General features: G+C 43.3%; 1 long non-coding RNA gene across 1 annotated transcript; it reads left to right on the top strand.

The window, feature by feature from the left end:
* The first annotated feature begins 4,380 nt into the window (after window positions 1-4,380).
* Window positions 4,381-114,095, top strand: LOC138521815 (uncharacterized). Its single transcript, XR_011283132.1, has 3 exons — window positions 4,381-4,713; window positions 15,764-16,020; window positions 113,844-114,095. It is a non-coding gene; the product is annotated as an uncharacterized lncRNA (long non-coding RNA).
* The last annotated feature ends 30,084 nt before the right edge of the window (window positions 114,096-144,179 follow it).

Here is a 144,179-nt window from a genome sequence, read left to right on the forward strand (position 1 = left end):
ACAATAGGCATTACCGATCTCTAGTGACCACCTTGGGGTCTAGGGATGCCAGGGCTAGGGAGCAAAAAGCCCCTTGGAGGTAAGACAGAGGGGGGGTCACCCCTAATCAGACCCTATTCCAACATTCAAATAAAACCCCAGAACTGTCTTCGAGAGTTGGCATGCTGTTGAGGCCCTCTGTGACACGCTTTATGCTTGCAGATTATTCCCAATGCTTTCACTTTATAATGTTTGATATAGGGCTGAGCAAACTGTTTGCTGTGCTGCCTTATTTACCTTTTAATTTCTGTGAGCAGAATCTATTTGTTCCAGGAATCAGTCAAAACACCTTTGCATACCAATGAATCCCTCTTGGCTTTTAAGACCCCTCAGTTTTCTTCCTGTAAAACTATCTTATATGTTCACTCAGGATGGAATACAGTGATTAAACAAAGTGAGTAGAATGGATGGACACTGTGAGAATAAATTTGGTCACCCTAACAGAAATTGTCTTCTATGCACACAAACATGCCAAATTGTACTAGCTTGTAAGAACTAGTTAAGTATATTAATAGATGGGATATATCACAGGAACAAGTGATGCCAACCTCCCACCACGCACCGCAAAAATGCAGACAATTAAACCAGGTGTGCACACGATTTTCACCACCTAAAAGAGTGACCACCTGATCTTACATATCTTATGCTTGGAACGCTAAGCAATGATCACAAAGATCTGATTGGGGTATTTTTCACAAAATGTGTTTTGTAGAGGGTTAGGGGCTTGATTGTAGAAAGATTTATGTACTTGAGCAGGGGTCTGTAACCTTTGGCTCGCAAGATGCTTTCAACTGCAACTCCCTTGACTATTGATCATTGACTATGATGACTAGGGCTGATGCAAGTTGCAGCCCAGAACATCTGGAGATCAAAGGTTGCAGACACCTGCACTAGGCAAAATGGCTTTTGCAGACACCTGGACTAGGCAAAATGCCTTGAATTGAATATAACTAATAAACTGATAACCAGTGAAATATCTGAGGTGCTGGCACAGTATGATCCAGAGGTAACAGATTTCCATGGGCACTGCCCGATAACAGCATGGTGGCTGACAGGCCTGTCCCAAACAATGAAGACTCATTTTAACATGCTGCAAGTAATATTCTGTGGAAAAACCTTGCAGCAGAAACGTGATTTTCGACCTAGCCATCCAATACTCAGAGATGTGCCTTCTTCCAATCATTGGAAATGTCTTCCCCATTTTGCAAGAACGCATATATAAAATGCATGGGTGGTAAATGGGAGACAGTGGGAATACCATTCAGCACAATTTTGCTATGATGTGTTATGAGGTTGAGGATTTTAAAAGTGATGAAGGACTGCGAAGAGGATGGAGGCTAAAGGGATAATGAGGGATTGTGACAAAGATGACAGTTGTGCAGTTAATGAGGGAATGTGACATGGATGAGGGATGCTGGGTTGAAGGTAATGAAGGACTTTGATGATTTATTATGGGCTGACAGTAGTAATGAGGGACTGTGATAAAGACTGGGGATATGGTAATATTGAGGGTTTGTGATGAGGATGGGGATGTGGTAATAATGAGGGACTTTTGTTGAGGGATGCAGTAATAATGAGGGACAGTGTTGAGGATGAGTAATGCAGTGATAATAAAGGACAGTGACTAGGATTAAGGGTGAAGTGGTAATGAGGGACTGTGTCAAGGAGTTATGCAGTGACAATGAGGGTCTGTGCCAAGGAAGATGGATGCAGGGGTAATGAGGGCTGTGATGAGGGTTGTTGTGGTATTGAGGGACTGTGATGAGGACGAGTGATGTAAGATAAGAATGAGGGTTGCAGGGTAATGATGGTATGTGACAAGGATGAGGGATAATGATGGAGTGTGACAAGTATGAGCGTTGTGTGGTTAATGCGGGGCTGTGATGAGGAATTGGAATGTAGCCATGATGATGACCTGCAAAAAATGAGGGATGGGGTGCTAATGAGGGAATGTGCAGAGGATGAGGCAGACAGTGTTAATGAGAGACTGTGCTGAGGTTTTTCGGGTATTGTACTGTGATGTGGATGAGGAAGTGGCAATGAGGGACAGGCACGGATGAGGGTTGCCAAGGTCTGGGTAATAAGGGACTGTGATGAGAAGGAGCAATGAAGTGTTTAGGGTAGGGAGGGACTGTGACATGTAGAAAGGGTGCAATGGCAATAAGCTACTGTGACAAGGAGGTGGAATATGACAGGTTGTGATGAGGATGGGGGATGTTGTGGTAGTACGGGACTTTGACAAGGTTGAGGGATGCACTTGTAATGAAGGACTCTGATAAGGATGATGGTTGCAGTGGTAATGATGGGCTGTGAGGAGGATGAAGATGCAATGATAATGGGGACTGTGAAGATGATGAGTGATGGACTGGTAGTGAGGGTCTAGGATAAGAATCAGGAAGGTGGGGGAAATGGGGGGACTGTGATGAGGATGTGGGGGTAATGAGGAGTTCAGAAAAACACAAGGGATGTGGGGGTAATGATGGACTGTGATAAGGATGATGGATGTGGTAATTAGGGATTGTGATGAGGGTGAGGGAGTGCAATGATAATGGTAATTGTGACTGAGATGAGGCAGTGAGAATGAGGGATTTTGATGATAACGAGGGGTGCTGGGGTTTTCAGGTGTATTTACGGACTCTGATGAGGATATAGGTTGCAGGGGTGGTGAGTGACTATGACAATGATAAGCATTGTGGGGGTAGTGGGGTAGTGTGAGGGGGATGGGAGTCGCTGGTAGAATGAGGGACTGAGATCAGTTGTGTGGGTAATGAAGGAATGTGATATGCATGAAGGTTGCAGGGTTAATGGGTGACAGTGTTGTGGATGAGGGATGGAGGTAATGAGGGACAATGCCTAGGACTAGATTTGCTGGGGGGTTAATGAGTGGCTTTGACGAGGATGCGGGTTTCCAGAGGCGATAAGTGACTGTGAAAAGGATGAGGGTTATGGGAGTAATGAGAGATTCTGGCAAGGATGATGATTGCGGGGGTAATGACATACTGTGATGAGGATGAGAGTTGCAGGGCTAATGAATGTACTATGATGAGGATGAGAGATTCCGGGAAAATGATGGACTCTGATTATGATGAGGGAATCAACGGTAATGAGGGACTCGAAAGCGGATACTAGATGCTGGTTAATGAGCAACTGTGTTGAAAATGGGTTGAAGCCACGGTAAATGTAATGAGGTGCTGTGAAGGGGAGAAGAGATGCTGGGGTAAGGGTATGGCTCTTTTGTTCCAACTGTTGAATGTTCTACACGACAAGACACATTAAGAGTGTTTTGCTGTTTTGTATACTCCTTGTATACTAAATTTACAAAATGTGTGTGTTTTTGCTTTTGCTTGTAACAGTGTTTATTTCATTGTGAAGAGTTCTCGTCTGCATTAGGAGTGTTCTGCCTATTATATATATTATTTTAAACACATTTTTTTTTACAAAGGTGTTAAGGTTAAACCAACAAAAACATAGCATCTACAAACATCAGAAATAATAACGTTTTTGTTTATTAATAAATAAAAAATAATATTAGATTACAATCAAAAATTATGGTAACCTTAGCTCATTCTGTTTTTGTTTTGCAATATTTTTTTTTGTTCTAAAATTCTTTTTAGTGAAAGCAATGTACTGTGTTGGATTGATAAAAATGTTAAACTGTTTTTATTAATGTATGTTTTTAATGTGTCCCCCACCAAAATGAACAATATTCCTTTCACCTTATTTTGTCTTCCTAGCAGTGATCAATAGTGGTAATGTAATATTCACAGGGCTCAAGTCGAGGGTATGTACACGCGGGTGGACGGTGTCCACCCAGGTGGATGTAATAATCAGAAACATCCATTATATATTTTTTTTTAATTCATAGTCCCCAGGTAAATAGGCCGGGGGACTTCATCACAGCACCATCCCTGAACTTGAAAAACGTGCAAGCAAACAAACACAGTCTTAAAGCAGACAGGCCAGGCCAGGCCTGGATCTGCACAGTAACAAAGTGTACTTTAATTTCATTGGCTGTTTATCAGCCAATGAAATCTATTAACATTACTGAGTGTGGGTCGGTGCAGTCAGTGGCAGGCACGAGAGTCATATTTACCATGGAAAACACAGGTAGGAAGCCCTGCTGACTCTGTGCCCCTTTTAAACAACGTTTTACTGGGACAGCCTACGCCTCTTTAAGCCTGCCAGGGGCACGTAGGACAGTGCCAGCAGCAGTGTGCCTTTACTTTGTTTTTTGGGGGGGTGGTTTTGTCCACAGGAGCAGGAAGCCCTGCTGACCCTGTGCCCCTTTGCAACAACGGCTCACTTGGACAAGCTTCCTGAAGTCTGCCAGGCACGTAGCATCGTGCTGCCAGAATCGTGCCTTTTACTTTTTTTTATACCACAGGAGCAGGAAGCCCTGCTGACCCTGTGCCCCTTTTCAACCACGATTCACTGCACAGGCCTCTTGAAGTCTGGCAGGCACGTAGTATCGTGCTGCCAGCATCGTGCCTTTTTACTTTTTCTTTTTTTTTTTAGTCCTCAGGAAGCCTTGCTGACCCTGTGCCCCCTTTCAACAAAGATTCACTTGGACGGATAGGCCTCTTGAAGTCTGCCAGCCAGCACCGTACCTTGTACCGCCGATAGACCAGAGCCTGGAGTACCACACTTTGCCTTTCAAGGAAAGGAAACGTCTGGGTGAGTCGTGAAGTGTATTGAAAGTACAACAATATTGCCAGATGACTTTGTGTAATTTGGTGATGCACAACTGGGTCCTGGGCTTTAAGTTGCATTCTGGGAGTTGTAGTTTTGTTGCCTGCACATTGAATAAAATGAAACCGGAAAGGCCAGGTCCAGCAGGTCCAGCAGTTTGTGCGTGTGATTGTAACTTTTGTTTCTCCAGACAAAACTAAGAAATGTTTTTTGATATGGAGAAGTTTTTCTTTTGCTTATGTTAAGAGTGGCCTAGAACATTTGTTCACAAAACCGTAAGCACACTGCTCTTTATAAATAAGAGTAACAAGCATTCTGCCATTAGCAGATGGCACCACGATGAGCCGAGGGAGGACTGCCAAATTAGGTGAAACCTTCAGGGACACTTATAAGGATTTTTTTTATTGTAAACCCACACCCTTTGATTTTATTTACAGAATGGACAGGCCTGCTGTCGATGCAGTGAGATTAGTATTTACAAATTCATAGGACTTATGCCTTTTGTTTATTTTTATAGCTGCTTTGAGCTTTTCCATAGGAGCCCATGAGATGGATTCCTACATAAACCCCACTTTATCAGTAGAATGGAGCTGGCGCTTTATGTAGAGGGACGTTTTACGGCCAGAAGCTCTGGTGGTTTGACAGCATATCCAGAGCACCACAGTGGCACTGAGGATGTGCACTGATTAACGGGTCACCACACACAGAATTGTGTGATTTGATTATTCAGACCTTTAGGGTTTGAACAGGTTTTCTTTCTTGATTTGTGGTTTGTGCATTGTTTTTAGCATGCTTTAAAGTGCCCCTGCAAAATGGTTTCATATTGTTTCTTAAAATGTGCTTAGCTTCCCTTATCAATTATGATTTATGGTTTTGCCTTATGATTTTGCCTTAACCATTGAAGCATATATAGGGTTAAAAACTGATGTATTTCTCATAAGTGTTTATAGTGTGACTTGGCATACAGGGGACTTTGTCCCATGACATTGCATTGTGATAGAGAGTGCACCTTTTTGGATGCATTGCATTGTGATTGAGTCTGTGCCATTGCACGTGTTTAGAGGATTGTGGTATTGATGACCCATGCAATGAATAGAAGGGGTCTTGCCATATGAGGTTTAAGAGAGCCCACCCACCCTAACAAGTGGGTGAATGTGTATGTGTTTATTGGAAACATGTTTTATTGGTTATATTTGTTTGTCTAGTGAGATTATTACATTGATATTGATATTTTATTTCTATTGCGCTCATACACAAGTGTTTCAGAGCGCGACAAGGCAAGGGAAGGGGAACGGGGGAGAACAAAAACAACCATCTTACTCGGCGCAGTGACATTGAGAACGCGCAAGTGCAGGGTAGAGGGGGAGGGGTAGGAGTGCATGGAAGGGGGAACAAAAAGGAGAGTGCAGAATGAGGAGAAAAAAAACAAATAATAATACATTAATAAATAAAAAGGCAACAAACAATGGGAGTGCAGCCAGCAAGTGGCAGGTGCTGGGTTTAAGGCCTGATAAGTGCAGGAAGAAAAGGGGAGGGCTGTATGGGTACAGATACAGATCACAATGCAAGGGGTGGCCCGGAGGCAGTGCGTGAGGGTGGCAAGATGAGCAGGTGTTCCTGGGCGGCCATGTGCATGGTGCCGAGGGAGAGTAGAATCAGCTGGGGAGAGGAGGGGAGAAGGCAGAAGCAAAGAGGAAGGTCTCGAGGTGCTTCCAGAACCGGAGATGGTTCTTCTCAAGTTTTAGTGTGGCAGGGAGGCTGTTCCAGAGGGAGGCCCCAGCCGAAGACAGAGATCTGCCCCCAGCTCGTTTCTTCGAAAAACAACTGACCCTGAGGGAGTTAGAGGTAGAGGAGCGGAGTGCTCGAGATGGGAGGTATTTGCAGAGGGATAGCTGAAGGTATGTTGGACCCAGGCCCCAGAAAGCCTTGTGGACAATGCAGAGGATATGATGTTGTAATACATCTGCTTTTATACACACTGACTCTTATCCTATTGCTATCCTGATGGGCAGTTTCAACCACGGTTCACTGGGACAGGCCTCTTGAAGTCTGGCAGGAACGTAGCATCATGCTGCCACCATCGTGCCTTTTACTTTTTTTTTATTTTTTGTTTTTTTTAGTTTGCAGGAAGCCCTGCTGACCCTGTGCCCCTTTTCAACAATGATTCACTGGGACGGACAGGCCTGTTGAAATCTGCCAGACAGCACTGTACCTTTTACAGGAACAACTGTGCCTCCACTGGAGCAGGGGTCTCTAACTAAGGACAGTCCTGTCACTGTCCTGAGTAGGGCTGCTTGTTACTTGACCCAAGGTATATCGACACAGGACTGGCTTGGTGCACCGCCCACCTGGGACCCAACGCCCCCCCCCCATTCTACCGGGAGCTGAGGATGCCGCCGATAGACCAGAGCCTAGAATGAAGTGAAATGAATTAAAGTAAGTTATAAAAAAGGAGAAGTGGGCAAAAACTAAGTACAGGTGATGTAGAGATAGTTCCCGATGACATGGGGCATCCGTCATCTCATCTGTTAGCCTTCATTCCAGCAGCTGTGGTGCTTCTGTTTTCCACTTCTCCCTGCCCAACTCGGCGCACGTCCCTCCCTTCACAGCCCCGCCACCTTCCCGTTTATATACTATATTCGAGTTCTCAAATTGCCCCAAGACTCTAGTTTTGACATCAATACCAGTTATGTCATGTGAAGGGGAAAACGGGAAGTGGACGAGCACATTGTGCTTGACCTGGGACACCCCTTGCTTCTGCTCATCCACCCCCCCCCATACCATCTCCCAGTCCCCAAGGGAGTATAGAAACTCATCAATTAGAGATCTGTCCAGGTGCTCTGGGGCAAATTACATGCAAACATTGCACCAACAGAAATTACTTCACAGAAAAGGACATCATAAGTAGCACCATCAGTCTTTGGTACTTGGAGGCGCCACGGAAGTGACTTTAGAATTAGTTGTCATAAGCAAGCCAAGTGGCAAATAACTTTGTGGTGCAAAATACCTACATCGTTATATATGGAGCCACTCTATAATCATTAGGATTTAAAAACAATAATATAATATAGTATCATAAACTACTAAGTGAATCAGAATCACTTATGGAGCTTCAGGTGACACACAGTACACTTAAATGATTTGCCCAGGATCACACACTTTGGTTGGTGAAACTGGGATGTGGACAATTTAAGCAACTGAACACATTTTCCAGGTTCAGTTGATATAGACATTTATTAAGGTTTTGCTTTACATTCCTTGTGCTTAAAATAACACCTATTTACAAGCCTCTGCTTTATGATTCACCATGTGTAAATGAATATATACAGATATACCACATGCTTGTGTGTGGGATTGCAAAAAGGCAAATAAAGTGTATAAAAATACATTCCAAGAAATGTGTGTACTTAGAGTTTCAAGAGGAGATGGTTAGTGATGAAAACTTTGCATCAGCGCCAGCATAAAGCAGCATAACCACTTTCTGCTCCAAGGCTGGTTGTATTTTCATACACATTAAGGGGTCGAGGGGACCATCATGTTGAAATGGGCCCCCACACATCTTCAGCTGGGCCTGACGGTATGACAACCCTTTGTGATCCAAACCCAGGAACTTCGAATTGCATGTGGATCCCTGCAGCAGGCACTATAACTCTCTCAACTATCCTACAAGATTTGCTGACCATGTCCAGGTCTCCCACGTTGGGTGCGTGTGATATTATCATTGTTCAGCTAATACTTTATAGAGTAAGCCTCACCTGTTCAAACTGCTCGAAGCCCCAAAAATAATTGTATATCTTTTGAGTTGTTGAAAATGGGAACCATTTAAAATACCCTTACCCTCATGTGGTGCTTTGGCACACTTGTGCTAACTGCCCATTCGCCCACCGCCGTTCCCTTCACAGGCGAAGAATCACCCTTTCTTTAACAGTATCTGGAAACACCTCAGGAGGTATATGTGTGCATTATAAAGCTTGAGTACACCTAAGTGCTGCATTCACTTCATCTTATATGGATGATCGCAGCCACTGCCAATACTATCATAGTATAGATTTGTTTGGCCAAGTCCAACTCACAAACCGGTGTCAAGGAAGGCAATTATCACCAGAATTGGCATTGCGAGTTTCAATGTCCTGCAAACAGTGTCCAGTTTCTGTGTCGTGGGACTCATGTGCATAACTGACAACACAGGAAGTGGCATTTCATGACCTTTCACCCATAATGTCACAGAATGCAACATAATTAAATGGAGACAATATACCAACTCTGATGAGTTGCCCTCTGGCAGGGGTGTGGAATCCCTGTTTTTTTCTATTGTTTACTAATAAAATGATGCAGGTATTCCTTTACTGAAACGGGATATTGATCTGCAAATTACCCTATCATTAGTGTCATGCCAGAAACATAGTGTGTACATATGTCTCAACTCACATGCTTTTGGTGGGTGTAACCTGCCCTGTAAACAGTTCACTCACCCGCCAAGGCCCCTACTCGCCCATTCACTTTAATGGATTCTTAACAACCATGTACAAAATTGGGTGTTTTTTACCCACCCTCGGGATAGAAAAGGTTGATAGCTATGGTGTCTACCTGTGTCCTATTGCATCAGTATCCTGATCTACAGTGCCTGCTCTCCAGTTGCACAGAGCAGGTTCAGAGGTCACACGTGGCCATTTGACAAATTCAGTGACGGCCAAGTCTCTGAAACACATGGGGCTACATTTAAGATATGTTACCCCTGTACCAAAACTATGATTATCAGTAGTCAAGGGGCAGTGAGCTTGGATTTCTGGGTGCAGAGTGGTAGTGGAAAAAATGACAAACATTGACAACATTATTTGGAATGGAGATATTAAGGTGATGCTTCATGAAGTTATCAATTACAATTTACATAAAATGGAACCTTCAATGTTCACTCTCAATGTGTTGGAAATGTCAGTTATTCTTGGGGAAAGTAGCAACTATGCTGGTAGTGAAGCAACAAACATGCATACAAAGAAATTACTGGATAAACTAATTTGCAAATAAGAAATATAATGATAAGGAAAGGAGGATCTTTTCAGAGATTCCTGTAGCTTTCATACTCTAAAATATTGGTGTTATTGTGATGCAGCTTAACAGGTTTTTTGGTCAGTAACTCAATCAAATAGAGGCCCACACGCATATCCCCGAAGACCTAGATGCCCCTGCCATGGACCATCTTCCTCTGCAGCATGAGAGGGCCTGGTTGAGAGCCCAGCCAGGAGATGACAACAGTCAACAGAGAGTCCCATCAAGCATTGGCCCCACCAACACTTTGCCTCCCTTCCCCAGTGCGGAGGCGGCATCAGCACTAGTCAGTCACAGAGGTAAAACCATGGCACGCATTGGCCAATAACTATTGATATAGGTAGCTACATACAGATACATATTGCACTGACCTGGATAATTTTACAAAATCTTGGCAGGTCAAACGATTCCTTTTTTGCCTTTAACATACTAAAGTACTATTGTCTGCAATTTGTTGATGGGTAAATCGATAAAGGCATTGTTTAATAACCACACAACAAACTCAATGTCCTAGATATTTGCATAGACATTTTTTTTCTGTTCATTTTCTTTCTGTTTGTGACTGCTAGTCCATAATGGAGCGCAAAATGCTAGTACGTGAAACTAAAACCAAGCCTATTTTATGTCTTTTCGAATTTGTGTAGCACAGTGCAAACGCAAATCCAGTATTATGGATTTTTTTGCAAAATCATCCAAGACACCAAGCTCCAATTCAGACAGTCTTCCTGAGCCTAGTACGTCCAATCAAGATGCTGCAGTGTCAAATTCAGGGAGGAGCATGTCCAGCGAAATCCATGTCCCAGCCTATCCACAAACAGAAGCTGTATTGGTCACACATGATGAGGTTGCTGTTCTGCAAAAGGACACTCTCTTGCCCGAGTGTTGGGACTTGAATCAGTGGGCACAATTCAAGGAAAGGTATCCATGGCTAAGAGTAGAAAATGGTCTTCTTGGGTGCACAATATGCAGTGAAGTTAAACTACTTGGAGTGTCAGTGTCCCAAGGTGTTAGCATTTCCAAGGAATGGGTCTCTGGAAATATAGCTCCATCTGGCACATCAAAGGCTAGCAGGCTGACTTCTCTACGCAAGAAAATGCATAAGCACAGAGTATCTGAAGCGCACATGAAGGCATGTACAATCCAAGCTGAGTCTAAGAAAGAGGTGCTACGGTCTGCATTGTTGAGCAACAAAAACATTGTTTTGCATCAACCGTGAAGGTGTTTCGCACTTTTTATTTCTGCGCCAAAAATAATTGTCGCTTTTTAGACTTTCCAGATCTAATTGGGTTGCAGGTTGCCAATGAAGCCGACATGGGGTCTATTCTACATAGCCAATACACTGCAGCACAAATAGCTGATTGCATTGCTTCTGAAATGCGTAGGAAGATTTTTTCTATTATTGTGGAATGGGCTCCAAAAATGTCAATTTTTATTGACGAATCCACAACTGTTTCATCTCATTCCGTTTTAATTGTTTATATTCGTTCTTCCATTGGTGGTAAAGAGCCTATTACCTTGTTCCTTGATTTGCTAGAATTGGCTGGTGGGGATACACAGTCTATTGAAGCCTCACTTTTAAATTGTTTGTCCAAACATGGGTTTTGCCATGTGTTCCTTGCAGAAAATTTGATAGGGGTATGCAGTGATGGGGCAAGTGGTGGTCGGTCAAAAAACCGAAAACAAAATATCAAATCACAAAAATCCCGAATCCAAAATCTCGAAAAAAAAAAATCTCGAATTATTTATTTATTTATTTATATGTATTTGTGGGTTCAGGTAAGTATAAAAAAAGGATAAAATAAAAAAAAAATTAAAAAAAGGGGGGTTGGGGGGAAACCCCCCCATTTCGAAATAAAAACGTATTAAAAAAAAAATTCGAGATTTTTTTTTTCGACATTTTGGATTCGATATTTTTGTTTTCGATATTTTGGAATTCGGTTTTTTCACTATAAACCGGGGCAAGTGTTATGCTAGGATGAAACTGTGGTGTGCTTGAGAGGTTAGCTGAAAAATATCCCCGCATTGTGAAATGGCACTGTTTGTGCCACTGCATTGAGTTGAGCGTGTCTGACACTGTTCAGATTGTCCCTGGTCTGAAACATCTGACATCATTTTTTGAAAAACTGTATGCAGTCTACCACCAATTGCCCAAAAATCAACGTGAACTTTCAGAATGCGCAAAGGATTTGGAAGCTCAAATTCTTAGGATTGGCAAAATCTTTTCTATTAGGTGGATTGCTTCGAGCCAGAGGGCTATCCAAGCAGTATGGGAATCATACCTGGCACTTCATAATCATTTCCCGAGGGCAAGCGCATGTATTTCACGTGACAGCAAGCATCGTGCTACATTCATTGGGCTCAATAAAATCATGACATCTGAGGATTTCCTTCTTAATCTAGCTGGTATTGCAGATGCAGTAGGTGAAATTGGGGTTCTTTCTGAAACTTTGCAGAGGAATGGTATGACTCTTCCGAGAGCTTATCAGCTCATTAACTGAACTGTGCGGGCCATTGAAAGATACAAGAATGTGCCTGGCAAACATCTGAAAGAAGTAACAGATTCCATTCAAAATGGGTCCTTTAAACGGGTGACTATCAACCAGGAGGAGTCAAGAGGACAGGTTAGAATAAATCTTCCTCAATTTTACCAGAATATGGCAGATAATTTACGTTCACGATTATATGCCATGACTGCAAGTAATAGGTCAACCAATAGTTCTTGGGCTGATGAATTTGAGACACTTGTTGCCCAGATAGATGTTCTTAATTCTCAGAAGTGGACCAGCAACATTGACACTCCGTGGCTTGAGGGCGAAAATAAGCTGGAAATACTGTGCAGGAGATTTGCGCTGAATTACAATTCTATAGGTGAAGGTTTCCGGACTACATTGACAATGGTGGGGATGAAGTTCCCAAACAGATGCAACCCATCATGAGGGCAGTAAACACCCTGACAGTAATATCTAGTGACTGTGAAAGGGGGTTCAGTACAAGGAACTTGATTCTGTCACCTGTAAGGAATACTCTTAGCATTAGCCGCCTCTCCTCCTTAATGTTTATAAACCTCATGGGCCCTCCTCTGCCACTTTGGGATCCTCTGCCATATGTGAACAGGTGGCTGTCTTCACATTGGAATGCAGATGATAACCAGTCACGCAAAGTAGATCCTGCAACCCACTATAACAAAAGGTATGCAGATGTGTCGGAGTTTCTGTGATGCCAGCATTTGTTAACATGCACATATCCCTGATGAGGAGAAATGAGTGCATTTGAAGACTGTTAAACATTTATTTTGTGTACATTCAATAAAACAGGATGTAATGTCAAATGTGACAACTGCAGGAAAATATGTAACTCTGTTAATAGTTAATAATTCAGCTCGTAATCTTGATGTTTGATTCTTCCCTATCTTTCTCTACTCATATCCTCTATTTCTCGTTCCTGTCGCTACCAACTCTTTATTATTATAAAAGCTCCTTGCTTTCTTACCTTTCCTTGTGCTAAGCTTCTCATGTCCTCTTCAGCGTTTTCAGGTCTTGTTCTTCTCTTCTTTTTGGTCTTGCTGTATCTCACCTTGCTCCTCTTTGCTCCATTTATCATTCTTCTATTCAAGTTCTTTGTACTCCTGCTCCTCGACATTCAATCACTTCTGCTCTCTACTCCTTACATTGGCCTTCCTTTGAAAATCACTTCTTTTTAATTTTTTTTGTATTGTTTTTAAGTGCCTTTAGGGCCTCACCCATTAACTTTCATCTGTAGTTTCTTGTTATTCAACAGCTTATTCACTTCGTTCTGAATCTTCTTCTGTTGGCTGTTTCATTCATTTGCTCTTCTTGCCCCATACCTGGACTTCTCTTCCTCTTCCTTCTATTTCTTCTGTTCAAGTCCTGTTTAAAAACATATCTCCTTGTTGATCTTTGGTTTTCTGTTTATCTGTTCATGTGAATTGTACCATTGGTTACTCTGTACAGCGCTTGGGCATTAAGCGCAATAGAAGTTCAATAAAGATACAAAAGAAAAAAATAATGCAATAGGTATTTTATTCTCTTGGGTAGAGTGTTTTTGTCTGCTGAACTGTAATACATGTCATAGTCCTAATTCCTGAATAAAGCCTTTTTTTGGTTTGGGTGAAACAAAACAGTCTGTGTCAACTGATGTTTTCTCTGGCTTGGATGCACCACAGGATATACAGTCTACTCTGGCCAGATGTGTGCAGTAACCCGTAACAAGCACACAGTGAAACTGATGTCACCTCCGGCGAGGTCACCCACGGCGAGGTCACTTCCGGCGAGGTCACTTCCCTTTGGCTATGCTAATGAGTCCCCCCACTTCTTTTTTTTGTACTTGACCCCTGAATATTCAACACTAAATGAAGACTAAAGACTACAAATAAGTATTTGGTTAGCATTCTGTTAGTAATCAACTAGTACTCAGCACGCTGAATATTCTTCATGTGTGGTTATTTACATTACCATAATATTTGATTTTAATATCATTGTTTGTAAATGTATTAATACAGTTTATTATGTTGTTTCCATAACCTTATTATTTCTGATGTTTGCAGGCTTTATGGTTTTGTTGGTTTAACCTAAACTTTATTTTACGGTTGCATGATTATTGATTTGGAGTGTTTGTGTAATACTAGCCTGTGTTTTAAGACCATGTTGTATAATTGTCTGTGTGGGGCATAAAAGCATGTTGTATAACAGCGCATGAAGTAGGTGTATGTGTCGTAAGTATTTGTGTTGTAGATTTCTGTGTTGTAAGAGCATGTGCAGTAGGATTCTGTGTGGCGTGTGTTGTTGGAGCATGTGCTGTAGGACCCTGTGTTATGGGAATGTGTGTTTTAGGAGCATGTGCTGTAGGAGTGTGTGTTATAGGAGGGTATGTCATAACAGTGAGTGTTATAACAGTGTGTGTCATCAGATGGTGTATTATGGGAGCATGTGCCGTAGTAGCGTGTGTCGTAAGTCCACATGTCACACGTCAAATGTTGTATATGTGTTTTATGCATGTTTTGTTGATGCTGGTGTTGTAGGTGCAACTGTTATAAGAGCATGTTTCACAAATGTGTGTGCATCATAGTAGTATTGTGAAAACATATTTGCCACAATGCCGCTTGATAGCAATAATTGGCCTACGCACATTCGCATCACACTGTAATATCACAATGAATGAACCTGAAATAAGCTGACTACGTTGCCATTTTGAATTGTTAGCCATTTTGATTGCTTTCTGATCTCTGTTCCATGCTCAGATTATGTGCCTTCGGCTTTAACAGGCAAGAGGCCACTGTGTGAACTTTGGTCTACTTAAACTACTTTATGGGGCTGACATGGACAGAATGTTGAAGCTGTTAAAGTGAATTGTTTATTCTACACTGAAGGGCCTTGAACCTAAGCAAGAACTCTGCTAATCAGTAATTTAGGGCCATCTTGTCTCAACAGTGCCTTCCCTGTGCAAACAATAAAGTAGGATAATGAGCAGCTGAAACGTGCTCCTCCGCAGAATTCCTTATTTTCTCTGCGTTACAAATTGATTAGCCTTAAGCCTTAGAACAACAGTAGATAACATATGCGTATGAGGTAAGTAATGTTAACTTGTACCTTGTACTAAGAAAACATGATATGCTGGCTCCACATAGGAGTTCACCCTGGTCCCAGACCATAAATTGGCTGAAGGGAAACAGCAAAATATGCACTAACGATGTTCAAATATAAATCTGTCACGTAGGTAGGTCATGAACCCTAGGCTGTAAATTACATGAAGGGGGTTGGACAGTGACATCCAGGGCTTTGAACAAACTGTATAAAATGTATGTACTTGTGAAATGTTCACTCTCTCTCGCCTCACGGTGTCTGTTTGCACACATTTTGGGGTGTTGAGAACCAAGCAACTGCTTGTCTTTAATAAATATATATGTAACTTTGTCCTCTTGACTGGCGTAATTTTATTATGTTGTAGTAAAGCCTTGATTTTAATCTTTCAGATGGCGCCCGAATAGTGACCCTCAGGATTGATGCCACATCGCTTGGATGAAAACGAGGCCACCGGACCTGCATCGGAGATTGAGGGGGCGAACTGCAAAGTGAGATGTGATTCCTCCGCAGTACTGCACGTCCGATCCCTGGACATTGGGCAGCGTTAAGTAGGCATCATGACGAGGGTCCCGGTATCGAGGCTTGTTTGCCAAATGCGCCAGCCACGACGATTGATATCCATTGGTCCTTTGTTGGTTGAAATCAGGTGAGTCATGCCTCAATTCTTAAAAGTCCTGATATCTGTTTGGAAATGTGTTTGCAAATACAAATGAAGCCAGGTAGAATAGTAATTTAACAATGCCTGGGAAATTGTCATCCTGCTTTGCAAGATTTTTTTGCCGCGGAAGACAGTCTTTGGAACATAGCCAGCCGGCGCCACCCGAAGGGTGGCCTGCATATGAGATGAATTGTAAGTACGGCCTGGGAGCTATCGTATCCAATTCGATTTGGCACAGACAAACCAGACATGTCCCCGAACTTCAGTGGCTGGATTTTGGCAGTTTTGAGATTGCTCGCTTGGAACATTTGGAATCTGTATTATTGCAGAAAAAGGCTAGGCCTGCAGCATTTGATGCCGTTAGAGACTGGAGGAAGGAAGCCATCCAGCAGCCTAAAAGTAGAGAGAAGCATACACGCAGACATATGACAAATGCTGAGAAAGCATTATTACATGATCAACAAAAACAGTCAGAATCCATTAGAGGTATGGACAGGGCATTTCAACTAGATGGGCAAAAGATATATCCATCCCAAGATTTGCATGCATCAGATGAGTTAATTAACAAATTGTTGAATGAGCGCAGAACTAATTCAGGTACTGACCCAACTGCACCACCTGCTTACGTGCCTCTCCCGCTCTAGTTACTCCTCCCGCACTTGTTCCTCCTCCTGCCCTTGAACCCCTGCCAGCAGCTGCCATTCCCATAGTTCTGTTTGCGCCGGCACTGTCATTGCCTCTGCCACCTACTGAACACAATTTGTATGTGCTCACTTTGCCAAGTGGTTCTGCTCCACCTGTAGTGGTTGACGGGGCGGGAGCTGGTTCAGGAATAGTGACTCGTAGCACGATAACTGAAGACAGAAAGAAAGATTTGTACATGTGAGCTGAAACATACATAGAAGTGGGAGATGAATCAGCTACTTTAGCTGCGATGTCTGATCATAGGGGTATTCCTGAGCAGAAGGTATTGATAGAGTGGATGGGAGCGTATCTAGCTGAGATATGGAGTGATTTGACAGACACAAATGTCCCACAGTGGTTGCGGGATTTGAATTTCCTTGCCCGCTCAAGGGACACTGCAGCAGTGAAAATACGTGAGCATTTAGCACAAGTATTTGTGTTTAAAAGAGAGCTTTATCATTTGCATAAAGATGAAATGGATAAGAATGGACAGCAGGCTTCCTATGTGCAGAAGCAATTCCTTTCTCCATTGAAACCAATGAGTGAAGAAATGTGCATTTGCACAAGAGACGCTCTTAGATGGATTTTGGATGTTTCAATTTCTCCTATTGAAGTGCATGACACATTTAGTCCGTATACTCCGGAAATGCAAAGGAAAGTGTTACAGGTGACGGTTGAGTATTTGCAGGATGAATGCATGAAGAGAAAGGTATGTTGTCCAACCGATTTAATGGTTATTTATAAAGGAGCATTTTTGCCTGATACTGCATTGACTTCTTTGTAACCTGATTTGGCTTTACTGCTTAATAAGCATTCAGATCTGCCTGCTTTGCAATTACCAATGAGGGAGGTTCCTCCAACATTTGTTCCAAAAGAAGAGATTCCTGCTGATACTGCAGCAGGAACAGCTGCCTCCAATATTGCAGCACATTATATCTCACAGTTTGTCCATGTCCCATTTTCTAGACAGGAAGTAAATACCATTAAGCAATCAGTTCCAAACATTAGGAAAAATCTATCTGGCTTTTACAAAGAAATTGAATCTGTATTGCGTTTGTCAGTTTTTACACTGGGTGATATTGATTTGTTGTTTCTCATGATCCTCACTGCTGATTTATGGAAGCAAATTAGGACAGTGGATGATCAGGATGGGATGAGTGATACATGGGATGCCTTGGTATGAGGGGATGTGGTGAGGAAAGCTGGCGAGAGGCCACCACACGTGTTACTGATGTTGCCAAATAAAATAGTGGCTAACTTAAAAACTCTGGTACCTGAAAAGAGAATTATATGGGATGAGCTTACAGCTTGCATGCAAGGGAAGTCAGAGGGTGCAACAGAATATTTTAACAGATTTGAGCAAGTATTTTCTGATTTTAGTGGTCAAGATCGCCAGGAAAGAGGTTTTTTGTTGACAAGTTTGTGTGTGGATTGCTGCCCGAAATACAATCACTGAACATGATTTCTGAGAGTGCGTAGCGAACGAAATTGCAATCTGAAGTGTTGTACATGGCCCAGTATTATGAAAACAGGGTTACTGCAGAGAAAGAGAATGTGGAAAAGAAGACGGAAGATTTGAAGACTAGAGTGTTATTACAGCAAATAGCAAGAGGAGCAAAAGGTGGGAATACACAGTTTAGAGGCCAATTTACACCACAGGGTGGCACACAACTGGGTCCCATACACATAAATCAATGTGCATAGAGTCGACAAGAAGGTAATTGCTGAACACAGTGGCCGCTCCTTTAGCAGAGATCGAATGGCCCGTTTGACACCATGAGTAGATGATCTAGAGGCCGCCCTGGTGTAGGGGGTCCTGGTAGAAATCAGTTTGCACAGAACCAACAGGTACCACTCCAAGATAATCAAGGGGGGCAGCAACAGCATGCAAATAGCAGGAATGTCTTTTATAACCCTTCGAATGCTTATTATTCTGAAGATTTTACATCTGACGACACACTGTTCCACTAGGACAGCCTGAAGCAGGGTCTGGAACCAATACCTATTCCCGCTGATCAGAAAGGGCCCTACGTTGAAATGAAGGTCGGGAATAGGGAGCATGTCTTTTTAATAGATACAGGGGCACAGAAATGTTCTATTGATCATCCACGGGTTTCAGATATTTCACTGTCAGGGCAGAGAAACATTTCTGTAGGGTTCTCTGGTACGCCAGTGGTTAGTCCGGTCTATCGATCGGTACCAATTTCACTGGGACCATTCACTGATTCTTGTCCATTCCTGTTGATGACAAATTGTGGTGAAAACTTGCTGGGATTGAATTTATTGAAGAAATTGAATGCTGTGATTTATTGTTCTCAGATGGAGTGTATTTGACAATTTCGCCCCAGCATACTCCCAATTCACAATTTTTTTCAATGCCTTTGTCTACTGAATTAAACAAGGTTCTCTCATGTTTATAGGCATTGAATGACAATGATGTTGGGATTTTGCAGGTTGAGCCAGTTAACATTTTTTGAAACCAGGTGTTAAATGTCTGCATATCCCGCAGTATAAGATTTTGGTTGGAGGAGAACAGGCCTTGAAAGTATTGTTTCAGATTTGATACACCGAGGTGTGATGGAAGAAATTGCAGGAAGCGTCTGTAATAGCCTGATTCTACCAGTTTACAAGAAAGGGAATAATGCGCTTCCTTTCCATTTCATAATTGATTTGCACGCAATTAACAAGGTGGTAATCCCACAGTTCCCTATTGTACCCGATGTCACTACTATTCTGACTATGATTCCGGACACAGCTACACATTTTAGTGTTGTGGATTTGAAAAACACTTTCTTCTTTATTCCTGTGCATGCTGATAGCAGATATTTGTTTGCGTTCACCCTAGGGTAAGGCTTGTTTACATTCACACATGTGCCGCAAGGGTACACTGTGAGTCCATGTATTTACATTAGAGCGTTGAAAGAACAGCTTAATATGCTTGAATTACTTTCCACGTGCACGTTGCTGCAATACATAGATGATCTACTTATAGCTGCTGATTCTGAAGATGCTTGCAAGGAGGGCACAGTTTTGCTGCTCATTCATTTAGCAGATCATGGGCATAAGGCTTCATTGAAAAGATTTCAGTATTGTCAACAGTAGGTCATCTATCTGGTCTATCTCCTGTCGAAAGAGGGCAGACGGATGACACCTGAACGCATACAAAGCATCTCTGATATGTCTGTTCCAAATACAAAGAAGGAGGTCAGGGCTTTAATTGGCATGGCTTCATATTGTAGACAATGGATTCCGAATTTTTCACTGTTGACAAAACCTATGTTGGCACTGGCAAAGAAGGACATTTCTTTGCCTTTACCGAGGGACATGGATTGCCAGAACGCTTTTGATTTGCCAGTTTTGCGGACACCAAATTATGACAAGGGCTTTGTTTTGTATGTGCATGAGTGTGACAGGTGTGCTTTGGCTGTCTTGACACAGGAACTTGGGGGCAAGAATAGGCCGTGCGGCTACTTTTTCTCCACGTTAGACCCTGTTGCATGTGCTTTGCCAAGATGTTTAAGAGCTGTAGCTGCTGCCGCTGCATCAGTAAACCAAAGTGAGGGTATGGTTTTAGGTCACTCTTTAACCGTGAGGGTATCCCACTCCGTAGACATTCTATTAAACAACACAGACTCAACATCTCACATCAGCTCGACTAACAAGGTACGAGCTGATTCTAGTTGCACCGCATATCCAAATTAAGAGATGTTGTTCATTAAATCCGGCTGAACTATTGCCTCCTCCACAAGAGACAGACTGCAGTGACAAGATGTCACATGATTGCCTTTATGTTACGGAACAAGAACCATAGCTCATATTGCACAAGCCCAATCTCCCATTTAAAAAAAAAAAAAACGAGCTGGCTGCTGCCATATATGATATGTTATGGCATTTACAATGCACCTAACCACAAGTGTTTCAAGGCGCGACAAGGCAAGGGTGGGGAACAGAGAGAGGACAACGACAACGATCTTACTAGGCCAGGTGACATTGAGATCACACTAGTAGTAAACAGTAGTAAATAGTAAACAGAAATCCCTTTTCTATTTCTATGGCAGCCACACTCAGGAAGGAGCACTGGGACCGGAACACAACTCTCCTGTCTGGAAGGTAAATGAGGAGGGGGAAATGGGTGGAGGAAGCAGCAGGATGTCTTGGGTGGGGAGGAGGGTGGGCAATGAGGCGGCAGCAGGGTGTGGTTGCCTGTTCTTTTAACACAATGTAATAAATACTACAAATGAAAGCTTCACAATGTAAGAGGATTCAATTCAACACTACAGCTAAGTCAATGCCTAGTCTGGGATACTGAATGGAAACCCTTATTGATATATCTTTATGTCCAGTTCATGCGTTCTGGATGACTACCCCTATATAACACCCCTCTCTTAGAATCCCCCTGACCCCACTGAGCCAAGAAGTAGTTCTGTTTTGCAAGTTAAAAGGTTTATTTGAGAATTTAAACAATATATATATATATATATATATATGACACTTTATAATAAATTAATAATTGAATATCACACTTAATCTGAGCAGTAATCAATAATGGAGAGTCTGGCACTAGCACACTTGTGAATAGGAACAGAAGAATAAGGTGGTAGAGAATGCTTTATATAAGTTCAGATGGATGCAATGTTGAATGAAAATGCAATACAGAAAATACTCAATATGATTTCAACAAAACAATGTAATCACTTTTCTCTGGCAATCCCCTCCCCCCTTTATGCAATGCAAGGAAATGGAAGGAAAGCACACAGTTCTCAGAAATGCAATCAAATGTAATTCAGTTCACCCCAGCAAGCTTAGACTACAGAAGTTTGAAACACAGGCCCAAAATGCTTTTATATGTGCTGGCAATGAAGTGAAAAATATGCTAAAATGCTTTTAATTCCCTCTAGAGGTTCAGGGTGAGTGGTATCTAGTTAATATTAGTCCAGGCTCACTCTAGCAATGTTTCAGGGATGGTTCTTATGAGGCAAACGAATTTTTAGCAAGGAAAGCAAGGAAACTGCTGTTTTCACACGTGGAGAAATTTGCAAATCGCGGTAAACTTCGCGAGTGCGTTTTTCGCGATTGCGGCAATAGTGTATGGAATAGGAATGCGATTCTAAGTTCGTTGAAAAGCCAAGATTCCCAGCTTTCAGAGGAAAGTTACTGCAAGTCTCTAAGACAAACGGTCACGGAGATATGAGCGATATGGTAAAGGTCGTTTTTCAGATTTTAAATTTTAAAGTTCAAAGTGATAAGTGACAGCTAGCAACTAAAAAAGACAGGTGACAGCTTTACAAAATGACAGGTGACAGTTAGGAGGCAGTTCTGGTTAGATTAAAATAGATTGAATTATATTATTTTAACTAAGAGATTGGTTCTGCACAGTTCTGCTAGGTACTCACAATATATTTAGAAATAGAATGGGCCTCGCCACGGATCTGGTCAGGTTTTCTTCACTCGCCACGGACGGTCTCTGCGCACAGCGTCTGGGTCAGCTCTACTCTGGGTCTCTGGTTCTGATCAGGTCTGTGGGTCCGGATACAGCGGTCTCCGGTTCAGCTGGTCTCTCTCTGGATACAACACTGCTCTCTGGCAAATGGCAAGAGTTCTTGCAAAGAATTCAAACAGCTCGCTTGGCTGTGATAATGGCAATGATTTGAGGCCTGCTACAGAGGGATTTAGCTTGTAGTTGACCTCTCTGCTACAAATTCTGAAGAAGTCTTGGTCTCTGAAGGTGGATAGATTGAAGTCTCTATGTTGGCTCTCTGGAGGTTGATGGAGGTAAAGTATGGATTTTCCCGGCAGAGCGTCCCGCAGCAGATGGAATTGAATGTCTCTATCTGTCCTGACTGTCTGCTTTTATGTGTTTTGAAAATGGGTGGAGAGGCTAGCTTCCTAGGCCCTACCCCTCTCCACTTGTCATTGGCCACTTCATCCTCTTCCCCTTGATTGGGGGAATGAAATGAAGTGTCATCATGATGAGGTCTGTTTATGATACAGAGAACCCACCCCTGTCAAATTACACACAATCTATATTTTGACCCAAAAGACATATTTGCACAGGTACACATTTGTTTAAAATTACACGCACCCATCACATATCACAGGAGGTATACCATGTCCAAATCTGCTCTTCCTGGGAGCTTGCATTCAGAAATGGCAACATTTGCACTTTTTAACTGGTTTCGTAGTATCGGACATTACCCCAAATTTATACACATGTGCGTAAGGAGTATGGACATTACTGGATGAAGTGCCAGATTTTTAACATGCATACATTTTAAGTAATACCCTCTTAACTGCTAGTTTGCCCCCAGATCATGCCACCGGTTCTAAAAACCTCTTAAAATGTGGGCAGAAAAATCACAAGAATTATGGTATCATTTAAATAATTATGACAAGCCGTACTATGAGTTATTCATCTTTTTCTAAGACCATATTCTGGCTACAAAGGGGTGTGGTTTCCCCCCAGCACAAGGTTGAATTTCTGGTTTTTCCAGTTCTGCCAAGCCAGCTTGCTCTCACAGGCAGTGCTCCTCCCCTTTCCTTCCAGGAGGAAGCCACTTTTACGGCCCCCAAAATAAAACATTTGCCTGGGCCCTGGAAGGCCCATTGTTCAAGAGGAAGCCATTTATGGCCACTTCAATAAACCCTCTGCCTGGGTCCTATGTTTAGTCTCTAGCAGTCCCTTGGTAATTCAATCAAAGAAGTGTCATATCCCTTTTGGTGGGAACAGCAAAAGGCAGCTAGGCCTGGGAACACAGCAGTCGTGCAAGTCTCAACTCCTGTCGGGGGTAGCTGGTGGGCAGAATTCAGTTCCTTAAGCCAGGTTTCAGATAAAATGTCACTTTTTGTTCCCCAGTTTAAGTCAAGACAATGTTTACATATGCAGCTAGAATGCTGATTCTAAGTTCAAAACTATGACAATTCAACAGTTGCAACCTATGTGACACCCAAAAGTAGGTCACTCGTTTCTTTTAAACATTTAGATTTTTAGTGTCTTTCAGTCCAAATTTACTTAAACTGCTGAAATCCACAGCTCAGCCAGTCTTGTTATAAACCTTCAAGTCACTTCAGAATATAACTTTACATTGTAACCACCTCTCAGTAAGTCTTTCTTTGGCCTGCTTTGGGTTCATCTATTCAGTTTTACACAAATGTCTGGTGTTTTAAAACGCTGGCTTTCTGATAGTGGTGAGTACTGGTAATGCAACCATTTTTGGGATTTTTCTTGGATTAATGCATTCCAAACAGGAATGGTTCTTACATGGTAGTAAATCCTTGCTTAACATTGTTTTGATGGGGCTCCTTACAGTAAGATGGTTATGTGGAACCCCACAAAAGGGTTGAATCTTTAAAGTGGTCCAATGAGTCACGATTTCAGCAACTTTTTGACATCAATAACAGTGGATTTTGTTAACAAAGATCTTTCTTTACACTGGTGGGTGGCAAGTGAGGTAACCATTTTGGTGTGCGCACAAACTGCGTGGTTCTCCTGGATTCTGGCGCACTGGTGGGCTTTTTGGCCATCTTGGATTTTCTAAGCCCACAGCACCAAATGTTGCAGCATGATAGCTCAAACGTGGGTAAGGACACCCAACAGATCCCCCCACGTGACTGCCCTTTGAATTTGAGTCGATGGGGAGTCGGGTGCACAAGGGTTTTGACCCACGCACTGGTCTGTCCGCATAATCTTCTTCCAATTCTGCAAATGGCACAGTTCAGCATCTTTTCCTCCATCCAGTACTGATCGATCGGTTCTCCTCGCCGGTCCTGATGGGAAATATTGGGCGGTACCCTGGGCCCCCCCGCGTCTCTGCTCCCGGTCTCCGGATCGTCCTCCTTGGCCAGTCTCGAGGTTTTCTTTCTCCTAGGACGACAAAGGAAGAGCGACAATACCTATTCATAAACATTTTTCCCCCACCAATGATATAGTGGGGTGGCATATAAATTTATAGTCAAAACATATGAACATGCACATTTCTTTTTGCATTCAAAAACAAAAACACCCACATTGAGAAACTCAGAATTTGATAGGCGATATGTAGGATATTTTAAGTTAGAACTGAATTAATCTGAGACAGTTCCCTCTAGGATTCCAGAGGATTCCTCCAGTTGTTGCAGAGTGTGCCTGGGATGGCAACACTTCAACTGGTTTATGTGGACCCACTTTTCTTCTTCCCCCTCTGCCAAACCGCCTTTGGGGATGCGGATCTTGTAGGCCACAGGGGAGATTTTGTCTATAATCTCAAAGGGTCCCTTCCATGTAGGCAAAAATTTTCGCTGTTTGGCCTGGTTCCTTTGGAAATTGTATAGATAGACCCGGTCCCCCACCTGATATTCCTTCCTGGAAGTCTTCAGGTCATAGTGGGTCTTCATGCTATCAGCTGATCTTTCTAGATTCCGCTGAGCATAAGCAAAAGCATGTTGAAGGTGTTTCCTTAAATTCTCCACATACTCATGAGTTGTGGAGGCATTTATCAGTGTCTGCTCTTGGGTCCTGTAGAGCAAATGCTGAGGAAGCACCATCTTGCGCCCAGTCATCAACTCAAATGGTGACATTTTGGTTGCAGATGAAGGGGTAGATCTGATGGCCATTAGGACCAGAGGTAATCGGATATCCCAACTTGGCCGAGAATCTGCCACAAATTTTTTTAATATGCTCACAATGGTTCGGTTATATCTCTACTGCCCCAGAAGAAGCTGGCCGGTAAGCAATATGCAACTTCCTTTTGACCCCCAGTATCTCCCACATCTTTGTCATTACTTCACTGGTGAAGTGGCTACCCCTGTCTGACTCAATCCTTTGAGGTAGACCGAAACGGGAAAAGATGTGGTTAATCATCAGGGCAGCTGCAGTTTCTGCCTTGCAATTTGGGGCTGGGAGACATTCCACCCACTTGGTAAACAAGCATGTCACAGTCAACATGTACTTATTCCCCCTAGCAGAGCGAATCACGGGGCCTACAAAGTCGATTTGTAAATCTGACCATGGCAGGGTCATCCCCCTCTTTTGGAGAGGCGCACGGTGTGTGAGGGATGATGGCTGAAATTGTGCACACACAAGACACCCCTTCAAGTATTGGTCGAGGTCCTGCCCCATGTGTGGCCAGTATGCAACCTCTCTTAAGATTTCCAATGTTGTGTGAAACCCCCTATGACCGGCGGTGGCCGCATCATGGGTGTGACTTAACATCAGGCTTCGGAATGAGGTAGGAACCACCCACTGATCCTGGCCAGCTTTGGATTTCCTTACTAGCAAACCGTCTTGGATCCGGAACATTTTTGGACATTTCATCAACACCCTTAGGTCCTCTTTCCCAATGTAATCGGTATCCGTCAGGGGAAAGTTCTCTTGGTCCTCAATGTGCTGGTAAAACTTACCAATAATTGGATCCCCCTTCTGAACTGTAATGAAATCAGCATCAGGGGTCTCCTTGCTCCATTGTGCAATTGAAAGGTCGTTGTGAGCATTTGTCTGGGACCTAGTGATAGCAGTGACCTGGATTTCCCCCAACAGGGACTCAATCTCAATTAGATCCCCTTGGATGGCCCCGGTTTTGGCCAGCTGATCAGCTAAGTCATTTCCAGTTTTGTCTGGTCCCTCTACTTTGGAATGACCCTTGATCTTTTTCCAATAGATGGTCATCTCATTCGAGGTGACCAGATCATCAATGTTTTGGATCAACTTCCCATGTTTCAAGGGTTTGTAGTTAGCACATAACATGCCTCTGGCTTTCCAATTAACCAGGTGCTCCACGAACCCGTTCCGTACATAATCCGAATCTGTGATTATGACCAGTTCGTGGAGTTGATGCTGGACAGCAGTGAGGATGGCCTGATGCACAGCCATCAATTCTGCCACCTGACTACTTCGGGGACCAATTTTGTATCCAGCGGAGGGTTCTGGGGACTCATTCACCCATGCATTCCCTACGCCGGCCACCAGTTCTTTCTCCCCGTTGTTGTCAACATGGTAAGAGCATCCATCCACATAGACAGTGGGCATTCCCTCACACTTGTCTTCTTCAAAGACTTTGTGTGGGGAATTAAGGTATGCCTCCGTGTTGTCCTTGATTTTTAGACTTTCGTCCTCGAGACAGTTTTCTCTGGCACAATCATGCAAGTCACCAGACCTTGCGCGAGGGGACTCTTCTTGTTTTGGCCATATCTGACCTCCACAGGAAAGCCTTGCATTGACAGAATCCAGGAAGTAATTCGGGAATTACTCACATTTCCGGCCCGGATTCTATCACTTTGGAGATATTGCAGAGGCTGGTGTGGAGTCTCCACTATGATGTGTTCCCCATGGATAAACGGGCGGTAATTCTTCAATGCCCACACCGTCGCCAGGAGTGCCTTCTCACAATCGTTGAATTTTTCCTCCACAGAGGATAAAGTTTTGCTCGCATAGGAGATTACTTTATTGACCTTGTCATGCTTTTGGTATAATACCGCCGTCAAGCACGTATTAGAGAACCCCGTCTCCAGGAAGAACTCTTTGTTTCTGACAGGGTAAGCTAGGCCAGGCGCTTGTGAGAGGCTTCTTTTGAGTTGTTTTACCGCCTCGGCTTGTTCTAGACCCCATTCCCACTTGACCCCTCCCTTCAGGAGATGAATCAGGGGTCTGGTGATCTCTGCGTAGCCCTCAATGAACTTTCTGCTGTAATTAGTCAGTCCAAGGAGGCTCCTTAGTTCCCACAGAGTTGTGGGGTCTTTCAGTTTTTGAAGTTCTTCCACTTTCTTTTCCTGGGGACAGAGACCCTGAGGAGTAATCTCATGCCCCAAGAAATTAACACGGGTTCTACACCACTGTGCTTTCTGAAAGGAAAGTTTTGCTCCGGCGGCCCTCAACTGGGTCAGAACATAACGGATCTCCGCTATGTGTTCCTCCACAGATGAACTTTTGATGAGGACATCATCTACATAAGCCAGGTTACCCCTTGCACCCAGGTCGGGCATGGCCTTGTGTAGGAAAATGTTGAACTCATTACCAGAGTTAAGGTATCCGAAGGGAGTCCGGGTCCATGTATACTGCTGGCCCCCAAAGGTAAAAGCCAGCTTGTATTGGTCCTCCCTACTGACCGGCACGGTCCAGTATCCATTGGTCAGGTCTATTGCTGTGAATACCTGTGACCCCTGGATCTGGGCCAGCCCTTGGTCAATGTAGGGCAGAGGCCATCGGGAAGTATGGACCCGTTTGTTGAGCTCCCTGAGGTCGGCGCAGAGTCTCCACTGGCCGTTTGGCTTCAATATTCCCAGCACCGGATTATTGAAGGTGCTGTGGACTGGACGGATTATTCCCCGGGACTCAAGGTTCTTAATTATTTCAGTAAGGGACTCCATTGATGCGAGAGGCAAGCGATATTGCTTCACAAACACAGGAGTCATGCCAGGGTTCGTGGGGATTGTTGTTGTGTGGATGTCAGTGCGACCACAGTCATATGAGTCTACCGCAAAGAGATCTTGAAAATCCAAGAAGACTTGTTTGAACTTTTGCTTTTGTTCCAGAGTCACACAGGCATCAGCTAGGTTGACTCTCTCTTCCACCATCTGCCTGAAGCCTGGAAAGACTTCTGGTTTGGCTATTTCAGCGGCCTCCTCCAGCTGGGTGGAGAAGTCCCTGGTCAGAGTGCTGATTTGGACTGGAGGCTTCAGGTGGGTAAGGCAACCCTCATGGACCGGGAAAATCACCTCATCCCTCCTGAAGTCACAAGTCACATCTTCCTTACCATAAGGGCAAGAAGTGTACACCAGGAAGTTCCCCCCCATGCCGGGTACAAATCCTGTCTGGTGTTGTATTGTCATCACTGTCACTGTCAAAGCAGTCCTTGGGGATTGGCCCTAACAGTTCATTACCTAAATCTATGGAAAAATGTCAGTCATCAACCGCCATTCCAATAATGGTGCCTGCGGCTAGAGTAATACTCTTTAAGTCGCTGTTATCCACCTCTATTGGAATGGTGTCATGTTCTATGTTGACTAATGGAGTTGGGTTTACCCCCAACCCTTGCTGTTGGAGAGAAGCGTTTAGATGTATGTAAGCATCAGGGTTTTTCAAATGTTGTCCTCTTTTAACTTTCACTTCCAGGGAGAATTGTCGGGTCCTTTCTGGGATGGTGACTTCCTCTTTAATCTGAATTTCAACTGCATAAGGTAGCAATTGAGCTGACCTAAATGCTTTTTCCGGATCATCAAAGCCCATGGGATTATCCGCTAATCGGGACCAAGCTTTGAAGTTTATTAGGTCCAAACTAATGGCAAAGCGATTGAGAATGTCACTGCCTAAGTAAAAGGCGGCAGTGACGTCTCGCACGACCCAACAATTATGGACTATGCTCTTGTTGCCAATGGAGATTTTGAGCATACACCTGCTTGGCAGGAGCTGTTTGGAATTAGGTGCTTCCAGGTCCATTTCCCATTTGTCTATCAGTTTGAATGTGGGAATGGCTGGATCTTTTGGGAGTTGGCGGAACATGGCTTCGCTGATGAAGCTCTTACCGTTGTTCACACACACTCGAGCGAGAACAGAGTCCTTCCCATCATTTAATTGGACAGGGATGAACAACTGCTCTCCAATTTGCTGAATATCAGCCAGGCTCTGAGCTGATTTCACATCTTTCTGGACTATAGGAGTGGGAGTTTCTGATTGTGGATTAGTATAGAATCTCAGAGTGTTTCCTTCCAGCGTGGAGTACCACTTTAGACTGGAAGGAAGGTTGATTTTCAGAAATAGAGAGGACCCTCCATCACCAGTCTGTTGTCCTACTGCTATTACTGTCACGTCTGGAATTTGGCTATTCTGGAAGTGAAATTCTACTTGGTCAGATTTTTGTGCAACCATGTGGCAGGTGGCGTTTAAACTAACATGGTTGACACTCTGTTTTAATTTTATTGGTCGGCTAGTCTGGGTCCAGAGGACCTTGTTTACGCAATCTATTAAGGGTGACAACCTCCTCAGGAAGTCATTCCCCAGTAAACAAGGGGTGCCCTCTGGAGTCACAACTATGACCGGGTGTTTCAACTTGTGTCGCCCAATTTTAATTTCCAAATCTGCCGTCCCCTCGACGGGAATTTCCTTCCCGTCAAAGTTCTGGAGTTGTCCAGGAAGTGAGGTGAGAGGAATTTGGTAATTCCCTCCCCTTCCTGCATTCAGTTCATCAAAGGCCCTTCTGGACAGAAGGGTAGCTTGAGATCCCGTGTCCACCAGCGCCGAAATCGTACCCTGCCCCTGTACTTGTACCGGGGCATAATATCTTCCCCCTTCTCCTCAAGGGGGCACAGATAATGCACATTTTTGGACAACTGGTGGGCTAACTTTCTGGTTTTGGACATTGCTAGAAAAGAAATTTGGGCAGAATTCTGTGGCGAGCCTTGGGAATCTGGAAGAAAAAGTTGGCAACTGGAGATCAGAGCCATTGTGGGTTCCCCTGGTTCCGGTTCTGGGCCGCCCCCCCTTTTTGGAGGCAGTCATCAGGATGGGTTTGAACCAGGGGATTTTCTTGCTGTTGGTTCTGGGATGAGATGGTGGGCGGCGGTAGCTCAGTCTCCACATCTCCCCAGTCTGGATTTGCATCCCTAGGGACCCATTTCTCTTTGGGAGGAGTTCCCCCCTCTCTGAAGGAGAAGATCCTTTTCCCAGGATCCTCTGAGGATCCCTCTCCCTCAAATTGGAAGATCTGTACCTCCTCCTCAAACTGTGTCTGTTTGGGTCTTTTCTTTCTCCTACCCCCCTCTGCTCCTTAGGAGGCAGACTTTCAGGGGCAGGAGATTTTGTTTCCGGTTCCTGGGTTTCCAGGGGCTGTTTACAAGTGAAGAAGGAAGCTTCCTCCAAGGCTTTACACCCCCCTCCCCTTGTGCCTCCTCCCTGGGAACCGGTGAGTTATCGGGGTGCTGCCCCCGTCATTGTTCTGGAGCACCAGGTCCAGAGTTGGGTGCGTTCTGCGCCGGCATGCCGATCTGAGGGTTCTGCTGAGCCCTCAGTATGTGACCCAGATCCCGCGCCATGTTTTGAACCTGGCGCTCTAACTGGGAAACCCGCTCAGGCTGATACGGGGCCCTGTTTTCTCCCCTGGGCTGATCCCGGGAAGGGTAGCTATCCCTTCTTTGGTAGTACCCCTGGTTGGGAAGATTTGGATACCCCTCCGCCCTTGGCCTCCCCTCTCCCGGATTCGGTTGTCTGGGCTCAGGGAATTGGGGAAAGAAGGGTGGAGGATTTTGGGGCTGGAAGTTGGGTGGATACCTGGGGAAGAAGTTCTGCCCAGGGTTTGGTGAGTTTCTGCCCTCCTGTGAGAAGTTGGGAGGGAAGTTCTCTGGGTTAGGTGCTTGGCTGGACCCCCCCCCTTGGGCTGGAGGAGTCCACACATAACCCAGGATGGGTCTGTTTCCCTTGTAACGGGGGCTTACATAATCAGGAGAGCGAGTGACCCCATTTGTGGGGCTGCCTCCCTGGCTCCCTGTCTGTGACTGGCCCGAGGACCTTCTGGGCCTAGCATTATTAGGTGCAGGTAGGTTTTTAGGCCCCCCCATCTCCAACTCTAAAACGGGGGTGACCTTTACCTCTGCCACCTTGGCAGCAGCAGGGGTGTTGTTGGCTTTGGGGTTTTTGGGCGCATTATTTTTATTTTCTATTGGCTTCTGCACCTCATAGATCTGGGTCGCCTGTTCAATGACCCCGTCTAAAGATCTTTTCTCGTGAAAATCCCTCACGAGCTGGGTCATTATGTATTTGGGCAAGGCATGGAAAAACGTATTCATAAATTCTCTGCTATCCGTGCGCACCCTTCTTGTGGTTTGTGCAAAAGCACGCTTTAACTCCTGCACAAATTCTTGTGGGGCCTGATCCTCCCCACATTGTAAATTGTAGGCTGCCTTGCGAGCCTCTTGAGGATTTCTATGAGTAGAAAAATGTTTCAAGATGGCCGCCTTATAGGTGGACCATCTTAAATGATTTTGGTCCTCCAGCCCCGCAAAGAAACTGGAGTATTCCGGGGAGAAGGTCCACTTTACATATTGAATACAGCTTTGGCTGTCCTTCAAATGGAAAGTCTCCATCATTTGCTCAAACAACTCTTAAGTGCTCCCAAACCGAATACTTGGCGTTCTTATGATAAGGCGTGATGACGCTCCTGATTGCCTTAATCTGCTTTAAGGGGTCCTTAAGCAAGGCCCTTTTTGTCTTATTGGCCCTTTTGGTCCGGGTAACCCTGGTCCATTCATCTTCTGACTCAGAGGCACTGCTCCCAGAGGTTCCGTCTGTTCTTCCAGGTTTTCCCGGATTCTGCGAGCCTGGGAATGGCTCGCAGAATGTGGGGACCTGGTCTCCTGTGTCCTGTACCGCTCAGAGGAGTCTTCAGATCCCTCCTTGCTGCCAGGATTTGATGGGTACCCCCCCCCCCACTGACCTAACTGGGCAGAGGTTTTCAGGATGCCCTTAATGGGCCTACTCACCGGGGTTTCCCCATCAAATTGCACTGTGCTTGGGTGCCCATACCCGGATGCCCGCCCCTCCATTCCTGTGTGATACTGGCCTATGAGCCCCATGCTTCTGGCTGGATAGTAACCTGCCATCCCTGTGGCCCTGTGCTCATGTGCGCCAGGGGACATGGGGGTGGCAGAGTCCAGGGACTGAGAGAAATAAAGGCCTCTGGTACTAGGGCTCCTGGGGTTATGCTCAGGAGTTTCTCTTTCCCAGCGAACCTCATCTCTATCCGCCCCTGCTCCCTGTTGCAATGCAAGAGCCTGTGCCTTCAGTTCCTCAGTTAAGGCCTTACTAGACTCTATCAGTCTCTCCTGCATCGCTACCTGTTGTTGGAGTCTATCATTGTGCTGGCAGAGAGCCTCATTCTCTCTCTGTGCCTCCTGATTGGTCCTGGAGCACTGGGCCAGTCTTTGCTGCAGGAGGGTTACCTCCTGAGCTGTGTCCCTATTGGCCTGCTCCTTTCTTGCCAGAGCATCCTCCATCCTCCTGGTGTGTTCTAACAAGTTCTGGCGTTCTTTTTGGAGGTCACCCAGCCCCTGGAGGGCCAAGTGATTTTCTTCTGTTTTTCTTTTTAAATGGCAGACTTCCTGGCCTAAGGCGTCTCTTTCCTGGCTAAGAGCCTGCATTTGTGCCGCCAGGTCGTCCCTCTGCCTTTGAAAGGCACCAGCTTTCTGGCGTTCTTCATCAAAATCAGCTTGTTGCTCTCTGCCTTCACTCTATCTAGATGACTTTGCAGGGTGGCTACCTGCTCCGTGCATGCCCTGTTAAAGTCTAATTGTTGCTCCAGCTTTTTCTGGCTCTGCAGTAAGGAGTCCAAACTGTCTTGGTGCTCCTTCTGCAGGGCCAGAAGTCTAGTATCCTGGTCAGCCTTTTCCTGTTGCAGTATATCCATGTCCTCTTTTATTTTAATGATATACTGCCTACTATCATTTTCTGACTCCTGGCTCCTCTGCAGCCTCTGCTCAGAAGAGTCCAGATCAGATTGGGCCTTCTGTAATGCCAGCAGTTGCCTACTCGCCAGATCTTGGCCTTCAGCACATTTGTCCTGCATGGCTCCCATATGTAAATATAAATATGCCGCTACCCTGGCAATCTTGTTGTGCTCATCCTTGGCCTTAGAGGACATATATAGTTCAGTCAGGGCACATGTAAGGGACCCTGGTCTCTCCATGTATCTGACCCTGTTTCCGTGATCTTGGGTGTGATTGCTTGCAACCAGACCGTCTGGTCCTGATGAGACCACTCACCTCTCACAAATAGCTTATGTAAGAAGTGCTCTCTGGCTATTTTCATGTCTACTAAGGTCGTCATTCTAGAGATTTGAGTTCCTTCCTGACTTACAGAAGTTTGTATTTTATTTTTGCAAAACAGACCTTTTCCTTAGAGCGTTCCTTTGAGGAGTGCTTTACAGCGTAACACAGCGTGGTGATCCGACCGGATATGTGTATCTGGTCAGCTGGCACACTGTATTAATCTGCACAAGTGATAGATCTAACCCAAACGTCCCGCTCGAGCCCCCAATTTGTAAGAGGATTCAATTCAACACTACAGCTAAGTCAATGCCTAGTCTGGGATACTGAATGGAAACCCTTATTGATATATCTTTATGTCCAGTTCATGCGTTCTGGATGACTACCCCTATATAACACCCCTCTCTTAGAATCCCCCTGACCCCACTGAGCCAAGAAGTAGTTCTGTTTTGCAAGTTAAAAGGTTTATTTGAGAATTTAAACAATATATATATATGACACTTTATAATAAATTAATAATTGAATATCACACTTAATCTGAGCAGTAATCAATAATGGATAGTCTGGCACTAGCACACTTGTGAATAGGAACAGAAGAATAAGGTGGTAGAGAATGCTTTATATAAGTTCAGATGGATGCAATGTTGAATGAAAATGCAATACAGAAAATACTCAATATGATTTCAACAAAACAATGTAATCACTTTTCTCTGGCAATCCCCTCCCCCCTTTATGCAATGCAAGGAAATGGAAGGAAAGCACACAGTTCTCAGAAATGCAATCAAATGTAATTCAGTTCACCCCAGCAAGCTTAGACTACAGAAGTTTGAAACACAGGCCCAAAATGCTTTTATATGTGCTGGCAATGAAGTGAAAAATATGCTAAAATGCTTTTAATTCCCTCTAGAGGTTCGGGGTGAGTGGTATCTAGTTAATATTAGTCCAGGCTCACTCTAGCAATGATTCAGGGATGGTTCTTAAGAGGCAAACGAATTTTTAGCAAGGAAAGCAAGGAAACTGCTGTTTTCACACGTGGAGAAATTTGCAAATCGCGGTAAACTTCGCGAGTGCGTTTTTCGCGATTGCGGCAAAAGTGTATGGAATAGGAATGCGGTCCTAGGTTCGTTGAAAAGCCAAGATTCCCAGCTTTCAGAGGAAAGTTACTGCAAGTCTCTAAGACAAACGGTCACGGAGATATGAGCGATATGGTAAAGGTCGTTTTTCAGATTTGAAATTTTAAAGTTCAAAGTGACAAGTGACAGCTAGCAACTAGAAATGACAGGTGACAGCTTTACAAAATGACAGGTGACAGGAGGCAGTTCTGGTTAGATTAAAATAGATTGAATTATATTATTTTAACTAAGAGATTGGTTCTGCACAGTTCTGCTAGGTACTCACAATATATTTAGAAATAGAATGGGCCTCGCCACGGATCTGGTCAGGTTTTCTTCACTCGCCACGGACGGTCTCTGCGCACAGCGTCTGGGTCAGCTCTACTCTGCTGGTCTGGTCTGGGTCTCTGGTTCTGATCAGGTCTGTGGGTCCGGATACAGCGGTCTCCGGTTCAGCTGGTCTCTCTCTGGATACAACACTGCTCTCTGGCAAATGGCAAGAGTTCTTGCAAAGAATTCAAACAGCTCGCTTGGCTGTGATAATGGAAATGATTTGAGGCCTGCTACAGAGGGATTTAGCTTGTAGTTGACCTCTCTGCTACAAATTCTGAAGTGAAGTCTTGGTCTCTGAAGGTGGATAGATTGAAGTCTCTATGTTGGCTCTCTGGAGGTTGATGGAGGTAAAGTATGGATTTTCCCGGCAGAGCGTCCCGCAGCAGATGGAATTGAATGTCTCTATCTGTCCTGACTGTCTGCTTTTATGTGTTTTGAAAATGGGTGGAGAGGCTAGCTTCCTAGGCCCTACCCCTCTCCACTTGTCATTGGCCACTTCATCCTCTTCCCCTTGATTGGGGGAATGAAATGAAGTGTCATCATGATGAGGACTGTTTATGATACAGAGAACCCACCCCTGTCAAATTACACACAATCTATATTTTGACCCAAAAGACATATTTGCACAGGTACACATTTGTTTAAAATTACATGCACCCATCACATATCACAGGAGGTATACCCTGTCCAAATCTGCTCTTCCTGGGAGCTTGCATTCAGAAATGGCAACATTTGCACTTTTTAACTAGTTTCGTAGTATCGGACATTACCCCAAATTTATACACATGTGCGCAAGGAGTATGGACATTACTGGATGAAGTGTCAGATTTTTAACATGCATACATTTTAAGTAATACCCTCTTAACTGCTTGTTTGCCCCCAGATCATGCCACCGGTTCTAAAAACCTCTTAAAATGTAGGCAGAAAAATCACAAGAATTATGGTATCATTTAAATAATTATGACAAGTCCGTACTATGAGTTATTCATCTTTTTCTAAGACCATATTCTGGCTACAAAGGGGTGTGGTTTCCCCCCAGCACAAGGTTGAATTTCTGGTTTTTCCAGTTCTGCCAAGCCCGCTTGCTCTCACAGGCAGTGCTCCTCCCCTTTCCTTCCAGGAGGAAGCCACTTTTACGGCCCCCATAATAAAACATTTGCCTGGGCCCTGGAAGGCCCATTGTTCAAGAGGAAGCCATTTATGGCCACTTCAATAAACCCTCTGCCTGGGTCCTCTGTTTAGTCTCTAGCAGTCCCTTGGTAATTCAATCAGAGAAGTGTTATATCCCTTTTGGTGGGAACAGCAAAAGGCAGCTAGGCCTGGGAACACAGCAGTTGTGCAAGTCTCAACTCTTGTCGGGGGTAGCTGGTGGGCAGAATTCAGTTCCTTAAGCCAGGTTTCAGATAAAATGTCACTTTTTGTTCCCCAGTTTAAGTCAAGACAATGTTTACATATGCAGCTAGAATGCTGATTCTAAGTTCAAAACTATGACATTTCAACAGTTGCAACCTATGTGACACCCAAAAGTAGGTCACTCATTTCTTTTAAACATTTAGATTTTTAGTGTCTTTCAGTCCAAATTTACTTAAACTGCTGAAATCCACAGCTCAGCCAGTCTTGTTATAAACCTTCAAGTCACTTCAGAATATAACTTTACATTGTATCCACCTCTCAGTAAGTCTTTCTTTGGCCTGCTTTGGGTTCATCTATTCAGTTTTACACAAATGTCTGGTGTTGTTTTAAAACGCCGGCTTTCTGATAGTGGTGAGTACTGGTAATGCAACCATTTTTGGGATTTTTCTTGGATTAATGCATTCCAAACAGGAATGGTTCTTACATGGTAGTAAATCCTTGCTTAACATTGTTTTGATGGGGCTCCTTACAGTAAGATGGTTATGTGGAACCCCACAAAAGGGTTGAATCTTTAAAGTGGTCCAATGAGTCACGATTCCAGCAACTTTTTGACATCAATAACAGTGGATTTTGTTAACAAAGATCTTTCTTTACACTGGTGGGTGGCTAGTGAGGTAACCATTTTGGTGTGCGCACAAACTGCGTGGTTCTCCTGGATTCTGGTGCACTGGTGGGCTTTTTGGCCATCTTGGATTTTCTAAGCCCACAGCACCAAATGTTGCAGCATGATAGCTCAAACGTGGGTCAGGACACCCAACAACAAGTACTGATATCATGCATGTATAGCTGTTTAATATTTTATAAAATGTTCTCTTATTGTTATTAAGTATGTTGAAATCACACGCATAACAAGAGAGGGGGCCTCTAAATATTTATCATACCTAATGAGTGATCTCATGTCTGCCATCAGTGATGTCATGTATGATGTAATTAGCGGTGTCACCCACTACAAGCAGAAGGTCAAGACCCATGGATGGTCGCTGCATTCACCTTCTCACCTGCACCACAATCAGCTCTGACCACATCATCTCCAGCAACATCAGCGGCCACAGGTACAGTGCCTTTTACCAGCGGGGCAACTGCTATACCACCGGTGACCGAACCTGATAGAGTACATGATCTTGTGCCTTGTCTGCAACAACAAGTTTCACAGTGGGAGGTGCTACCCTAGACGAGTGGGACATTGCAATTGTAAACCACCAGTAACACTGCCAGGCTTTTCATTTTTTTAAATGGCAATTATCCCCCCTTTTTTTTAAAACAAAAACACCTCCAAAACATTTAAAAACCAAGAAAATAAAAAATATATGTTCTCCTTTTAAACCCTTGTTACATGTTTCAACCCTAATGTTCTTTCCATTCCCCCCTCCTCCTATCCCAGTTACCCCCTCCTTTGAACCCCAAAGGTGCGACCACCACACTGTAATATATAAACACTAGTGTGGTGGTCACCACCCTGTAGTTAAGGTGAGTGACATGAGTCATAGGAAATCCCAAAATTCTATTGCTAATAACTTTTGACTTGGTGGACGGATTTGGCTGATATTTTCCAATCAAAACGTGTGTCAAGCCGAAGTGCAAACACCTCTGGACAGAATTGTACCAAATAAGAAACAACTTGGGCACGAAGCGTTGGTTTAATTTCTGGGACAGGTTTCGGGTTATTCCATCCAGTAGTTTTTTAAAATATTTGATGGGAAAGGTGGTGCCCCCTTCTCCCAAAAATATAGGTATATCTCCCATGGTGCTTTGTTAAGGAGAGGCTTTTCCCAAATGAAAAGACGCCTTTATTTTCTATTCGCAGGAGGAAAAAGGACAAAATAGCATCAGGATAGAAATTTGGAGGGGGAAAGAGGACATTATGTGAAGTTGGGGAGTTGGGGGTGTTCTAGGCAGCCAGTTACAGTTTATACATTTTCGCATTATCAGGGAAATTCTGGGGGAATCCCGCATGATTACTATGGCTACATTGGAAGACGCGATCGGGAATGAAACTGCGTCACAGAAAATTAAGAGCCATGGCCATGGCTATTGGGCCCGAAAGAGACCTATTAGTGCAACATGTACAGTGGGCATGGCTGAAACCCGAGGCCACTGGCCATGGCCAAAGGAACCTATCAGTGCAACATGTACAGTGTCCATGAAGTCCCCCTAGAAACACCTGTGTACAGGTGTGTTATAAATGACTTATCATATCATATCACGGCCAAGGGCCAATACTGAAGGCAATGGCTAGTGGGCCCCTTTAAGAAACATATTGGTGCAACATGTACAGTGCCCACAGCCAAAGGCCATGGCTAGTGGGCCAACAAGAAATTATAATATAACAAAACCCTTGAAATTAGTTAGGAGAAAGTTATGATGAACACATTTAACGTGAAAAATACATAGCAACACATCATTTGAAATTCATAACAAAAACCTTGGTTAAGAAAGAGTTAAGGTGATTAGATTTAACGCAACAAAACCCCTCAAATTCAGCAATCATATTTTCTGCATGTCCACCTTAATTATGTGCCCCCTGTTGCTCAGCATATGACCACAATGATGACATCTTGTCATGATTATCACCATTTTGAAGGCCTAACAGCTTCGTGCTAAAGTGTAAAAGTGTGTCAAAAATCTCAAAAACTAAATTTTGAGAAATTAGTTTCTACATTTTGTATTTCCCCATGGAGATCGCCATTATAAGAAAATGAAAAAAAAGCCTTTTTATTTTCATGCAACATTTGGTGGCGTGCATTGGTTCTTACTAAATATGGCTTGCTCATTCAGAGCGGTCTGCTTCAGTAGCTTTCCACATTTAGATAAGACCCATCCATGAGTTGCATACTTACATGGGAAAGCGTTTTTCTATTTTATCATTGTTCATATTATTGCACATTAACCCTGTTCGGCTTGTTCATAAGCTTCTGCTTCTAACATTATGAGAGTTTAGCGTATTCGTATGTTTGCCACCATGAGAGGTATTCTATTCTGCATCTTCATAAGCTTCTGAATAGTTGTACAATTACATATTACCATTGTTCTACTTAATCAGGTGATTCTACTGAGAACATTCCATGTATTCATAGGCTTCTGGTAGTTTGTAATGTTCTGCATTATAATTTCCACATATTCACTAAGAGAGTTCCCGAGTTCTGCATTTTGAGTTTTCTATTTATTGGGATTCTTCTGATTGTTCATAATATTACACATTACCATGGTTTTGCATCTTCATATGTGCCCGTAACTTTATGAGTATGTAGCATATTCATTTGCTGATGTTATGCTTGTTCATGTCTTTATGGTAGTTCCTATTAATATGGATCATATGGGATTTGTTTCATCTCTCTGCGCTTACCACTCCATTAGACTTCAAAAACGGGACTGTCGCTGCATGGAGTGATCTAAGGTATCCCCTTACCTCATTTAATTGAAACAAAGCATAGTATATCACTCCTTCCTAGCGGTTGTCCCTTTAGACTGTAATTATTGACTAGACTGCAATGTTAGTACGTCACATTGGACTTTATTTATGTTTGGATCACGATTCCATAATGTCCAAATACATCGATTCGTTGTTACCGCCTTAGTGCAGGCATCTGAGACTGAACACATGGGACGCCAGTGTTATGCTGCCCTTTCATAACAGGGGAGTGCGCTGAGGAGGTAACAACGAATTGATGTACTTGGACAGTATGGAGTTGTGAACCAATGAACAGAGCCCTAATAAGGGTGCAAGAACTAAATGCAAGTTCTTAGACGTCGCCCAATCATGAAGAGGACCAAATGGTCGAAACACGTGTCGACATAGGGCAACAAACATACATAAAGTCCAATGTGACGTACACAAATTGGAGTCTAGTCAATAATTATAGTGTAATGCAGAGGTCTTCAAACTGTGGGGCGCGGCCGCCTCCTAGGGGGGGGGCGCCAGAGCCCAGCATGAAATGTAAAAAAAAAGGAACATATTTTTTTTTTTTTTAGATTGGAGGAAATGGGAGGGGGCAGCTCACATGGTCAGACTGGACCATAAAACGGTCTTAGGCACCAATGAAAACATGGCCAGCAGTTGCAAATGGATATTCAGTCCTTTAGTCACAGACTGTTTGAATAGTACCCAAGGGGTTGTTTTTTATTCAAATGTAAACAAATTGTGATATTTAAAGAATATTTATTAAGCAACAATGGTCAAAACTACTAGCTGCATAGTGAAGTAACTCCTCAAACTGGCCCACATTGGCCAAAAAAGTGGCCCATTTTGATTGGCCTACACTAGCATTTTGCATTTTTGATACAGTCATCGCCCTTTTGCCCTATAGGCCAGTCCAAGCCTGCCGACTCATCCCTAATGGGTGAGGGGGCGTTCACCCACTGGCCACCTCAACCATTATGGAGGAACCGAGGAGCCAGCCCAGTGAAACACTGAGCACCCCCTCAGCTGCTTTTTCCAGCTGAGGGAGTGCTCCTGGGCTGGCTGAACTGTCAAAGGGAAACACTGTTTGCCTTTGACAGTTCATTTTCCCAGCCGCTCATGATCACTGAGCCATGCAACGTTGGGGGTGTTTTGCTTCGCCAGCCTTGCATAGCTCATTGGAAATGCTGGCTGGGGCACTGCATGTATTTATGTGCGAGGGGGTGCTCCTGTGCCTCCTCGCACATATGTGCAGAGCAACCTGGAGCGGGGCATTTTAGCAACCATGCGCAGGCCCCTGCAGAAGGTAAGTTCATGGCGATTTTTTTTTTTTAATTTAAATGTGTATGGATGTGTGTATGCTTGTGTTATGGGACTGTGGTGTGAGCAGGATGGGCGGCAGAACTGGGATAGTGGTGGGAGTATGGTGGGGGAGAGCCCAGGGTCTGTACTCGGAGTAGGGTGCGGTGACGGCACGCAAAAGTTCATAGCGATTTCTACATACTGTCATTCCGATACTTTTAGGGGGGCCCGGCCTGCCCAAACTTGGCTCAGGGGGGGCCCGAGCCAAAAAAGTTTGAAGACCACTGCGTCTGTAATGGGACAGGCGCAAAGGAGTGATAGACTATGTTTAGTATGGATTATACTGTATGCATATTTGTTGAAAGAGTTCTTCTGTTCTACATGATGACGTGTGCTTATTCGATTCTGATTGTTTGACATATGACACATTACCATTTTTTTTGCATACTCACGTTTCTCCTTTTACCAATATGATTATTTTACTTGTTTCTATGCTTCTCGCATGAAAGTTCTTCTGTTCTGCATTACATGTTTTCTGCTTATTTGTATGCTTCAGATTGCATGTAATAGCACACATGACCACTTCTGTGCTTATTCGTATGCTTCTGCTGGTAACATTACCAGTTCTTAGCTTACTGTTACTTTGCACTACGAGAGTTAACAACTTACGGAAAAAAGTATTTTTCTATTTTAACATAGAACATGCCATGTAACTTTAACTACGTTATACATATGTGTAAATATATGGCATGGGATACGCCAAGTACAGTTAGAAATTATTATTATCATTATGCGTGAGAAATCAGCACATCAGGGAACAGCTTCAGGGGTAGCTTCTTTGGAAAGGAACTTAAGAGAAATGCAATGGCTAGCAACACATCAATGGAATGGCTGGTAAAAAAGGGTCACATAATGCCAATGTCTAGCACCAAATGAACTGAATGGCGGGAAAAATGTGTGGCCGCCTCAGACTCAAGAGTCCCACTTGTGGGCAGGCACACTGTCACTGCTGCATGATGGTCTTTTTGGCAATGATGGTGGGTAAGAAGATGCTAGTCTGTTGTTCCAGTATGCTCCTTGCTTCCTTCTTAAACAAGCAACGCCGGTGTAGTTTATTTTCAAAATGCCCACCATGCTTCTGGGTCCTATTCTTTACTACGCCGTTTCCTGAGCTACTCTTCGCGTCGGAACCCTTGGCTCATCTCGCATCCAAAGCTGGGTCTGATGCTTTTCCTTCTGTGTGTTTTCCTCTCCATAAGTTTTCTCCATTGTTTCTTTGATCCCCTTTGCAGATCTTGACTGCTCCCTTCCTTCTTATCTTCCTACTGCCTTCACCAGATAGATCTGTTTGCCCCCTTTTCCTGTGTGGTCCAGCTTCATTACTGCTGAGATACCTTCTTTTGGTATTGGAAACCTTCAGCTATCCCTCCGCAAATACCTCCCCTCTCGAGCTCTTCGCTCCTATACCTCCAACTCCCTCAGGGTCAGTCGTTTTTCATAGAAATGAGCTGGGGCTAGATCTCTGTCTTCAGCTGGGGCCTCCCTCTGGAATAGCCTCCCTGCCACTCTAAAACTTGAGGAGAACCATCTCCGGTTCCGGAAGCACCTCAAGACCTTCCTCTTTTCTTCTGCCTTCGCTCCCCCTCTCCCCTGCTGATCTGTTCTCTCTTGGCACTGTGCACCTGGCCACCCTCTGTCCTTCGGGCCCAGGTACCTGCTCACCCTGCCACCCTCCCGCACTGCCTCCAGGCCACCCCTTGCACTGGCGTCTGTATCTGTACCCATACAGCCCCCTCCTTTTTCTTCCTGCACTTATCAGACCTACCCTGTCTGCTGCCTTAAACCTAGCACTTGCAAATTGCTGGCTGCATTACCACTCTTTGTTGCCTTTATTATTTATTTATTGTTATTTATCCGTTTCTCCTCTGCTTCGCACTTTCCACCTCCACCTCCTTCCATGCACTTTTCCCCCTCCCCCTCTCCCATGCACTTGCGCGTTCTCAATGTCACTAGGCCTAGTAAGATCGCTGTTTTGTTCTCCCCTGTTCCCCTCCCTTGCCTTGTCGCGCTCTGAAACACTTATGTACGAGCGCGATAGAAATAAAATATCAATCAATCAAAACCAGGAGATTGTTTTGTAATGCTTTTCAGCTTTTTCCGTGCTGTCTCATGCGGATTCTCTGCCCTGCTTGCAATATTCAAGGCTGACAGGGTTGCTCCAGGGAGGGAACAGCCCTACCTATATGCAATGGCTGCTTTCAGGATTATCAGGATTAGGAGATTGCAAGCAGCTTTGACACACATGTCCACAGGTGAGTAGGACCAGAGAGCGAGGCCCACTCAAAAACAGTCCCATCAACTTAGAAGAATAGACCCCTGTAATGTATTGAGAAAGTACAGCAAGGCGTGGAACTGTTCCACTTCTCTCTGACTACGGAAGCACTGTAAGGCACATGGTGGTATCCCCAGAAGCACACCTTCTGATTATGTCATCTATTGTAGGACATTGCTTTTATGTAGTGTTTTGTACAACACAAACATGCAGAGATAACCATTTCAAGGCACTAGGAAGCAGGTTGGGGTGGGGGAGAACTGACAGGAGGTGGGAGTACCACATTCGACTCATTCCCGTAGGCCACAGACAAACGGGTCTACTGTTGAAAGGCAATTAAGTGCAGCGATGGATGAGCCTCGGTGAGTCTACTTCCTCAAGGGACTGTGGTAGGATGCAGAGACGTCATTTTGGGGTCGTCAGAGGTCGCAACTGCAACCTCTGAGGTCTCCCTTGCGACCTTTGGCTTAGAAAAAAAAAATACTTTTTTTTTTTTTTTTTGGTAATGCAAGCTCCTGGGCTGTGGCCAGCACCATGTGGCTCTTTACTTCTGAAGTGGTTTGCTTTCTTGTTCAGGCCCCTTTTAATGAAGAAGAAAAATAATAACAGAAGTGCCACAAGTCTAACACTTTCAGCACTGACCCTAAATAAGAAAGAATAGGAATACCAAATAATGTGACTTTCTGGAATTCTATACAATAATTGCTATACTCATCAAAGGTTTATTTCAGACACACTTCGGGGGGAGAGGAGGGGCGTCACTGATTTAGTCTGTTCTTAAATGCCTCAACTCAGTCTTTCATCCTTCTGAGGTCGATAAATGAGCACCAACACAGGTTGGGTGATATTGGGTGTCCATTTTTTCTATATAAAGCGCAGAAAGGTCGTGTTCCATTGCCTCCCGCGATATCACTTTGGGGCGGGGTCAAATGACATCACTTCCGGTGATGTCATCAGGGGTTCAAGGGTCGTGTGATGTCACTTCCGCTACCACTGGCATTTTGGTGAAATGACGTCCCTGGTAGGATGGTGGTGTCACGACTTCATTTGTAGTGCTTTGCCCCTGTGCACCAGGCAAAGGCTTTGGATGAAGATGTATTCTGAAGGAACGCACGCCTGTGTCCAGGCCCTGTTGGCAATGACTTGCCTTCTGCATTACAAATACAAGTGCTCCGAAATAAAGTGTGCGCCATTGCAGTACCTGTGATCTTACGCAGCGCAGTGATCCTCGCGCCACTGCGCGGCGTAAGATCATGGCCCGAATGCCTTGCGAGAAGCGCTGCTGCAGCAGTTCCACTCAGGGAAGACTCATCGCTCATTCAGCCTGCCTGCTCCCCTGAAGACGCTGACGCGAACGCACGGTTCCGAACTGCAACCTCCCATCTCACATTCCGCCAAAGGTTATCTCCAGGGCCTGCTCCGGGTCAGGGTTTCAAATCTGTTACATGGAAAACAGGAGACACATGTGTGCGCTAATAGGCCGCCACCCAGATGGCACGTTTGTCATCCATGAAACATAAAGGTTGAAAATAATTTAGTTTTGCTGAGTGCAGGTCTGCGAGGCTACTGCCAGGTGCCTCCCTCGAGGCTTTCGCCACCGCACAGAGGTCATTACATGATTCTCTGTGAGGCAAGGAAAGGGAAAGATTGCAAAGCTCGCGCGGTGAGTGTTTAGAATACTACCTGTGTAAGTGGGTTTTATAGCAAGAGCGTCACCATAGCAATCGCGATGCTGTTCAGACCGAGTGATTCCAGCAATAATACCCAAGAGGCGTATGGACTGTTATTAACACATTTAGATGTGATCAAAGTGACCTGCGGAAATGGGGAGGTGACCCTGGATGTCAGTATGGGTGCAGGGCATGAGGAAATGGGGAGCCCTAGGCGCATGTCAGGAGTATGGCGGTTGATGCTCAGGGTACGGAGGGGTATAACTATTTCATCTGACACGGGGCCGTGGATAGACTGGACTTTGAACTGCAAATGAGCTATATGTATTGTTTAAGCTAATGAATTTACATGCGCTGCGAAAATGGCTTGTGGGGTGGCAGGATAAAGGGGGTGATCGAGCAATGCGATTTTCCTGGTTGCAATGTAATAACACAGGCCTGCTGATTTGTGTTCCAAATATTCTTACATGGTTTCTGTAAAAAGGCAAAAAAAGTGTTATAGACGTGTCACACACAACACGAGACACACCTCTACATGGATGCTAGTCGAGGGTGGATTATTCTATCACCTATTCATACAATTAATGTCTAAGAGAAAAACAAACACTTAATAGTAAATAAATAAGTATGTGAAAAATAATGTATTTTTAGAAATAAAGTGTTGAATACACACGAATTGGAGATATATTCATAAGGCACTCAGATTACGGGGCACAATGAATTTAGTAGTAAACACATCTCACACAAAACACAACATATTTACTATAAAAAATCATAGTGAATATTAGAGAAAATAACACACCACATTGTGGTCTTACAAACATATTTACAATGGGTCAGTTAAGTGTTCTTGACAATTCAAAGTGCACGTTTGGGCGTAGTGCTGCACGGACACGCGCCGAGTGCGCCTTCAGGACCAATTTCATAAATGTCCGGGAGAGAACATCAAGTGTAAGCACACCTCCTGCGCAGAACTCTTGCGATGCATTGCTCGTCCAAATCTCACCCTCAATGGCTCTATGCATAAACCGGGTCCAACAATGTATATTCCCAAAATACACAGCTTGCCAAATGTATACTTCTCCCGTATATATGAATACAAATCTCAGCTAGTATTCAATGCAACAGCCATCATTAGTTAGGGGTCAACATTGCCATTGTTTCAGAAGCATGTTACTCGTTCTATCTCTATGCAGCTCATAATATAGTATTGTTTTTGTTATTGTATTTGCTGAGCGTGGACCTAGCTTCGAGTGCAACAGAGCGCTTTACAGAGGTATACATCAATACAGATACACAACGGAGCACCTTACAGAGGTAACAGCAAGGATAGGATACAGAGGGGCACAGGAAGGGTTACAGTTGTACAGGGTGGTGGGGAGGAGAGAGGCAGACAGCGTCTAACGAGTCAGGTGGAGTGGGGTACGACACAATGGCAGAGGTGAGGTGCTGAGGAAGAGAGATTCCTTGAAGAGGTAGGTCTTGAGTTATTTTAACTAAATTGTAGGAGCATGTGAGCCTGAGTCTGGCAGGGAGGAATTAGCATAGTTTTGGGGCATAGGCACAGAAAGCTTGTTTTCTGGTTCTTTCCTTTTTTTCAGCAGCAGCTTTCAAATCTGCACGTGTCCTGGCTTCTGGTGGTGCACTGTCTGCCAGAGATGCTGAGTTTCTCTGCGAGGTAGCTGACTGACTTGAGAGCGACTGCCTTATAGATGATGCAGCAAGACTTGAAGGTGATTTGTGTGTGCAATGGGAGCCAGTGAAGGTCGATGGGTGATTTGATTGTATCCGCTTAGACCTGTGATGAGGCGTGTGACCGTGTGTACTGGTCATACCCTTATACCAAACATATGAATTTCCGGCCTCATCTAAATTTGCATGCCCTTTGGTATTGCAGATTAATCTGTCTAATGAGACACAACGGTCTGATTTTATGACCCGGACCCATGCATTTAATATTCTGAGGCAAGAACCTACAAGAAATGCTACTTTAGCAAGCAATTCTTCTGTGCCAGGTATCTCTGTTCCATTTCCTGGTAGGAGGACTGGCTTCTATAATAACCCATCGGATGTGGAACTAGGCCTAGGCAACACTTTCAAGAAGTGATTTGGGGGCACCTGCAAATCTCCAAGTGAATTTCGTGTGGGTTCCTTGGTCACAGGCACATTTGTTACAATCAACTCTGCCCAAATAAATCCCCTTTCAGAGCCCTATATCTCCAGTGGAGGTTTGAGCTGGTTGATTGGTTTCTGTGGATTCAGAGTAAAAAGCCATTGAAATGAGGACCTGCAAGGGAGGAAAGGCTCTAGCAAGTCAGAAAAGAGTCAGGGGAAAGGGACGCTTGGGGCGAGGGTGGCTAGACTTGTTAGCAAAAGGATCCCGTGACAATTATCCCAATAAAATAGCACCTTACAATCTGCAGTAAGATATCTGACTAGATTATTGCACCTGCTTTGCACCTGCTATGTACTGTTGTGTGGCAAAACTGCAAGAGCAGGTATGCAGATCGGCTGCTGTTTGAAGACTGAAATGTGTGGACTACTCTGCCTGTTCCTTTGGGAGAAGTCATGATTGAATTAGGACCCCACTACCTTTGATGTTTTCCACCATATCCACTCTGTACGACACAGTGTCCCTGGTGATGCAGTCCTGTATGGGATAATTAGTATATCTTAATAACACCAATCGGGTTTGTCTCTGTTGATGGCAGTGTGTGTGTTAATAAGAATAAACATTCCCTTTTCCCCTCTACAACACACACTCGTCTCTGAAGACCGCCCTCTAGAAGTAATGACAGAGTACAAGTGAAAGCTGCCCTGCTATTCCACCTTGTAAAAGTATTCCCCTGGATGAGCTGCTTACTAGCCTCTGAGGAGTATCAGGTTGTTTTATAGTATCTTAAAAAACAGAATATAGAAACTAGTTGGGCCGGGGTTTGCTTACAAATGATCATGATATCAAGGCATGCTTTGAACCATCAGCCAAACTTCAGGGCTTCAAGGCTAGACACGGATCTGAAACTGCATTACTTGATTTGAAATCGAATATGGTCCTCATGACTGTCAAGGGCCAGACTTCCCTGTTGATGCTGTTAGACCTATCTGCAGCGTTTGACCTTGTTGAACACTCTTTATTGGTGAAGAGATTGACTGAGGTAGTCAGTTTTCCTGAAAGTGCAGCAAGTCCTTTTTGGGGCTTTGGCGAGTGAGAGTCGCCGTGGGTGATTCCCAAGCTTATCCTCTTAAACGTAATTGTGGTGTTGTACAGTGATCATGTTTGTGCCCTACCCTTTTTAATGTATACACTAGAACCCCTTTTGACCTACTGGACAGTGCTGGCATTAATTTTACAAATTATGCTGATAATACGCATATTTTAGTATAGTTGTTGGGCAATTATGACCATGATTCTTTGCAAGTAACAGGATATACCACTTAGTGCAATCTTGGATGGCAGCCAATTCGTTGGCGTTAAGCGGCAGTAAGATGGAACTTCTCATTGATGTGTCTGGACACAGGTTAAGGAACATAGACCCTCGATACAAACTATTTGTGATAGCAGGTTGTCCTATTCTAGTTGGCCCCTGTGTAAAAACTCTGGGTGTCTATTTTGACTACCAGTTGTCTTTTTCCAAGCATGTTGATTAGTTGCGTTCTTCCTTTTCTTATATTAATAGCTTGTTAAAACAAATGTGCCCATATCTCACCATAGAAAACAGAGCACGTGTGGGAACTGCACTGGTGAATTCCCAACTAGACTTTCGTAAGAGCCTTTTGGCTGTGATTTCTATGGCCAACTTGAACAAATTGCAGGTTATTCAAAACGGACATAGACACAAACATGCAACAGCGGCTAGACGCTCTTTACATTGGCTCCCAGTTAAGCACAGGATTATGCATAAGGTCTTAACATTAATGCAGAAATGCATTCAGGACATTGCCCCTTGTTAGCTCACTGACTGTGTTCGAATTAAAACCACATCTGAGAACATTGCGCTCCAATGATAGCATTCTGCTATGTCAGCCCGCTTTAAATTAGTAAAGTTTGGGGTCATCTGCTTTGACTCATGGTTTACAAGTGTGTGGAATGCTCTTCCATCGTTGCTTCAGGACATTAACTGCCTGTCCCGTTTTGAAAAAAGTTGTGAAGACAAATATCTCTTTTATAAAGGTTTTAAGTAATCTCCTAATGATTTTGCTTTCTCTGGTTCTTTCTACTTACTTGTTTGTTTCTTATGTGTTTTGACTGGGCGCTCTTAGGTCTTCTGGGGTGTGGCGCTTTTGTATGAGTATTAAAATAAATAAATACATTAACAGAAAGGGACCCATATTGAAAACAAGTGTGGCATACACATGATTTCTATTGGCCGCCTCAGAAAAAAACACTGGGAAATAAATGGATCCAAGGACTGTGTGATGTCTTGTATTTTTAAGGGAAACATCTTTTTGTCTTTTGAGCTGTATGAGTAATTTGAATCCTTGAATTAATGCGTTTGTTGAGATTGCTCAACGTGGATGAGTGATGCCGCCTGAAACAATCGTTCTTGGTCTCTATCTTCTTTTGAAACAATGGGCCTCATTATAAGTTTGCTGGTCCAGTAACAATGGTACTGGTAAGCTTGATGGTACCGTTGTTGCCGGACCGGAAAACTTCAAGGTCTGCGAGCGGGTGCCTTTTCGCCCGCCAGGTCTGACCATGTCGGATGCACCGGCACCATTCAAGAATGGTGCCGGTGCATCCGACCTCCCCATTGCCATTGAGTCCAATGGGACTCAAATGGGAATTGAGAGTAATATTTTCCAGTGCCCGGGAATGGGCAATTACCGGGTCTGCCGGGTCTGTAATGCCCCGGTAATTGCCCATTGCCGGGCACTGGAAAAAAATGACTCTGGCGGCAGCCGTGCCGGTTTTATCGGCATGGCTACCGCCAGGGTCATAATGAGGCCGAGTATATGGTTTGCTTGATTCAATATATGTGAAAAGGGAAAATACGTTTGGTCTCTGTTCTTAATAAGTTGCTTTGTGCTTGATTGAGGTATAATAAATGTGTAATTGTTTTATTGCATTTGTGTGCCTGTTGGGAAGAATCTTTGTGATTGGAGCGCTGGTGATGGGGATGGCAGCAAAGTGAATGAACTCCTAAACATTCATCCTTTACATTGGACAATGTTGGTAGCTATATCTCTTTCTCTCTGGATCTAATACCTACCTACATTATGTCCTCTACTAAGCACCTCTCTCCTCACAATAACTGCTGCGTCGACAGAAATAAAGATGATGGGGCAACCCGAAGGAATTTGGCACTGTGGGCGATAGGAATGATGAGCAATATAGTATGGGGGCCAGGTCACACTATTGACTTGACTACAGTCAATATGAACGTTGAGGGTATAGAGAAAATACAGAAGTATTTTAATGACAGGTTTGTGGAGCTGGAGCAACGTCATTCTTCATTGGAAAAGAAAAATGCAGCACTTGAGACACAAGTTTCCAGCCTTTCACAAAAGGCCCAATCCCAAGTCTCTGAACAGGAAAAGTATGTGCGGGAATAACACACACATTTTGTTTTTTCTGGAGGGAGGGAACACCAATGATTTTCTCCTAAGCTTTTACATTAATCAGAACCCCCAGGTAGACCCCTGAAGATTAAATTGACTCAGGGGTCTTTGGCCCCGAAACCCCACTCAGATAATTCAATGAATCTTTCATAACACACTTAAAGGAATGGTTCGGTCAAAAATTTGTATGGTCCCTACCTGTCGCCCATGTGTTTTGAAGCCTAAGTCGCACGATTTTAGAAACATTTCCTATGGACCTTAGCCGAGTTTTCGTCCTTTAAACGCACGTGAAAACAGGCACCAGGGCGCTGCCATTTTGTGATAATCCTATCACTTGCCCCATCGCCCTGGCTGACCTGCTTTTGCGGCACTAAATCATATCTCCCGCCCCTGAGCCTGTCATCAGCAGACACATACCGCCCATTTCACAACGCCAAAGCACGTCTCGTGTCAACAATCGCTGCACTTCAGCTAATGATGTGTTGCCATGGAAACGGCAGGAAGCCTCTTTACTCAATAAGTATAAACAGACCGTTTCACAACACACAGCAGCAGATTTTCGATTTCATTCCTCTCCCTGTGTTACTTTGAGTATTCTGTGACTCGTTTCTGTGTTCTGGTCAGCTACCTTCGATGCTTGTAGCCCGTGTGAACAGATACTAGTACCACCGCTATAAATTATTTTCGTTTGTTTACCACACAATGGCTACAATAATGCCCTACATGTACGAGCCCGAGTATACCGAGGAGGAACTACTGGAAAGGGAAACATGCAAAAATCATGGGGCTTCGGACGGCAGTTGGCAGGACGAATCAACGGATGAAGACACTGGACCTAGTCGCATGGACGGTGTTTCCACCTGGTGCACATGCAATTGGTGCAAGCTAATGCCAACCGAGGACGAGAACTGCTGCTGCTGTGAAAACTCGGGATGCGTGGCCTACATTTCGGAAGTCGAGCCACGGCCTCCATGCATCACCGAGCTGCCAGACTTCAGGGCAGCCTGCCTCACACGGTCCGTGTTGAGGATAATGATGGTGCTTATGCACGAACTTCGCAACTGTTCGTCCTCGTAATCCGAGTAACGGGTAAGTATACTCTGCTTGTGATGCCACTCCTATTTCATGGTCTTCTACTATATCCAAAATTACATATACATATCATGTTAACGCATGAAAGTCGCTCAATAGTGTGCAGTCTCTAGATAGCATTTGTCCAAGCAGAATGCCGTTAGTTACAAGAATTGTCATTGACAACAAACGTTTAATAAACTTATCTTGTTCATTTAAAAACAGTTTGTATCATTCTTTTTCACAGGTGGTACCGGCTGGTGGCCTATCGTTCCTTTACATGGTGGCTTCACGGGAGGCTTGGACACCGCTTTCGAAGAGTAATACCCGCCTGTGCCGTTCGTGCCATAAGAGAAACTTTCCCGAGTGACAGCGGTCAGTACAGGGGATTTTCCCTCACTGTGCTGCAACCTGACCTGTACAATGTGTAAAGTCTTGTATTTTTGTGCCATCAAAATAAGATACAAAATAAAACACCACATATATTTCAACAACGGTTGTTTCAATTTTTTAAATGAATGAAGTTTGTCTCCATTCAAGGATGGACGTCAGACATCTGTGCTCCGAATGAGTGAAGGTCAGGTCGCTGTGAAGCGGGGTGGTCACTATCTAAGCTAACATAATATATTCTCAATAATGCATGCACTAAATAACACTTGTTCAAAGTCTTTCAGTAGGTTATGTCTCTATAAAAGTCACACATATATCTATACTATCAATTAACATTGGATTATACAGGCCTTAGGTTAAGGGTCTTGACCACTATAATACACTGGTTGAAGTGTGGGTCTGTGCTCACAAGACTCTCTGGTATGTGTCATTTGTTATTGATAGGCAACGATATACTGTGGTAGGGGTCTAATGTTAGTTGGGGATCTGCTAGGTGGGCATCATGGCGTGGTCAGTGGTCTGGAACATGAAGAGAATACCTTGCAGGGACACAGGGTCAGAATGGTAGTAAGTTTCCACTGGCGAGGGTGCGTGGGCAAGGACACGTTTGTGTGCTTAGTTCAGGCTGGTTCACATGCAGGACAGTGATCTCAGAGGAAGAGTGATGTGTTACATTTATTAGCTGTTGTAAATACCTCCAGAGTTTTCCAGTCAGAGTGGGAACGAGGGTGGGGGCCATGTGCTCTGCGCGCTGTACTTTCGCAGTGAGGCATGGTCACCAAGATGGAGACGAAAGGGGGTACAAAAATGGATGCCCCGTGTCCTGCTCAGTGGTCCCATCTACGCAAATGTCAACCAAAGTTAACATCACATAAGGGCAAGGGGCGAACCCACTAGTGGAGGCACTTGGTCCGAGTTTCTACTGAGAAGTAAAGGATGAGTGGCCTGATGGCCCCTCGCTCCCACACACTTGCTTGCACGCCCACCGGCCCATCCATCCAACCCCCCTCCCCTATCAAAGGCATTTCGCACCCGTGGATGAGCGCTGCTATGGTGTGCTGTCAGGGGCGATAACGGCCAAGGTGCTAAACACCATGTACACTTCAAAAGGTATCCCACGCCAAAGGGGCAATCGCTCACAGGGCCTCCTCAGACCCCCTGTCTCCAGGCAGGCCTCCCCTGAGGCAGGCCGCCCCCCTGCAATCCACATAAGTGTGTCTCCATTCAGCAGTCTTCCTGTGCCTTGCCTGCACGGCCACCGGCCCATCCATCCACCTCCCCTCCCCTGTCAAAGGCATTTCGCACCCGTGGATGAGCGCTGCCATGGTGTGCTGTCAGGGGTGATAACGGCCAAGGTGCCAAACACCATGTACACTTCAAAAGGTATCCCACACCCAGGGGCAATCGCTCACATGGCCTCCTCAGATCCTGTGTCTCCAGGCAGGCCAAGCCTGACGCTGGCCGCCCCCCTGCAAACCACATAATACCACGACATATACACGTCATTCATTCACAAACACACTCCTGTTTCTAATACTTTATAAACCACTTGATATGTCTCATGAGAACATCTTTTTGCTTTGCAAGTCAACTCCTGAACGTTCTACCTGAGAAGCACTGAGATCTATGCTAATCTGCTCGTCGTCGTGCCATCTGTGACCGCTTTGAGCAAACTCAAACTGCGTGTTTTATGATTAGTAATCAAACCCAATAGCACTTGGGCTGACAAGAAGGCGTTCTGTGACTTTGTCAGGTAGGTTCCTCAAGATCACTGGTGCCCATGAATGCATACACATGGTCATAAAGAAATCTGTCACTGGGATATGTGGCTACCACAATCATGATGTGATGTGAACATATGCTTCACTGCCTACTAAAAACACGTTTCAGGATCAGGGCATGACACAGATATCCTGGAGGCAAGTCAGGTATCAAGGCACATGTGGAATGATTGATCCAGGAACTGTACCCTGTTAGGTAAAATAAAGCTCAAACAGACTTGTCTAGGCCACTATATCCACTTCACACCCCAACGAAAAAATAGTCAAATGAATTCAATAATTCTTTCATAGATAAAATCAAATATATTCTGCAAGAAATAAACAACGAGCCATTCCATTTGCCACATTTAAATAACATTTTGTGGCACTGCTTAAAGGTGTCCTGTGTTCCTTGTAACACACTTTAGGTTATCTTTCAGCTTTAAAAGCCACTAATCTAAATTTTGATCCCATACCAGCTTGTTTTACTTGGAAATAAGCTCCTCATTTGAATGATTTTGTACTGACATTTATTAATCTCTCTTTTGAACAGAAGATGGATGGTTCATAGCTGATTACAATTGAATCCCCCCCCAAACCGATAGTATTATGTTTGGATGCAAACATCTAATTAGGAATCCCTCCCAAATTCCACCTTGCCTGCCTTTATTTAATCGTGTCTCCTTTTGCTCAATCATTTAAAAAAGGTGGGCTGGTATTGGCAATTAGCCCTGCTCTATGACAAACAGCTTAGTGAGACTGTGAAGTCTATTTTGTTTGTTCTTCCGTTTGTCCCAGTTATAGATCAATCCTCTGTGGTTGGGGCAGTGGTCAACTCTAAGTAGATGAATAGGCCAATGCCATTTGGTCATTTCCAGCAGAATCCCACCGTGGTAACTGGGTCATCTGCATGAAAAATGCTACTCCCGAGTTATATTGCATCCACCAACATTCTCTTTAATTTATCAATTTCGAAAGTCTCATTACTGCCTTTGCCAAAATACTGGTAATCGCAATTACCGTTCCTGCAGATTTACAGTGGGATTACAAGTGGTGATAGGGCGGTGTACATCCCCATTTTGGAGTACCTAGGACTCCATGGGGATTTCAGCGGATATACCCATCAGCAGTAATTCTGTCAGCAGTGAATTCTCCCATTTGTGGCAGTAGGGTGGAGGATTTACCTCTAGCTTTTTACTGGAGGTTTATTCTCCACCTTACCGCCAAACTCCTAGTACAGCGGTGGAGTAAAACTGGCGGTAACAGCATTACCACTGCATTACTGCTGTTTTTACTACACCACTGTACTAGTATTGAGGTCCAGTGTTTAACATCTTGTGTCTCATTTCTAAATGTTTACATGGTCCAGCACTCTTTATCTTGCAGAAGAGATTCATCTTTATTGGCCTACATGAAATCATCAGTCCACACAAAGGGCCTCATCACGAGCTGGGCGGTATCCCGACCAGGATACTGCCCAACTGTGTTTGCATTACTACCCAACCCTCCAGCGGTATTACCACTGGATCACGAGTTGGGCAATAACTGTATTTCCGGATTCCCCCAAATGTTGGCGCATTTACACCCAGCTTGGAGCTGGGGATAAATGCTGTCAGGCTCATGTTTGGGTGGACCCTTAAACACAGCGGTAATAATGTTACTGCTGCATTTAAGGGCTACTGCCCAACTCGTGATGAGGCCCAAAATCTTTTTCCTACTTCCTGCTGTGCATCTCAACATGACCAATGCCTTGCTCTTCTGGGCCCTCATCTCTGTAATTCCTTCCCTTTAAGCTTGAAAAGCTTTGAGTTCCTGACCATTTCACAGAAAGAAACAAAACATATTTGTTCATATAGGATGTTTCAGTGTTATGTTCTTTTTATTTGAATCACACTGTACCCATATGCAAATGTGTCAGCTATGTGCAATATAAATGGTGGAATCAAATCAAACATACGTGATCCATAAGTGTCTAACTACATACAGATCAGGGCTGTGCTGTCATGTACTACCACTGTTCTATTCCCCTGACAGGTGATAGATGATACACACTGAAGACATGGCTACTGATGACATACAACATCCCCATGACAAGATATACTTGATATAACAACATGACCCATGTGCCCACCAGATGTGCCCTTCGAGAAAGCAATTGCCATTCGAAAGCAAAGCTTCATGTGCACCTAGGCATATGCCAAAGCCAAGAAATTCAGTTGAATACTGACAACCTTCTGGAGGCCCTGATTGTTCCTTTCCCATCATTATACCAAAACTCTAATCTCCACCCGCCTAATACAGGGATTCTCTACTTGTACTCTTCTTCTCCATTCCACAAAACATTCACCTTCACACACACCCTCTACAACCTATTTAGATCTTTACCTACCCCGGCATACCGTTACCACTCCGGGTGGCACCTTATGTGATATTGCTGCCTCTTCAAGTTTATACGCCTTAGTTTCAAGTCGATCCATGGCCTAGCTCCCACTACCCTTTTGATTCAATCTAATTCTACTCTCCTTCTCAGGCTCTCTACTCTCTAAATCTCAACAACATCTCTGTCCCTCTCCCCCATTGCACCAACTTCTGCTTCTCTTGCTTTTTTCTACTGGCCCCTCACAACTGGAATGCTCTGTCCCATGATATCAAAGTAGAAGAATTCAAGACCAGACTTACAATCTATCAGCTAGACAGTGAATAGGCTCCATCTAAAAGCCTATACTTCCGATTACCCAGAACCCCCTTCCTACCTTAAGGATCAGATGAACAAAAACCTGTGTTCTCTGTGGAAAGCATCAAAATTCATTCACAGCTCAGGGAATGCGAGCACTGCGTGAAAAAGAAATGCCAATAAGAAGCAGTACTTGTGACCAATAATATTGGAAATATATTTATTCTGCAAGATGACTACGGAATCTTGTAAATGCGATCCTTTGAATACCATGGGGGTATAGAAGATTAATTTCATTAAAACAAGAAAATACTTTGTCCTGAAGAAGGCCAGTACAATAAGTTGGAAATGATACCAGAGATGGTGTCTAATTAAGTAACGGGGCTGAAACATGTCAACGATCTTAGAACACTGGAATAACAATATGTCTTATGTTTTATCTGTGATGGAATAGAAATTAATGTTGAAATTAGGAGAAAGAAGGATTGCTGTAAAAGGCAGCAGGCCAATACAACAGACATTCATACCTTGTTGATTTGTTGATTTGTGAGAACAAAAGGAAAGTTTTCTTTCCCTGCTCTTTTTCTCTACGTCTTTTGTGTTATATCCCTCCCTATCCCATTGAATGACTTGCTTTTTAATCCATTGATTGCTTGTCTCAATTTGTTTTTCTTATAGTAGTGTTTTAACTATTTTGATCTTAAAATTACACTACTCTATGTTTTGAAAAAATGAAAAAATAGTTTTAGGTGAAAAATAAAATACAAATGTTTTTGAATATGTAATTTTATCTCACTTTTGCTTCATGGCGGAGCAATGTGGAAGAAGGTTGTTTGGCTAATTAGTTCACATAATATGAAAACGGAGATGGGTAATCAGTTTTTCCATCTATATGCATCATTATCTACCTACCTACCTACTTACTTACCTGAGAAGGGATTTCCTCTGCTTTCCCTTTTTGGTCTCTGCATGGCACTTTTGGTATAGGTCCCAACCTAATTAATCAAATACACACAAAACGTTCTGCCTCATGCTACATAACATGGCTACAGATGCCCTCCAACCCAATTTTGGCCAGCACAATTGGCCAGTGGCGAAAATGCAGCTGGAACAACTGTGCAAAGAAATGTTCTGGGAATTACCTTAAACCATTGTCCAGGTGCATCAGAGGAAACGAGAATAGCCGTAGCCAAGTGCATGAGGCACAGAGTCAAAGTACGCATACAGTCTTATACATAGTATTAACCCTGCAGCAATATCTTTTGACATGAATAGGGAAGAATGGTAGCCCTGCCTCGTCCCATGGCTCTCACTGGCAGAGGTACCCCCCGCCCGTCCACAGCTTGGTGTTCCACCCATCATCCTCATCCAGGCAGATACCACCTGCTCAGCAACTGTGGCTTCTTTCATATCATTAATGCTATTAGACGAGAGTCAGGTGATCACCCACACTGACCACTTCCACTGATATGCATGTAACATGTCCTACTTCCTCTAGTGGCCTAGTGAAGGATCTTCAGAAACAAGCCATGTGCCAGATCTGACAGAAATAGATCAGATAGCAGGTGTGCCCAGCATGGGTGTTAAGATCTGTAACTTGGAGCTCTAAACAAATAGATTACGTTCTGTGATATCTTGAGCGTTCGACTCTCCTAACACAGATGGCTGGATCTCCAATGTGAATGGCATGTAAACATCTGTATTGTCTGTTTTTCTGCACACAATCACCATCTTGTAAACCAGAAACAGTTTCCCACTGCACATACAAGAGACAGGCCACACATGATGTCTTAGTTGCCATTGTCTGTGTGGTCTCTGCCATTTATTTCCCGAGTTCACACTTGGCCCTTTATTGTTCTGCTGCCTCATCATCCAGTGTGATGTCTCTCTAACTCCCCCCAAGCTTCCACAGAATCTACTTAAGAGACTCCCCACCTCACTCATTAGAGATCTACTGCCCCTGACATTGCCTCGTCACCTCATTGCATCCCTAGTATTGCCATAAATCCAGCTACACTGTCTAAATCAAGTGTTCCCTGCCCTCTATGGGCCACAATGTTTTCTGTCCTATCAATAGGGGCGGGCTCAGCAGTGTTGGCACCATCACCAAGAGCCATGTCTGTGCCCATTGTCTAGGCCGAGAGCCCACACTATGAATGGCTCCTCTGCCTCTGCCTACAGGCGCAGTCCTATTGGAGCTACAGGCTTGCTGTCCTGATCCACATGTCCATGGGAACGTGCACGCATGTTGCAGATACTTCCCCTCCCCTCCTCCCTCCCCCCTCTACCTCAAATCCTACACCATCACTCCTTCACCTACCCCCTCCTCTACCCCCCCTGTAAATAGTTCTACTTATTGTTTTATGACCTGTTCATGTTTGTAAATATGCTCTCTCACTTTGTATCTGTTGTTATATTGTAAAGCGCTTTGGCTTAAAGCGCTATATAAATTCAATAAACATAAACATAACATAAATATAAACTTAATTACAAGTTGTAAGCTCTGCTGTGGAGCTTGGCATATCTTATGAAGGTGGCACAGCTTTCTCATGGAACAGCAAAGGCCACTCATATAGTGGAGGGAGTACAGTTACCCACTAATTGTGTAATATAGAAAGAGAAGAAAAAGGGGGTTGCCCTCTTCATCCAATCCCCACCCACTGATGTTTACTCACTGAATTTAAAGAGTGAAATAAAGTTTTGCCAAGGAAGGCACAACACAAACTCAGAGTTCCCGTTGTATCCCAATGTCTGTTTTGAGTGTTCCAGGGTTTAGCGGGCAGTGGGCCATATTATGGGATATAGAGGAACATCCCGTCAAAAAAGCACAGCCCAATTGCAAGATTTACACCTGCGGGTATCGGTGGGCCAGTCTTGCTATTTTACTATTGCATGCACATTTACGGGATAACGCGGCAATGGATCATATAATGAGATCAGGTATGAGCAGTGAAGTGGAGGGGCGGAGTAGGCATGGAAGACTCCTCACTTAAAAGCGAGATGTGTGATGCGGCTAGCAAGTGGTAGGTTAGCAGATTTTTGCTGAGGGTGGAGAGGGTCGGAGGGATGTGGGCAGTGATTACAGGCAATTGCTAATCCAGGATTCAGACAGAAGGGTGTAATCCGCGAATCGGATTCTCAAAGAGAGAATATCAAAGTATGGCATTTGGGCAACATAATTCCATGAGGACAAATAAAATCAGTGGAAGAATTGTAAAAGCTTGGCACCATTTGCAAAGGCCTGCCAAACTTCAGAAACAAAGATCTCTTTAGCTGAAATGTCGTGGCTCCCCAGCAACATTTGTATGCTCCCTATGATATATACAGAGGGTACGGCGTCCTTTCGTAGCCTGCAATTGCAACGCCAGTCATTTCAAAGTGTATATTATAATGAAAACGTTCATCACATTTTTTAGGGGGGGGTGGGAAAGGGCAGATAAGGGGTTAGGGGTAGGGAATAGGTAAATATGGGTGGGGGATGGGGGATGGAGGGGTAACACCCCCCAAAAAAATAAAAAAATATATTTCTATTAACGTTTTCGTTAGAATGTATACGTTCTAATGAGGCAGTATTTAAGTTGATGGAAAGGAGGGGTGGGCGCTACCCTGGACATGCTCCTCCGCACCAGCTCACGTCTACTTGTTAGCCAAATATATGGGTACATCTACCTTGCTCACCATAGCCCACTGGTGAGTAAAGGCTTGGATATACAAGCATAGTGTCATGCCAGAAGTACATGACGCACTGTGTGCCAGACTTCACCCCTATCACTGGTTACCTCTCTACACTCACATCGACACATTTGTAGAGCATATGCATTGCTTCACATCCAATCCCATGTAAGGGACGTAAGGTGACACTTGTCCTGATCATCAGCTTCACTGTGTCTCAGTTCTCAGTTGAAACCCATGGCAATAATGTATTCCCAATATGTGCATTCCCACATTGGGCCTCATTACAAGTTTGGCAGTAGCCTTGCCGGTAAAACCGGCAGGTTGCCGCCACACTTGCAAAATATTCCGGCACCCGCGAGTGGGCAATTACTGGGTCATTACGGCCCCGCTGGACCTGGTAATTGCCCATTCACGGGCGCCGGAAAATATTCTTCCCCATTCCCATTTGAGCCCTGTAGGGCTGAATGGGAATGGGGGAGGCGGATGCACCGGCACCATTCCTGAATGGTATTGGTGCATCCGACATTCTCTGCTTGCGGGTGCCTTCCTGCCCACCAGGACTGTCCTGGCAGGCAGGAAGGCACCCGCGAGTAGAGCTCATAGTCTGCCGGTCCGGTAACTACGGTACCGGCAAGCTTACCGGTACCATAGTTACCGGACCAGTAAACTTGTAATGAGGCCCAATTGTCTTTATGCCACCACCGGTTGATGACATGAGTTTTCTAATTATCATCATCTGACTCTTGAATAGCAGGCACATCTGGTAGTTTATACTCTTGAGTTGGGAAATGATCCTAGGGACTTGGGTCTGGGCATTGAAGTGCCTACAAATATATTCCCTGGTCTTCTGTCGCTCCGAGATTGACATTCTCTGGCCCCTCGCCAAGCATGTGCCCACTGTTGTTGCACCTCATGAGGCTTTTTTGGTGTGCTGCTGTCATTGATGATCTGCGTGTCAGTTGTCTATATCCCCTGCATGGGCCATGTTTTGACTCATAAAGTCTCAACTGCTTAGCTCCCTCTGAGCTGCTGGTAGCATGGCATGGTGACTACGATGAGGCTTTTTGCCATTGTTGTTTGAAGTGCTGGTCTGGATGAGAAAGTTCTGCTCCACCTAATCTCAATGTGTATGTTCTGGGGCACAAACAGTGCTTTGGGGTTAATGCAATTCTTTGTGTGCAAGTGTTACTGGATGCTTTCATTGCAAGACACGTTGATGGGGATGGGTCTGGTGCTACTGGGGAGGTCAGTTGGGCGCATCTGTGCTTTGGAGATTACCCTTAATCAGCAGTCAAATGTGGGTATGCATTCAAGTGCTCTTGTTAGCAGTTACTCATCCTAGGTACATGGCAATGTATAGTTTAAATGATGGACTGGGAAGAGTGGCAAGTCCGAAATGTGACATGTGCGACAAGGGGATGGGAATCTCTCTGAGACTTGGGTGGGAGGTCCACAATTGAGGAATCCAGTGCCAGTCCTACCTGGGAGGGGGGCAGTGGTGTTTGAGAGGGACCCAATTCCTGTGCCCTCCCCACCCACGTGCCAGCTCCTACATGAGCAGTATCCATTGGTCTCACACCATGCTACCCTACAATATGCTCACCAGAGTTTCCCTCTCCTTCTCAGATCCAGCAAAAATCAGTCATCAGAAGGGGAAAGCTGTCCGAGAGACAGCAGCCCACCAACGCCACACTCTAACAGTATCACAATGTCAGAGTCCTCAAAGTGGCATTGGCAGCGAGAGAGAGAGCTCAATGAGAACTCTGCAGAGCTCAAGCAGTTGTGGAGTGAACTGCGCATCACTTCCCAGTGCCGGTGTGTGCTCCAGTAAGAACATGGTCAGACCCCTAAACCACCAGGGAGATAAAAAAAGGAGCCAGAAACCACAACAATCATGACAATGCAGCAGCCCTACAAGGAGAGAAAGGGGGTGGCACTTAACCTGCTCTGTTTGCCTTCCTCTGTTTGTAAAACCTCTCAGACAAGACAGGGCCAGTTTGGCCAGGGCAAGGGATCCAATGGAAGGAGGCGGGGGAGCATAAAGGGAGCAACCAGAAGCAGGAAGTTATGGGTTATTTGGCTGAGGTCAGAAAAGGAGGAGTTGGGAGACCAAGAGACCAGAAGGAGGAAGGAAGGAGACGCAGAATGTCTAATTATTGGTTAGTGACTGCAAAAGGATGCTGCATTGTCAGTGTGAATGAGAGGGGTTATGAGTGTGGTTAGAAGAGAAAGTCTGAGGAGTCAATCTAAAGTCTTCCATTCATGTCACACCCGATTTTCAATCATTTGTATTGCGGAGAGTAGGGGTGGAACACAACTTATGTTTCCACTGCCTCCCTTCTTCTCCGCCATACAAATGCCCAGCATTTGTGCTCGTATCCAAAGGGATCCATTTATTTATTTTATTTATTCATTTTGTTGCTTATATAGCGCACCAAGCCCAAAGGCATCTGGGTGCTTTCTTCCATGAAAAGGTTACAGTTGTTACACAGGTTACATATATACAATGGTCATAGAGCATAATAGATTCAGGTCATGAAGCATGATACGTTATTTACATGGTTACAAATAAGAGTCAAGGTGGGGTGCATTGATTACCCAGGCTTTGAGTAAAGAGGTGCATTTTGAGTTGTTTACGGAATATCCAAAAGGATTCTTGTGCTCTCAGTTGGACCAGCAAGGTATTCCCTTGCTTGCTTGCTGGCAATCGTAGGAAAGCTGCTACCAACTGCTTTTTGGAGCTTGAATCTTGAGGTGGCGAGGAGGTGCATGTAGGGAGCTCTTGTAGGCCTAGCCCGGTGTGGTTTTGAGATTTTGTCCAACAATTTAGCAGGGACCACCCGGTCAAGACATTTGTGTGTCAAGGTGAGTGTTTTTAACGTGCTACGTTCTTGTATTGGCAGCCAGTGGAATTTGTGTCTTGTTGAAGATATATGCGCTGATCTGGGGATGTTGAGCGCGACTCTTAGGGTGTTATTTTCCAGAACCTGGAGTTTACGGACGTTATGGATCTTGGCGCCAGCATATAAGGCGTTGTAGTAGTCGAGTCGGGTCAGGACTAGGGTTCTGGCCAGAGTAATACAGCTGTCGGGTGATAGAAAGTGTCTGCATGCGTTGATGAGTTTGCAAGTGTAGGTTGTAGCTGACGTGGTAGCGTTTACTTGTTTTGAGATCATAAGAGACGAGTCCAAATAAAACCCCATTGTTTTTACTTCGTTAGAGACTTTGATGGTGTTACCATCAATGTTAAAGGATTTGAAGGCATCATTTAGTTTGGCAAGCTTGATTTGCGAGCCTATGAGGAGCAACTCGGTCTTGTCATCGTTCAAGCACAACCCGTTATGGTTAGGTAAATGGCATTGAGTGTGGCGTGTCAGTATTGTCTTTCCCAGTGATAGGTATGAGGACTTGGGTGTCATCTACTTAGTTAGTGTAGGTGACACCCAAGTCATCAAGATGGTCAAATAGGAGCTTTGTAAAGATATTCTACAAAGTTGGCAATACACACGATCATTGGGGTACTCCACTAGAGACAATGGTGGGTGGTGCTTCTGCCTTAGGGGAGAAGACTTTCATTGTTCTGTCTGTTAGGAATGGTTTTATCCATTGGGTGGCATTGGGGGAAAACTGTCCTTCTGAGGCCAAAAGTTTGCAGAAGATGTTGTGGTCCACAAAATCAAATGCAGCCAAGAGGTCCAGTAAAATAAGTAGGGCTAACTTCCCTTTGTTTTTTTGGTCGTCCATTTGGACTTTTAAGTCCAGGAGTGCTGTTTCTGTCCCATGTCTTGGGCTGAATCCAGACTGTCATAGACCAAGGATGTTATTAGCTTCAAGGTATTTCTGTATTTGAAGGTAGGTTACTCTGTCTAGAATCTTCAGTATGAATGGTACTGTTGTTATTGGGCGGTAATTCGTAGGTATGTTTGAATCAAGGGTAGTTTTTTGTTTTAGTAATGGTAATACCGAGGTGTTCTTTACATCTGTGGGGACACAGTTGTTTTTAAATGAGGCATTGATGAGATTAGTAATGAATGGAGTGAGTTGGGGTGTGCAGTCTTTGATGACTGTAGGCGGGCAGGGGTCACCTTGGCACCTTGAGGGTTTTAAACCTGAGTTGATTTGGAGATCTCCGTAAATTCAAATTGAGGGACTCCTTGTTTTTTGGGGTGTTTGCCTGGTGGCTGAGAGGATCAGTGAGTTTAACTAGGGTTTTCATTTTTGCTTCAATTACTGATTGGAGTGGAGTGATCTTGTCTTGGAGTGCGTTCTGTATGTTCAGACCAAAATGCTTTACAATTAAATGTTGCCTACCATGCGTTCATGGCAGACAGTATTTAATTGTAATTGTAAATGCTGTCTGCCATGGTGGAGTGCAAATGTGCGGGGCAAAAGGAGGGTGCCCCACACATTTGCACTTCGCCATGCAAATGAGTAAACACTGCCTACCATGCTTGCATGGCAGGCAGAATTTACAATTACAATTAAATACTGTCTACCATTTTGGTGGCAGGGAGCCCACTCGTTTGAGCAACATGAGCTCTAAAGTGTCTGGGAAGGAGGTGTGTTGGAGTGGTAGTCGTGTGGAGAAGGGAGTAGTAGTGTAGAGGAGGGAGTAGTAGTGTTGAGTGGAGGAGGGAGTAGTAGAATGCAGGAGGAGTTAGTAGTGTGGAGTGGGAGCAGTAGTGTGGAGGGGAGAAGTAGTGTGGAGGAGGGGGTAGTAGTGTAGATGCAGGAGTAGTAGTAAAATAACATCAACGGGTGGAGGAGAGGTCCAGAAGGAGTGAGAGACATCGGAGGGGCAGAGAAAGAAAGCTAATGGAGTAAACAGGGTAGAGGTGGGTGGTGTTAGAGGAGGAGCATGCGGTAGAAGAGCATATAGTAAGAGAAAGAGTGAGATAAATATGTGGGTGTGGTTGAGAGAAGAGTGAGTCAGGCAGTTTGTCTGTAAGGCTCAATTTCAATACTCTGTTAGGTTTTTGATATTGTAGGAACAGTCTCGGAAGTCGCTGAGGCAGGGATGTCAATTCACCAAAATGCCTGGGGCGGACAAGTGACATCACACACCCGATGACATACATCCTTTGGCCCTGATAACATCACATGATAATTAACTCCAATTATATCATCTGAAATGGCTGGAGTAAAAAACATACATAAGGCTACATTTCATAAAAGACCAGCCACGTTTTAACTATTGTCTTGATATGCCATGGAAGGCGGCATGTTATGACAGGACTAACGCTGTTTGAACCAGCATAGGCCAGGGGCAGTGCCATGCTTATTCCACTTCAATCACATATGGCCATTTACTGCCATCTTATGTAATGTTATGTTATTGTGATTCATACCATGCACCACTGCCATTTGTCATGGTCTCCAGGCTCTCTGGTAGATCTGTAAAGGATGGAGGGCTTGCGGGAAGTATGCGGGTTGGTTGTGGGATCGAGAGGGAGATCGCTAAAGAGCTTTGATGTGCTGTTGGAAAAATCGGTCACTATGGGCTGGTTAGGTTGTGTTTGGTTTATGCCTGTGTGTGTGGAATGATTAGTGTATAAGAGCTTCAGTTTTCTTTATTGTGTTGGGTTTAGTTGGGTGTTGCAGAGTGTATTTAGTTTTGTGGTGGTTTGTCAGGTCTAGTAATCATGTGACAAGTTAAGTCCCACATTCCCAGGTGCTGCCATAATAGAGTATGCCAAATATAGACTCTATTTGCGCATATTGCCATTTTATGTCTTTTGTAGCCCAAAAGTCTAGGTAGAGTCAAAATATGTTAGTTATATCTTAATCGGTTACTACTATCATATGCCAAGTGCAATCTGAAATATCCAGCAATACCATAAAATGTCAGTTAATGCCTCTTACACCTGGAATAGTTGGCATATATAAGGGAGAGCCTCACATGTCTGTGAGGTGCAGGCTCAAATGACCCAATAATGCCATTTATGTATGGTTGGAGGTACTATGTGTGCAGCCTTATGTGTAATTGACTCCATCATATGGCAAGCTCATATAATCCATAACCACCACATAGTCCCTCGGGGGCTCATCTCTGTAAATCTTTTGGAAACAAATGCTTTTCCATCCTCGTTTGGGGGATGGAAATGCAAGTGTGATAGCTGTGGTTTAAACACCCAGCTGTCATACTTAAAGATAAATTCAAGTGAGTGTCAAAAATGACCCATTTGTGATTTTAGGGTGCACTTTTTAATGCGCAGAAGAGCACCCTGATTTGCGCAAATGTGCAAAGGGTTGTAAATGGGCATCTGAATGAGCGCATCTAGGATGTGCTCATTCAGATGTCCTTTGTGGATTGGGCTGCTGATTTCTTTTGGCGGAAGTGATTAGATGCAACTGAAAGCAATGCTCATTTGTAGTCATGGGGATTACCTTTCTTATTAACATAACACTTACTATTACAGTGCTTTGATAAGGAGGAATATGCCATGCCCCACCAGTAGTACTGATAATAATCAGGTATATTGTGTTTTAAAATGGACTGGAGGGGGACAGGAGAGGGTTGTGGGTAGATAGCTGCTATAAGGAATGCTCCTTGGTACTTCAGGTAGGTTGCTCACAAGTTCCTTTTTTTTAAAGTTGCATCAAGTAGTTACATGGAAACAAGACAGGAACTCAGGATCCCTGCAGGAGCCCTGGAGGAACCCACTGGCTCCCACCACCCAGGCTAACATCTCTCTGCCGGGGCTGGAACCTCACTCATACACAAACTTCAAGTCACTCTCTCAGCATTCTCCTAGTGATCGCATACATTCTACTAATCGTGCAATTCCAAAAAATGTTTTCGCTAAATTCACATGACAGCTCTAACACTATTATCAAATTGACATCTCTCTCAACCAATACAGTTAAACATATATGACATTTCCTGTAGTGTCCTACAAGTCATTGCTGCATCTAGCAGCTCTATTTCAGTAAACCTTTAAACACGTTAGCTGCAACATCACAGCACACATTGCTTGATGACATCACCCACGCACACTAAATATGCAGTTACCCTAAGTGTCCACGCTGTACGGAGTAGCTCTACAACTCCAAATCCTACCAACCAATTAGCAGTGATATCCCAGCTCAACCAATTAGCCAGAATTTCCCTTATCATTTCTTTTAAACGGTACCTAAAAGAGCATGTCCACGGCAGCGTAACCTTTTATTCATCAAGCTCTTTCCTCCCTGACCAGCACTTGTTCCCTGTGCTGTACTCTCACGGGGGTCACAATGCCACAGCATGCTTTGGGAACGTTGTAAGATCCTTTATTTTAAACTTGCGTTTCTGAAAGATCCTCAAAAGCTTTTCCAGTCGTCCATCACCACCACAGACCTGTGTAATGCCATCACACACTCAATCATTGCAGGGTCCTTTTTTCCGAGGTTCTCCTGACGACGCCAACTTCGTAAATCCCTCGCCGGCATAGAGCTCTTTGCCAGTGCAGTTGCTGGGGAAGAACACTCTATTACTCACCAAAGTCAACCACAGAACCTTGACGTCATCACTCACCGGTGGTCTACCAAGCATGATGGCGCTCCCTCCAATCAACCGCTCCAATGGTCCTCCTCCACTCTGGATGCCAGGTACGTACATTACTCCACCAGCCCCAAATTACTGGCTGTCTGCTCAGTCCTCCCAGATCACAGGGAGCAACTACTCCCTCAGTGAGCATCTTTACTCTGGTTCTCTCACTACTCCACAATGGAAGGCTGAATGGCTGAAATATCTTCTATAATCCACCCCCAGCCTCTGGGGTTTCCTTCAGGAAGGCAATGTTCCGAGCACATCATTTTCCTTCACCCTGAATCTTTCTCCGCATCCTCCTGTCTCCCTGCAGCCTCTCCTCCTGAGTAGGCACCCTGGGGGCACCCCTCTCTTTCCTGTATCCACCCTGGGTTTTCACTGGTGGAGTTCAGTTCTTCCTGCAACCCCTGCAGAAGTTTACTTCTCCTGTTCACGTCTTTCAGATTCTGCACTCTTGGGTCCAGTTTCAAGATTAACTCATCGCCACAGTTATAAAGTATGCTCTTTGGTAGTTCAGGTAGGTTGTTCACAAGTTCCTTTTATTAAGTTACATCAAGTAGTTACATGGGAACAGGACAGGTACTCAGGAACATTGAAGGAGTCCTGGAGGAAACCTTTGGCTTCCACCATCTAGGCTTACATCTCTCAACTGCCTGGGCTGGAACCTCACTAATACACAAACATTCCAGTCACTCTTATAGCATTCTCCAAGTGACCTCATACATTCCATGCATCCAAGCAAGCACTATTTAACAATATCCTAATAAATGTTTTTTTCAACAGTGCAATTGATTAAACGGCATATTGTGTCACAATTGGATAGCTCAGCGAGTTCAAAGCTCAACTTTGACATATGCCAGCAGTTTATATTTCAGCAGGGCTGATTCAGCCCTTTATTCATCTGAGGTTTATAAATTAAGCGAAGCTACATTTCATAGAAATAACACCTATTTGTACAGTGCTTAGAAGCAGGAAGTGTAGTCAGGAGTCACAATGAAGAACTATTCATAAAAATACGATGTCTTACCAGCTATTTTACCTCAATACGGGACAAGCTAGGCCACAGTAAGCATTTAAATATTGAGTATTTTTACACAACATGATAGGCCGCAGAAACATACAACATTAAAGGTGACTCTAAATAAGAAGCTCTGGGTCTGGAGAATCCAGTATGCCTAGCCTATACTGACAAAAACTAATCTGCAGCTGCACCTTTTTGTGCATAGAACACTAGAGAAAGCAAAACTTCTCATGGTGATTTTTCAGAAATTAAAGAAGGCTTTCTGAAAGACAAAGGAAAGGTCGGTACTTGTTTGTTTTTTCTTTAAGAAAACAGCATTGCTATTATCATTCTCTATGTGTCAATCATGCCGATGAACCGTGTTGTAACTGAGGATTCTGCCTGTCAAAACTGTCTGCCTCACAGATGGTGTGTGAACACTTGCAGAACGTTCACAGTGTTGCACTTGTACTGTAGTAGTGCCTTTTGATTCGCCTATATGTTGCAAACATATGTTTCTCAGTAGATTGTTCAGTGTTGCCTAGTTAAAGTCTAGGTCATCACATGTAGTGTAGCCCGAATTTAAATAAGACAAAGTTATGCTTTGGATATTAACTTAAATATTGTTAAAATATGTTTTCCAAAAAGTCAATTAGAAATAGAAGCCTCCCAAAAGAAATGCAAAATAGCCCAAAAACAACATCACAGAAGGAAACGTAAAGTCCAAACATTAGTTCAAGAACAAGCGTACACGTGTTGAAGAAATCACAGACAGAATCTCAATGATGCACATGTATTGTGTAATACATTAGCGCACACCCATCATATATTGCGAAATGTTCTTAGTAACAACGGTAAAACATACAATTGTGAATTAAAGTACACTTTCTTTAATTGAAGCTTCCTATGTAATCGTTTCACATCATCTTCAAAATGTGAGTCAGTGGGATAAAGGTGCTCATTTCGTTTGGTTTTCACACTGCCTCTGAAATCCTTGACCAGGGGCTGTAAAGGCAGTGCCAGATGTAACAAGGAGTTACCAGGAGTTGCACCTGCAATCCCCATTGATCCCCCGAATGAAGCCCACTACCCTGAGGGATATTAGACCACAAAATGTCCCTGCCTTTAGGTTTTCATCTCTAGCATAAGGTAATTATAATTATAAATGGTTACTTGTAACACGCTTAATACCCAGAGGTTTCTAAGCATGGACCCTGGACTGAACCTGTGTTGCTCTGCGTCGTCTTGCTGCCAAGGCAAGCGCATTGCCCCTGAGCTATCCTCCTGTGATTTCCGGAGATAAGGTAGAACTTAGGAGTAGTGGCCAAGACGCGATATCTGCTAACCTTGGTCAGGGCCACCTGGGTCAGGGAGGAAGTACTTTGTTAGATGAGAGAGAGACAACCACAGGGCCCATTGAAATCTTAATAAAATCCCTTGAACTATCTGTGAAACCTGGAGTAGTTGTTGTGCCATCAGACACATGGCAATAGCTCTTTCCCATCCAAGGGCCTAGGCCAATGGTCCCTATTCGCTTGTGGTGCTGACTCCATCTGAACTTCGTAACTCTGAGGGATGTAGTGCGTAGGTGCTTTATGTGCTTGTAGCTGTGGATTACACCCTGCACGTGGAGGATTGTGGGGAGCTTCACCATTCTCATTGAAGCATGTCTCACTTTTCATTTACACAGTGTATTTTTTGTTTACTAACCACAATGTAGTCCTTCGGCTAACAGAAGTTACCACGTGGAACTTCCATGCCTGTATATGACATTATGTGAAGGGACATTTTATGACATATTTGTGGTGGTATGGTTGTAGGTTTGTCAAAATGGCAAGTTCATCTTGTCGTTTGGAGCTAAGTATTACATGTTGGCGTGTGTGTGTTGTGACTTCTGTGGGCGTGTTTCCTTTAATTGGTGTCTACATTTTTCATTTTTCTCAGAGTGTTGGCAAAGACAATTGTAAAACATTTCTATGGTTGTACTTGATTCAAAGCTGCGGTTTCCTTCATCAGGCCATAATCACTATCAGTACTATAGATAACATCATGAATCTACAAAGCATGGAGAACAGCAGACCTAGTGTTTAAAGGAACACAATTTCGATTAGACCACAAAGACAATTCTCATACTCCAGTAAGAGGTGTACAAGAGAGGTTGTCATGTTGAGATACCATATGATCTTAAAGCCTGTCTGTTGGAAACCTAAAAGGAGATACTTGTGTAGTTATAGAAGTAGAATCACCTTCGAATGATAACTCTTTAGAAAAACAACGATCAATATCATCTAGACATAGGGCAGAGACAATGCAAATATCTGTACATGCACCTTACAGGCACCCTAACTGGAATAATGATAAACTCCTGAATGACATGTCCTTCACTGAAACATTCAGGATGAAAGGCACAAGGGGGACAAGAAATATAGGGAGGGACTATATCAAGCAAGCACAGAGTCATGCGGGAGCAGGCGTGATACAAGCTATGAATTTTGGCGGTAAGGGGATGGTTTACCTCCAGTAAAAAGATTGGATTGGAGTTATCTATCTTACCAAAATAAATACCACGCTGAATTACTTTGGGTAAATCCTCCAAAACCCCCTTTGAAGACCTGTCAACTCAAAAAACTCAAAAATGGGCACTAACTACACTGTGCTATTTGTAATTCTGTGGATTTACCATCAAACTCATAATGATGCCCAGAGAACCCATGAAGTTAATATTAAAAGCAGGACTCAGGGTTTATGGTAATTGCATCGAATTATTACCATCGAGGGACCATTCCATCGAAAAATTTGCATCGAAAACATTTGAATTGAATTTATTTTTTATGAGGGTACCCCCAACTCTTCGTGTTTTACCTTTTAAAACCCATTAAAATTAAACTAAACCCTTTACCTTTCAAAAACATGCATTCCATGCATATTTTTTCGATGCAAATACCTCGATGGAAAGGCATTCGATGGTAATGCATTAGATGTAAAGACCAGATACCGGACTCTGGTATAGTTATATCGCTTTATAGCAATATAGCTTAACACAAAACAAATAGCATCAAATGATTGTTGATTTATTTTATTGTATTTATTCAGCAGGACACTAGCATTGAAAATGAACGGAGCAGAGTACATCTGCAGAAGTTACTCGCTCACATTTGACTAATACATTGGGAACTACCTTGCAACAAAGGCAGAACATGTATCAAAGGTCTACCATTTAATGTAGCCGGGAAAGGTAACATTCATAGTTAATGGGTACACATGTCACAGCTTCCGAAGGAGGTTGGGAGCTGGCAAAGGGATCATCACAATGGACACTGGGACGAATGAGCTGAGGGGATGTAGCTCATGGAAGGTATTGATTTACTTTCCGATCCACATGTAGGTGGAGGCAAGCCCAATGCTGATGGGTATGAGATTTATTTAATTTTTTACATTTTATTTTATACAGTATTTACATAGCACTTTTATCCAAATTGCTGTACAGATGTTTGAGCAGTACAAATACCATTACAACGACAAAACATGAACCATAGAATAACTCAAATGACAGGATGAAGTCAAAAGCAATCTAGAAGAGGTGATCCTTAAACTAATTTAAGTTTGAATGAGACTGAAAGTGCACAGGAAAACTATTCTACAATGTGATCACCAAAAGCTGGAATGAACAGAAACAAAGGGATGCACAAGGGGAGTGAGGAACAGAGAGAAGACATTGCGAGTCAGAGGGAAGAACCCCAGGTGGATAATACAAGGAAACAAAAGAAGAAAGCAAGTATGCACACATTTGAAAACCAAGCAAGACAATGAAACTGAGATCTTAAGTGAAAAGGAAGCCAATGCCGTTGAGCTAAATAAGCAGAAATGGACAGAATTCTCACGGCAAAATGCCAAACAAAGCGAAGTGGAAACGTCTATAGTTAGGAAGACACACATATAAAGAACAGCAAAAGTTAGCAGGTGATGGATTTTTTCCTGTTGAATGGATAACACGACAAGACTGAACTAAAGAAGCAATCTCGACCTGCACAACTAGAATCTCAAATTAAGCCTTAATAGTGAAGTGGATTAAATAAAGGGAATAGGTAAAAAAGTTGGAGAAGCACGGGTAAGAAGAAAGTGTTCGATATTTTCTTCATTAGCTTGGCATCATTTGTATTCCTTTTTTTTGCCGTTTTTCCAGTTTATTTTCAAAGGTCTCCAAAGGTAGGATACGTATACGTACATTTAAAAAAAGTAGTCTAGTTTCACTGTCCTCTAGCAAGGCTATATACGCCTAAGTGATTTTCATTTCTGAATACCTGTTACTTAATCCCATAGTAGGGGCGGCTCCTAGAGTACATGTCAAAAAACATTCTTCATAAACTCTTTTGATAGCCATCTTGGTTGGTAAACTGCATATCGAATGGTTTAAGGCAAGTTCCCACAAAAGATCCATACACAGGTCCTTGGCTAATTTACAAATATGGACGATTATGGGAGCTGCGTGTTGATAATGCATTGTATTTGTATTTTGTATTGTATTTATTTGTATAGCGCGCTAGGCCCGAGGGCAACCAGGCGCATATCTTAGGCACAGGTACAAGAACATGGCAATGATACAGTTACAGGCAGGCATAGATTATATTCACAGGTGCACAAAGGTACAAAAGTGGCATGGCTACAGGTACAGGCAAGCAATAGGTTCACAAGTAAAAGTGCCAGTAGTGCATGAATAGTGGAGCAGGTGGCTTAGGCGGGTAGTGAGTGATGTGTGGAGGATATCCATAGCTTGGCTTTATGTTTAAAAAGCGAGGCGGACGGGAGGGTTCTGATGGCTAGTGGCACAGAGTTCCAAAGTTTGGATGCGAGGACAGGGAAGCTGACGCCACCGGCAGTCTGCAGGTTGTATTTCGGAATAGTAAGCGATTGCGCTTGGGCAGATCTTAGTGTCCGTGTGGGGATGTATTGCGGGAAGTGGGAAGTTAGGTAGGTGGGGGCCTGGTTGTTGAAACATTTGTGAGTGAGAGTCAGTGATTTGAGCGAGATTCTTTGGGCGACAGAGAGCCAATGTAAACTCTTCCTGGTGTCGGAGATGTGCGCCGACCTTGGAATGGCGAGGGCTGCCCTGATCGCATTATTTTGGGCAATCTGAAGTTTGTTGAGGTTACGTTAGTTAGTACCTTGATACAATGCGTTGCAGTAATCAAGTTTAGACATAACCAATGACCTGGCAAGAGTAATGCAGTTCTGGGTAGAGAGGAAAGGGCGGCAGGCTGTAATCAACTTACAAGTGTATGCAGATGCAGCGGCGACTGCATTGGTTTGTCGGTTGAGGGACAGTGTGGAATCAAGGTAGATACCCAAAGTTTTGGTCTCTTTAGCCACTTTGATGGAATTACCATCAATGTTAAAGGTGCTGAAGGATGGGTCAAGCTTGCTAAGTCTTTGTTGGGTACCAAGGATGAGAAGCTCTGTCTTGTCATCATTGAGGCAGAGCTCATGATGTGCCATCCATGCTTGGACGAATTGGTATACGTCGTTTACGGCTTTGGCGTCTACAATGTAGTCACCAGTGATGGGGATGAGTATCTGGGTGTCATCCGCGTAGTTGGTGTAGGTGACACCCAGATAGTCAAGCACATCAAACAAAGGCTTGGTGAAAACATTGTAGAGCGTAGGCGATACGCACGAGCCTTGGGGAACTCCACATGGGACCGGAGATGGGTCAGCAGAGTCCGTTGGTGAGAATACCCTTATGAGTCTATTGTCAAGGAAGGATCTGATCCAGTTGGTGGCGTTTTCAGAAAAGTGGGCAGCAGATTTCAGGTGTTGGCATAGGACTTGGTGATTGACCAGATCGAAGGCCGCAGAGAGGTCCAAGAGTAGTAGTAGTGCTAGTTTGCCGTTATCTTTTAAGTCCTCTATTTGAGTTTTCAGATCTAATAAGGCTGTTTCTGTCCCATGCCTGGGTCTGAAACCAGATTGTCTAGTGCCAAGTAAGTTATTAGTCTCCAAATACTTCTGTATCTGGAGGTAGGCCGCTCTGTCTAAGATTTTTAAGAGGAACGGGACCGTTGTGATTGGTCTGAAATTCGTTGGTATGGACGGATCAAGTGTCGTTTTTTTCAGCAGAGGGATGACCCAGGCGTCCTTAAGGTTGTTGGGTACAATTCCGGACTGAAATGAGGAATTAATGAAGGTAGTAATGAAGGGAGCAAGGTCGTGGGCAGATTCCTTGATGATAGGGGCCAGGCAGGAGTCCCGTTGGCAGTTAGAAGGTGTAAGGTTGCTGATAATTTTTTCAACCTCCGAGATAGTGAGAGGAGTGAGGCTAAATGGGGGCTGAGTGAAAGTGGTGGGTGTTTTAGTTGCCAGAAATTTGGAGAGAAGAGAATTTTGTTTGGCATTGATTTTGGCTTGTAAGGTGGTTATTTTGGAAAGGAGAGCATTTTGAATGCTGTTGCACCAGGAACTGTCTTTGTTACACGTATCTGGTAACGGCGAAGGGGATTCTAATTTTTTGAGAATTTTGAAAAGCTCCTTCGTGTTGGATTCAGCTTGCGAGATGCGCAGGTTGTATGTTTCTTTTTTTGCCTATATAATGGCTTCCTTGTAATTAAGGGATGCGATGAGGAGGTTGTCTTTGTTAGAAGCACATGGGAGACTTTTCCAAAGTGATTCCGCCTTGCGTTTTTCTTTACACAGAGCTCTAAGATGTGGTGTAAACCACGAATTCAGGTGAGCTCGTTGTTTAGCTTTTCTGAGTTTGAGCGGGGCTATCGTGTCAATAGCTTTGAGCAGTGTTTGGTTGAAAGTGTCCACTAAAACCGTGGAGTCGTTATAAGATGTGGCACAATTGTTCAGAATGGGTAGAATAAGCGGGAGTAGCTTGTCCCTGGTGATGTCCTTTTTATTCCTGGTGGGAATAGAGGGAGCTACTGGAGGTTTGGTGCTAGGAATGGTGGCAGGTAGTTGGAAAATAATGACGTGGTGGTCGGACCAGGCACAATGCGTTGGAGCTTATCGTAGTATTACAATTTAAGTCTGCGATCCAATCAAGTGTTCTGCCTTTGTTGTGTGTAGGTTCGAGGTTACGTTGTTGAAAGCCAAGGTTTGACACAATGCTTGCAACTTCTGTGGCCATGAGATCCTTAGGGTCAGACAGTCCAAGATTCAGGTCCCCTAGCAACAGTACTTGTGAGTTAGGCTTAATGTTGTTAGATAGGATAGACGCAATATCTTCTGCAAAGGAGGAAAGTGGACCGGGTGGTCTGTAGATGAGGTGAAGTGTCGCTGTATTGGTGGGTGAGAGTGAGAGTTTCACTGATAGTGATTCCGCTGAACAACATTGAATGTTTGGGATTAGTCTCATGTTGATATTCTCCCTGTGTATGAAGGCAACGCCGCCACCTTTAGACAGGATATATAGGCGGTCATTTCTGAGGATAGAGTATCCGTCGGGAATGGTGAGTGAGTTCTCAGAGCCGGCAGTATTTAATACATAACAATACCACTTTCAAAATGGGTCAAAATCAGCTTGGCATTGATGAACGTCTTTGAGTGCAAGTTTTTTACAAATATAGAGTGGCTGTGCCGAACAGCCATGACCAAAGGCCATGACTTGTAATCTGGTAGTGTTCTAAAAAGGACAGTGAGCACGGAACGAAGGCCGTGCCCGCCGGCCATGGCCAGTGGTCTGGTAGTGTTTCTAAAATGGACAGTGGGCAAGGCCGAAGGCCGGGGCCACTGGCTATGTGCGGAAAAAAATCTAAGGAATAACAAAACCCTTGAAATTGAAGGAAAACACTTTATTTGCAGGGACGTTAAGGTGAGCAGTACATTGTTAATAAACCTTGAAATTGAAGGGAAACAATTTAGTTGCATGGATGTTGAGGTGAGAACTTAACGCAACAAAACCCCTGAAATTCAGCTAAAGCCAAATTAACTTTGTGCCCCTTGTTTCACAGGCTATGACCACAATGATGACATCACATATCACATCACTGATGGCATCACTAATTACATGTTGTAGGAGAACACTGATACCATCACAAATTGCATCACTGATTACATCACTGGTGACAACAGTAATTTCATTGTATATAACATATTACATCAATATTGGCAGACATAACATGAATAATAAGTTAGCTCATACACACTTTTATTGTCTTAATAACAATTTAGGCCATGGACTTGGTCATGACGAAGGCTGTGGTCACTGACTATCACCAAACACCATAGCTAGTTGTCACTGTTGCAAAATATTGATGTGCATGGTTAAAAGCCATGACTATTGGCCCATCACAGTTTTGAATCATAGAAAATGAAAATGTTAATAAGAAAACAAAAAAACACAGTTTTCCGACTATTGGCATTCCTTTTGCCATAGAGAGAAAGTGCCATTTTTGAACAGTCGCAGTATGTAAACCGGCTTAGCAGATTTGGACCAAATAAGAAACAATTTGGGCACAAAGCGTTGACTTAATTTCCTTGACTGGTTTGGGTTAAATCCATCCTGCTGGTTTTTAAAATATTCGACAGAGAACAGGGTGCCCTCTGCACCTTTAAAACTTTATATCGGTCTTGGTGCTTTGCAGCAAAGGGGCTGATAGAGGCTAATCATTTTTGACTTTCTGAATGGATTTGGATGGCATTTTCTAAACTGAGGGTTTGTCAAGGGCCCCCCAAACTGGACATTTTGGGAACAATTCATCAAGAAATGAAAATGTTATTAAGAAAACATGAAATCACAGTTTTCAGCCTACTCACATTCACCTTCCCATAGGGAGAAAATACAGTTTTTGAACAGCTTTAGGGTGAAAACCACTTGACAGATTTGGACCAAATAAGAAACAATTTGGTCAAAAATGGATGACTTCATTTCCTTGACCGGTTTGGGGTAAATCCATTGTGTAGCTATCTAAAAATACTTGACAGAGAACAGGCTGCCCCCTGCTCCTTAAAACCCTTATATTCGACTTGGTGCTTTGTAGCAGAGGGGCTGAGAGAGGCTAATAACGGTTGACTTGCTGGATAGATTTGGATGACATTTTTTACACAGAAAGGTTGTCAAGGGCCCTCCCAAAATTTACATTTTGGGACAATTCTTCAAAACATTATAAAGTGATTCAAATAACATAAAAACACAGTCTTCAGCCTACTCCCATTCATTTTGCTATAAAGAAAAAGTGAACTTTTTAAACAGCTGTAGCGTGAAACCTGCTGAGCAGATTTGGGCCATACTTTGAAATTAACTCTCCCACAACCTTACTCAGGCTAATGCCATACTCAAAATCAGAAAGAGGCTCAAACCTATTCTGTTTATGTAGTCACTCCTAGCAGACATTGATTGTTTTGAGTGACAGCGCTTATATATCCTCGCATTAGGCACTATATAAATACCAATACCAATGGAAATAGCAATAGCAATCACATCAGGCTAGAGGTTGGAGTCGGGATAAAGACACCATGTGAAGTTGGGAATTTGGGGGTGGGTTGGGGAGCCAGTTATGGGTATTAATGTTCAGTTTATCAGAGGAAGACCACTTGAATCTTACGACATTACAGCGGCAACGGCGCAAGGCACGCTCAGAATAAATGTGCATCGCACAAAGCAATGAGACACAGGGTGTAATATTAGAGTGTCAGGGAGGGAAAAGGCATTTGAGTGGAGTAAGGGGACATGGAAAAAAGGAGGAGGACTCATGTTGAATGCCTGTGAGGATGTGGAAGACTTTTTAAATTTGAGCAATTTTTCCCGTTATCAATGGAATCAGCAAACCACCACTCTACTGCAGGAATTTCTGTTATTGGAAATGATTCGTGTGAAAATATCACGGGAACAAGGAGTTACATTTTTATTAACATCTACAGTGCCTACATCTACTAGGACAGAGGCAATGGGATTTTGGTAAAAAACTAATGGTGTGACATGGCCAGTGGCCATGGCTAGTATGACCAAAAGAAAGACATTGGTGCAACACGTGCAGAGGCCACACCGAAGGCCATAGCTACTGAGATCTCAAGAAACTATGCAACATGTTCGGCTGTGGCCACTGGCCATGGTTTAAGGCTATGGCGAGTGGGCCCAAACGAAAATTATTGATACAACATGAACAGTGGCCACAGCAGAAGGCGACGGCTAGTGGGACCTTAGGAGACTAAGGTATAGCAAAACCCTTGGAATTCTGTGAACAATCATTTGTTAAGAGAGAGATAAGGTGATCAGATTTAATGTAACAAAACCCTTTAAATTCAGCACTCACATTTCAATCGAGTCCACCTTGGAGAAGAAAATGCATCACACAAACCAAACAGTGATAGGGGCTAATTGCCAGGAGAGGGCCATTAAGGAAAAAAGTAATTGAGAGGAGTGGGTGGACCATGGAAAGAGGAGAGAGCCTGTGAGGAAAGTGAAGAGTTTGGGATTTTCAAGCAGTATCGGGGGAATACGGGTTAATCCTGCGGGCATGGGTAGTTCAATGCCGCTCTATGTGTAGTTCCTCACCATTATATGGGGAATATGAGGGGGAATCCTATGGGAATGAGAGAAAGTGAAATAATAAAAGTAATTTTACACCTGCAGTGATCACATCTCCTAGGCAGGGGGCACTGGGTCTCTGTGCCGAAATCTATGGCTAGTGGGCCCCAAAGAAATGTATTGGTGCAACATGTAGAGAGGCCACGGCCAAAGGCCATGGCTAGTGGACCACAAAGAAACCTATTGGTGCACCATGTACAGTGGCCAAGGCTGAAGGCCATGTCTAGTTGGCCCGAAGAAGCCCATTGGTCCACCATTTCCAATGGATACAGATGAAAGCCAAGGCCCTGGCTAGTGGGGCCCAAGGAAACCCATCGGTTCAATATGTACAGTGGCTATGGCCAAAGGCCAATGCTAGAGGGCCCCAAAGCAACCTCTAAGGCCGAGTACAATGGCAACTGTGAGTTGTCAGTAATGCAAGGCAGACAACTGTTTGATGATTTATCAATTTATGCCATTTTATTCTTAAAATGAATATATTCAAAATGCCTCACTATCCCTGCAGAGGATTTCCCTTCCTAATCAAAGCTAAGGGCAAACATTCTAACACAGGATAACTGGCCCTCGCAATAAGCAACAAATAAACAAAGAAACTATACAGCAATACAACATAACATGAACAACTTTCACAGTCTCGGAATACACTTCTAATATACTGGGTGATTTCCCTTCCCTAGGGTTCAAGGTCAATTACGATAGTGTTCAACCAAAGGAAGAAATGTCTCAGATCAGTTATTGATGTTTCAACGTCAATGTAAATGTTTGTTAACCAAGGTTCCATTGATAGCAAATGCCTTCTCCTTTGTGAAATATACACTTTCCACTTCCACCAAATAGCACCAATGGTAATCCCTGCCAGAATGCTTTATCACCTCTTCAAGAAGAATTGCCACATTTCTAAAAGAAATGCAACATCCCTAACTGTCAGGGATGCACAGTTCTTGGTTAACAGTTAATATTTTCTTAGTTACCATTTTAGAATTCACAATGTCATATTCATTAGATTGACTTTAGAGTGCTGCTGATTCCACTTCAACAACTACACTTCTTCTTTATTCACTATGATAACAGTCTTCTTTGTCTCACAGTACTCCGCCTCTGATTAGACTACAACTATGTTGCATCTACTGACAACCAGATATACTGCCACAGCTTCAGTACTTTGGACTACTACCACACTTCAGTGATTTGTACTTCTAGACAGGTTTCGATGAGATACACTTTAAAGTACTTCAACAACTTCAAGTAGGCAAGGCACTCTTCCTCTGACTAACTCTCTTCAAAAGGGGCAGCTTCTTTGTCTCTCTTGTCTCTCTCCCACACTGGCAACCTGGTGTTGCCTTTAAGACTCACCTCTGTCTTCCACAGTTTCTGGCACTACCGGTTGTGTCAACTCCAGAATAGTCTTTACAAGCAGTCAGCTTCCCTTCCCCAGCTTTATCTGCACATTTCTGCCAGTTATCAGCCAAGGTAATTACCCAGAAGCCTTAAACTGTTATTAACCTCCCCGTACAATTAGGTTCCTTTTGAGTAAGGCTGGTTTTAGTGTTAATATGGGGAAACTCTTGGCTTGGGCAATACTTGTTTTGTTCTTCAATAGAAAATACACTTTAGCTTCTTCTAAATTAAAGGTTTTTCACATTAAAGTGAAGAATAGAGTTCAGTCTTTCTTTAGTAATCACATTTAGGTACACACAACCACTCTTTGAAGTAGTTTTTAAAGTGTAAAGATTGGCATGAAATTGTAGTCGCGTAAAAGTGAAGCATAGAGTTCAGTCTTCCTTTGGGAATCAAAATTAGGTACACGTGACCACTTCTTAATGTAGTTTTCACAAGTTAAAGTTTTCAACAAAGGTGTTATCAATGTTAGGTATGCAGTAATGGTATTTGTAATATTCACGCCTCTTAAATTAGTGTCACTTGACCACTCTTTCAGGCACTAGCAGTGTTTTAAAGATTGAACAATGAGTTTATGCAGCATTAGCTTCTCACACAAGTAAAATGACTTTCACATTATATGCAAGTGCTACATTTCCATTGTTCAGGTATTTCATCTTCAACAAACAACTTCTACTCACTTTAAATCTTACGCTAGTGAACAGGAAACTGGGTACTGTTGCCGGCAATGCTTGCACAAGGTGTTTGAACGCCATGATCTACTCACCGGCTTCTTTGCCACTTGCTTTGCGGGTTGCACTGCTTCCATGTCTTCTGCCAACACTTTACTGCTTCTGGCTTCTTAGATATCCACAATCTTCCTCTGTGAAGGTGTCTCTGGTCCAGCCACATGTTTTTGGAACCCCTCTGGCTCCTGAGAGCTATGGCTTGACAACTTCTACTCACGTCAGTCTCCAGCACGCTCTCAGTGCGGCAACCACAGCAATCAGGCTCACATGAGGAAAGACAGCTCACCTGCACATCTTCCACTATGCAGCCTCTGCATGCACTTCAGAGTTTGGGGGAACAGGACCCTCTGAGAACAAGCAGGTGAAATCTGCTGTCTGTGTTTTGGCGTTCCTCTTATTCTCCTACTTCTGCTTGGTCTGCCAGACTCGTGCCTTCTTTCTTTTTCTACTACTGCTACAACTTGCATTCCAGCCCCAGTTCCAGCTCCTTTCAATTGCCTACGCCAGAGGGGGCCATTTATGCCTCCCAGGTTCTCTCAGGTGTGGGCTGTTAGACTGAATAGCCTGACTACTGCAACTGCATGACTCTTCAGCCCTCTTCCTCGTCCCAGTACTTATGGGATTATGGGACTTGTAGTCCCCTTGTGCAAAGTTAACTCTTTATACTGTTAAGGGTAGATTTATTTCCCTTAAACTCATTAGAAGATGGACTGTTAGAATTGGTTGTTACAGAGGAAGACATTTGATCTAAGGCATTTTCTCTAGATCTTTTTACATTATACCTTTGGGAGTAAAGAGGGTTTTCATTCTTAAAAAGGTATTTCTGTTAATAAGGCTTTCTCAGATTTAACAGAACTTGTACACTGGGTTAGAGATCTTAGGTGTGGGTCAGTGACAATATACTGACAATATGCCATTACTTATTTTGGAAACCTAGAAAGGCACTTCCTTTCAGAGAAAAAATACTGTGTCTCATCACACGGGATTTCCTCACCAGCCTGGGCCATGTGTCCTCCCAGGTGATCCTCCTGCAGTACACCACCCCCAAGGTCAGGATCTGGAAGTGTCTGCCTTTCCCTGGCCACCTGAGAGGAGACGTTAGGTAGGGTATCAGTGAGGGATCCACAGGAGTGAGGGATCCATAGGATGTTTCACACCATGACTGAATGCCATGGCTAGTGGGCCCCAAAGAAACCTATTGGTGCAACATGTACAGTGGCCATGGCCGAAGGCCACAGCTAGTGGGCCCCAAAGAAACTATAGCAGAACAAAACCTTTGAAATTCAGTGAAAACACCTTGTTTAAGTGAGGGAGACAATCCGATTTAACGCAAGAAAACCCAAATTCATAAATTAGATTTTGAGCAAGTCCACCTTAACTATGTGCCCACCTGTGCATGGTATGTCCACAACAATGACATTACAGTCCACATTTTATCAAGCCGAAGCACAAAAACTGCTTGAGGGAATTTGACCAAATAAGAAACACTTTGGGCATGAAGTGCTGACTTTATTTCCCGGACAGGTGTGGGGTTATTGCTTTCAGTCATTTTTAAAATATATGAAGGTGAAGGGGGTGCCCCATGCTCCTAAAAAATATAGCTATATCTCCCATGGTGCTTGGCATCAGAGATGCTTTTGTTAAATGAATAGCTGCCAGTTTTATTTTGTTTGCTGTTAGCGATTACAGCGTACCGGGAATGTGATAACAAAAATATATATGAAAAAAAACAGTTGTGCAATGACAAACTCATATATATATACAAATATCTAGTGCAGAATTGGTACTTTATCCAGATATATATTTGAAAGTTATACTCAAACTGTTACAGTTCACAGTTTGCATCAAATAACTGATATAAAGAAGTATTTATCTGCTGCTTTGCTGTTTGGCCATCTTAACTCCTTGTTTGTCACTCCTGTCTTTCCGCAGTCTGTGATTATCAGGTTATAAAGTAGTTATGAACACTTGATAAAAAAGAATTTTATACACATCTTTATGTACATATCACCATTTCTTTTGTGATGTTATGTATGTCTAAAGTATCCATAAAATCACTGGCAGCACACTTTCTGTTGCAGGTTAAATTAAAAGCGTATCTTGCATGTTTTAAAGAGATAGCCTGCAGGAATCCATGTGACATGATAATAACCCAGCAGCTCTTTGTAACCACTTTATTTACTCCAAACTTCCAAAGTCCAAAGAGAGCCTTCTCCTCGATGCTTCAGTCTGGAATACTAACATTATTCTATAGAATGCAGTGTCGACATTAAAGAGAATGGCATTAGTTCCCCTGATTACCAAGGGAAGGAACATATAAAACTATTATTGAAAATCCAGAAGATGTGCCAAATTCAGGACAGTCTGTTGGTTAGAAAATCCCAATCGGGTTATGATTTGTGGGCAGTACCTACCTTATTCTGAAGCATACGGTTAAATCTTGCCCATAGTATGGTTATTGCTTGCCATAGCTGATTTGAAAAGATGATGCACATAATATATGTGGCTGCTTATTGGCCACACATGGGCCCAGATCTAAGCATATATTTGAAGGGGTGTCTGCAATTGCTAATTACTAGCTCAGTTCTACTACTCATCAGGCTTCTCTAGAGAAAAGAGAAATACTTTTCCTTCTCCATTGCAATTTCAAAGCACATAACAAACTGCCTAAACACTATCTGCCACTGGACGGTTATATGCTGCATCACGCTCAACTCTTCAAAGACCTATGTCATCTTTCTCCCTGCCTGGAAAAATCTGTGTTCACTATGAAGATATACCATGACCTCAGGTCCTCAAAACGGCAATATTAATAAATTAGACGAGTATATCTCTATCACACAAAGGAACCAATATAACATGCAAACATGTCTTCCTTCTTGGAAAGGAGCATGTGAAATTATAGACAAGAGTTGTTCAGTTGTCTACAAAATAAAAATACCAAAAGAGGATCAGACAGAGGAACACTGAACACACATTAAACAGCTGGAGGCCTGCCCCCCCCTGTTCAATTCCCAGAAGAATAGAGGAATCATCTGACCCCACAGTTCATGTGGCCTCAGAATAAAACTGGAGTCTTTGTTAGAAGTGTAATTAAGGATGCTTAGATAAAAGGATGAATAATGATTCAATTGCATTATTGAAATTATAATGTTAAACTATAGATATTAATAAAAAATAAAATGGAGAGAAGGGATCAAAAATATCCTCCATATCTATGCCTTTAACTAAACGAGACTTTCTACTCCTCTTTCTCAGATAGAACAATCTTAAATTATTTTCAGATGCACATTTCATACAGGAGGAATGGATTGTTCCCTCGCTAAAAGAACATCAGGATGAATCAAAAGAAGAATTTTCAAACCCAGACTTCCATGAGGACAGAAGGAAACCAAAGACGAGGAAAGACGAAGAAACCCTGTGCATAAGAATATGTTTTCAGTTATTTTGCATGCAAAGAGACTATTCAGAATTCATAAAGAAAGTTGAACACAAAAAACCCATACTTAGGCCTAGTTCAACTGGCACTTTTAACGCAGACCAGATCCCATATCCCTAATGTGACATGAAAGCAATTATCTGATTGATTGTAGTAATTTCCATTAAGCAATGGCTATATACTAAAATATCATGCAGCTAATGTTAAAAATAATAATACCAAATAGTCTAGTCAAAAATGAAATTAGCTAATGCAGAGTAGCTGTGGAATTTATGTTGCCCTGTAGAAGAGAATGTTTTGGTATGTGTGATTTGTGTTTCAGTGTTCTGCAAAGAAATGATGGAGGGAATGGAGGAAATGAATTGTAAATCACATAAGTGGTTTAAGTAAGGAAAACATAAATAGCACATTTCTGTTACCTTGAGCACAATATATCTCATGTGGCTGCCATGTACTGTAAAAACACAACTATGAACTTTGCTTCAACTGAACTCTATGTTCATGCGGAACTCATCTCTCCTGGTACAAAGAAACTGCAGACTCATTGTCTCTCACTATGACCCTCAGATTCAAGAGGTTAATGGGCACATCCCTGTTTACCCAGAACAAAGGCTGGTGTGTAAAATACATAAACATAAGTCAAAATGCAGTTCAAACTCAGGATTTTCATGGTCCTATTTTTTAAAGGCAGAGGAATGTTAATATGTTCAGGGACTGGTGAATCTGTAAAATACACGTTTAATATGGAAAGCCTCAGATATACCCTGACCTCCAACCTTACCATTGCAATCTGTTCCATTAAAACACCCGACTAAAATATTCCCTTTGTTTCACAGAATATCTGTTTCAGCAGAAGGATTCAGCAGATAAAAATGGTTCAACACACAAACACACTAACATGGAATGTAAGCTGGATTCTACAGTAAAAGTAACAAATGCATTTGAAAAGTGACAAATAGGAAATACATTTTGGCTACATTTTGAACCCTTTGTCCCATCTGAAGATGGGAGATATATTTGAATTCTAAGGAACAGTGAAATCCCAAAGCATATAAAAAGCATATCTTAAAATGTATTAATTATTAAAACATTCACATATTTAAATCACTCTGATATGCAAGAAAAATAAATGTCCCTGCATTCAGAATATGATTTCAAATTTGAATATATAATTCTTATTAATTGTACCTACACATACAGAGAACTATTAGAGAAAGACATATTTCACAGAGAATTCAATGATCCAATTGAAGCAAAGAGGTAGATCCTTGTGGGTGTCAGTGAAGCTAACCTATCACATGCTCTTTCCAATCAATGTCATGTGAAATGATGCTGCATGGATGGAGTTTGCTTAGTATTTAAACCAAACACATAGTAAGAGAGGAGAGTTTTTGTGAAAACAGCACAGGATGAGAGCCAGCTCAATGGCACAAATGAGGTCTGGGGTTCCAACTGGAAGTAGCTATCAAAACTCTCCTTACAAAGTTATTTTCAAAAGGTAACTGAATCCATAGGCCTTTCCCAAGACAGAAAGAGATTGAATGAGAGGAATTTTGAGAGAAAGTAGACACATAGAAAGTAAGAGCTTGATGGTTAAGTAGCCTCGAGATGGCTAATACCTGTGCTGGGCCTTTGACTGACACACCAGAAGTATGTACAATATTCCCAGAGCATTTAAACAAATATCACAATAATTAATTAAATCCCAGATAGTAAATAGAAACTATTTTGGGGGAACCATTCTATAGACTATGGCAACGGAAGGTGAAATATAACAAAAGGTGTTTGCTTTGTCATTCATAATCAAAACTGAAACCCTGAGTAGTTGTACATGAATAGTGGATCTCTGAAGTATGTAAATGTGGAATAACAAGCCTTTGCGGTTGATGTATGCCTTAGTCAATATACTGTTGAAATCTATTCCTCAATGAACATATTGAACTGGGATGTTGATAGGGCAGAATGGATTCCTAGATAATAGTGATGGAGTTTGGTGTACTAGACCCAGGATTGTGTAAAGAAATAACATACCTGAACCCAAGCCATTAGAATAATTGTAACCAACTCAATCCCACATAAGAATTGTTACATCTATTCCCAATTAAGAAATCCATAGTGTGCCTCAGCTAGTGTCCAACTATTTAGACTCAAATTATTCCTAGTACACCACAGTTAAATGTTAAGGTAATATTATTCACTCTGTTTCCAACACTTGTTGATGGTTTCAAAGAAAATGAAGTGAATTGTTTTTATAGGACAATTTTGTCTATTTGTATCAGTCAATGCCAATTTGTATGTTCATATCAGAGAGTATTTTAATCTTTTGCCTACACCAGTCATTTGCATTTGCTTTTATACATATGGATGTTTGAGCAAATTGGATTGAAAACATTAGCAAAACAATAGCAGGCAGGTTGAATTTTCTTTTCTGTAGACAATTCACTTATATATATATATATATATATATTTTTTTTTATTTGTATGCGTTCAAAATTGAACTTTACAAAGAACAAGTTGCGAGAAGAAAGAGGAAACAGAATCACGGCGACTACTCAGGCTGGGCGCATCACGATGTTAACATTTTCATGGTGTGTTCCATGATTTTTGTCATTGCTAGGAGCCATGATATGCGGTCTCCTCCAATCAGTCTTGGCCACCAGGTTTCTTCGTCCCACCCTCTATCATCGCCGATTAAATATTTACAGTAAGCAGCTCTCAGCGTTACGGTTTTCGGACAGACCATCAATAGGTGTCTAATCGATTCACTCTTGGATTCACACAGGCGGCATGAGCTTGAGTCCGCTAGTCCTCTGATGTACCTGATTTCGTTGGTTTCTAGTAGGTTCAGTCTGATCCTTAGGAGCGCATTTTGGGCCCACCTACTGGGAAATTTTTGCAGATATTTCATTGGTTCTTTGAGTTTATTGAACGTTGGAGGGAGGTGAAGAAGGAGTTTGTTTTTGGATGCTGCTTCTTGAGTTTGGATCCAGTCTAGATGTTTCAGTTTCTGGTAGACTTTTGTGGGGTTGGTGGTGAGGTCAAGTTCCGAACACTCCACCGATTCAAGCTGGGCCCTGTTGGACTCTCTCCAGGCAGTCAACATCTTCACCTTGCCAGAGAAGACTCCTTTGTTGAGGAGGCCGTAAATATGGTCGCTGTCATCCATTATGCATTTCCTGTAAAGCCTGAGGGCATTGATGTTTACCGTTGCCTTTAATGACAGAAGACTCAGCTCACGACAAATTGCAACAATAGAGGTAGATTTAGGAAGGCCGAGGACCAAATTCCAAAACAGGCTTTCTAGGTTTTGCCAGGTTTTTGCTGGAATCGATGGCATGGCTTCCGCCCCATAGGTGATGGACGGCACAACTTTTTTTTTGTAGAATTCCAGCACTGGAATACAGGAGAATTTTCCAAATTTAGTGTCAATTGCTTTTCCTTGTGCGGCCAGCTTCTTAGTTTTGTTTTGTAGGGCGGCCTGCATGGAAATCTCAAGTTTCGAGCTGTCAATCGAGACACCCAGATATTTATATTCAATGACCCTCTCAATCTCATTTTCCTCAAGGCGCCATGTAAATTTGTTGGTTTTTTTGTACCTGGCAGCCATTATCAAGATTTTAGTTTTATCTTTCTTTATTCTTAGGTTGTTTTCCTTCATATAGGTGAGTAGATTTGAAAGCTGCCTTTGGAGACCGATCTGTGTCTGATCCAGTAGAATTAGATCGTTGGCGTACAAAAGGTGACTTACTTTGGCATCTGCAACTTGTGGTGGGAAGGTACGGGCCAGGACTTCTGATGACTCAAGGTCGCCGATGTACGCCAAGAACAACGCTGGGGCCATAGGGCAGCCTTGTTTTACGCCCCGTTCTGTCGCGATTTCCCCTGACAGGTTCCCCCTTTGAGACAATCGGATCCTGAAGGTGGTGTTCGAATGTAAAGCTTTAATGGGCTGCAGGACTCCTGAGGACAGTTCCACGCTTCTAGTTTCTGCCATAGTCGATTCCGATCCACTAGATCGAAAGCCTGGGAGAGGTCGATAAAGGCAGCAAAAATTCGAGATTTACCTTCCCAGACCTTACTTTTTAGGGTGCTGATGGTTAGAATATTTGCCGCCGTTCCCATCTTCTTTTTAAAGCCAGTTTTGAATTTATCGTTGCACGGAACCAGCTCTGCCCAGGCTTGGAATCTTTTCAGGAGCTGGCTCCCATACACTTTACAAATACAATCCAAGAGTGCGATGGGGTGATAGTTTTTTGGATCTGTGATGTCGCCTTTCTTGTAAATCGGGACAATGATGGATTTGGTCCACGAAGGCGGCAGGGATGTGCACCGCACATTTTGCGAAAATCTCTGCGATCATCGCTGCACATTCTCCTGGATTTGCTTTCAGGTCTATGTTGGAGATGCCATCGGGACCTGCTGCTCTCGAGATCTTCAATTTTTTTATGAGCGCTCTGATTTCGACTTGATCGTTCAATTTTAGCCAGTCCGAGACCAGCTGATTATTGCCCAATGGGGCATCTGTAACAGGGACGCTTGTTTCCGGTGCTTGAAAGACTGCGGAAAAGTGGGCGATCCATTTTTGCTTGGCTATGGCATTGATGGTTGAATTGTTTGTTGAAAGAGGCGATGATTTTAGCAATGACCAAAAATCTTTTGCTTTGTTTCTGCAAATAGCCTTTAGCATGCGTTCAGCATCCTGCTGGTAGAGTTGATGGCGGTGGTTTTTGACCAAATTTTTGTAGGTTACTATTGCCAGCCTTAGTTGGTCTTTATTTTGAGGGAGACTTCCCAGCTGTCTCTTCAGCCTGCAGAGCTCTCGTCTTTTCGCTACCAGAGTAGCGTCGTAGGAGTGTCTAGGTTGCGTGAACGTGGAAGGCTGCTGTTTGGATTTTGCCCTGTGTTGAACCAGTAGAGGGACGTAGTCCAAGATTTCTTGTTTTTCTGTGCTCCCCTCATGAACATACTTGGCACGCAAGGAAGTAACTGCTTGTGCTGTCAAGTTCAGTCTGTTTCCCCTGTGATTTGATTCCACTGCCTGAGTGTATGGCGTAGGCTGTGCAAAATAATTGACCAATGACATCGTCAGCTGGTTATGGTCGCTGGCTGTTGTTTTGCGTACTTCAAATGATTTCACCTTTCCCAAGTGTTGTCTTGAAATATAAATGTGGTCAATAGTGGCGTTGAGGGTGCCTTGTTCCCAAGTTGGTAGACTATGGATGTTTGGGAATACATCGTTCAAGTTTTCCAGATTTCTTGAGGACATTAAGGCCGACCAAAGGTGCCCTCTTTTCCCCGCTGGCATCGAGATTGAAGGTTTATTTGACTTCGCAGGACCCTCATAGCATTTGTTGTTTAGGTCCCCGCAGATTATGATGGCGGTGCCCTGGTACGTTTCTTGGATTTCATCCACCAGGTTTTCCATCATCTTTATGTAGGACTGAGGGTTTATGGCTGCGGGGTTCCAGTATGTATTGACAATTGCTATCTGCGAAGGGCTGGAGTTGATGTTATCAACCCAGTCAAATACGACTGCCAAGATCGAAAGGTTTGTTAGAACTGTGGCCTTTTGTTTTAGGCCTATTCCCTGCCGGTAGGCATTTGTAAGAAGGCCCGAGGTCGGGCGACCCAAAAGCCCTTTGTTGGCTGGGGCCAGGATGATGTCATACCCGTCCATGGCAGGTGATTGTACCAACCACGTCTCTTGTAAACAGATGATGTCGAAAGATGCTAAGTTCGCATCACTCGTCGTTGTAAGGTGTAGGTGACCACGGGTGTTCCATGAACAGATATGGAGAGGAGTAAAATGTCCGTCGACCGTTGAGCGTTCCAAGAGCCCTTCCAGCCGACATGCGGATTGCTATTTGTTCGATTGGGATAGCACCTTGGGGAGCCAAGCCCACAACCCATGTAGTTTGTCTCTTGAATTAGGATTTGAGGCTGCCGCTTGTTTTGAGACTCTATATATATTTGGAATATTGTGGAGGATTTTCCCAGCATGGAATGTTATGGGACACCATTTAGTTTCTTGATTTATTATTGGAAATAAAACAGAACATTCATATTAAAAACAACCTGTTTCTTGTCCCACATTTTGGGGTGGAATTTTCTTGGTGGGGGATATTAGATCAGACATTTTTATCCATAAAATGAATCAGTGGATACAAAGTAAATCGATTTCATACATAGAAAACATTACAATATTATATAATATTTATAGCAAACATCTCAATGCTAGCAGCCTCACTGGCTGATTGACTAAAAGGAAGCTGGCCGAATCAACTGAAATGAACGGCCGGTGCAGGAGAGGCATTTGGGACATTGAAGCAATCTCTTTGCCATCTGCAACTACTAATAATGCATGATTTTAAAGAAACATTTATACTTCAAACTGAAAGTGTTTATTAGCTACCAATAACATGCCATTAGTATGGCTTGTCTGGAATAAGGAAACGTATGCTCATATTATGTAGTTGTTTGTTTCTCCTCAACCACACGCCTTTACTTTGGCACCAGCAAGGTTGACTGCAGGACAATGTAGGCTTTTTGGGCTGATACCCCAACCATAAACCCAGGACTATTGAAGGATGGGGTATGGTATATGACAATGTCTCCAGTGTAGCCCTGATGTGGGGTGAGAGGGAAACTCAGGGGGCCTTTCCCTATCACCTGCTATGTTGTGAATGGTCCTGGGGCAATAATCAAGGATTCCCTGCCCTCCAACACCATATAACTGGGGCAGGGGATTGTCACATGAAGGCTACAATATCTGATGGCCCTTTAAATATGTTCATGCATGATACCAGGACACACCCAGCAGCCTGAGGTGGTATGGACCCGCATGGGCCTGAAACAAATTAGGAAAGGGTGAGTGTTACTAATCTGAGATAGTTATAGTTTTCTGCTCAGGCAGGCAACACAGCCAGTGAGCAGAGTAGAGGAGAGTTGCTGGCCTGCTCTAGCTAATGTGAATGCCACATTTGTGCCTCACTCTGCATGTGTGGAGTGACACGTTCTAAGATGGCAAACTAACATAGCATAACTCTGAATGTGGGTGTAATGCATGGCCAGAGAAGCATGGCAAACTTATGGGCCTTTATCTCACAGCCAAACCCTGTACATGATCAATTACCAAACCGATGTGCAGGTGCTAGATATTAGCCTCGATGAGGGGGGGGGAATTGTGACTGTTGGGTATTTTGTGTAGATTTGGGACCTAGCAGTATTTTCTTACCGCCAAAAACAAAAATAGTTTAGTAATAACTACTCCTTGTATTTAGATTGGGTTTGGTATTATAGTGGTATAGTGGCTATGCATTATTTCAGTACACAGATACATTTGGTTGGTATACATTTTGTTGTGATATAGTGGTGAGCATATATTCTTTGTTTTATTTGTGGCCCCAACATACAAAAGCCCTTTCTTTTGTTTAGACTGTTCTTGTGATCTCTAGAGGCCTCAGGCTTCTACATTATTCAATAACACCACATTTTCATATGGAGGGCCACTTATGGCTGTTATCACTGATTTATCTACACCAGTGAGCTATGCTTCCATAAAGTATTCACAATAACATGTGGTATTATCACTAATTTATTTACATTAGTGAGATTATGTTTCCATGGAGTATTCACAATAACATGTGGTATTATCACTAATTTATTTACATTAGTGAGGTTATATTTCCAGAGGCCTCTCTCTCTGCTGACTCATGTACGTCCAGCAGACTATTGTGTTATGTTCCACTCAGAAGACACACACATACATATGCACTGAGTGGAACCACGCACACAGCTATTTATAATTGCTCATAACATTCCTTTATCTACATAGGCAGTTTGGCACATATATTACCTAAAAACCTCCTCTTTTATTATGAAATATGGGCTAAATGCACCAGAGAAAGACAGAAGCAAAAAAAAAACTTTACACAGGTTGTGATTTATACCAGTTTCATTTCAAAATCATACATTACCAGCTTTGTGAGGAAGTCTTTTCTATAATAAACAGAAGAGAAACAATTGCAAAAATACAAGGCATTTCATTAAGTTCTTTGCAACAATAAAAAAAAACAGTACATCAATTGACTTGCGTTTAGATGGCAACATTAGAATGTGGCATTTAAACACTGTGACTCCCCAATAGTGACTATCGCTGCACTGCCTGCCTAATAATAAATCATTTGTCCGTCACAGCAAACTCACTCCATTTGTATATATTTACCAGCTATTTGTAGCTCTCCCACACACGATCTCCTGGCTGGTCGTCTCCGATAAGTGGCTCAGGGTCTTCTTTTTAAAGCACCCAGCGACAACATTCAGTTCCAATGTGCAATCTTTTGTTCTCAAGCCGGTGCTAATTGACTGGACACTCCAGTCTCCGAAGGTCATCAGTGCACTGGAACAACGCTTTCCAGCAGTCTAGCCAGGCGACCCCACAGCAACTCCAGCCAAGTCTTCACTGAAGCTCTGCAAAATGTCCACTCCCTTTCTCCCTCCCCGAGATACTCCAAGAAACCTCTGTTACAGCCCCTAAAGTGACATAGACCTAATCAAAGTCCATCATGTCATACCCTCCTTCTTCAAACAATTGCTCACTTTTACAGTAAGAAACTGTATCAACTGATTTCCTGCTATTCAAATTTTTGCTTCCTGCAAAGACCATGGACAGAGCAAAGAGAGAAGAAAAAAAAATCTGCACACCCGTTTAAAATGAATCTCAGCCTGCCTCATTTTTTACATGGAGAACACATTATAATATCAAGAAGTTAGAATCGTGTTAGTATTTGTTAATTACATTAATTAATTTAGTATCTAATGTGTCTCCTGCAATAGAGGCATTTCAGGTGAGAAAAGAAAAAAAAATGGTGTGCTTTTAAACTAATTATTGAGAACAAATGATGTGTTTTTACAATGTGTAACCTGTCTTCATTTACATGTCCATATGTGACACTGGCAACACATGACTTGCTGTACCACATTATAGTAATACATTGATCCCATGCAGTGGTGCTGCGCTCCCAAAACACACTAAATAATACTACATATCCCCTCCTTTTTCTGAGAATTTGGCAACATCTTCATCTTCACTGACAAAACAATCAACCATCCGCCCATCATTAGCACCAGGACAGCTGAACCCACTATAGAGCGTTCCCCCCAGGTTCCCCAATTAAATGTTTCCACTTCTATTATACCCAAGTTACTAACTGTAATATTGTTCTTTCTTAGATTCATTTTCACTACATGCTTCTCTTGATGATTCAATAAGAACTACAGATCCGGATCTATTGGAAATGCATCCCTTTGAAATAATTAAATATTTTCTACTTGGCTTTCCCAAATGTCATTCGTAACATGCAATAATGTTAATCCTCCAATCGACACAATTGTGTCCTTTGGAACCTGTAAGTGAAATACATTATATTTCACCTGTTTGACCACAAATGTTCCATGATTCAAGTGTACTACTGTCAAGTTTTTTAAACAGGTGCTGACCAACCATTTACCTTTGACCATTTTAGCTTGTGCCAATTCTTCACTCTCCATATTGCTAATAATTACTTCACATCCTTCTGATATACTTGGGTCAGATTTCAAACCACCAATAGCGTCTGTAGCATCAGGAATAAACGGTTTACCTGGGCACATATAATTATGTTCTTTAAATTTGACACGCATTTCCAAATTTGGTATCAAGTAAACCTCAGGCTCCCATGACTGAAATGCCACCACTTCTGGAGTCTTAATCTTAATAAATTTGTCCTCTTGACAAAATCCCACATTGTGTACCCACTTGGTTTGATAAATGAGTTCAGGAGCTACGTATGGGATGCATAATAAAAACCCTATTTCCAATCTTTCCAAGTCCACATATAATGGCATTGCATTACCCATTTCAAAAGCAATTTTTACCTGTATCACATCAATCTCCCTCCTGTTCAACCTTTCTATCATTTGATGAATAATATCCTGTGAAACGAAGTACAATGTTATATGTCCTTGAATCAATTGTGAAATTGCAGTTTGAACTTCTCTCATATAATTCGTTAACAGTCTATCAACAGGACTCATTATATTCAAGATTTCACTAAGTGTTCTGTCATGCTTAATAATCAATTTAGTCGCTCGTTGCATTACATCCACTTGTTCATTCAATATGACCGCAGTTTCATTTATGAACCTTACTTTTCCATATAATCCCCCTCTAATCCCATCTAATGTTTTTTGTATTGTTGCCAGGTCAACACTCAGTTGGTGTGCTTTAGTACTCAGCGTCCCTACTGAAATGGCATTGGCTGTTGATATCATGGTACCTATTATGGCTCCAACTATAGACATTACCAATGAGATCGCAAGCATCACTGCTCCTCTTTTTCCTCTCCTCTTATTAATGTCTGCTGAATTTACAAATGTTTTCTCCAATTGCATCAATATATCTCTTATTGACTGCTTAGCGTCCTCTTTTCTTAGTTCCAGCCACTCTTTACTCTGCTCAGCCTAATTCCAGTATTGTTAAAATGTTTTTCTATCAGAGTATCAGGATTCAATGGTATGTAAATGTTCTGGAAAATCATCCTTCTATCACTCATGATGAATCCTGGTGCTTCTTCTACCGCAATACCAGATGCTGGTCCAGGCTCAATGACAACCTGTGCTTCTAAATTTTTGAAGTTCCCTCCAAATATCATCATAATTATCCACATTGTTGGCGTCATCATCAATGCTGACTGCTTTGCAGCCTTGGTCTTTGCCCCCTTCCGGGGCTTCTCCGGAATCCGTCCGCGTGGGCTCCAGGACTCCATCGCCTCCCATGTCCTCCGGTCCCGTAACCTCCAAGCCAAAATGTGTTAATATTCTAAATCAAATAGAAAAGAAACAAATTAAGTACTTAGCACAATACTAACTTCACCCTTTTTCCAAAAATAAAATGATATATATATCCATGCACTTCATAAATCATTTTGCCCTCTTCCTCTCGCTTTCTGAAATTAAGCACATGTTAAAGAGAAAACAAACATACATAAAGTAGCATTCAACATTTAATACATTTTCATTTTGCAAACCAACTCCATTAATTTCAGCTTCCATTTCTTTTTATTTTTTATATATATATATATATATATATATACATATGTCACAGGGTTTGTGTTCCATTATAATAATCAATCACCCCTATTTTATTTCTCTGCTACTGTCTGTCCAATAGACTCATTTATTTTCTTTCATGTATTCAAGTGACTTTATCTGTTTCTACATGCTCAAGCCTTTTAACCTCATGTCTGGGGTGCCATGGTTTAATTTGATGTACATGAACAAACTGTTCTGTTGCTGTTTCACCTTTAGTTTTCAAAATTTTGTACACTACGGGAGATATCTTATCTATAATTCGAAATGGCCCCTGCCAGGCTGCCAAAAATTTGGAATTTTTCTGTTTACCTTTTCCAAAATGAAATTTATACACCTGATCGCCCACACAATACTCTTTCACTGATGTCTTTTTATCATAATATGACTTTGCACTGTCAGCAGCTCTCTCTAGATTTCTCTGTACAAAAGCAAATGCATGTTGTAAATGCTTCCTCAGTTCATCAATGTATTCATGAACTGTGGACGCGCTCACAAGTGTCTGCTCATGTGTCCTGTATAGCAGGTGTTGTGGTAACAACATTTTCCTACCTGTCAAAACCTCATGGGGGCTAACACCTGTTGCTTTGGCAGGAGTTGATCTGATTGCCATTAAAACCAAAGGTTAAAGTAAATCCCAGCTGGAAACTGCTTCTGCCACAAATTTCTTTAATATGTCCACAACAGACCTATTACTGCGTTCAACTCCACCCGAAGAAGCCGCCCGATATGCAATATGTAATTTTCTTTTCACTCCCAGTATTTGCCATACCGTACTCATTAGAGCACTTGTGAAATGACCTCCTCTGTCTGATTGTATTCTTTGTGGCAACCCAAACCTTGAAAACTCATGATTCACCAGTAATGTGGCTGCTGTTTGCGCACTACAATCTGGTGCAGGAATACACTCAATCCATTTCGACATCAAACACACCACACTTAAAATATAACGGTTCCCCCTGCTCGACCTCTTTACAGGCCCTACATAGTCTATTTGCAAATCTGACCCTGGAAGAGTTAGGCCTCTTTTCATTAATGGAACTCTATGCATTGGTGAAGCAGGTTTAAATTGGGCACATACTATACATCCTCTAGTATATAACTCCACATCTTGGGACATATGTGGCCAGTAAGCATAATCTTTTAGTATTTCCAATGTTTTCTGTGAACCTCTGTGGCCTGCAGTTATTGCATCATGTGCATGGTATAGCATTAACCCTCTAAATGAAAGGGGTTCCACACCACTGTATCTGTCCTGTTGTGGACTCTCTGATCATGAGTCCATCCTGTAGTCTAATTCGTTTTTTATTCTTTAAAGGCACCCTCAAGTCTTCTTTTCCTAAACAATCATTTTCTGTTAAAGGGTTTTGTTCAGGATCTATCAAAGGATTATAATATATTCCCAAAATTAGATCATCCTTTTGTGCCTCAATCAGATCTTGGTCTGGTGTAACATAACTCCATTGTGCTACTGGTTCATCTACCCCCTTTGGTGCTTTAGAACGTTTTACTGCATCAATTTGTAATTCACCAAGTAAATGTTCATAGGTAGCAATTCTCCCATCACGGCCCCAATTTTAGCCAGGTGATCTGCCTTATCATTCCCCTCCTTATCCTCTCCTGGAGTTTTTAAATGCCCACGAATTTTCCTCCAGTATAATTTTAAGTCATTCTCTGACACTAATCTGTCTATGGCTTGTATCATGTTTCCATGTTTAAGTGGCTTTTTGTTGTATTTAATCATGCCTCTCGCTTTCCAGCCATCTACATATTCCACAAAGCTATTTCGTGCATAGTCAGAATCAGACACCAGGACAATTTCACTGAATTTACTATCAACCGCAGTAGCAATTGCTTTATAAATGGCTGCCAACACCGCCACTTGACTACTCATAGCTGCAATTCTCATCCCTATAATAAGGACGCCTTCACATTTCAACCAGACATTTCCTATTCCTGATACTAATTGTTTATTACTGTCATTTTCAATGTGAAAAGCACAACCATCAACATATACAGTTTGCAAGTCCTTGCATGTCTTCATCAAAAGCTTTGTGTGGTGATTGTTCATATTCCTGTAAATTAGGTTCCACTTCCATTTCGTTTGATATTTGTTCAGCTGCACAGTCATGTAAATCTGCTAAACCTTGAGCAATTGGGCTTTTTTTATTTTGGCTATATCTCACTTCTACAGGAAAACCCTGTAATGCCAGCATCCATGAAGTGATTCTGGACTGTGCTAGATTACCTTACCTAATTCTTTTACTCTCTAAAAACTGCAAAGGTTGATGATTTGTCTCAATAATCACCTTTTCTCCCTGAACAATGGGGCGGAAATGTTGTAGCGCCCACACAGTGGTTAATAGGGCCTTTTCACATTCATTGAATATAATTTCAACTTGGGAAAATGCCATACTTGCATAGGCAATGGTTTTGTGATTCAAATCATGTTTTTGTGATAACACTGCTGACATACAATGTTCAGAGAAACCTATTTCTATAAAGAAATCCCTGTCCTTTATGGGATATGCTAAACATGGTGCCTTTACAAGACATTCCTTTAATTTAGCCACTGCCTCAGACTGCTCTTTTTCCCATTCCAGGGTGTATTCAGTTTAAGCAGTTTAGTCAATGGTTGAGTGATTTCAGCATAATTTTCAATGAACTTTCTGTTATAGCCTGTCATTCCTAATAAACTTTTTACCCCTTTCACATTTGTAGGGTCTTTTAGTTTTTGTATAGCCTCTATTTGCGCAAGGTCTCTGAGGAAGCTATCATAGCTGACCTCACAGACGCAAATAATAATTAAAAAATATGGGAAATTCACATTAAAACACGCACTTGACTTTTATAAAATGAAAGTGTCCCCGATTTTGCTGTATGGGGTGGAGGGAATGGTGTTAAACAAATCTCACCCATGGGACGCTCTTGAATCCAAATATTGGAAAGAGATCTTAACAGTACCTAAGGCAGTTCCGATTGCATTGATCCGGTACGGGCTAGGCCTGTTGTCCCTCCACGCCCAGGCAAGTTGGAGACAATGTGCGCTACTGCAAAAGTGCATATTGGGGGTAAACACGAGTACCATCTTAGAAGTTTTAGCCTTTGCCTTGTTGAAATCAAGAATTAAATTCTCAGGAGAGTGGCTTAATTGCATCTTAAAATGTATGGCCAGGGCAGAGGTATCACTTCAGCTGTTACTGCTGAATACGGACCGCGCTAAAAGAAAGATATATTATGCGGACTGGGCAGGGACGCTTGCCACCTGCAATCTCTACAAAGACTTTAATGTCTGGTCTTATGGTATAAAACCTTATGGGAGAATGGCCTCGTACCTGGCAAAATTTCCATCGCCTGAGACCAGGTCAGAGTTCCTAAGGTTTAGACTTAATTTGTGGGGCACGCGTGAGGTGCTGGCCAGGCGCAAAGTCATCACTGCAGCGCAGAATTACTGTAGATATTGTTTACACACATCGCAAATTGAAACCCGTCAGCATCTACTGATTGATTGTCCGGCTCTAAGGGAGGCCCGTAACAGATGTTTCCTTAACATTCTCACATTTCACAATTATACTTCAAGTGTGTGTAGATGGCAAACAATATTCTCTTCTCCAAGAGAACGTGTCCAAATGGCAGTGGTACAATTCTTCAGACTGATTCTTCCGAAAGTTGAAGTCACTGAGGGTTAGACAGAAATAGCGATTCCATAGGTTCATAAGTCACAGGGTCCACAGTGAAGTAAGATGTCAGATCTTTTTAGGATGCCTGTATGGAATTTCATGATAGGGGGAATGGTTAGAATATTCCTTCTGGTTAAAGGAGCCGGAATAGATCTAAATCTGTTAGTTGTAATATGTTTTTAGTGTTCTCTTTTTTTATGTAATTTGGATACATTTGTTATTGTTGTATTAGGAAAACTTTTGTGATGTAGGAAATTTCTAAATGATTGTGTAAATGGTGATAAAATATTTGAAAAGTTGTTATGCAACTAAATCAAATAAAAAATAAATTAAAAAAAATAGCCTCTATTTTTTTCTTTTGTGGATTTATTCCATGTTCAGTCACTTCATGGCCTAGAAAGTTCACTTTTTTCTTGCACCATTGTGCTTTCTGCAATTGGCCAAGCACCTTTCTTATTTCATCAAAATGGCTTTTCAAGCTTTCATTTTTTATCAGCACATCATCCACATAAACTATGGTTCCTCTTTCTGCTGCATCAGGCATTGCTTTTCTCAAAAAAATGCCAAATTCACTCCCACTATTGACGTGCCCTAATGGAGTTCTAACCCATGCGTATTGAGTCTTATCAAATGAAAAGGAAAATAAATTCTATATCTCCTCTGCCAATGGCACGCACCAATATCCAGAGGTGAGATCTAATGTGGTAAATACTTTTGAACCATGTATCTGAGCTAATCCCTGATCAATGAATGGCAGTGGCCATCTGGATACTGGCACTCTTTTATTTATCTTGCTCAAATCTGCACACAGTCGTCATTGACCATTTGTCTTTGACACACCTAAAATAGGTGTATTGGATGCGCTATGAATGGGCCTGATGATTCCGCGAGACTCCAAATTTTTAATAATCTCTGCCAATGACTCTAAACACGCCAATGGTAGTCTATGCTGGCGCACAAATATTGGACTTCTGTTACACCCTTCCCGTAGCGTGGCCACATGTAAATCAGTTAGACCGCAATCAGAAGCATCTTTTGCAAATACATCTATAAACTCCATAAATATCTTCCTCAGTTCATTTATATCCTCATCGTTGTCACATGCATCCGCTGATAAAATCTGCTCCTCTACCATTTTGGAGAATTCTGGAAAATGTTCTGGCATGGGAATCTCGGCGCTTTCCTCTAATTGTGTGGCTGTGTCTCTTTCTAAAGCTGCCACTTTTAAATGTTTTGGCATATCAGCTTCCACTTCAATGGGCTGATTTTCTATTTCATTTTTATTTAAGTTAAATGTTATGCAATCCTCTTGATGACAGCACACTGTCTCGCTTGAATCATAAGGGTACACAGAATTAATTTAAAATATCCTTTTGGGCTGAGAGTCCAGGTATTCTGGCAATTCACCCTTAGCATCTACATACTTTTCAGGGATATTTCTAATCACCATGTTATTTAGATCTGCTGTCTAATGTGATTTTTGTATGGCCATTCCTACTGCGGAGTTTTCCTCTAAATGAATATCCTGACAACCTTTATTTTTCACCATCATTTTTACAGACCCTTCACCCACATCTACCAATGGAATGTATTCATAATCCAGGCCTTGCTGTTTTATGGATTCATTCAGACACACAAATGCATCGGAATCTTTCATCTGCTGTCCATTTTTGCATTTCAGTGTTATTGCAAACTGCTTTGTGGATAATAGTATCTTTCCTCATTTGTAATTCAATTGCATAAGGGACCATCTGCGCAAAGATAAGCCCTTCTTTTGTCTTCAAATTCAGGTGCCGGCCCACCTATGCGTGACCATATCTTTTGATTAAGGAAATCTAACACCATACACATTCTGTGCATGATGTCATTGCCCATGTAAAAGTCATTTTGTGTTCCACTCACTATCCAAACATTATGGTAAACTGTTTTTTGTCCAATGCTAATTTTCAGCATGCATCTACCTGCAATTCGGTTTTCAAAGTCTGGACCGTCCAAACCAGAGACATACTGGTTTTTAATCCTAAATTTCGGGATCTCCTCCCTTTCCATTATGTTTTGCAACAATTTCTCATTAATGAAGCTCCTTTCCTGTTCAAGCGCTAAAGTGGCTTTTATTGTTTTAGAATAGTCATTTATCCCAACATGTACCTATGGTTGCTCATCTTCCATGTGTATTTCAGCGAGAGTGGTAATGTGTTTTTCTGAACCTGCTCTAGGAGCAGTATTCTGTTTGCACGTCTTCTCTTTTAAATAAAAACATAAGGTGTGCTCATCTATGGCAGTTTGCCATTCTTTCCTTGGTTCTAAGTATATTTGTACAGGTAATTTTTCATTTTCACTCTGCATTTTGTCTTGACACATTAATATAACAGTGACGCTAGGTATGCAACTATTCTGGAGATACACCTCCACTGCATCATTTGTTTTTGCAAAGGTGTGACATTCATTTATATTGCTGTTTTGTGATTTTAGTTTCTTAGGTCTGAATGGTTTTTTAGTTAAGGACCATAGTACTCCATTCACCCCATTTATTAGAGGAGACAATCTTTTTAGGCAATCCGTTCCCATCAGAAATGGTATTTCACAAATGGATGTGACCAATACCTCCTGTTTCATTCTGTGTTTACCTATCTTTATGTCAACCTCGGTGACACCTATAATAGGCACCTCCTCTCCTTTAAAATTATGGACCTTGATTTTCCTTCACTGTGATCTGATTCTGCAGGGATCTCTCTTCATTGATACTCTTTACTAATTCTTTAGACATAATTGTGGCCTGTCCGCCAGTGTCAATCATTGAAAACGTATGGCATTTTTCTTCTACATAATACCTGTCTTCAATTTCCTCTAACACACATAAGAAATGCAAATTCTTACTGATTTCAGGGCTCACCTTTCTCAGGCCTTTTCACTTTTGGATAAGCACATTGGTAAATGGAAAGTCATTTTTCCCTCCTTTTTGCCCATTCCTATTTTTCCATCCTTTTTGCCCATTCCTGTGTGAGAGACTTTATTCATTTCTCCATGTTCAGAAGTTTTTGGAGTGTAGCCACTGTTCGCCCATCCATCCATGTATCATCAGAGGTCACACTACAACCCTCCAACTGAACATGTGTAACAACATCACTTGGCAATTTGTCATTGTCTAATTCTGTGCATTTGTGATTATTCAGTATGGTACCAGCCCTTTTAACCTCTTCAAAAATACGTGGTTCAAAGAATTCTTCAGGTGATTGACCTGTACCCTCCTTTTGAGCATTTATTTTTCCTGCCTGTTTGGTCATTGTTTTGATTGCCCAGGGAAGGAGTTATAGTATTGCCACTTACTCCCGGTTCACTGGTATTCCCCATGCATGAGTCATTTTTCTTAAATCTGTCTCTTTGTTATTTTGGATCTTCAGGTTTTCCTATTTCATTTGTACAAATCTCCAATGTTTGATTTAGTTCTAGGTTAAACCGTACCTCTCTTTTAGAAGTAGTTGCATTTTTTGTTACATGTTCATTTACTGGTATTTTCACTTTTAAATCATTAGGCATCTCAGAGTCATTATGCAAAATTACATCAGAACAAACTGTCTTTTTGGCACTGCAGGTATCATAAGTACTTAGTCACTTTTCAGAAGCCCCCCGGTCATTGCTATGGCCTTCTGCCCCCTCCTTTGATGACTGTTGTTGTGCTGTACAGAGCTTTCCTATTTGCTCAGCTAACATGTTCACTTGAGCCTCGAGGCACTGGAACCTTTCCATCTCTCTAGAATCCTCTCTGTGTGGCCTAGATCGATATTGGTTGTTTTCCCCCTGATTGGATCTATTCTGATACCTCTCAGGTGAGTGATTTCTATTGGGCTGGTTCCTGAACTCGTGATACATTTGTGTAGGGGAGCAGGGTGCGCCTATCCTTTGGTTGTAGTCCCCTGGTGGGGAATCATTGTACTGACGTGGAGTGTAGTTCATGTTCTGCCTCATGTCCTATCTCTCAGGTTGTGGGTACTGGCCCCTATGTTTATTCCCATTATCAGCAAATCGATCCACATCGGGGTCTATCCTGATTACCATATATCATGATGTTGGGATCAAATCTGCTTTGTGTCCCCAATGTCTGATAAGGACCATCATTTCTTTGATGCTGATTTTGTCTCTGGTTATCGTTCATACCTGACATATCACGTCGATAGCCTGCCCGGGGCCTATCTCATAAGTACCTGAGGCTGATGTAGCTCTCCCTATTACTAGGAACATGTGATTGAAACATTGGTGCAGGATGTGATGACCTTTGTTGATTACCCCTCTGTTCAGGTGCCAAATTATTTTTACTTGGACTTTCAGCAGACTCAAGGGACATTTTGGCTGACCTGATTTCCATCACTGTTGCTGAGGGTTCTTTAGATTTAGGTCTAGTATCTTTCATTTTATCACTTTCTCTACCCTGACAATAGAGTACCTCATATAGTTTTGTGCTTTGGTGTACAATCCATTCCAGGGACTTGTCATGGTCAAATTCACAGACCAATTGGGATATGATGTCTTTCTGTAGCCCATAGAAGTAGGCAGTTTTAAACTCCTTGGAATTGGGGTCAAAAGATACATCCAAGCGAGAAAATGCTCTTTTTAAGTCTTGTAAAAACTGGCGAGGGGATGTATTAGGCCCAGCAGTGATTGTGTAAGCGACTTTCTTTGCCTGCTGCAATGACTGGAAAGGAGAAAAATGACACCTAATCTCTTTTTCAAACTCTGCCCATGTCATATTCTGCTGTTCATTCAATCCTCTTATGATACTGGCCGTGGGAACATCTAAAGTTAAATGAAAATACTGCCTGTACTGTTCCTTAGGTATCTGGAGGGCTTTACAAATGTCATGAACCGCTTCTAAGTGATCCTCAATGCAGCATTCCCCTCCCTTTTTAAATGGTTTGATCAGGGCATTAATGTATTTCATTATCTTTATGGGGCTACTTGTTGCAATGCATGGAATTGCACTACTTGGTGACTCAACCCTGGTTCCAGGTGTATGGGATTGGTGGCGGCCCCCAATGGGAGTATCAAATCCCCCAAGTGCACTGCAGCCAAGTTCAGTCACCGGCCCATTCATTGGGGCACTAGCTCTTCGGGTAGAAATAGAATTCACCTCAACTCCATTGAATGTGGTGCCCTGCCGCCTCTCCTGGGACCTGGGAATGCACTTTTGCTGTTCCAAGTCCTTACACTTTTTAAGGAGCCTGTCTGCTTCGTTTTGCAAATAGTTGTTTTCATCACTCATTTTATTAATTACCTCCTGCATGTCACACATTTGCATTTGGCATTCATTACATTCTTTATTTCTCTTGTCTCTTTCTTGAAGTATTTTAACCAATTCTTGTTCTGCATTTTGAAGGTCACTTTCTTTTTCAAATTGTTCTTTTTGTAAAACTTGCATTTCTGAAACCATCTCATCTTTATCTTGTCTAATGTGGTCCACCAATGCTTTTAAGTGTACCAATTCTTGCTCACTGTCTTCAAACTGTTTATTGCTTTTGGACAATTGAACATCAAAATCTCTGCATTTTAACTGCATATCTTTTTGACATGCATCCAATTCCGCTCTTAACATGTACTCTTTCTTACTTGCCCCATCTAAGTCAGTCTTTAACCTGTTAATTAGCTGGGTATCATTTTCCTGCATTCGCAGGGACATATTCAAAATAAACCAGATCTTGGCGCACAGCCGTATCAAACAGTCTTTCTCTGCATTTTTATCGGCTGCATTTAATAACCTTAGAAGGCAGACCTGAATTATACTGCCTTCTGCAAAAATATTGTCTAGTTTTTCTTTCTGCACCTCACCATGAATGCGGTCATGCGATTCTGAGGTACTATTCGATGACCACGTCCCATGTGCAAATAATTTTGCCTCTAAATATTGCACTATGTCTGAGAATGTGGCTTCCCTTTGAGACATTCTGAAGTTCGTTTTTAGTGACACACTGCTATTATGAAATGGGTTCCCTTTAATGTACAGATGGCGGTGTGAGACACCCTTGCCACGCCCAGTAGGTGCTCTATGATCACTTTCCCGGCCTGCAACGCACCATAAATATGTTGGGTATTTTGTGTAGATTTGGGACCTAGCGGTATTTTCTTACCACCAAAAACAAAAATAGTTTAGTAATAACTACTCCTTGTATTTAGATTGGGTTTGGTATTATAGTGGTATAGTGGCTATGCATTATTTCAGTACACAGATACATTTGGTTGGTATATATTTCGTTGTGGTATAGTGGTGAGCATAATTTTTTTGTTTTATTTGTGGCCCCAACATACAAAACCCCTTTCTTTTGTTTAGACTGTTCTTGTGATCTCTAGATGCCTCAGGCTTCTACATTATTCAATAACACCACATTTTCATATGGAGTGCCACTTATGGCTGTTATCACTGATTTATCTATACCAGTGAGCTATGCTTCCATAAAGTATTCACAATAACATGTGGTATTATCACTAATTTATTTACATTAGTGAGATTATGTTTCCATGGAGTATTAACAATAACATGTGGTATTATCACTAATGTATTTACATTAGTGAGGTTATATTTCCAGAGGCCTCTCTCTCTGCTGACTCATGTACGTCCAGCAGACTATTGTGTTATGTTCAACTCAGAAGACACACACATACATATACACTGAGTGGAACCATGCACACAGCTATTTATAATTGCTCATAACATTCATTTATCTACATAGGCAGTTTGGCACATATATTACCTAATAACCTCCTCTTTTATTATGTGATATGGGCTAAATGCACCAGAGAAAGACAGAAGCAAGAAAAACTTTACACAGGTTGTGATTTATACCAGTTTCATTTCAAAATCATACATTACCAGCTTTGCGAGGCAGTCTTTTCTAGAATAAACAGAAGAGAAACAATTGCAAAAATACAAGGCATTTCATTAAGTTCTTTGCAACAATCAAAATTGACTTGCGTTTAGATGGCAACATTAGAATGTGGCATTTAAACACGGTGACTCCCCAATAGTGACTATCGCTACACTGCCTGCCTGATAATAAATCATTTGTCCGTCACAGCAAACTCACTCCATTCGTATATATTTACCAGCTATTTGTAGCTCTCCCACACACGATCTCCTGGCTGGTCGTCTCCGATAAGTGGCTCGGGGTCTTCTTTTTAAAGCACCCAGCGAGAACATGCAGTTCCAATCTGCAATCATTTGTTCTCAAGCCGGTGCTAATTGATTGGACACTCCAGTCTCCGAAGGTCATCAGTGCACTGGAACAACGCTTTCCAGCAGTCCAGCCAGGCGACCCTACAGCAACTCCAGCCAAGTCTTCACTGAAGCTCTGCAAAATGTCCACGCCCTTTCTCCCTCCCCGAGATACTCCAAGAAACCTCTGTTACAGCCCCTAAAGTGACATAGACACAATCAAAGTCCATCATGTCATACCCTCCTTCTTCAAACAATAGCTCACTTTTACAGTAAGAAACTGTATCAACTGATTTCCTGCTATTCGAATTTTTGCTTCCTGCAAAGACCGTGGACAGAGCAAAGAGAGAAGAAAAAAAAATCTGCACACCCGTTTAAAATGAATCTCAGCAAGCCTCATTTTGTACATGGAGAATTCATTATAATATCAAGAAGTTAGAATCGTGTTAATATTTGTTAATTACATTAATTAATTACGTATCTAATGTGTCTCCTGCCATAGAGGCATTTCAGCTGAGAAAAGAAAAAAATGGTGTGCTTGTAAACTAATTATTGAGAACAAATGATGTGTTTTTACAATGTGTAACCTGTCTTCATTTACATGTCCATATGTTACACTGGCAACACATGACTTGCTGTACCACATTATAGTAATACATTGATCCTATGCAGTGGTGCTGCGCTCCCAAAACACGCTAAATAATACGACATATCCCTATAACAGCCCTGGGAAGTATCTTGGGAGTGTGGGTGTTTGTACCGGTTTGTTGTAGTGTGTCAACATTGGTGTCAATTTTAGCCTGTGTACCTGTACATTGTCTTTGGTGCATCATTGTACATCTAGGTGAGGCTTTGAAGAGTTGCTGGCATCACTGGAAGTCAGGTCAGCAGCCCCAATGAGGTATGTGCCTGGTGATACCAGATTGACTCCTCACACAACGAAGTTGCTTCTCCTGATTTATGTGATGCAAGGTCAGTGCAGATACTGGCATGGGAATCAGTCTGATAATATTGCTGCAGCCAGAGCTGATACAGATGAATAACGGATGGCACTAAAGGATGAATGGAAGGTAAAAGCAGCGAACAGGTAACTGAATGGAAAGGAACAGGCAACAAATGTAAAGGAACTGAACCTGGAAACTGCACAGAGGGAAAGGAACAATGAAAACTAAGGTATGGTAGTATGAGGTCAGGAAGGCAGAATGGAAATACTAGCAGGCAGGATAGGCAGGGAATACTGGAAGAGCACAAGGAGAAACAAGGAGCAATGCTGAACTGAGGACTGGACAAGCAACAGGGAACCAAAAGACGAGAGAATGCAAGGCTAAGGACTGTAAGCAAATTTACAGTTAAAGGGCATGAGGGAGAGAGTATTCAGGATGTTGAAGGATTCAGGAACTGGCTGAGTATATTAAGATACTCTCAGCCATATCTGATGGGGGTTAGAATACCTCTGCACAGCTGGGAACGAGGATGCACATTTTTTGGTATGGTTGCGATAACGACTAGAGATTGCTGGCAGCACCACACATTCGCAGAACCAGAGATCCAGGCCGGCACACATGTGTGGTGACATTAAAATGGCAGAGTACTGGAAGGACTGGCCTCCATGTCTGGCTCACACCTGTGGTCCTGCTGTGCTCAAGCACCAGCAGGGGTAGAAGCACCAGGAAGGGCATCACAGGTAAGTGGATGTATATGCATGCATGTTTGTGCATCTGAGAGTGGTGCATACGGTGTGTCTGAGTGTGTATGCATGTGTGTTTTTTGGTCTGCAAGTGTTGTATATAGCATGTCTGGGTATGTATTTGAGTGGCTGTGCATGTCAGAGAGTGTTGCCTGTGTGTGTGACATAGTGAATCCAGATGAGGAGAGATCTAAATGTGCTGGAGGACGAGTTGAAGAGAAACCTGAATGTGAAGGAGGAAGTTCAGAGAGAACTGCTACAGGAGGGGGCAATGCAGAGAGAGTGCCAGGAACAGGTAGGTGGTACAGAGAGAGATAAGGACAGTAGGTGGTGGAGCAGAGAGTGGTGCTGGCAGAGAATGAGGACGTGTTGTGGAGGTAGTCAAGGCAATGGGAAGGGAGAAGGACGATTAGATTGGAAGAGGAAAACACCAAAGAGGAGCAGAGAGGACACTGAAGGTTGGATGAGGAGAACATCAAGGTGATGGGAATACTCCACAGTCCACAGGAGGAGAAAATTAACTAGGACAAGGGAGTATTGGAGTTCATGCACAAGAAGAGTATGAAGGAGGGGGGAGTTCAGAGTTTGGAGGAAGATGTTGGTAAGGAGTAGTGAGAAGTACATATCAAATAGCAGTAGAAAGTAGTGTGGTTGGAGTAAACTATCATGAAGGGGGGTGGTAACAGGAGAAGAACAAGCCAACAGTGGAAAGTTTCATGGAGACAAAGGGCCAGTCATAGAGAGACAGTACATCAACACCAGTGAACTTGTCTAAGGGATGTGGTTGGAGGAATGAGGTTGTGGCAGAATAGTGAGGATGTGAGCTGGTAGAAGCTTAAAGTAGCATGGTAGAGGCTTCAAAAACAAGTGAACATCGGTCCAGTGAGAAGAGTAAGATGGCCTAGGGTAGTAGGAGGAGAACCCTACAACAGGGTAGTATCCCCATAGCTGGCCTGGCACCCAGAAATCCACCTAATCCGATTTACCTATGGGAGAAGTTGGAAACCTTGCTAAGAGAATGTTCTGCTACAGTAGGAATGTTTGGTCAACTTATGAGATGCTTATATTCCCTTGGCCACAGGGAGATGCTTACTAGAAGCACAGTCTTCAGCCATGCAAGCCCAATTGTGCCCAAGAGCCTTGAGAGATTGTTGGTGGGGAAGCCCCATGTAAAATTAAATAGACTTTGTTTTAGTTTATCTATTGGATCCCTACATTTTGAATGTCTCCATTTATGTTTGAGTTTCTGCAATCAAGCCTTTGAAGTACATATGCCCGTGCTTCCCCTGGAGAGTCCACTTTACTGCAAGACAGATTGCTGCAGAGGTATTTATGTGAGATGCAGGGCCCAGTTTCTTCCATCAAAACAAATGAAGAGCTGTGGGTTCTCACTATTTCAGTAAATTCCCTCTGAAAGCCTGCAATGTGATCATTAAAAAGTAATTGAAAATGTCTTCTCCTGTTGGCCATGATGTTTTTCCTACTAGTAGACCCTGTAGCAATCAATGACGGTTAGTTAGTTAGTTTAAGGTAAGGTTTTAATAGGTTAATTTGGTTGTTTTAGTCAAGGAAAAGTGATTTAGAGGTTACAGCCCTCCTGTCTGAATGAGCACCAAAAGAGGAAATGGCAATGCCTGCAGTACTGAGAATTAACGTAGCCCAGCTGACATTGGTGGTAGAAGAAACAAGCGTATAAGGCTTTTGTAGTAAATAAGAGACTAGAAGGGTATTGTTTTGGAACATTAATAAATGAAAAAAGTAATTGCCTGTGGCATACAAATCCTGTTGTTGCAATTCAAACATTAACATTAGGTGGATCTTATGCAAGAAATTAATCAGAGAATTCAAGCCAATTTGGCAGGCAACACATTGAAAGTAAGATGCGTAGTAGATGATAATGAGAAGAAGATATTACTTTATACTAAGTTACCATCCCAAACGGAAGAATATTTAGGTTGGGTTGGTTGTTGATATTGGTAGTTCTTAAACCTCTCCTAACCAAAAAGTGTTTCCCGGCTAGATAAACACCAATTCAGTTGTGAATGGTGGAGATCACTGAATATTAACCATTCATGGAATGACAAGCTTTGCCTTTTTAAAAAAAAGCTGAACCAAGATATACACCACTTGAGTTGGAGAACCAGAACTCATCTGTACCACCAATGTCATTTGCTCTTGAACAATAAGGCTGAGGGTATTAACTGTTGGGTATGTGATAAGAGGATGGTGAGGAACCAGTCTGTGGAACTCTACAGATCACTCCTGAAGGCTTGATACCACACTTGACATGGCCAAAAGAGCATCACTAGGACCGACCAGGACTGCTTTCTGAATCAGAGAAGAGTCCTGTAAATTATTCAACCTGTATTAATAGAATAATCCTGGAAAAAAGGCATCCAGAGCTTGAGCTACTGGATCTGGTCTGCAGCTGAAGAATTTTGGACGTTTTAAGTGGGGAGTTCAACAAACCTACCTCTAAAGATCCCCGAATCTGGAAGAGGGTAGTGTATATATTCCTGTGTACCATCCACTTACTCTTGTCCTTGTGGTGGCAAGTGTTCCTGTGTGTTACAACACTGGAAAGGCCTGGATGGCTTGCATGGCGATATTCCTGTTGAGACAAAAGAGCCAAAATTGTTTTGCCAGCTCTTACAACTGTTTGGACCTTGTTCCCCAGCTGGTTAATATGGTTTATAAAACAAATTGTGGATGTGCTGTACATTTTGAGACGGCCACACCATTTTACTCTTTATTTGGATAAACTGTTTAGAGCAAAGTAACAAGATGGAAGTTGTGAACAGTGTATGTGGAGATTTGTCTCTAACATACCATTTGCCACTTTAGAAAGAAAACATGACAGGGTTTCTCAATCAAGAAGACAAGCATCTGACTCTATGATCAGATGAGGCAAATTCCTGGAAATGTCCCTGCCCATCAGGGCATTTATGTGTTTGAGCCACCAAAGGAGCTCCTCTGTGGCATCCAGGGAGAGAGATACAACATATGACTAGGTGAGACCTTTTTGTAGGTGACAAATGGTGAGCCTTTAAAGGGCCTTGTAATGAAGGGGCCCAGGAAATATTGCCTGAATTAAGGTTAAAAGCACCCCAACCACCCATGTCATAGAAAAGGAATCTGTAATCAGATTTGATTATATCACATTGCATGTTATTTTGAAGAAGGCTTTTTGCCAGAAGTGAGAAATGAACTGAATCTATGAGGAACCCTAGGCATTAGATGGATTAAGTTGGGGGGATAAATTATTGATTACTTAATCGAGATTCTGGAGAACTGGAATGTCCAGGGGCACATGGTTGTTGAGGATGGATGGACTGCAGGCTAGCAACAACATGTAACCTAAATAAGGCAGAGTCTTTCTTTTTGGTCTTTGTATTTTTGCGTATATAGAGCAGACCTAGTTGGGACCAATGCAGTGCTTTAAAATGTTGCTTGCGTATTAAAAAATATTGTAAAACAGCTAAACAGGGGACACATTTTGACGATAAGATTAGGAAGTCCTGCCACACATTCAAGTAGGAGTTGCCTTGTGTGTGTGAAACAGGATATATTGAAGAGTGTCCTTACTCGATAAATGACCAGTGCAGTTCCCTTAAACTGGGAAGATGTGGACAGATTCCCTTGATCCTGTTGTCAGGCAAACATGGGCATGTCAAATAGTCCTTATGGAGACTAGGTGCGTGGCAGAAACACTTGTGATGATGGAGTTCACCTGTCAAGGTATGCGATTACTAGAGATTGTCCAAGGGTTCTGAAGTCCTCTGACGGTAGAAGGGTTTTACCTTCTGGAGGAGTACCAGGTGGACTCGTACATTTGGCAATATGTTGTCAGAAGGGAAGTTCTATGTCAGAAGTGAACCTGAGTGATTTGGTGATTGGGGGCAGTTGAGTGAATTTATCAATGTGAATATAATTTAGCCAATGTCGAAATATCTACTGTTTAGCAGGATGCCGTAGCAGGACCAATTCTGGTTTTGTAGCATTGGGATTCAGGTAGGTGATTGTCATCCATGCTTGCATGGTAGGAAGGCACTCTCTGAGGTGTGGGAACAACTCACTCTGAGTTACACTGGAGTATCGTGTGCATTTTGGAGAAGTGAGATGTTGGGGTCACCCAGAGGTGACATCAGCATCTCCATGTAGGGATTGAAGATTACTGGTCAGAGGATTGAGCCTTCTCGGACTCAGCAGAGGACTGCATGATGGTCTGACCTGAAGTTTTGCATTTGAACTGCTTGGCATCTATCTGAGAGGTAGGAGGTAAAACAGTTGAGGACGGTGCTTGTGAACCACATTCTCTGATAGTGAAAACGCTGTTTAAAGTGGTGCGGTCAACCGTTACAAAAGCTGCAGCGTGGTCAAGGATGTTCTATGTGATTAGCCTGACCATTGTAGACTTCCACTCCAAAAGACTGCTTTTTTTGGCTGACACGCAACAGCCTCCAATGGGTGGGATTATGGCTCTATGGGGGTTTCACCCACTGAACCCACATGCCCAGTATCTCACACCTCACCCTAAACCATATCACCAGCCTGCCACACCTTGTCCTCCTCACCTCCTGCCCTGTCGCACACGAACACACCATGGCATTTGCCCTTCATCTAACCCCACAAGGCTGCAACTCCCACTCTGATCCCCTCCCACTCTGAACCCATGAAACAATTGCCTGCTTCTGGGCTCTGGACTTCCATCTTCCAGGACCGCTGACCCTCGCCTTCCTTTTGTGCTCTTCTAAGGGCAGTGTTTCCTGGGCAACCTCTTTTAGTTGGAAACAAATGTTGCCACAACCATTTAAACAATTTGATTAAGGGGTCAAGGAATGTTCAGTGACTTGATCTGACAAGAACTGATGATTTTCGATACCCTTCCACTGGTCTGTACTGTTATCTACCTTTATAAGGGAAAGAAGGGAGGGGAGGGGACGTCCATAATGTATTCCTGTTGCCTGTTTCAAGGTACCACCTGACCTAATATTGTAGAAAATGACGGATGAAATTAAAGGGATACAAAAGAGGTCGAATGATTAATGGAATTTTGGTAGAGCAAGGGCTGTCCCAGATGCTCAAATATATTCCCTTCAGATTCTGGAAGGGAAGACTTGTGTTTTTTGAGTGGTCTGTCAAGTCTACAACAACGATCAATAGGAACCTCTAAAAAGGTAATCAGTCATTCTACTCTAGGAAGAGAAATGAGATGGGGAATCCTTTTGGGAACAATTCTCCTAACTTATGTTTATCGGCGTGTGAACGTTTGCATTTATTGGAACTCTGAGTGGAAATAGGAACATGTTTGCAATCGCTAACATGCCAAGAAAAGATATCACCCCTTTTAAAAGGCGAAGAAAAGAGAGAATCCTGTGAAACCTGATTTTGTTTTCTTTTTCAGGCACTTTTCTAGCAGATACGGATGAGGAAGGTGCAGAATTCTCAGCAGGAAATAATGGGCAGTCGGCGAATTTAATAACACCAACCTTCGGGAGCAGCAAAGAAGAGGAGTTGGTGATGACGTCTTGCATGTATTTACCCTGCTGTTCTGCACATTAATTTTGGATAGGAACTAAGTTACATGTGTTAACTCCTTAAAGCACATTCATTTTTATCTTCGTACCTGTTCATATGTTTATCATAGCGATTTCAGTAAAGGAGTTTATTACATAGAATTACTGTACTTTGGTGAGGGTTTCGTTGCATTCATGCGCGCCTCAGATTGATATGCTTCCGCAGAACACCTTGTGTCTGGTTATGCAAAGTGTACGATTTCACAGATTTTAGCCAATGCCCATAACAGTGACTGTGCCTCTGGGGCACACATGCTTAAATGTTATTTATTTATTTGTTATTGCAATTGGTTTATACAAACCTTTACAATGTAGAACATAAGAACATAGATCTATGACAATATACCAGTTAGAAAGAAAAAAAGAAAATCACATTCTTAATACATTAGAATTAGTACAATAAACGATATACAAAATATAATCATAAGGAACCCTATAGATCAATCACATCAACAATGTATATACATTCATACTTCAGATTCCATAATCAACAGTTCATTACAATTCATACATATTAAATGTTGTTTAGATGGACGGGATTGTGAGCAGAGATGACATAGTACTTGGCATGATAGGTTTGGCTTGAGCCACCTACAAGCCCCAACTATTGCATTAGAGTATAGATAGGGAGACATGGCATATGAAGAGGGACACAGAGCTTGTAGGAACTGTTTGGTTATTTGCCCACCCATTAATTGTCCATGGCCATGCTAATTCCTTGTGGCGCTGCCCAGCTCTTCGCCACCCAACACACTTTCTCATGGCAACTCTTTGAGCTTGCTCTACCATCAAACTTTGCACTCAAAGTGCCTGACAGTGTTTTTCAAAGCAGTCTTCTGAGAGTTAATGATTTAATTGGGAGTTGTAGACCCACTGCTAATGTAACAAAAATGTCTTAAACAGGTCTGCCTTCAGTCACTTGATTTATAAGCACTATGTGTGTCCTTGACTGAAGTCCTGTTAAAAACAAGCATTGGCAAAGCCAACAGTTTTGGCTTGTGTATACGCATTATGCATTTGCCAGTCACTGTGCTAGATGCGTATGTACTTGCACCATTTTGCGCTTGCTATCATCAATGGCCAGTTGGTCCCACTACGGCTGTGCCTGGCAAGTGCATTTCCCATGCCTACACAACAGCCCAAACGTTTGGCAATGCCAATGACTGTTTCATGCAGATGTGAAAGTTCACCCGCTCTTTGCCTGTGCTACATGTGATCTCACTTTTCACAAACAAATACTGTATTAGGTTTTTACAAATGTAGGCAGATTACAGAAAATCGACGCCAGTATTTGCACTAGAGTCAAAATAGCGCTATTACAATTCAGGCTAGTAGTCGCTCTATTAAAAAACGCATTGAAAGAATATATGTTTTGCACGAATAGTTTCTAGCTTAGTGCTGATAGGGTGAACAATTGCAATTCAAACATTGCAACGTTTCTGTAATATAGCCCCAGGTGAACGCAATTGGGTATGGCGAACGTCTGGTTGATTGACTGCTTGCAAAATCTGAACCAAGGTGGACTTCATAAAATGACTTTTCTTTGGCCTGTGTGGAAACGTATTCGAACCAATCCTTGCATTTCGATTCATACCAACGATGCTCGTGCACAAGGTGATCTCACTGAAACTGGGCAAAACGGAAAGAGAGGCATCGAGTAGTATAATGCACCGAGGGAGATTAATGAGACCATATTGAATATGTGTCATGGCAAATCTAACTGCTACATCCTGAACAATTTTAATCAAGCTTTACCGCTGGAGATCAATCAATGCACTTTAATGCGTCTTCCTGGAAACTTAGATGGCAGTGGGCACACTTAGATTCAGGCAGGAACAGGCGCAATTACTGACTTTAAACCCGGCGGTCATCCACCTGCCACTGGATCGCACAATGCAAAGGACTAACATGACGATCATGTGGCTTGGCGGTCAAGCTGCGTCGCTATATTCTGCCGTACCTCCCTCGATTATTGATGATGTGAGCATTAAACAATGGAAAGTAACAGAGATCTTAACTTGACATTTAAAAATAAATCTTTAATTGTGAGTTCCCTCTCCAGGCCATTAGGCATTTGCTATCTAGGCCGCAGGCATGGTATAGAAATATGTTGAAAGGTTTTGGGGTATCCCAAACTTTATTTCGCTTGCAATGTTCGTGCAAAATGACCTATAGGTTATGGATGGCAAAGTCACAACCCTATAGTTCAGGTAAAATTGAGTTACATACGAAAATGAAAAATGAATTGCTAATAACTTTTGACTTGTGTGACAGATTTGAAAGTTTGAAAAAACAAAGTTTGTCACGGCCCTGCCCCAGACTGGAACGTTTTGGAAAGATTCTTTGAAAAATAAAAAGGTTGTTAACAGGAATGTCATTTCACCAAAATGCCAGGGGTAGGAGAAGTGACATCACATGACCCTTGACCTCTGATAACATCACAGGAAGTGATTTTATCTGACCCCACCCTGAGGTGACATCACGGGAAGCGATGGAACACGACCTTTGATCACAAGAGAAAACAGGATGTGGCATCACATAGCATTGTTTCTGAGTACGCTATGAAAATAATGGTTACTATATCACTGTGAAGTCATATACATTTCATACAAGAAAGGATCACCATATGTATCATTAATATAAGTGCGTATAGGCTCATATTACCAAATCACTGTGAATGGAAGCAGATGTCCAATGCCAAACGATAATGATGTGTTATTATATAGCGCATACGCACTTCATATAGAACAAATATACATACAATATCACCCAACCTGTGTTGGTACTCATATATCAACCTCAGCAGGATGAAAGGCTAAGTTGACCTTGCTGGGAGTCGAAGCTGTAACCTGCAGATAACACACACATTTCAGAAGCCAGCGCTGAAACAACTGAGCTATTTTACCGGCTATACCCATCAGAAAACCAGCCAACCAGAAACAAAGAGCCACAGCCCATGAGCACATGTAGAGCACATTTTTTTAGGGCTAGTAAGGGAGACCACAGGGGTAGCAACGGGGACCTCGGGGGCCGCATTTGCAACCGCTGGCCACTCCTAAATGACGTCCATGGTTGTTAAGAAAACCAAAAAACACAGTTTTGGCCTACTTTCCATTCATTTTCCCATAGACAAAAAGGTACATTTTTGCCAGACCGCACAGCCAAAACCGCTGAACAGATTTGGAAAAAGTTTTAAATACCTTGGGCACGAAGCATTGACTTGCGATCCTTTTGTGGTTTGGGGTTATTCCATCCAGTACTTCTCCAAATTAGATAGCTATATCTTGGGTAAATTGATAGCTATATCTCGGGTAAATTGCCAAACCTATAAATGAAAAAGACTCTATATTTTTTTTTTCTCGATATGAGAGATAGCAGCGGTTCTATCCCAGGTTATAGCTGAGGGTATCTGAAAATAAAATGCAGAAAAAAGTGATTTGTAGGTGAAAAAACATGCAAATGCCAATTATCTAGAGTTGGGGGGTGGGTTGGCAGAGGACACCAAGTGAAATTTGGGAGTTGGAGGTGGAATAGTGACCAAGTTTGCAACATGATGCTCATACATTTGTTGCATACCCTCAGCTATAACCTGGGGTATAGCTGTGGCTACCCAATACTTCAACTGAAACTGCATCACGGAAAGGACGAGTGTTATCGGGAGAATGGCAGAGGGCAGGGGAGGTGAGGAGGTCATCGGGTGAGTGGGGGGAGCTCGCATAGATGTTGAGGGCACTTGGTGATTGCCTGGGTGAGCAGGAAAGCATTTTTTTCACTGTTTTTCCTGGTTGCCGTGGCTATGACAAAACAGAAACAAGTAGTTTCATTGGTTGTTGGCATTACGCATGGGTACAGAGCATTATGTTGGCTATAACCTGGGGTACAGCCGTGGCTAGCCGACATTTCAACTGAAACTGCATTACAGAAACAACAAGTGCTATAGGGGAAAGGAAAATGACAGGGGAGGTGATGAGGCCATCAGGGAAGTGAGGGGAGCTGGCATTGATGTAGCAGGCACTTGGTGAGGGCCTAGGAGAGCAGGCAAGCATTTTATTCCCACTGATTTTCCTGATATCCGGGCCTATGTAAGTAGTTTAATTGGTTGTTGGTATATGCAAGGGTATTCAGCATCGCACCAGGCATACGTAGCCACATTAACCTACCACGCCAGCGGATTGGTTTCTCTTGTACACGCGGCTATGCAGATAAGCCCCAGGTATTAAGACACACATTTCTGTGGAATAATCATATTATTCTGTGGATATTATAACAAACAATTTTACATGTCTTTCTGATTCCATGCCCTCACATTTACCCTATTGTCATTTGAGCTTTGAAACCTTAGCAATGTGTGTTTTTGAGTACGTAAAAAAGTGCTTGTATCCGTGGCTACATGAGGATGCTTATATCTGCGGAAATAGTCACAGTTCTATAAGATAGTTACAAAAAAAATACTTTGTGTGTTTTTTGGCAATTGATTGGTGTTACTCTTGCAATTGTGTACTTGCCTGTGATAGGTTGCAGTGAAAATGTCTCAGCCATTTTAGTAGTTTGCTTACTACAGTCCTCTGCTTGTGCTATTGATTTAGGAAAGTATTATAGGCACCATTTGGTAGATGTTTGCCTTTCTGATTGCAGATCTCACAATGTGCACATGCTAAATCTGTGGCTGATGTGGAAGTCCCAGTAAATATTTTCATATTTAAAGGTTTATTTGCATTGTGGTGTGTGTAAGCTACACAAAATAATAGTTTTTTGTTGCTGGTGATTACAAATTAGATTTTTAGTTAAGATTATATGCTGTGCTATAGGATCTTTTTGTTATTTAAGGGGTAAACTTTCAGATAGGGTAGGAAATATTTACAGGTTTATTCGCAGTGGAAACTCGGACAGTGCATTTGTCCTGTGATTCAGAGCCTGCTCTATCATAAACTATTGTTCATCCTCTTACAGATTTCTAGTTGGAGATTCAAAAAGATCTGGACAAATTCCTTTTTTGCACTGCACTACAGATATATTGGTTTGGAGCACTGGTCCATGTAGAATGTTAGTTTAGTGGATTGTTTAAGGCTAATCGGAGGTTAAAGGCTTATTTGCTTGCACTTTTCCTAAATTTGATCTGCAATAAAATGGGACAACATAAATGTCGTCCCAGTAGACCCAGACTTAGTTTTGAATGAGGACAGATGTCCCCAAGCTCTGTGATGGCATGTTAGAAGGTCCACAGCATAAACCCTTCTTGCAGAACTTGCACTGCAAATGGTGCAAATTTACCATGAAGTACATCCAGCTGTCTGCAGTTTTTTCATCCTGCACAATTTGTTGCAGCAGGGCTAGAGGGTCTCATCGGGACCCAGGTGACAATGTCACTGCTACTACTGTCCTGAAATATGGTGGACAACGTCTGACCTGGAAGGAAAATGTAATACAATGAAGAACCGCGGAAGTACCCGAAAGTACTGTTTGCTGTCTCTGCTCGCTGTTCATTGTTCGAGTCCCTGCTGGTGCTACATTTCCCTCGTATTGCCGACGGCGCTGTCTTGGGAATTGATCATCCTCGGCTGCCGGAGGAACTATTTTACAGTAACACTTGTTTGTGTTTACTGCTTTAAGAAAAGTTGTGAGCCGGACCTACGCCCGCCCCCTCCTCCTGTGGTGGGCGGCATAAATACTGCTGCTCCCGCGCACTCGCGCGCGCACCGCGGAAGTACCCGAAAGTACTGTTTGCTGTCTCTGCTCGCTGTTCATTGTTCGAGTCCCTGCTGGTGCTACATTTCCCTCGTATTGCCGACGGCGCTGTCTTGGGAATTGATCATCCTCGGCTGCCGGAGGAACTATTTTACAGTAACACTTGTTTGTGTTTACTGCTTTAAGAAAAGTAAGCCCAACTAACTCTACCTTACTTCACACAAACCTAAGACTTGGAAAGACTTGGAAAGACACTGAAAGACACGGAGTCTCCTCCCTTTCCTTTTTTTTTTTGGCCTCGTGTTTCTCCACTACACCTCCTTTTTACACTGTGTCCTCTCTTTGTGTCTTTAGGTTGTGAGCCGGACCTACGCCCGCCCCCTCCTCCTGTGGTGGGCGGCATAAATACTGCTGCTCCCGCGCACTCGCGCGCGCACCGCGGAAGTACCCGAAAGTACTGTTTGCTGTTCGCGGTGCGCGGCGCGTTTTAGCGCTGACACATCGTTACTTGGCTCTACCCTTGAGATTCATAATAAGTAAGTTGGCTTTTCAAGTGGTTAAGTTTAAAATACCCAGCAAAATTAACTTTGTTTCTGTGGTCGCCTTTAACCCTTAACTCTCAAAATATGAGACATCTTCACACACTAAGCTCTGGAATGCCAGTGCTTCCTAATGTTTGGAGACTTGAACATGAACCTGATAAAACCAAAATGGATGATACCCCTATTAACATCAAGAATGTTCCTAGCACTGCTATTGCATGCTCCACTCCTAGACTAGTACCTGAGAACAGAAGGTGTACTAGCAAAAAAGTTTCTGGTAATAATACATCAGATATTCGATCCTTCTGCTTTCCTGTTGCTCCTCCCAACACTGGCATTGCTATTAAAACTCCTCTATCAAGTGTCAACACTAAAAGTGGCTTGCCCAAAGATAAAGTCATCGTGAGTTTTGACGAGGATGCAATAATAGAAATATCAGGTTGCGACATCTCTCTTTCAGACAGCACTGTGCTAAGAGAGGCTTCAAATGCTCATAACAACGCTGACCTGAATAGCTGTCCTTCTCCTCCTCACAGTGAGGTGACTATGTCAATCGATTTAGCAAACCCAAAAAATGATACTTCTAATCATGTGCTGGAAGAAAAATTATCCTTTTCTCCTAACATTTCTGCAATCACTTATCAGAATCAATGTGTGTCCAGTTCTTCATTCATAAATCCCACTCCTCGTAGACAAACAGAATCACACAGTCATCCTGGGCAAGAGGGTGTATCTAGGGCTGTTATCATATCATTTGAAGCTATGCAAACAACTATGAACATCTTACTTAAATTATTTGATACCCTAAATGACAAGATTAAGACCCAAACTGATTTACTCAACCTAGTAATATCTTGGCAAACCAAACAAGATGCGGCAGTTGCAACGCGTAACAATATAACAACGACTGATTCAAAAGTAACTCAACATCCAACGACAGTGGATTCAGCTGCCCCATCTGTCTTTGAAGTGGATGTTAATACTCGCCCTGACACTAGCACATGGACCCCTGTCCTCCCTTGTTTCCCCAACATCATTGGTGATCAGGTAACTAATGCTATAGTTGCCTCGGTTCCAATGGTTAAACAAAAGATTAAAAATCCTTCAAGTACAAAAGACATTAATGTATACACTATCTTTTCAAATAAGGAACAAAAGACAATGCAATCGGGCGCAAAAAAGGTGCCCAATAGAGCGATTAAAAAACCTAAAAATATGATAGGTCCCACCCAGCCTATGACAGCTGCATCCAAACAGTTTATTAAACGTCTTACAATGCCGAATAAGAGTACACAAGTAGCCTCCTCTGCTGTAGCAAAAAAATACCAGTTGTTAGCACAAACCCGCAAACAACATTCGATTATTTCCTCTCTGCTTAATCAAAAAGCAACTCATTACGAGCCGCTTGACGATCTGATTAAGGCAGTAGATTCCCATGCAAGCTTACATGCATCGACATCTGATCAGTCGAGCAACCTAGCCAATAGCTCAATGAGTAATGCGGCAACCCGGCGTGACGAGATCAGGAAAGCTGTGGATGCCTATATGGCCCAATGTCCAGCCCAAAGAAATCTTATAACCCCCTTATCTTCAAACTCACCCGCTTTGTCCGCTTCATCGTGTGAGTTACAAGTCTCGAGTGATCGACCAAATATAGAGGCTGCTAGCAAATCTACATATTCTGATGCCATAAACATTAAATCCCCTTGTGCTGGCGCCCATATAGATGGCAAGTTTTCCTCCCCCCATCGTAAGGACAAACATGAATCAGAAATAGCTCAATTGGTCAAAGCTCTATTGCCAATAAAAAACAACGGCGAAACTTGCACTAGACCGTCGATACTACTGAATCATAATAGGTCTACTGCCCATGAAAAACCACAACCAAAACCTTATCACCCTGATTTAGGATCATTGGTGTTGAGCTGTCGCCCCAACCCTTATACTCAATATACTCTAAACCGCCAAACTATTCTTGAAATATTTTTTGAGATAGACTCTTTGAATGATGTCATTAGTTCTGACATTGAACAAGTTGAATTTATAATGCCCAAACAACAGAGCATAGTCAGACTATGGTTTCGCTCAAGAGTAATCAAAAATTTAGTTTGGCAGGCAAGGGACGTCCTCTTTTCCATGGGTTTCCTGGTAATATGTGAATCGCAAAGAGAGCTTGAGGTTAGCCACCTTGCTAAAGAAAGTGTAAAAAAGAATGTCACTTGGCGCAGCGATGTTGACAATCATGACTCAAACCATGTCATAAGCGGAAAATGTAATTGCCATTGCAAAACTAATGAAAGCTAACTAGAGCAAGAGAACGTGAATGTTGTTATATCCCTTGTCTCGTGGAACACACGTGGTTTTGGACATCTATTGGGAAATAACAATAAATCACTTTGGGAGTTTGATGTCGTAATGCTACAGGAAACTTGGATTGCGAAACAAATTCTATGGGACAATCACGAGCTTCACAATACGTTAGCTTTGAAGAATCCAAGAGGCCGTCCTATGTGTGGCCTGGTGACTGCTATTAAAAGCAGTGCAAACATATCCATCATACACAAATATTCTCCAAACCATTTTTCGCAACTAACGATTGTATCTATCAATTCCGTTCTGTATGCTCTAGTTAACCTGTATTGGAACCCTCTCAAAATTGATGACTCTGAATTTATCTCTGCTGTATCAGCTTTACTGAATTATCTAACGGCTGTACCTAAAATATCTCACACAATTGTAGCAGGTGATCTAAATCTTCACTGTATCACAAAATTGAGAGCATCTGAGCAAAATCGTAGAATCTCATGGGACCACCTTATGAAGTCAAGAGGATTTCAAATGATGAATGGATTAGGACCCCACGATGATCCTCCACAAAACACATGGTCACAAAGAGAGAGTAGTGGCATCATTGACTACATTTACGTTTCTGATTCACTATTCTTGCTTTCTCCTGTTTTCAAAATTGATCAATCCCAAAATAGCGATCATAATTTGCTATGCCTTCAATGGATCTTACCTCATTGACAATTAGCAATCAATGAAACAAAATGGAAGCATTCTATTGCGATAAACAACGGTATTAACAGAGTGCGTTGGACACCAGACACTATTACCCAATTTGGTATGATGCTGGACTCTGCTTTTGATAGATCTCATGGTGGCACCGTGCAAAGTTCAGCTTACTATGACATCTTACAAAAAATGTCCCAAGCTCATACCATATCGAGACCCCATAAGACACACTCCCATGTGTTTGACTGGGAAATCAAAGAGAAGAAAGCAATTCTCAGGAAAGCAAAGCGCGAAGCCATGCTATTGCCATTATGCGACCGCTTCCAAAAACTTAAACAGTTAAAAACAAACTTTAAAAACTGGATGCAACACCATAAAGCCCAGATGCTACAAACAGATGGAGAACACATGTTAGAACTGACAAAAGACAAGAACACCGCACGTACATGGAAAGCCATAAACGAGTTATCCTCAACCTCACAATTCTGTAAACAAATTCAACAGGTCTCGGAATCCACATGGATTGAATACTTTCAGAGAATCCTTTCGCTGCCCAATCATGATATCCCAGTATCCTCCCAAACTAAGGCTAGTCCTTTCTTTCTCAAAATAGACAGAACGGACATTTTGTATTACATTCAAACTATAAGTCCCTCAAGAGCTCCAGGGCCAGATGGGTTGTCTAATTACATCTTTAAACAAAACCCTGAATTGTGGTCCAACATTTTATTTTCCTTGTTTCAACAAATTAATTATTCCCAAACTCTACCCAGATCGTGGAAACATTCCATCATAGTCCCATTGTATAAAAAGGGTAATCGTGAAAGACCTGAAAGCTACAGACCCATTGCGTTGCTCGATGCACCTGGCAAAATTTATACCAGGATTGTTCTTAAAGAACTGAACATTTGGATGAACCTAGCTAATATGCGTGATCCCTTCCAAACCGGTTTCGTCTCAGGTCTTGGCACGACGCCGAACATGTTTGTTCTTAATCTACTAAGAACTAAATACATCAATCGCAATCAAAATCTCTTTATGGCATTCGTTGACTTTCGCGGTGCCTTTGACTCCGTTGACAGAAATTTGTTATTTTCCAAACTAAGAAGGTTTGGTTGTCCATATTCACTACTCCGCATCATTGAGGAACTTCACTCAGACACAACGATTCAGATCAGGTTATCTACTGAAGGATCATTATCCAGAAGTGTAAAATCAGAAAGAGGGGTAAAACAAGGATGCATTTTAGCTTCAACGCTCTTCAATCTATTCCTTCTAGATCTTGGAATGGATTTTGAGGAAATAGTAAGTGATGCGCCTAAATTAGGATCACAAAGAATTCAATGGATACTTTATGCTGACGACCTAGTATTGGTATCCCAAACTCCCAGAGGCCTTCAAAATCTGATCCAATGTCTTGAAAAATATTGCAGAACGAACAATTTGATAATCAACACAGAAAAAACGCAGGTGTTGATTTGTCAAAAAAACAATAAAGTCAAGGCAAAATTCAAATGTTGCAAATGGAGACTAAATAATGAAAATCTCTGCCTAGTTAACACCTACAAATACTTAGGCATACACTTTACTGGAAGCCCGGCGCCCCAGTTACAACTATCTATTCTAAAAGCAAAAATTCAGTCCTTAGCCTCACAAGCCTCCATTATTTTGCATAAATATGGGAAATTTACAACTAAACATGTGTTGGTTTTTTATAAACAAAAAGTAATTCCCATCATATCTTACGGAGCTGATTCCCAACAAGTGCACTCTAGAAAATATTGGGATAAGCTTGAAGGCACTTTTTGGAAATTGGTATTCAGACTACCTAACTGCACACCAACGGCATTGTTGAGACTTGAACTGGGCTTAAATTCGATCCATTGTTATGTCATATGGAAAATGTGTTGCTTCTTTAGGAAATGTCTAATTGGTGTCTCTGAGAAAAATGTGTTAAACACTCTAGCACACTATTTGCTAACATCTGTTGACAGATTTCCAAAAGCTTGGCTTCAAAATGTAATTAACACACTTATTGAAGCTAATATCTCTTTGCAGATGTTAATCTCAAATCCAACCAAAGCGAAAAAAACTTTGCTCTTACACGATTGGATTGTGACCCAAGATCTTTGCAAAAACTTAGTTGATTTCTCCTGGACCATCTTTTATCCCAAAAAAGTGGGTATAATGGAAAAATATTTACAACAGTGTCCTTCACACTTTGTACGAACTCAGATGATGAGAATACGCTTTAATCTTCTTCCCACACACGAAATTCTATCCAGACGTGATAAGAATCAAACGCAAAACCAATGGTGTCGGTATTGTAATGACAACAACTGTATTGAAACCCTCAAACATTTAGTAGTATCTTGCTCCACATTAGAAACACTACGGCAAATATATTTTAAAACTTCCCTACAGCTCTACTGCTCTCGTTCTGAGGATGAAATTTGGGGCCTACTAATCAATAGTGAACGCCCAGCGATTTTAATCGCTTTAGTTAAATTCATAACTACTATCCTCCATTAGATGAAATTGTTGCAAATATAAGGAGGTATTAGACAATTTCATGTCGCTTTGTATGTTAAAGATGAAATGTATTGAATTTTAAATGTTATATGTTGTTAGATTCAAAATAACTCCTTTCTTCTTGTGTTTTATTGTGTTTGTTTTATATTAAATATTTGAAAGGTTGAATATCAGCCAAACAAATAATAAAAAAAATAAAAAAAAAACAATGAAGAAAGACACAACAAATAAAGAAAATAACTTACTAAAATAGTGTAGAGGTTGCCCTGGTGGTTGTTGGTGCAGACACTACAGCAACTGTTGGATGCCATACAGAGTTAGGCCCATGTGCTTTTATTTTGTGTTGCTTATGGGCCTTGCGATTGTCGTCATTGCCATCGTCCCAAATAGAACAAATCCCAGGACAAAGTTAAAGAGGTTATGAACTTCCTTTGTGGTTAAAGGTTCATTTGATTGCACTTGTCCTATCCTAAACTTTCTCCGCAATAAATTCATAGACAGTGCATGGACTTTTTCAATCCATCTTGGATTTTTTCCCAATGACCCAATTATTATTATGTTTGAAGACAACAGCTATGTACTACAAACAAATGTTGTATTTAACATATGATGTACTACTTATGAGGGTAAACAAAATGAAACATATTTGTGCAACAGTAAATTATTGTATTTCATAAAGTATGTTCTCTAGCTAATTATATTTTCTTTTTTAACAGTTTGAAAAGGGCAAATGATATCCTTCTCACCATATCTAAGTGTCAATACCTAATATGATGCTTTTCACAATTAGAAAGCCCAGTAACCACATTATCACATTTACAATGTTCATATTCATTTCATAATCTGTGTGGCCATGGCTAATGTCCGGAGGATTGGGGGCATGGCCTACGGCTGTGCCCACTATGTGTAACAATACCATGGGCACACGTATACAACCAACTACGGCCACAGCTATACTGGTGACATCCCTCATTACATTATGTTTGACATCACTAATGACATCATCAAAGGTTGTCTGTACTGGGTGCATTGGGGAATTTATGACCAGATTAACTTGCCACTTTCTTGTTGCAAAGCCCAAGAGGACATATATAGAAGAGAATGGATTGACAATCACATAGAATATGGCATTATGGAGATATAGCATCAGGGCGGATAAAGTGAAAACCACATCGCAACTAAACACTGGAAATTCAACGCATTGGGAAATTGAGGACCGGTTATACCTGGGGCATTCACGTTCCGAAGCCCAATAACATATATACTAGAAGAGAATGGATTGACAATCACATAGAAAATGGCATTAATAGGTTATAGCATTAGGGCGAATATCAACCGGAATGCACCAAGTTAAGCCTGAGGTATTTACATTTACTCTTTTGAAATGTTTGTCCAGCCACCTTACCCCATCCTGTCCTATGTCCTACCTGCACCCTCACTACCCCATCTACCCTACCCCACCCTGTGTACTTCCATCCTCTCTACCTCCACTAACCTACCCTACCACATGCTCTGTTCACCCACCCTCCCTCACCCCTCTCTACCCTTGACCATACATTGTACCCCCACCCTCTGTACCCCAGTCCATCATAGGCCCACTGTTTATATCCAACCCATCCTACCCAGTCCCTTCTATCCCCACTCACCATACCCTTCTCTCAGTTCTGACACCGACTGTATTTCCAGCCTCTGTACTCTCACCCATCCTACTCCACCCTGTGCACCCATACCCACTCACTCTACCCCACCCTCTCTATTCCCACCCATTCACCCTACCCCACCCTCTCTATTCCCACCCATTCACCCTACCCCATTCCTCTGCCTCCATCCACTCTACTCCATCCTCTCCAAGCCCATGCACCTCACTTCTACCCTCTCTACCCCACTCACACACTCTCCATCCCCACATGCCCTACCTGGACCTTCTCCACCTCCACCCACCCTACCCCATCCTCTCTACCTTCACTCAACCATCCTTATCCCACTATCTGTTCACCCACCCTCCCTCACTCCACCCTCTACCCTTGCCCATGTATCCTACTCCCACTTGCTCTATCCCTGTGCACTGTACCCACACTTTTGATATCAAACCTATCCTACCCCTCCTATTCTACCCCCACCCACCCTACCCGTCTCTCAGTTCCCCCACCTACCATATTCCAATCCTCTGTACTCTCACCCATCCAACTGCACCATGTGCACCCACACACTCTACCCCACCCTCTCTTCTTCCAACCATCCACCCTACCCATTCTCACTACCTCCATCCACTCTAACCCTACCCTCACTGACCCACCTACCTTACTCCCACTCTTTCTACCCCCACCCACCCTACCTGCACCCTCTCTACCCCCACCCTCCTCAACCTACCACCACCTGTCATCAACACAAACTGCATAAAATATATCACCTAAGATGTAGTGATCTATTATTGAAGTTTCTGTTTTATTTCATCTATTTCTATAACTTAGACAGTGGCCCTGAAAAGGGCCATTTTGGGGGCGAGGAAAGTAGGGGGGTTTCTTTTTGATCTTTTATTGTTTTTTACAAAAAGGGGGAACAAATATAGTATATAGTCCTAGTTGCAGTTGGCTTGGTGTTCTGAAATGGCCCATTCCCAGCCATCTCGGATGGCATCTCCCACCGTGACCCATTTGTGACATCGGCAGCACAAAACTTTGCAGTCCTTCAGATCCAGTCCAGGCAGCAGTAGGGAGCATGCTTAACGGTGGAGGCTGCAGTAAGTATGGTTTTAAGACTGATTTTCTATACTCTGGCCTGGTGGAGGGATGTATAGAAGGCCAACCTATATAGTAACAGGGACAACTCTGGGAAGCTGTAGCCAAACTAGTTTAAGGTAGCAGTGACAGGCGGTCTAGGCTAAGTTCTTCAGAGGGGTGAGAGTGTAAAGGGTCCACAATGAGGTCCCACAATGGGAGTCACAAATTACACTTAGACAGGAAGTATAAAATGACAGTTATTTAATTATGGCCAAACACACTATAAGAACAATGAATACAAGCAGGTAGACTTATCAACCAATACCATCAAACTAAAACACATATATACAGTCATAGGTTATAGTGCATAATACCAATCAAAATACTCCTGCAAGACAATGAATAGGTGAGTATCACACACAAAAAGTTCCACAGAGATGATCCCTAACTAAATTTGTCCAACCCTAAATTGTCTGGGGCCTTGCGCCCTATTGCTCAGTATACAATTAGACTGAATTTAGGATGCAGGAGAAAATGTAGGTAGGGTCTCTGGGGTCCAATGATGGATTCTTAGAGTCAGGGTTCAATATAGTTAAGTGCCCAAAATTACCCCCAACAGTCAGAAGTCTTGCCAAGGCAAGTAATGGCAAAGCCAATAATCTTAGAATAAAGGTTAGTCCATTGACTTATAATGGAAGTGCAGGGGTATATAAAAGCTCAGTAATTTACCCCCTTCACTCTGAATATTTCCAAGTCTTTACAGAACAAAGGAAGAGTGTCCTGGCTTGCTTTTCTCACTCAATTTCACGGTCCTCGATTTTCACGGGTTGCAGGTTCGAGTGATTCTCTGGTTAGGATCTTTTACTGGTGGAAGGACTCTTGGTGAAGAAATGCAGAAACAAATTATGCAGGACCCTTCTCGGGACTGGAGGCGTGTCAGAAAAGCAGGTTTTGGACCATGCACACCGCGCACAGCGATGCAGCAGGGCTCAGTAGCTGCGGTCAGACTTTCTGGTCTTTCTTGGGTCACCTTAGAGCTAGGTTGCCGAGATTTTGCAGATTATGTTGTTGCAGTGGCAGCTGAGAGTGTGCCAAGTTTCACGCAGAAACTCAGAACGGCAACAGAAATAACCCGGTAGCCCAAAAACAAAGCTGGTCAGCCACAGGATGATTCCCGGGCACTTCCGAAGTCAGTTTTTGTACTGGGCACCGAGTAGGCTTCGGGAAACAGATGGTCCTTCCACTCCTGGGGTCGTAGCACCTTCGCAGGCCTACTGAAGATCACACAATAGACAGGACTCCACCGGGACTATAGCAGAAATTGGTTGCCAGGCCTCCTTCAGACAGGTTTTGGGTTTCTTTGTGGGTCTCCTCAGCTGGACGGATTCTTGGCTCCTTCAGGTTCTTCCAGGATCTCTCTGAAATTAATGCAGGGGCCCTCTTCTTATCCTAAAAGCCAGGTAGGTGTCCAAACACCCACTAGCCAATGGCAGAACTAGCCCACACACACACCCCACAGTGGTCCAATCAGGATCACTGGCAGGAACACTCATGCATACCACTCAGACACACAGAAACCAGGATGTGTATTGGAGACAGACTGGTCCAGCCCACATACATCCTGCCTGCAAACACACAAAGCCCTCCAGTAGCCCGCCAAAAGCTGCTGCTTTCCCGGGCACTGGAAGTCCTTATAAGTATCTTTCTGGCCTCTGAGGCCAGGAAGAAGGCTAAACAACAAGATGCAAAAGGAATGGGCAATAAACCTTGTGGCACGGCCATGCTTGACCAGTAGCCACAGTAAGTAGCCTAACACGGTAAACGCGTTTAAACTAAAATGAAATTCCCCAAAAAGTGAGGAAAAGTCACTGCTGTCATCAGCCCATCTTTTAAGCACCTCTAGAGTAACCAAAAAATCCTTTGAGTGTTAGTCTAGGGCAAAACAAAAATGAACCCCATTGCATTGCATTGTAAGCTGCTTTGTGCAATGATATAAAGATACCACATGTGATACAAAAGCTTAAGGCTTCACTGTACTGCAAAAAGTACAGGTCAGATTGAAAAATAAAAGCAACAAGTTTGGGGGTTACATAAAGGTAAAGGAAAGGTGCACTAAAGAGAATCTTTCCTAACACACCCGCCTAACCTCCCCAGACTAAGGGACAGGGGGAACTAATCCACACCTGGATGGGTCATCTGTTCCAGTCTGTTAACCCTATTGGTTAGCCCATCAACATTGCTACATTTCAGATCTGGCCTATGCCCAATAGTGAAGTTCAAGGCCTGAAGACTCATGAACCACCTGAGCCACTTTGGATTCTCTCCTTTAACATCTATCAACCACTTCAAGGTTTGAGGGGGAGCATACACAGTGAAGTGAGTCCCATAGAGGTAGGACCTCAACTTCCTAAGGCACCATATAATGGAGAACCAATTCTTCTCCACCTGGGGCCAACTGAGTTCTCCACCCCTAAACTGGTAGCTGACTAGACATATAGGGTGCTCCTCACCTTTGTCATTAAGCTGTGAAGTATTCCAGCTTTCCCAGTGTCATAGGGATCTGTCTGCTCTAAGAAAGGTCTCTTCCAATCAGGCGCCCTTAAACCAGGGGCATGACGTAGGGATGCTTTCAGGCCAGTGAAGGCCTTCTCACACTCAGGAGTTCATAAGAAATCTTTAGGTCCCCTATGAGATGAGTAGTGAGGGCAGTCAGAGGGACAGCTATAATTCTATAGGCTGCCACTTTACTCCTGTATTTCCCAGTGAGGCCCAGGAAAGTCCTCATTTCAGCTTGGGTAGTGGGGATTGCCCAGTGCAGTACACTGACAAGAGGTTGCATCTTGTCCCTACATACTCAAACTTCATGCATGAGGTAGGCCAATGGCTCAGTTCATTTTGACATTTGGCTGTCTTCCTGAACAAGTTAGCGTGATGAAGGTCCTGACAGTCTCTTGAGTCAGACCCAGTTCCTTCCAAGTGGAGGTTGAATCTGCCATGTCATCCAGACATGTATTGCTGAGATCCATTTTCCTATTCCGAACAGGAGATAAGCTGAGTTGACAGGTGTCAGTTGCAGCCACCAATCCTGAAGTCCTTACACTGAAGTAGGGCTCTGAAAAGCCCAAAACTGCTGTCTCCTCCTCAGCACAGACTGACAGGGATATGTTGCCATACCCTGCAGAGGGATCATAACAGCAACTGTACATTTCAATACAGAGCTGACCCACTAAGGTGTTACCCTTTACTGAAGAGTGTGCTTCTGTCTTGGGGACAGAACCCAGAGCTCTAGTGTCCATACAGAATCCAAAACTGCCTTTACCTGTGTATCCCTCCAGTTTCTCAGAACTAAACTTTTGACAGCTAGAATGCTCAGACACTCTTTGTTCCAACACAGGGTGGATCTCACACCAACTGTCAGAACTTTGTCGTCGTTCTTAACCACCACAATACCCAATCTTGGTGGGTTCACTTATTCCCAGTATACAGTCTGGTTCCCACCATCCTGTTATAAAGGGTGTCAGGGACAACAAGAGGGGAGATTGCCTCAGCAAACTCTCCATCTCACCTTGCTGATGTGGGGTCAAGTGAGGATACACTAGGCCATCCTCACTGAAGCCATTAGAAAGGCTGCTTCGACACAGCGTAGGGAGACACACAGATTTCTCTGGCTCCCACTCTATAGCCATAAGCAGGGCTCCACTTTTATCTCTCAAGATAAAATCCACCATACTATTAATAGGAAACTGTATGGCAACCTGTCCAGGTTCACCAAAGCCTTGAGAATAGTTTACCTTGTCAAGCTGTGAAACATGGCAGGCCCATGCCACTGATAGGTAATTAGGGATTTGTAGAACATATTTGACAGGAGAAGGTCCCACGTCCTTCTTTGGGGCTCACAGAGAGCTTCAATCAAACTCCTGAGAGATCTCTCCATCCTGTGTATGACAGCTCAGTGACACTTGACAGGTCACTTCACCATCCTCCCACTGGGTCTGACCACTACTGATGACAGCAGAGGAGCTACCTCTGTAGCTGTCATTCAGCATGGTGTCAATGACTGACTTGGCAGTCATTCTCTGTGGGTTGGCATAAAGGCATAGGGAATTACGATCGGTAATCACCAATGGCAACCTATTGCCTGAGGTCTCCAGAGTCAAGGGGCTAATACAATTCAGCCTTTTCTCTGGTAACAATGAGTTCACTCCCAAAAGTGAACTCTGGAGTAATTGAATTCCTGTCTCCCTTCTGTTAACCTGGTGACAGAGAGTGAGCCTCCTACATTGGTTTTCCTCTGAGACGCCCATCATGGACCAGCAGGAATGTGTGTTAGACCACACAGGTGATATCCTGACACTGGGATGCATCACAAGGGGAATGTCGCACACCATCTTTAGGAGGAAGGGCCCCACAACCTGAGTAACCTCCAACCTTTCAAGGTTTGCTCTGGTGGGCTCTGTGGGTTTACTCTGCAGTAGCCCACCTTCCTGGTAAATTATTTGCTTCACTGGAGAAGAATTCGCCAATTGGAAGCAGGCCTTTCTCCATAGGCCTAACCATGATGGTTTCCTTTTCTGTTGGCCCATACGTCTTGTTCTTCTAGGACTCTCCTCTACCTGTATACTGGGCAGCTGAGGAGGCCCATAGGATGCAAGGTTTTCTGGGGGTCCCTCTTCCAAACTAGGAGTGGGGACACTTCCAGCTACCTCAACATCAGTTGTAGGTAAGGCAGGAGGAATATTCTCCTTTCCTCTGCCTGTTTTTCTGACTCCATTGGCCATGTGTTTCCCCTTAGGCCTAGGCTTTCTCTTAGGCTTGGCTAAGACAGCCTGATTTTGAGACATTGGGCTTAATTACGAGAATGGAGGTAATGAAAAAAGGAAGGTGGAATGGTAATACTGGCATCGTTAACGGGTCCGGGCATTACGACCCGACAACCCGCCAAAACCGCCACCACCCGTACCGTGCCCCCTCATACCGGCATGTGCGCGTACACGCGCCCCTTCGTGGAGTAAATACCGGTATGCTGGTAATAGGAGGACATCACAACCCACGAGGGCATGCAATTGGCGGCATCCCGAAGGCGGTAATTAGGACCTGCATGATGGCGGCCATAGAGGCATCGAGGACCACCCGTAAACAGCAATCTGCAATCAAGCCAACTGCCACAGATGCACACAATCACCAAAGGTGGAGTCAATGCAGCCTGGGCCTGTACAAAAGGAGTACACCCACACGCCACACCCGTTCCTACACCAAAATGATACCACTAGCTGTTGCAATCATGGCGCTGGAGGACATGCCTATACTGCTACAACTACAGCAACAACAGCAACAACAGCAACTACAACAACAACTACAGCAGCAACAACAGGCAGCACAGAGGAGACGCAGGAGGAGAAAGAAGGTGAGACAGGCCCAGCAATTACCACCAATGCAGCCAGTAGTACCTAGTAGGCAGCCACCAATCCCTCGCATAAGACCCAGTCCATTCAATCTAACCCCTGAGCAGATCCACATCCTGTACCGGTTGGACCGGGACACCATCATCACCATACTGGGCATGATACACAACGACATTGCCAGCCTCATAGAAATATGCACTGCCATCCCCCCGCTACTATAGTTGCTGTCTGTGCTCCACTTCCTGGCAACAGGCACCTACCAGCACACAGTGGGGCAGCTGCATGGCATTTTACAACCACTATTTCACGCGTGCTGAACCAAGTGCTAGATGTCCTCCTGAAGCACGCCAGCACCCACATATCCCTACCACGGACTGCCCAGGAGATAGCCGACACCAAAGTAGGCTTCCATGCACTGGATGGCATGCCCAATTGTGTTGGTGCCCTGGACTGCACCCATGTAGAATTGGTATTCCCCCATGCTGTAGAGGCGGTGTACCGCAATCGCAAGCACTACCACTCCATCAATGTGCAGATGGTATGTGACTCCAGCAAGATCATCACACATTGCTGCGACCGATTTCCCGGATCAACACATGATGCTATAGTGCTGCGGAACTCCACGCTACCCCATCACATGGAGTGACATGCTGGACCACGTGCCTGGTTGCTTGGTGAGTTACCTGACTGGCCCATTATTTTGGTTAACATGAACAATCAATACATTGAATTTAATTATAATTAAGAATGAGGGATTTGTGCCTTTTTCTGTCACATTGGATGACCTGATTATGCATGTAAAGGATATTTGGCTTACTACTTGAAGCACTACCCTGAAGTTTCCATATTAGAATCATACAGACACCTCGACATTAGGACAGTGACTAAAAGTATATCTGTGGTTGGAACCTTTTTCGTTCTCCACCTGACTGGTCCATGGCAGTTCATCGGGGTAGTGATTTGTTGGGATGCATACTCCACCTGGGTGGGAATGGGGGGGGGATGCATACTCCACCTGGGGGGGATGCATACTCCACCTGGGTGGGAATGGGGGGGATGCATACTCCACCTGGGTGGGAATGGGGGGGAATGCATACTCCACCTGGGTGGGAATGGGGGGGAATGCATACTCCACCTGGAGGGGAATGGATGGTGAGTATGCACAAAGAGCTAAACACTCCTGACCGGAACCTCCCAACCCCAACATAACACATCACTGGCACACATTGCACCAATTACGTATATCAATGACTACATGTAAGACGCACAACCTGGCCACCATGGGTATGTCAAGCAATGCATGACTTAGCATGATTGCAACTGTGCCAATGTGGCTAGTGTGACCATGCACAGTGTAGTATACACAGCAAAAATGGCAGGCAAAACATTGTCCTACAACCACATTACATCCGCATCAGTATTCCAGAATTAACCCTGCATCATCTGTACAACACCACCCAGACTACCACACCATATTGCAGTATAGAATGCATCTAAACCATATTCGTGCATAGGTACAGGGACATGTGCAGGTCGACAGCATATTGCTGCAGCAATGACTGTGAATCCTGAAGGTGGCAGCTCAGAGTGACTCACATAGACCTATCTGTATTCGCTTTCAGGTGATGGAGGATATCCCTTGAAGCGGTGGCTTCTAACCCCTGTGCGGAACCCGCAGAACAGCCATGAAGACAAGTACAATTGGGTACATACCCGTACCCGTGTTGTTATTGAGCAGACATTTGGCCTGTTGAAGGCGCGGTTCCGCTGCCTAAGCAGGTCTGATGGAGCACTCCTTTATGCGCCTGAGAAGGTGGCAAAGATCACCATGGCCTGTGTCATGCTGCACAACATGTGCGTCCAGAGAAATGTACCACTGCCACCTGACATTGACATGCATGCACCGGGTGAGGGTGATGAGGATGACGACAGAGGAGAAGCAGCACCCCTGCCACTGCGTGACGCACAGGATGGCTGTGCAGTACGCCAATCACTGACGAATACTTCTGACCCACAGGGACGTTGCTAGATATGTGTCAGTGACACATTGTACACTGTGGGGAATGTGGGGAGTTGGGCACTGTACACCGTCATTAATTAAATGGATACACATGAAATGAACAATGTCTAGCCATTGAATGTTTTTTAACACAACGGGTGTATTGATATCAACTTAAGAAAGTGCAACCCCCCCAACCTCCACTGAACTCCCAAAACCCCCAGTGAACTCCCCCTAAAACACCCATATGCCGCCGACACCATCTGACCCACTCTCACAGTTGTCCAACACTATTTCCTGGACTTCTTGATGTCCAGGGGCTGCATTTCTGAGTGCCTGGCACTCCGTCTTGTTAGACGCACAGGGTTGGAGGGTGCAGAGGAAGTGGGTGCAGAGGAAGCAGGAGTGGTGGATGGGGTGGAGGCCGTGGTGATTTGCAGGGCTGGTGCGGGTTGTGGCTGCTGCATGTGCAGCAGGATGGAGGTGAGTATCTGTGTGACGGCACCCAGACCATCTCGTAACATCAATGCAAAGGCATTGACGGCGGCTGTGTTCGCCTCTATGGCGGCTGTGGTCGCCGCGATGGCCTGGGCAATTCCATGCCTCGTGTCCTCCACATCTGCGACATATTGTCGGAGCAGGTCCAACATAGAGTCCTGTCTGGCCTCCACCCTCGCTAGCCGTACCTCAAGGTTGTTGGTAGGAGCAGCAGTGGTCGAGGGTGCTGTGACTGGGCCTTCATTGGCAGTGCTGTCCTCAGGGGGGCTGCTGAGGTCCGAATCGTGCAGCAAGGTATCTGCACTGCTGCAGGTGGGTGAGGGCTGAGTGTGGGGTTGGGGGGTGGACACAGGGGTTGGGGAGTGTGGACATGCCACATTGGTCAGTCCATCCTTTTCCACATACTCCTCCACTGCAGTATCAGTGTTGTGTTGGGACATGCATTGCCTTGCCTAGCCTCTCTTCCACATCACTTGTGCTACGTCATGGTTTCCCCTACAGGGATCTGAAGGGTCACTCACCTCCATCTGCAGATGTTGCGGCACCCGTCTCCATTTCCCCAAATCCCTCGATGGACTCCATCTGAATAAACGTGCTTGCCGTCTCCTCCAGCATGACAGTTTGGCAGGTGAGTGTGGACCACCGCCTGTTGCCATGGCCTCCCGCCTGTTGCTGGCCAGGATATTCCGAACCCTGAGGTGGGGGTCATGCCACCTCTTTTTGCAGTCCTTCACTGTCCGTGGGATGGTGCCGACTGCCGAGACCTTGCGGGCTACCTCCTCCCAGATCTCCTTTTTGCGCTGCTGCACCTCCCTCTTCATGTTCTGCAGGTTGATTTTGTCTGCATGTGCGGCAAGGGTGTCTGCCAGCATGTTCAGTTCTTCATCTGAAAAACACTTTTTGCGCAGGTGGGTGGTTGTTTTCCGGGTAGCCTTTGACATGGTGAAGGGATTGGCACTGGTCTCTCCTGAACACAACTGGTGGTTTGGGAGGATTGCAATGGATTGTGTTTTTAAAGATGGCCGCCGGTGCTTTTCCCGTTCCGACGCAATGACGTTACTTCCGGGTCCAGTATGACGATCCCGGTATTTGCATGCGGTTATTACTGAGTCGGTATTAAGGGGTTCCTCCTAGGCAGAGGCGGTATCGGTGGGACCCGCGATGGCGCTATCGGAGGGGTTGGAGGGCCTTTAGCGACATGACGGTATGGCCATTACCGGCATGGGGGTTCGTGCGTGCTCGCGCACTCATAATCACCCGCTATTAGGGGCATCATACGAGCACAGACCCGCTAGTTCCTCTATGCCGCTAATGACCCTGTTTTTACTGCGCTCCTCGTAATGAGGCCCATAGTGCTTGAAGGGTCTCGGGTGGGCTATCAGGAGCTAAGTTTTGAAGACTCAACTCACCCAGCACTCTTCTAAGAACCACTCTCCTTACATTGACAGATGCCCTGACCATTTCTCTATTCACAGCTTGAATGACAGGTGCTACTGGAACATTAAAAGAGGGCCTACCGAGGCCACCAGGGGGTGCAGGCGTGATGGCCGCCTGATCATTAGGCTCCCCTGAAGCCCCGAGAGATTTGTGGAGTAAACTGCGATAAAAGGAACGTTAACCTTCTATAAAGACTGAATTCAGGTGGGGGAACTCCTGGGGACTCCGGAGACACCTTCCCAAGTCTTGGGGGTGCCAGGGTCCCCGAGATATTTGACTTGGAGCATCAGCGCTTCCACTCCCCCCTCCAAGCCCGTGCTACGCATGAGGTGAAGCTCCGCGGCCGGGCGCCTCCTCTCCGCGGATGAGCGTCTTGCCGGGATCAATCTGAGGAATCAACACCTTGCACCTCTGAAGGCAGCACGGAAAACCCGTGGGAGTCCATTTGAAACCGGGGTCCCTAGACGAGCCCACCCTCGGCTCCCGCTGCGGCGGCTCTGGACGTTAATACGCTTTGGGCCTCCACGGCCGGATCCCGGCCGGCCATACGCGCATCTGTGTATCTTGACCCGGGCCGTCGCTGGAGCGCGCCCGGGTTTCTTCCTCTCCTCACCCCCCAGGCATTGGGGAACATCTTCGTAACAACTACCAAAAAGACTCCCCCCGGCTACTGCTGCGACACAACTCTTGGAGGCCTACACCGAACAGGCCCGGGCCGACGCGGGAGCGCGCCTGGGCCCTCCTGCGATCTTTGAAAGCACCCACCGGCCCCACGTCGGAGCAACCGTGAGTAGTGGCCGCCAGGGGGTTGGGGCATGATCCGCCCGTCCTAACCACTACACCTCATCGGGGTTGGCGCTGATCGAGGGGACCATCTCCCCGAGCCCCAGGGGGAGATCGCGTGGATCTATGAAGACCTAGAGGGGGAGACACCCCATGTGTTGGAAAGGAACCCTGGCAAGATGCCAATTAATTCCCCGAAAACAAGAGATGGAGACCAACCCGCCGCCCACGCCGACCCCCGACATGAACACCATGCAGAGCAATATCCAGACAATCCTGAACGAAATCAGGGGGATGAGAACGGACATGGGTGCCACGTTGGCCGACCTCCCCACCAAGGTCTCCACGTTGGAGGATAGAATGGAGGGGGCGGAGAACAACCAGGCTTCCACCGTCTTCCTGGAGGCTCAGATGGAGGCGAGGTTCAAGGAGATGCAGCGGCGTGAGGGAGAGCTCAGCTTCAAAGTGGACGATATGGAAAATCGTGAACGGAGATGCAACCTGCGATTCTTCGGCCTGTCGGAGGTTGAGGGGGAGTCTTGGCAAGCTCCAACTGGTGATCCCTATTTTTCTGCTTCTCAACCCTCTCCATTTCCAATTTGGCCATAGCAAACTCAACTTCTTGTTCCTTGAACCTGAGGGTGTCTTTTTTTCAAATTGAACAATGCCTCAGCATTGGAGTAGGCCTCAACCAGAAGTTCAGAGGATGCACATTCTCACTCCTCGTCTTCAACACCAGTCACTGGAGTGACAGTAATGACATTACTGGTGCTGGGCCTAGCCCCAGCTCCACTATCAGGACCATGAGTTAAGATAGGCACAACTTTGTTTCTTTCAAAATCCAGAACTTTTACAACTAATGCAGCTTTTAAGCCAGAGACTGTCAAGCCTCTTTCAACACATAACCTTCTCAATTTCTCTACTTTTAAGGCACTCAAAGTGGTGAAAGTGATTGTTTTCATGATACTCAGTTTAGTAGATGATTTAAATGGCAATCAAATATTATAGTGTTGTGTGTAAGTATAATCTGGACACACCACCAGCGATCTACACTTTGGTACCCAATACAGATCCTGTTCACAAAACACCCAGATGTTATGTGGAGAGCGTCATCTCACCACTGTACCCCAATTTGTTAAGAGTGATTTTCTATACTCTGACCTGGTTGACAGATGTATAGAAGGCTAACCTATATTGTGACATGGACAACTCTGGGAAGCTGTAGCCAAACCAGGTTAAAGTAGCAGTGACAGGCTAAGTTCTTCAGAGGGGTGAGAGTGTAAAGGGTCCACAATGAGGTCACACAATGAGAGTCACAAATTACACTTAGACTGGAAGTATAAAAATACAGTTATTTAATTATGGGCAAACACACTATAAGAAAAATGATTACAAGCAGGTATACTTATCAACCAATACCATACAGTCACAGGTTCAAGTGCATAATATCAATCAAAATACTCCTGCAAGGGAATGAATAGGTGAGTATCACACACAAAAAGGTCCACAGAGATGATGCCTAACTAATATTGTCCAATCCTAAGTGGTCTGGGCCTTGTGCCCTATTGTTCAGGATACAATTACACAGAACTTAGGATGCAGGAAAAAATGAAGTTGGGTCCCTGGGCTCCAGTGATGGATTCTTAGATTCAGGGTTCAATATAGACAAGTGCCCAAAATCACCCCCAACAGTCAGAAGTATTGCCAAGGAAAGTAATGGCAAAGCCAATAGTGTTAGAATAAAGGTTATTATAAGTCCATTGACTTATAATGGGAGTGCAGGGGTATGCTAAAAGCTCAGTAACTTACCCCCTCACTCTGAATCTTCCCAAGGCTTTCTAGAACAAAGGAAGTGTGTCCTGGCTTGCTTTTGCCACCGAAATCCGCGGTCCTCGATTTTCACGGGTTGCAAGTTCGAGTGATTCTCCGGTTAGGATCTTTTGCTGGTGCAAGGACTCTTGGTAAAGATATGCAGAAACAAACTACTGTAGCAGAAGTTGGTTGCCAGGCCACCTTCAGACAGGTTTCGAGTTTCTTTGCGGATCTCCTCAGCTTGGCGGATTCTTGGCTCCTTCAGGTTCTTCCAGGATCTCTCCAAAATGCATGCAGGGGCCCTCTTCCTATCCTAAAAACCAGGTAGGAGTCGAAACTTCCACTAGCCAATGGCAGAACTAGCCCACACACACACACCGCACAGTGGTCCAATCAGGACCACTGGTGGGAACACTCATGCATACCACTCAGATACACAGAAACCAGAATGTGTATTGGAGTCAGAGTGGTCCATCCCACATCCTGCAAACACACAAAACCCTCCAGTAGCCCGCCAAAAGCAGCTGCTTTCCCAAGCACTGGAAGTCCTTATTAGGATCTTTCTGGGCTCTGATGCCATCAAGAAGGTTAAACAACAAGATGCAAAAAGAATGGGCGTAAAACCTCGTGGCACGGCCATGTTTGACTAGTAGCCACAGTAAGTAGCCAAACGCGGTAAACGCGTTTGAACTAAAATGAAATTCCCCAAAAATTGAGGAAAAGTCACTGCTGTCATCAGCCCATCTTAAGCACCTCTAGACTAACCAAAAAATCATTTGAGTGTTAGTCTGGGGCAAAACAAAAATGAACCCCATTGCACTGCAGTGTAAGCTGCTTTGTTCAATGATAATAAGTTATCACATGTGATACGAAAGTAACCACAAGTAGCAACACAATCACAAGACTAAAGGAAACACTGTTTCCCAGTACTGATAGCCTTAAGGACATACATGTGAGCAAAGGCCAGTACAGTGAATCTTCAGGCTTTACTGTACTGCAAAAAGTACAGGTCAGATTGAAAAATAAAAGCAAAAAGTTTGGGGGTTCCATAAAGATGCAAGGAAAGGTACAGTAAAGAGAATCTTTCCTAACATATGGTGGTGGAGGTGGATGGTGCAGAGGTTGACGTGGTGTTTTTTCTTGTTGTAGAGTTTGATGCCACAATGGCTGTTCAACGCCATACAGTGTTCCGCCCATGTGATTTTATTTTGTGTTGCTCATGGGCCTTGCAATAGTCATCATCGACGTCATCCCAGTGGACGTGAACTAAGTGCTGAAGTCTTCCCAACGTCCCCATGCTCTACGATGGTACATTGAGAAGGTACACAACACGGAAGCTTTTTGCAGAATTTGCATTGCATCTTTTCAATTTCTTTTTGCGAATAGTGCTCCCCCACCAGAAAATAGTGGCAACGGTTTGAAGTTCTTTTCATGCTGCACAGTTTTTTGCAAGGGGGACGGGGGGCTGAATTTGGAAACCAAATTGCGTCAATGCGAAGGCGTGCTACCTGTAACTGCTACCTGTACCTGTAACTGCACCTATGACGTCAGCCAATATACCCACAGCTATGAACAAACCCTTATAGCCGCGGGTACACACACATTGTTTATACACTCAAAAACATATTGCAAAGGTTTCAAAGTTCAAATGACACAAGGGTAGAGGTGAGGACATAGAATCAGAAAGACATGAAAATTGTGTGCTTTAACATCCACAAAATAATATAATTACTGCATAGAAATATGTGTCCAAATAGCCACGGCTACAAACAGGCATTCATACGCACGGCTGTAAAAGCTCAACCAAAATACACAACATCCCAATTCCCTGATGATAGTCGTGGGTATGAACGCCTGCTTGTAGCCTTACACGTAGGGCCTCATTACATGGTAGGCGGTAAGGGTTTACGGGTACCAGTATTTTACCGGTACTGGTAAATCCTTACCGCCTTACTACGAGGTCCCTTTGCAGGTTGGGGATTTTAACGCCTGCTTTTTGCAGTTTGCGTTGCCGTAATTAGCGCCTTCCCCATTGCCATTATGCCCTATGGGCAAAAATGGGAATGGGGAAGGGCAATGTTGGAAGGGGGAATTACCGCCCCTCCAACCTTGGAATGGGGCGGTAATTCCCCTTTCCACCAAGGCGGTGCCGGTATTTTACCGGCATGAACCATGGCACTAATTGTGCCATGGTTCACCGCCTACCGTGTAATGAGGCCCTTAGAAACAAGCCACCACAATACATCAAGGCAGAAAATATTATTATGTCTGAGAATCTAATGAGGTAATTTAAGGCATTTGTACCATTGCAACCAATAATCTAATGTCAGATTGTCAATGAACTAAATATAAAAAGTAAATAATAAAGAGCATTGTGCTTTTTACTATGCCATTCTGTTTTAAAATAAACAGTAATGAAAGTTAAATATGTCACTGAAGTTATTAGAAGTGGTTACGTACTTTAGTGTAGCTTAGGTTAAACCCACATGTATGTTTTAATATGTGTTCCATGGAAACAAAAAAAGTCACCAAAATGATATGAATGAAAACACTTACTATATAAATGTACTGTTTTTAAATGTCTGTGCTACCAGCAAAAGTACTTAAAAGTCAATCATGTCTTCATTTGTTTAAAAATATTTTAAATATTTTCAAACAGATAAAATATCTAGGATTAAAACCAGCTACCTGAGGAATTCCCTACAAATACAATCCTAGATACTGTAAAAGAATTGAAAGACATTTTAATTAATCTTCAAACTGATATGGAATCACTGAAAAAGGACATATAAGGCCTGAACCGAAAAATATGTAGTAAACATGTAGACAGTTGGGCTGAAAATCTATCATGTGTAAATACTAAAAGAAAAATAAATCCAACATCCGCCAAATTAATATTTTTACAAAAGACTGAGTTTACATACTTATTTAACTTTTAAAAATTGTACACAGTTACATATGTAGTTGATGATGAAAAAGTTATTACAGTGTTACTGTAACTTTGCATAAATACTACACTTAATATATCTCAAAACAGAACTTTCCAGGTCTATCTTCCATACACATATATACATATGTAAATATTTTTTTTTTTAAAACATTCTTTCAAAACTGCGGCTATGAGAGACGATGTGGAATAGGCTCCCAGGCCCCATAGATATTCATTATACGCTTGGCTACTGTCATTGCTCTCATTGTACCTGCAGCTACTATAGGGCATACCCACGGCTATAATAAAAGCTTAAAGAGGTGGGGGGGGGGGTTTACACATACTGCATAAAATGGATCATATAAGTGTTATTGATCAATTTATACAGTCTGTGTTTTTTTATTTTCAGCTTTTATAACTAAAAATGTGACCCTGAAAAGGGCCATTTTGGGGAAGAGGAAAGGAGGAGGGTGGAACTAGGAAGGGAAGAACATTAAGATTTGTGTTTTTTCTTTTTTTTAGAAAGAGGGTAAAAAATAAATTCCACTTCAAAAAAATATATATATTCCTAGCAGCAGCATTTTACAAGGTGTTCCGAAATGGTCCATCCCCAACCATCTAGGATGGCATCTCCCACCACGATCCACTTGTGGCATTTCAAACACATTGGGCCTCATTACGACCCAGGCGTTGGACCATGGTGCTAATAGCACCATGGTCCATGCCGGTGTCTGCCATGGCGGAATGGGGAATTACCACCCCATTCCGAGGTTGGTGGGGCGGTAATTCCCCCTGCCGCCATGGCCCTTC

The sequence above is a fragment of the Ambystoma mexicanum genome, chromosome 1q, assembly GCF_040938575.1.
Source record: "Ambystoma mexicanum isolate Mex_15411 chromosome 1q, UKY_AmexF1_1, whole genome shotgun sequence".
NCBI classification, from domain to species: domain Eukaryota; kingdom Metazoa; phylum Chordata; class Amphibia; order Caudata; family Ambystomatidae; genus Ambystoma; species Ambystoma mexicanum.